This window comes from Canis aureus, chromosome 10 (genome assembly GCF_053574225.1).
Source record: "Canis aureus isolate CA01 chromosome 10, VMU_Caureus_v.1.0, whole genome shotgun sequence".
In the NCBI taxonomy this organism is placed as follows: domain Eukaryota; kingdom Metazoa; phylum Chordata; class Mammalia; order Carnivora; family Canidae; genus Canis; species Canis aureus.
The window spans coordinates 73,330,985-73,475,163 of record NC_135620.1 but is presented as its reverse complement, the minus strand read 5'-3'; the positions used below and the strand labels follow the sequence as shown (position 1 = coordinate 73,475,163).

The following is a 144,179-nucleotide window of genomic DNA, read 5'->3' as shown; positions in this document are numbered from 1 at the left end:
TTTGTGAGCATATTCTCTCCTTACTAAGGCTATAAAGACTTTGAGGAAAAAAATGTGATTATTGGAATTTTATGATTTTTGACATTTTACTCACCATTGACATGCAATCTAAAGCCGAGGGCCATAGAATCTGCTTGCAAATTAGCTCTCGGTGTCACCCATTTTTCAACTGTACTGCTTGAGTATAAGCAGTTACCGTCTCTCCATTGATCTCTGACCCTGCAACGTCCTTTAACTGATCTCCTTATTTTCGTTCCTAACTGCCTTCACTTATTTCCATCTCACAGGCAAAGCTATCTTCTTTAAAAATGAATCTAATGAAGTTGTATCTTTTTCTTAAACCCTTCTGTAGATTCTCATTAAACTTAGAATAAAATACACACTCCTTATGCAAAGCCGGTGTGACCTGGCTCCGTCTGCATTTCACACCTTATAGCTCAGCAGGCGCCTCACTCACTGCCCTTCAGCTATTGTGGTCCTCTCTTAGTCCCTTAAAGTTTCCAATTTTTCCTCATTCTACCAGAAGCAATCTTTTTTTTTTACCCCCACCCCAATTCTTTGCCCAAATAAAGCCATATATCCTCTGAGTCTCACTTCAAAACTTATTCCTTCAGAGAAGCATTCTGAAATTGTCTAAATTTTCCACTTGTTTTCTTATTTCTAAAAACCCAATTAAGTTAGTTAATAGTACTTACCACAGTTTGTGGATTTACTTTTATTTATTTATTTATTTATTTTATTTTTTTTTTGTGGATTTACTTTTAATCCCTTATTAGACTATGAGCTGCATGAGGGCAGAGCAGCAACTATGACAAAAAATGTCGAATGAATTAATGATTTAAAAAAATGCTTGATACCTTCTTGATAGGTGCTGCTGTTTGCTAGCTGAATTCATGGTTATCTGATTTTTAAAGTATTTTAAAAATATACTCAGCGTTATGGAAACAGTGTCCGTTGAGGCTCTGATTTTGCAGAGTGCCTTCCTCTACCCTTCTTACCACCAGCAACCATGTTGCTGGAAACTGATGGTTTTCTTAGCCATTCTTCTCCCCACAAGACATCTTCTTTCAGTGTCCTGTTCCCAATATCCTTTATCAGCTAATCTAGAAGGAAAAATGTATGACTCCTGTCAGTTTCCGGTTTCTGTGCGTGAGACTACGTTCTTGTCTACCTTCTTTATAATTATTATATTTTAATTCATGACAAGGGCTTAGTCATAGTTGGTTGAATCAAATAGGTTACATGAAAAGATTTGTATCTGAAGAGGTTTCCATAACCTGGATTGATAACGCTAACCAATTAGATGGGATTTCACATGAAGAAATGCAACCACCTGCCACTCTTCACTTAAAAAACTATAGAGGATGGGAAGCACATAAGTTAAACTCAGCATGGGTGAAATAGGCTCGGGGCTTTCAGCCGACTCAATGTGGTTCAGGAATATAATACATGTGGAGATCAGAAAAAATATATTTGATTTGGAATGAAGTAATAGAAATAGAATATGGAGAACATGTGTGATCAGACAATGTAAACTAAAACACTTCAGGACATGATAATTTAAGGAACATATTTACAGAGTGAGACACAGAAGGTCACTGGGAAGGTGAGGGAAGTGAAGACATGAAACTAGAGTAACGGAGTTATAGATCTTAAAAAAGAGAAAATAAAGCATACAGTAGGCTGGATAGAACAATCAAAAGAGCCAAGCTTAAAAATTCTTCAAACATAAATTTCAATTCAAGTCCTTCTAGTTTCTGGATATATGACCTTATATCTCAGTTTTCTCATCTGAGAAAAACTGGTATATCAACTTCATAAATTATTTGTAGTATAAAATGAAAGCAATTAGTCCAGACCCTAAGATGTAGCAATTGTCCAATATATATTAGATGTAATTATTAATATTAATGTGAATAACCTTATAATGGAGTGGCTGAGAAGGAGTGATCTCCCTGTCAGTCCAGGAATTCAGAGATTGGATGGATGTAGGGGGATGTGGAAGAAATCCAGTGTCATAGAAAACTATAGTGACTTTCCACTCTGATTTGCTATTATTTTTCAATAACTGGTGGGAGGGGCAGGGGGCAGCTGAAAGAGAGAGATCCAGTCTTTAATGAACTACTTTCCATCTTCCAACATGTTTTCAGTCAGCTCATCATCAAAACACCTCTCTAGGCACCTCAAAGGCCACTCCCTTACCGTGTGTGTGTCCCCACCACTGCCTTGCCCCAGACAAGTTCCCATCCCATGCCAGGCTGGCAGGAGACCCACCCTGGAGGAGAGAAGGGCACAGGTGTGCAGGACTAGGTCTGGTCTGCCTCCCTCCGCCTCTCTTCTTCAGCCCCTCCCTCCTGCCTTGGTTTCAGTCAGCACATCACCCCGGGGACTGATAAGGCTCTTGTAACCCGTGGCAACCAGCTGCCTTTGGCTAGAAAATGGCTTTTCCATAATTTCATAATGTACTTCAGTGGAGGGGGCGGGGGAAGAAAATTGGAAAATAAATAAATAAGTCTGGCGGGGAAGCTGTTGTACTCAGGGCAAGGAACGACGGGTTGTAATATTCTCCAAGTTGATTACACTGCCCTTTCATAGGGAAATCAAGCTCTCTTTCAATAAATTTAGAAAGGCCCTCCTTAGTATGCCCTTTGAAAGAGCTGGAGGACTACCCACGTTCTAATTATTTTTAACATGAGTGTGGTGGCCCAATTTGGAGAGAGAGACTGACACCAACCTAAGTTGTTACCAATTTTTGAAATAGGTCCTTAGAATACACCTGGAAACTTATTTCTCCAAACGATGTACCTTCCTCAAGCCACCATAATTAGTACCCACCACCCATATACTAAGAATCACAGAATTGAGGGGCACCTGGGTGGCTCAGTGGTGGAGCATCTGCCTTTGGCTCAGGTCATGATTCCAGGGTCCTGAAATCAAGTCCTACATCGGGCTCCCCGCAGGGAGCCTGCTTCTCCCTCTGCCTGTGTCTCTGCCTCTTTCTGTGTCTCTCATGAATAAATAAAATAATAATAATAAACAAAGTAGAAAAAACTCATTGTCAAGAGTTTTCAATAGAAATCTCAGTGTTTTACAAATATTTACTTAAAATATTTTACTCATTTAATAAATGCTTATTGAGGGTATACTCTGCGCAGAGTCCTGTACAAGGCCTCTAAGAAACACCAACTAGCCTATTGAAAACTGTAACAACAAAAATAATAAAATGCATCCCAAGTGTTATAAGCCACATTTTAACAAAATGAGAAAACTTTGATTCTTAACCTTAGTTGCTCAGTTAACATGTTTTAGTGTAAAACTTCTTTCCTTAATCTTGCTCACTTGAAAGATACACTTGATATGTATTGTCAGGTGCATTGCTGAAAGACTGTTACCATTTAAAATTACTTTTCTATGCTATCAGAATTCTCTATTCTAAGATTTTAAAAAAGCAAATAGAACTCTGAGACTGACCCAACAATAATGACCTTCTCCAATCTTTCATTCCTATATTCATCAAAGTAACCTCATTTTTATTTAGGAATTAATGTTAATTTTTAATTTGACATCACCGTTTTTTAGGAAGTCCTCTTATCTTCAGTGTACATTTGAAATGTTTATTAAAGATATGATAGGGGATCCCTGGGTGGCTCAGCGGTTTGGCACTTGCCTTTGGCCCAGGGCGCAGTCCTGGAGTCCTGGGATCGAGTCCAGCGTCAGGCTCCCTGCATGGAGCCTGCTTGTCCCTCTTCCTGTGTCTCTGCCTCTCTCTCTCTCTCTCTATCATGAATAAATAAATAAATAAATCTTAAAAAAAAAAGACATGGTATAGTGAGGGGGCAGCTGATTAAAACAGGGTGTTGGGGAGAGAAACGATGTGGCATTGGCCATGAGTTGACAATTATTGAATATGGGTGGTGAGCACCTTGGGGGATATTTGCTCAATAGCTTCTACTTCTGTATGTTTGAACTTTTCCATTATAAAAACATTACATTAAAAACAACCTATTTTTTTTTCTCACCGAGGAGCTTCCAAATAGGGAAACAGCATACATTTGGGCTCATGAAATATATTTGTACTAATGACGTACTGCCCGTTGGTTTGTTTTGTTTCAGCACACACACAGTAAGATTTGTTTGGAGGTCTGCTACCTGTGGATGGTGAAAGTCCCTGTGCTATCTCATTTGTAGCTAATGCTCTCAGAGGTGGGTGTCACCAGCAGGCCAAGCAGAAAAGACAGCAGAAGGGCCTATAGGGCCACATGTCCAGCTAGGGACAAGCTGGGACGTAGACCCCATTTCCTAACCTTGAGCTGTCCTTCACCTAGAAGAAAAAGCAAATTGCCCTTTACAAATTCAATAGCTGAAGGAACAAAAAGTTATGGTCCTATGATAGATAGTATATGAGCTCTGTATACAATAGGCCTTTCCTACGTGGAAATGGCATTATCATAGTTTCACCATCCAAAGGTTCATGCTGACTCTGTGCCCCTACACTATATTAAATGCATTTATAGGCAAAAAGCTATTTCCCATGCAAATACAAGTTTATAGGAGAACAATCAACAGGCATTTGATGTAGTTGGTGGCAAACAGGAACTATCTGTTGACATTTTTGTGTTATTTTATGTACTGTGTGTGTGTTTATGCAATTTTTTTTTACATTAACTTCTCCCTTAAATATATCTTCCAGCCATCTTCATGATTGGATTTTCTTTTGTTATAAGAAGTGAACATAAATTACTCCTGTCGGGTGCAGATTAGGTTCCAGGATTTCTTTTCTTCTGTCACCATCAAAACCTGGGTGTCAGAAAGCTTTAATATTTAATGCAGGCCTAATTAGTCTCAGTTGGGCCCAGGGCACTTAGCAAAACCTGACACCAGCCATAGAGTCAAGTTCATTTAGAGAGCATAATTACCAGTTATTTCTATACTGCAATAAATGCCCCTATTAGAGTAGCCTTCCTCTCACCCTCTGATTTTACAAGTAAATTGAAAAATAGAGGAAAAGAAAAGGCTTTGATTCCCGGTGACAGTGGACAAAGATTATGTAATTTGATTCTGGGTCTGACATTTCTGAGATAACTTAAAGAACTTGCAAGTATATAAAAATAGAATCCGAGATGGCTGGATAAACCTGCCGAAGATGAATCTGTAACAGGTTGTTAAAGAAAGTTAGAAATTCATGAGGATAAATTGCTGTCCATGACCAACATTCTGAAAATAGTTTTTACATATGTCTGACCAGTCATTCAGAAAATGTGTATTGAAGCCTTATTATGGCCAGACATCATCCTGAGTCCTAGGGTTACGATGGTAAAAAATGAAAAGATTTCTGCTCTTAAGATGTACGTTCTAGCAAGGAGCTATAGAATGTTTTTTTTGGAGCTATAGAATTTAAATCACATATTTAATTTGTATTTACACTTCTACTGACTGCTACGCTACAGAGTCATAAGATGCTATGATGATAGCAGGGTGACCTGACCTCAACTGAGATATCAAGAAAAGCATCCTTGAGGTATGGACATTTTCACTAAGATATGAAAAAAAAAAAAAAAAAAAGGAGAGGAGTGATGGGGAAACAGCAACAGAGAGAAGTACACGAAGTCTCTGGACAAGGAGGAAGCAGAGTGGCTTCATGGAATGAGAGAAGGCCTGTGTGATGACTCCCCAAGAGCTCTGGGACACGAGAGGATGAAGTCCTTGGAAGTCAAATAATGCAAACCCTGATGGGCCACGTTGTGGGACTACACAGTAGTGTCATTAGCTGTACAGTGTCTGTCTTACTCTCTTCCCAAACCTGAGCACCTAACCTGCATGCATGGAATGAATCCATTGAATAATCGAGCAATGACAGTCACAGAGTCCCACACCCAGATTCTATCACAGCTTGCTTTTTATTTTTTGCACCAATTTACAATTCCAAACCCCCCTTTTCCTGTATGATGTAGTCCTCAGTGCCATCACCTAAGGCAGGCATGTATAATCATTGCCTTTAAATCCTAGGGAAGTTGGCTTCGATGGAACTCCTATGACCGCAGAGCTGAGACAGAAGGAGAGGTTCACATTCACCCAGAAAGGAGTTTGTTATCTGAATTCTGCAGTGTTTCTAGACAAACACATCCAACCTTATCTCCTACAGCAATCCCCTCCCTGCCTTCATCCCCCGTTTCCCCTTGTCAGTCCATGGTACCCACAAGTCTCTGTTCAAGACTAGACTTCCTTTGTGAGCTTCCCAGCTGTTTTAGCAGGTCAAGTCAGCATTACACGTTTTATCACTTGACTCTTCATGCTCTTCCTGTTCTTTCATTTCATCTGATAGTGAGCCTTTCTGCTCGAAATAGAGCATATGTCCCATGAGGGCAAAAACCTTGTGTTTGTTTCTGTTCTTGTTTTTCCTCCTCCTGCAGCCAGTACACAAAGCACAGGAGATGCTAAATAAACACTTGCTGATGGATTGGTCCCTGGGAGAAGCAGCAATTCCCTCACCTGAGTAGGAAGGACTTCTATCCCCCTTTTGTTTACCTATAAGATCCGGAAATTCTGAGAGGCTGACTATGGCTGAGTTGATCTGATGAATGGTGATGTGAGGGCAGAAGGATGGGAGGAGGGAGAGGTTACATCAATGATTTATCTGAAAACCCTTGCCAGCCAGAATTTGAAGCAGCCCCAGGTGACCCTCTTGATGGCTATCGATGACCTTTCAGTAGCCAAATTCAATGACGTTTGCTTAGTCCTCACCCGACTTAAATCTGGGAAGCATTTTTCACTGTGGATCTTTCCTCCCTGCATATTTTTGGAATTCCATCCGCTCCCATATTAAAAGGATGTTGATTATGATCCTGTGCTTATCTCCTGGTTAACTCTTTCATCTTTCTAGATGTTTCTTCCCCTCCTTTATTAATGCATTTAAACAAAACATTTATAGTTTATGAAGTCAATAATTCAAGTTTAAAACAAAATATAAAGTAGTCCCCTACCTCATTTCTCCCCTTGAGTGAACTTCTTTCAACATTTTTTTTTTGTTTCTTCAAGTATTTATCTCATCTCTAAAACATAAGGTTGGCATTTTGTTTATAAAAACGCATAGCTGTCTTGAAATTATACTCTGGAAGAAAAGAATTTGGCTCTCTTACCTGAGCCGTCAATTAAAATTCTTTTCTCCATCCTCTCAATATAGTTATATCAATTTTATGCTAAATCTATACTCACAGCTTATATTATTATGACAATATAAATATAATTCACAGCTGAAGCATACAACATATCGCAATCGTGTGTGTGTGTATATGCATATACACATATACATTCTCCTAAAATTAGCAAGTGACTCATATTTTTCTGTTGGCTCCCTTTTCCGTGTTCTTATCACTAATTCCATCTCAAATGTCTTAATGTACTAAAATGCATCAGGAAATACTAATCCATTGTTTCCTTTTCTTCCCTTGGTCTTGGAGCAATCTACCGGGAGCCCTCCAGCTCTTTTAACCAGCACTGTTGGTCCATAGGCTGCTCATAGCTTTTGACCCAGGATGCTCCTCAGTCCTCGTACTGGGACCCACTTTCACTTTTTGCATGGGGGGAAGCCTATTTCCCGATTCTTGGATCTTCTTTCATGGATTACTCTCTCATTTAGGTGGCATGCAACCTCCATCCTCCTGCGAAAGTGTACACAAGGGTTAAGTATGTGAGTCACTTCCTTGATGTCTGAAATATTATTAATACTGAATCATGGTTTGTGTATAGAATTCTATGTTTGAAATCAGTTTCTCTCAGAATTTCTAAAGTATTTCTCTGCCATCTGACAGGTTCCAATATTGTCTTTAGAAAGCCTAATGCCATTCTGATTCCCAGTCCTTTGTATATGAGCTGTTTTCTATCTCTTTGAAGCTTTAAGAATATTTGATTTATTTGTCATGTTCCGAAATTTTATAATGATATGCTTTGATATGCTGGGTACTCCACAGGCCTTTGTTGAATTATTTCTTTGGTAAATACCTTTCTTCCATTTTGTCTGTTATTTGTAACTTACTTTAGTCAGATAGTAGACTTGCTGTAGTAATATTCTATGTTAGCTTTTATTTTCTATTTATTTTTCTAGTTACGTTTGGGGGGATTTTTGTGACTCTAATGTCTCTTTCTTTTGAATTATAAATGCGTTTGATTTTTGCTACCATTTTTTAAATTTCAAGATTTTTTTTTCCCCATAACATTTTTACAACCTTGCTTTTTGTTTCAATGATCAAATGTCTTTTATTTTCTCAAAGGAGCAATTATATTTTTCTAGGCATTTCTTTCTGTTCTCTACATTATTTGTTTCCTTGGAGTTCCTCTTCTAAATTTGTTTTGATTTTTTTTTCATATAAGCTTTAGTTTTATATCTCTATCTTACCTATTTATCTCACTAAGAAGCTTCTTTAGAGCAGCATGTGTGGTGCAGCTTATCAATCCATTGGGCTTCACTGAAAGGTGGTTGGGCCAGGTCCTGGCCTTTATGCTGGCAGATGTCTGCTCACATAGATTTTTTCTGTTGGACCAGTCACTTTCCTCGAGATGAATATCTGGGGAACATAAGTTTTGATTCCAGCATTCTGGAAGCTGAGGAAGACAGACTTCTAATCACTACTTCTGTTTCCCATGCATTGCCCTTTGTCTAGCCTCAGCTGTACCTACTGTGTCTGAGACTAGGGTAATCTCGATTAAACTTTTAAGGGACTAAGTCTCCTGTCTTATTTTGGAGAGGGCAATCAGGCTTTTGAAGGAGTTCATCTGAGGCTCTAACTGTTCCTTCAATACTTTCAACCAACTCTTTTAATTACCAGTCCTATTGTTCATCCCTGACTTTACTGCTATGTGGCATCTCCAATTCCCGACTTTCTCCGGGTTTCCGTGATGCCAGCCATTCAGACTTCTCTGGCAGGCCAGGTCAGTCACTACTTATCCACACATTTTTACCTTTTGTTATTCAATGAATGTAATTTTGTTGACATTCCTCATTATTTACCAACTCTTCTCTCATTCTCTTTTACTCCATAGATTTAGTTCTTTTTTGGTCAATCACATCATTTCAGTTAGAATGGGGAAAGTTCAATTTACTCCTATGTTTAACTCTAAGGCCATACTTTTCTCTAGCATGTTCTTTTTCTTTTTCATAAGTTTTTAGTCATTTTATGCCCAGAAGAGCCTTGCCTATACAGTCACAGCCCAAACCAGTTCTATGTGCAAAAGACATTTTCTAGTTAGGACTCACTGTTTTTTGCAGTACTCCGTGTACTGCGTCTAAATTAGAATGAATGCATCATCATTTTTCTGACCACAAAATAAACTCTTGGTTGATGTTCAACAGCATAATCCAAATGAAAATTAGTCATTTTGCCCTTAAATGTTGATCATAGAACTTGCAAAGCCTGCATTCAAATGTAATTTGCACTCTTACTCAACAGGTAATTACCAAGTGTCTCCTTTGTGTCTAGCACTGTGTTAAAACTGGCTGATAGACACATAAGACATTTACTTTGCTCTTACAGTGCTCAAGTTTTCATGAAGGAAACAAAAAATGTAAGCAAGAAATTGCCATGTAATGTGACAAATGCCATCATAGAAATGAGCACAAAGGGGTTGGTTACACAGGCAGAGAAGGCTTCCCAGAGACAGCACCTGAGAGGGATATTGAAGAATTATTAGTTCTTCAGGTACAGAAGGACGTGAGACCACTCTTGACAGAACAGGTGGTATGTACAAATTCTAGGAAGCATAAAGCAAATGTGGTTCACTAAGAAAAATAATAATTCAGCTCTCATAGAGCCTTGAGTGGTGGAGTTGGCATGATAGGAAAGGAAATCAGCGGTACATCCCAGGCTAGACTATGAAGGGCTTTGAATGCCATTCTAAGGAATTTGGGTGCATCCCCAGAAGATTTAATTTTCCATTTGCTTAAGTATACTAATGGATCCTCTAGTCTAACATTGGAAACTTGAATATTTGTACTGACACATACACCTTTGTTCACAGACTCCTACATTCACATGTATCCTATGAGATCCACATTCCTGGATTTTTATATTTCCCGTGCTGGACTGGGTTATGTTGCCACATTCTGAGGCAAATGAAGGAAAGATAGGACTGTTGGGTGTTGTGCTTCTTGGGGCATGTGATACAGGCAAACAGAGCCAGGATAACCGACAGTGTCGTCTATTCCAAGCACCTCGGTGGAAATCAGAAGGCACATATATCAGGAATCTGAGGCCCCAAAGGAGTCACAGTGATCTCAGTAACAATTGGATTTTCTAATTATAATGTGTAGTAAGCTCCTTGCTCCTGGGACTGCAACCAGAAGCCACACAGTCATTCTCAGGGGATTTTGTAGAAAGAATTTGTACCCTGGGTGAAAGAATCTTTCCAGCCATAGGAAAGATCAGAACTCTAAAGTTCTAATATGGACACAATGGGTTTCCCTGATTTCTGGGCTCTAGAAAGAAAAGGCAAATTCAGAATTTGGGGAAATCCATACCAAGAGTCCATGAGGACAGTGATCGGTAATTGGAAGACAATAAAGAGGAGACCATACATGTGGACTGCTTATTATGGTTCGTAAAATATGTTCATACCTCGCTTTTAATTTGATGCTTACAACCTTTTGAGAAAAGCAGAGCAGTTTGCACCATCCCTACCTTTACAGATATAGAAGTATATTCCTTTTGTACTTTTTGAGCTGAAATTTGCTCAATACCATGAAAGTAGAATGCCACTGAACCCGAGTTAGAATCCTGTCTCCGTTCTAGTGTTCTAGAATCTTTTCATCATTCTTCTTTGCCCTGATTTTCTCTCTTGCTGGATATGGGTATATGGAGGTGGGTTTGGGCTGTAAGCATTCAGAACAGGTAGTGCTTACCACATGGTTTTGTGGTAGCCATGGTAGCTGACAGATATTCCAGGACTATTTTATAAGAAATACAATGTTCCCAAGACCATATCTGCAGTTTATTTAAGTCCTTAGAGCTTACATGCATTGTTCTGTGTGACAGCAGACCACAAGGGGTTAAAGATGGGGCCACAGGGAGGATAATTGACATGTGGGCCTATTGGTCTTTCCCCAGGCCATCTGGGAGCTTAAATAGCCAGCAGTTAATTAAAAATAAACTGACACTTTACTTTAAGGATAGTTTTAATAACCATTTATAAATGTTACATTAAAAATTCATGCACTGTTATCAACTCCTGCTAAGGATTTACAGCACAATGAAGGTGTTATGAATGTTTTATAGGTACTGGGGAGAAGGCTCTTCCTGTAGAGATATTTTCAGAAGACTATTTGTCTTTTCCAGGCCACATCATAAGTGCTTAAGACAACAGCAGCTTGTGAAATAAAAACAGCTCCCAAAGTTCAGGTTGCGATCTTGTCCACATACTTCTAGCTGGCTGGAGCTCTTTCGTTGGGCATAGTTTGTCCTTAGCAACGTTTGTTCCAGGTTGTGGATGATATAGAGAGGGAGGAGAAGCTGGCAGTGACAACTCACAACATGGCATGCATGAAACCACCACCCCCAAAAGATCTGGAGAAAACGAGTAGAAACTGAAGGTGTGATATCTGGTGACCCACGGATTCCACCAACCAACAGTATCTACTGCTTTTAGAGATTCTGTTACACCACGAAGCGCTAGATTCTTACCTGCTCTACTTCGGTCACATCCTGTGATTTTGTTTAAAATTCCCAAATGTTGTAGATACCACTTTTTGACCATGAGTTTGGATATACATGCATTCAATTTGCAAGTGGCATTTGAGCATAAGATCATCTAGAACTAGGGAAAAGTGTCGGCTAGCTGCTGCTTTTTTTTTTTTTTTTTCCAGATAGGGGCCATAACAATATATATATCACAGGGATTAAAGAAGAGAATTCTAAGTTGTCTGCTTCACAGCTAACAAGTAGAGAGTGTATTTCCTTGTGCTTGGGCCAAGAATTAACAGACTTTATCTCTTAGCAGTTTAAAGTGTGTGACTTTGTACAAATGCATGGCTGGACTTTAAAGCCCTGGATAGTTGCATCCCAGGGTGGTCCAGCTTACCAGGAAAAGAAAAAAGAAGCAGAAATCAGTAGTACATTAAAAAAAAAAAAAAGTTGTTGAGCATGTTTAGGTTCTACTGTCTTAGCAAATTTCAATGGTACTTTGTAGTGTTAGCAACTGTAGTCACCATGTTATACATTAGGACTTCAGACCCTATTCATCTAATCGCTGAAAGCTTGTGCCCTTTATCACCCTTTCTCCCACCTTCCAGGTCTTGGCAGCCACTTTTTGTCCCTGTTTCTACGAGCTGACCTTTCTTTAGATTCCCGGTATAGGTTATACCATGGAGTACGTTTGTTTTTATTTCTCTGTTATCCTTTTAGTTCTGTATGTACAGGTCAGTGTTCTTTGATCTTCTCCTTGCCTTGTAAGGAACTTCAGAGCTGTGCAGTAAATCTGGCGCTTGATGCCGTTCTGATGGATCAAAATATCAATAGGAACCTACAGTTGCAGAAACACAATACATGCTTTATTAGCAATAACCTAAAGGACTCAATATGAGAAATGTTTTTAGGTGTGTGTCCGTTTATATTTTAGGCCTCATTGCTTTCCCAGAATCTTTTTCACTTTATTTCTTTGGGTCTCATTAGGTCCCTGCCCTTACAATCACTCCAGTCTTTGAGTGGAGCTTGTGTCAGTAGCTTTTGTATATAGCACACCCATTTTTCTTTATTAATCATGAAATTTAAAACATCACAATTATCATATGTTATAGGACATAAATACATCCAGAAATCTTGATTTTTCTTTTCTTTTCTTTTCTTTTTTTCTGGACTGCTAGAAGAAACAACATTAACCTTTTAAAATTTCCAAACCATACCCTATAGAGTTGGAATAAACAAAAATCTCTAATTTCTCTCAATGTGAAGAGCACCTGGGTGGCTCATCCGGTTAGGCATCTGGCACTTGATTTCAGCTAAGATCATGATTTCAGGGTTGTGAGATCAAGCCCCATTAAGCTCCATGATGGGGTGTGGAGCCTACTTAAAATTCTCTATCTCTTGGGACACCTGGGTGGCTCAGTGGTTGAGCATCTGCCTTTGGGATCCTGGGTCCCAGGATCGAGTCCCACATCGGGGACTTCCCCCCAGGACTTCCCCCCAGGAAGCCTGCTTCTCCCTCTGCCTGTGTCTCTGCCTCTCTCTCTGTGTCTCTCATGAATAAATAAAATCTTAAAAAAAAAAAAAAAGATTCTCTCTCTCTGTCTCTTCCCCCTCTCTAAATAAATAATTTACTTAATGAATTCTGTCCAGTGGAAACAGAAAGACTGAGAAGAGGATTAAGATAGATAGAGAGGAAGCCAGAATGCTCATGTGCAAGAGAATGAAAGAGATGAGAAAAGCAGAAGGGGGGGTCAGGAAGTGAGGGGTGGAAGGGACTGAGGCAAAAGGCAAGTTTACATTTTTGCAACAAGTTAAAATAATATCTGTTTGTTACAAGGTCAGATTTGGGAACCACTAGGCTGGTCTCATGTCATAACACACTTGTAAGACTTGGACTAGCATTGCTGTGCTTGCCTTACCACAGTGGCCGCTTTGCTGCCTCAATTTCCTTCATTATAATATCAGGCTAAGTTTAAACCCTTCACCTCCCCCCACCCAAAAAAGGCAGCACCTTCCTCATGATTTTGTTGAGAATCAAATGAGATAATGAACCTAACTTAAAAATAACACTCTGTAGCCTATACGTTTTTACAGGTAAGGTGCTGTCAACTTAAAAGTTGTACCTGGTAACCTACCATTTCCCTACGCAACATAGAATCACCCTTCTAAAAATATATTGTCAGGACAATAGAATTGTGTGTAAGGAAACAGAAGCCATGAACAGCAGATGCCTCCATCCGTCCTCCACACTGAATCCCTGCTCTTCCTTTTCTCTTCCTTTTCCCCACCTTCCTTCTGAGATTTTGCCTGTAAAGCTGGTTTTCCCATTGTCATCCATGGGCTGCTACTTTGTTCTTTACAAACCTCTATCTGGGAGGCCAAATTCACTAAAGCATACACAAGAGGGATTACTGCTGCTCTGGCTTCAAAAAAGTTTGTTTCATTTGTTTTATCCTTTCATTCAAACATGCTGGATCGGACTCCCACTGCTCCTCAGCCTTATCAGCTACCATGTCTGTCATGGATTTTCAGGCAGTGCAGGGGGAAAAAAAAGCTTACAGTTGGCTGCTTTCTTACCATCCTCATCACATATACAGACAGATTGTCTTTCCAATGAACTATCTAAGCTCCTTCCCACTTACACTTTCTCACATGGTGACCTATGGAAATATACCATATGGATGTATCTTTATATGCATTTAAACATAATAATTAGCCTTTAGCACTCAAAAGTGTGGAAGCTTTATAATTCATTACTCTTTAGATAAATGGGAAAGAGTACTGAATTTGGATTGAGGGTAAAGTCTGAATTTCTTTCTGTTCCTGCCAGTAACTGGCTGCTGTCTATGTGATCTTGGGGCACGGTCTTCTTGCTGCCTCCGAGTTTTCTACACAGAAAGTTAAAGAGACGAATTCAACGGTGAGAGATATGTGGCACATGTGTTGCTACTTCCTACCTCCAAGCCCATAGAAGCCAGTCTAATATTAGAAATTGTATATATTTACTAGCCATTTTGGATTGAATGTTTGTATCGCCCAAAATGTATATGTTGAAGCCTAACTCCCAATATGATGGTATTAGAAGGTGGGGTGTTTGGAAAGTGATTAGGTCATGAGGGTAGAACCTTCATGAATGGGATTAGTGCCCTTGTAAAAGAGACCCCAGAGAGCCCTCTCACCTCATTTGTCATGTGAGGATACAGTGAGGAGATAGCACTCTGTGAGCCTGAAGAACTATGACAAATAAATGTTTAAGCTGCTCAGGCTATGGTATGTTTGTGGTAGCCGCCCAAATGGACTAAGATCCTAATAACCCTAAATTGATTGCTTCAGGCTGAGAATTTAAGAATTGGAGAAGTGGCCTTTTAACTAGACCTTGAATATTGAAGTAGGAGTCACATAGGTACAGATGAGCGTAAGGCATTCCAGATGATGTCCAGAGATAGGATAGAACAGCATATTCATTCATTCATTCATTCATTCATTCAGCAGTAGTTAGATGTCTACTCTGTGACAGTCACTATTTTAGGGTTTGGGGAGTCAGCAGTGAACAAGACAGGCCAAAGTCGCCAAGCTCTCATGACATTTGCATTCTAGCTGGGAGAGAACTTGAAATTCCATTCAGCTGGAGCAGAGAATGAGTCAAAGAGAGCAGTGGTAGTTGTGTGGAATTACACTGGGGTTAGACGATTGGAAGACCTTCCATTCCAGCCTAACTTTGAATTCCATGGTGATACATCGGTGCTATTCTTTAAAACCTGCTAATGGGCCATGGGAATCAATAGAGATTTTCCTAACTAGAGTAGCAATGCAGGGACAAATGTGCGTGTGATATGATCTCTGGAAGTGGTCATAGACAGTGGGGCTATAGATGTGGATTGGCTGAAGTAGAAGAGAAAGTGGTCCATCTATGATGGAAATAACTCAGGTGGATTCCGATTGCTACTTACTAGTTGTGAGACTCCAGAGGAGTTACTTAATCTCTTTTGTTTCTTCTTTTGTAAAATAAAACCCGATTTATATACTTCCTGTGAGGATTAACTTACAGGACTGACCTACTCAAATCAAGCCAAGAGCCCAGTACCTAACTGCTTAATAAATGGTAATGGGGTATCGTAGGGCCAAGTTCTCTCAAGTGGGTTAAGAACTTAGATGAGAACCTTGGCAGATGTTGCTGAAGAAGAATGTGAACAAGGAACTCTACTAAGAAACAAAAGAATCCTCTTCCCTAAGCTGAGAAGTCTTGGTTGCAGCCAGCTTTGCAGAAGAGCAGAAATGAGAGAAGTGGTCTGCTAACGTGCGACAGACACAGAAGGTAGATCACAAGTATGTCTCGTTAAATATTTCCATTGTGAGCTAAGAAAATTTCAACTCAAACATCTGCCAGCAGATTGCATTCTCTTTTTAAAAAGCCTTTTTGTGAAATGAAAGTTAAAAATAGACCTGCCCTAGACCCAGCAATTGCACTGCTGGGGATTTACCCCAAAGACACAGATGCAATGAAAGGCCGGGACACCTGCACCCCGATGTTTCTAGCAGCAATGTCCACAATAGCCAGACTGTGGAAGGAGCCTCGGTGTCCATCGAAAGATGATGGAGAAAGAAGATGTGGTCTATGTATACAAGGGAATATTCCTCAGCCATCAGAGACAACAAATTGCCTCAACCCACCATTTGCTTCGACGAGGATAGAACTGGAGGGTATTATGCTGAGTGAAATAAGTCAATCAGAGAAAGACAAACGTTATATGGTCTCATTCCTTTGGGGAACATAAAAAATAGTGACAGGGAATAAAGGGGAAAGGGGAAAAAATGAGTGGGAAATATCAGAAAGGGAGACAGAACATGAGAGAGAGAGACTCCTTTTTTTTTTTTTTTTTTTCGAGAGACTCCTAACTCTGGGAAACGAACAAGGGGTGGAAGAAAGTGAGGTGGGCAGGGGGTGGGGATGACTGGGTGATGGGCACTGAGGGGGACACTTGATGGGATGAGCACTGGGTGTTATTCTATATGTTGGCAAATTGAACACCAATAAAAGATAAAAAAATAAAATAAAAAATAAAATAAAACCTTTCATGAAATGTGATCCTAGCCTCTCTGGACACTTGTAAGAAAGGCAGCGATCAGTGGAAAACTCCCCTGCAAATTAAGATACAGAACAGGTTCGCGTTTCAGCCCGTGGCCATCCAGTAAAACATGGTTAGCCCAAGAAGGTAAAGTCTTCTGACTTGGATTGCAAAATCCCTTCTACTAGATCCCTCTACATCTTTGCTGAGAAGCACTGTCCGGTGAGGAATAAGAATCCTTTATGCCATCTCATTAAAAACAATTAGACGGAGAATATCCACAAGCAGAAGCTGTGTGGATAATGGACTCACAGGTGCCATGAGTTGGGAGATTTCAAATAAAGCCAGCTTCAAGTTCTACCTCTGAATATTACTAGTTATATGAAGTAGATAGGAATCTCATAAATTTGCAGAGAGCCATGGTAATTATGTATGTGAGGTCATTTAGCCCTGTGCCTGGCTGGCAAATATTAATATATGAAAGGTACAAATAACTCTGTTAACGTGTCATCCAATGAATTATACTACACACTACTCCCCTCTGCCTCCCAGAGCCACGCAGTCAGCACTGGCCTGGCCGAGCCAGTGATAGATGGCTCAGTTCTTTCAGGGCAACTTATTCAGTCGCTGGAGAGCACTCATTAGGAGTGGCCTTCTTACACTGAGTTTAAGTGTCCTAACGCTCGTATGTGCTCCCTGTTCTATGGGAAATAGAACTCTAGACTCTATTTCAACTGATTTCCTTTAAACTTCAGTTCTTTGTTGCTCCAAAATACGTGTTATGGTGTACGTAGTCTTCTTTAAGCTTAACATTTCTAGCTTCCTCCACTTGTTTATTGAGTTACATTAACCTTGAGATTGTTTTCTAGGTCTGTGACTCATCGTGATAGCGCAACCCTTTGAAAGCTAAAAACTGGTTTGCATGTTTGTTTTTATTTTTTTTATTTTATTTTTTTAAATTTTTTTTTTTTAATTTATGAGAGAGAGAGAGAGAAAGAGAGAGAGAGGCATAGACATAGGCAGAGGGAGAAGCAGGCTCCATGAACCGGGAGCCCGACGTGGGATTCGATCCCGGGTCTCCAGGATTGCGCCCTGGGCCAAAGGCAGGCGGTAAACCACTGCGCCACCCAGGGATCCCTGTTTTTATTTTTTTAAAAAGATTTTATTTATTCATTCATGAGAGACACAGAGAGAGACATAGGGGGAGGGAGAAGCAGGTTCCCTGCGAAGAGCGCGACTCAGGACTCGATCCCGGGACCCCAGGATCACAACCTGAGCTGAAGGCACATGCCCAACCACTGAGCCACCCAGGTGCCTGCTTGTTTGTTTTTAATTTACTCAATTCCACCAGTTCTGTGTGCCAGTAGCAACATACGTATTTCTCTTCTAGACAAGCACCTTAAATACAATCTTTTTCTTTGTGTTTTCACTTTTTCTTCCTTTCATCTGGCCCATTTTCTTCTTTCCCACCCTCCCTCTGTCCATCTCTGTTAGTCATGTGTACTCTGCGCCTCTTCGAGCCACACTCTTTTCCCTGAGACATTTTGTTCATGTAGTTGAATGAATTTACTCTATAACATCTTTACTTGGTTCTAGACCTTTCAAACATTTCATCCTTTCAGAGGTTATATCAATGGGTACAAAGGTCATATCTTTAATTTTTATCCTTGCTACAAGTCTGAGTTTTAATCAGCCTTTACTACTCAAAAGCCTTCTCAATTTTATTCTTTGCCATTTGGTATTGGGAAGTAATTTCCTTTTCCAATTCTAAAAATCCCTGAATTAATGAATTCTGTCTATTCCCTTCTATTTTCACTTACAAGCCGGGCAACACCTTTCTGAAACCATCTCTTTATTAATACATTGCCAGATGGATCCAGAAGTACTAAATTCTCTTTCATGGCTGTTTCTCTTAGACTCACAAGTTTGTAAGATACATGATCTTTTCCCTACGGTACCACAGATCTTTTTTTTTTTTTTTTTTTTTTCACCAAACGTTTTTCCTTTGCAAAACTGACCAGTTTTCTTGCCACCTGTCAGACAATTACTAGGTGAGGCCAGTGCCACATACTTCAGAGTTTTGCTTCCGGAGAGTCTGATTTCTAGATACCCTCCACTACATCAGCCAGGATAGGGTGTGTTGTGCTTCAGTAATCAACAATATAAAACTCTCAGTAAATTAAGCCAAAAAATATTTTCATTCATTTTCCATGTCCACCTCAGGTCAGCTGAGGGCTCAGTTCCATGTCACCCTCAGTCCAGGATCTAGCTTGTTAGAGGCACGGCTGCCTGGATTTTGCCCATTGCTGTGGCAGGGTTCTAAAAGCTGCTGGCTAGAAAATATACAAATCCCTTCCATTCAAATTCTGTTGGCGAGGGCGTCCCTGGGTGGCTCAGCAGTTGGGCGCCTGCCTTCAGCCCGGGCGTGACCCTAGGGTCCCGGGATCGAGTCCCACATCGGGCTCCCCGCATGGAGCCTGCTTCTCCCTCTGCCTGTGTCTCTGCCTCTCTCTCTCTCTCTCTCTCTCTCTGTGTCTCTCATGAATAAATAAATAAAATACTTAAAAAAAAAATTCTGACTTGGTTCAGATGACCATAGACAACTTCAAGTTTGGCAAGGAGCAAAAGACCCATAATGCCAAATAGGGAGAGTGGAGAACGGGAAGATAGCAATCAAGAGAGTTAGATGTCCTAGAACTCAAAGCATGAAATATTCCATAAGGAGAATGCCATCAGCGACAACACACAGGAGTGAGAAATGAAGATGAGGACTTGTAGATAAAATGGTGACAAGATTTGTAATATTTGTGGAACAAGATTCTAACTGCAAGAACACTGAGAGACAGATGTGGTCTCACCCTTGTCAATACAGGTTTAAATTTACCTAAATTGCCTGAAAGTTTGCCTATGTCCCATATGAACACTTCTATAGACTCGGGGTTCCAATGTGTGGAAATCAGTCTTTTAATTTTCAAACAAATAGATGCAGGCCCCTATTGTAAACTGGCAGTAAGTTCCATATTTTCCATTCAGCTAAACTGTGGGAGAAATCTGGAGGCCCACGCGGTTCAAAAGAAAAGTCCAGCTTCCTCAGCAGAAGTCAGCCACTGCCAGCTCCACTCACTACCACACACAGCCTTGTAAGAATAGAGACTCAGCCCTACAGATGATGTCAGTCAACTCCTGCTCCAGTTCCCTGAACAGGTTCTTAGGCCTTCCAGGAAGGCTCCTTTAGTGCTACAACCAGCTACAGGTCCCCTCACTGGAGTTCTTAGATCTGTACATCTTGGTATTTGCTTCTTTCACTCCCATACGCAGCCGTGCTTGGAAGACGGGCCTTATCAATAACGATGTCGTCTTTGCTTTCTGTCTTCATCCCTTGCAGACAGAGAACTACTTTCCCATTTTCCCCCAGGGGTTCCACACAACAGGACTTGCAATGTATCACCTTTCCAACCCTTAACAGTCCTGTTTCATCCCCTTTCGCAGATAATAGGAATCCACACACATCCTTCTAGGGGCTGTTCACACCTCTCTAAGGTCTTATATGTGGGGAGGTTGGGAGAATGCTGCTTTCATGAACTCAAAATGAATTTACTCTCGTGAATGTGACTGTGTTGACTTTCTGTCGCCGTCTTCTCCTAGGTAAAGTAAAACAAAACAGAAACCAATCAATAAACAAGCAAAACTACATAATCCTGGTCTGTGGAGCCTCCCACTAATTGTTCAAAGGATTGTCTACGAGTGACCGTTTTGTATTTTATAATTGATGTTTTTAAAAGGCAGTATTTTAGTAATGAGAAAGTAAATTTGAATATCCAGATGTACCTGGCAATCAATGTTTGTTGAATGAATGAATGAATGAATGCAACATGTCCATTATTACTGACTGTTTATAGCTCAGACGGCATCATCGATGAACCAGTAACACGTAGAAATACCTGAATTACCTGGAAGCATTACAGCAGCTGCTGTATCAGCAGGTATTTTGCCAGTTGTTTAGAGGCTGTGAAAATTAACACAAATTGGCAGAAACCCTGGCAATATATCTGGGAGCCAGGTTTGCCTAGAATAAAGGTGATTTCTTTAGATAAAACACTGTCTGCAGGCTCACAGAGGATGAGAGGCACACTGAGCAGAGATGAGCATCAGGTACCAAAAACAAAAAGCACCTTAGGAGAACCCCGTACCATGTGCCGGTAGGTGGACTATGATGAAGCTCTGCTATCATCCAGGCAAATATATTATCCGCTTGCCTCTAATGATGGGCCATCTAAATATTGAGGCAGTTTAAGAAAAAAATTGGGAAGCCTCCTGGGCTGGGTGGGTGAGTGTGCACTAATGGGTTCAACAGGATCAAACGCATGGTATTTGTCGTGGACTAGGCACTGGGCTAGATCCGTGTCACGTGGAGTGGACCGATCAGAAGCCAGCCCTCTTGAAACGCACAGCTTTGCACTGAGTGCACACTTTATAAGAAATTCCCTTGAGGAAAGCCAGGCGAAGGGGAAAAAAATAGCAGAATGATGTTGGCCCCATGAAAGACTAGACTCTTGGCCCCCAAACGTGAATTCAGATGTTACCCCATGTTTGTCAACACCAGTGCACCTCCCTGTCAACAAGCTCCTCACCCCCTTGTACAGGTGCACACGTACCTTGGCGCACTCGTGCCCGCTGACCGACGGACACCGTGCTGGTTCCAGGGCCCATTCCTTGCTGGATCTCCAGTCTCCTTTTTCCTCCTCCCTTTCCCAAGTTAGTTACTCTGAGATTGCTCACCCAAGTCTCCCTGAGGCACTTTTAATCTAATCTTCTTTGTAACACTGAGGTGAGGGTCATTTATAGATAGTTTTCATAAAAACAGTATTTCAGAGAAAATGAAAACTAGACCTCAGTGGTCAAAAACCCCATCAGGGCAATCTCTGAGGTTTGTCTCCCTCCACTGTTCAACCAGGGGATCAGCAGGACATTTCTCTGCTTGCCTAGTCCCGGCTGCACTGAAGGGCACCTGATTTCCTCTTTGAAGAGGGCAAAGCCTGGAGAAGGGCTGACCGGGAAGATCATTTCCATGGCCCTGATGCCGCTATCACTGATGCAGGATCCAAAGGGCTGACAACATGCATTTTGCTTTCACAGGCTCTCTGAGCATTTGCCTGAATCCTTTCCCTTGGTAACAAACTGAGAGTCTATCCAGGAGGATCACTGACTAAGTGATGGAGGAGGAAGTCAGGGTTAGCAGAAGCAGGGTCCCCATTCGGACTCTGCAACCCTGTGGTCACAGGGCTTGCTTGCCTTTGGGGATGTCACAGTCACTTCCTAAATCTCAGTGTCTTCCCCTATAATAGGAGAGAGGAATCCTGCAGATGACAAGATGAACAGACTGATGCAATTTAGGAACCGGGAGTGACTTTAAGCATCATGCAGCCTGACTTCCTTGCCATCTTACAAGCTAAGGAAAGCAAAGGTCTCACAAACCTGCTGCTCCATAAAGTCTCTTGAGAAGCTTTTTATAAAAGTACGCGCATGCCTAAACCCAGCTTCCAGCAATTCTCATTTAAATGATCTGGGATGAGGCTCAGTATTGGTCTTTTTAAAGGCTCCCTAAATGATGCTAATGTGCAACCTGAGAGTCAACACAAAAACACCAGCCTGTAGGGGAGGGACGCACTGCTCACTATCTGCTCCAGGAGCTCCTGGAGAACTGAACTGGGACATGAATGCATATTTAATATATTCTAATACAGCACTGATTCTTTCTCTTCGACCCACCCTACTCTGTCCAGCTGGGTTGCAATTTCTCCCTCCATTAGGCTACCAGAGCAGTTTATCACTTCAAGAGGATTTACTTACATCTTTATTTAGACTTTGTAAGAATGTCAGCTTCTTAAGAAGGGAGACCACGTCTACACCACTCAATAATTCCCTATTTCTGGGGACTATGCTACCATGTTGTGCACAAAGAAATATGTGCTGAACACTAGGCTTCATCAACCCCTCTGGTCCCCCTCCCTTCCGTGCATCTCCTACCGTCTTCCCTACATTCCTTCTCTACCTTCTTTATCCCAAGCTGTCTTGTCTTCTGTATAATTCACCCAAATTCTTTCTTTCCTCCTCTTTGCTTTAATGTCTTACATCTCTGCCAAACATTGCTCTTTTTTTTTCCTTTAGGGAAAGGAATCCAACCCTTTGAGCATACCCCCAAATTACCAGCCACAATGACTGAAGCAATTAGTGCCTCTTCAGTATCTTGGGATTAGTTTCACTCTTACTATTCTTGGGATTGTGGTTAAAGGGCCATGAATGGATAAGCTCTTTTCTCCAAGGGAGAAAATGAAAGTCCCCTGAGTCAGCCCCAAATCTGCTGTACATTCTGATATTTGCTCATATTCCATTATCCAATTACATTTTGCTCTTTGCTATGAATATTACCTGTCTGCCACCTGCCATTCCATCACACACACACACATATCTTAAAGTACATTGATTTTAAATACCTTTGCTCTTGTTATTTATCCAATACCCACTTCCCTTTTTTCATTAACATCCTTCTGGCCCATATTTTCAGAGCAAAGGTAAGATTCTAGCTCTTTTTTTTTCTTTTTTTTTTTTTTTAAAGCCTTCCCTGACCTAGCCCTAGCCCCTATTGATAGCTGTCATCCCAACATAGCTGATTCAAAATCACCTGCCTCATCAGGTGATCACTTATAGTTTTATTTTTTTAATTAATACTTCGTTTTATAATACTTTAATAATACTTATTTTTTTAATTAATACTTCGTTTCTTTATTTCACACACACAAACACAAGCAGGAGGAGCAGGAGAGGGAGAAGGCTCCCTGCCCAGCAGGACCCTAGGATCACGACCCACTCCTAAGGTAGATGCTTAGCCCACTGAGCCACCCAGGCACTCCAAACTTACAGTTTTAGTAAGAAACTGTTTTCTTACTGTTTTTTTTTTTTTTCTTCAACCAGAATGTCAGCTCAAGATAGGAGATCTTTCATCTGTTTCTTCCCTATCGTTAGGGTCTTCCCAATGCAGTCCTAGGGAAACAGTAACGTCGTTATGAGAAGCCAAAAGTACTGCACACTGACTATGTGCAGGATTTTTGTCTAAGCACTTTTTAAGATTGACAAGTGTAATCCCAACACCCCTGAGATGTTATCCTCCTATTACAGAGAAAATGATGCACAGAAAAACCAGCTAACTCAAGTTTACACAGCTAGTAAGTGGCAGAGACAGTACTGGGCCATCTAACTTCAGAGCTTCTGCTCTAAACCACTATGCGAAATTATGAGGACCAGAGGAGATGGTAATGTGAGCCCCTTAGGACAGGGCGTGGCACACGATTCCTCAGGAAACTGTGGATGTTATTATACAGAAGGGTCCTGGCTCTGCTCCTTAGTGTGTGGTCTTGCCCAGATCACCAATAATCCCTGTTATCACAAGATCCACACGGGAGGGAATTAGACCGCAGGGGCCTTTCAAATGCATGGTTAGAGTTACTGGCACAGGAGGAGCATTTCTGGTTGCCACAATGACTGAGGTGCTACTGGCTTGGAGGGGAGGGTACATGGCGAGGACACTGAATACTGAGCCCTTTCCAGACCTATATGACAGAGCTCATTCTTGCCCAAAACTCAAACAGCGCTGTAAGTAACACTGGGCCAAGAATTTTTAAGGCCCCTTCAAGATTTTAAATACCACAGTATTAATATTAGGCTTTTTGCTAAGAGATGATTGCCTGTCAAAGGTTCTAACCTTTATCATTTACTAAAAAATCAGCTCAGCACAACTCATCAACTAGCCAGTATTTAAAATACAGGGTTATGTATTTATAATTAATATGGATTAGATACTATTTTCCATGCAGCCTGGAAGACAAGTCAATTTTGGAGAGCCACACAGCTGCTCAATAATGCAAATGATGCCTATTTAAAATAGTGTATTACATTGCTTTTTAAAGTGTGGGAGGCAGTATGGCATAGTTGGAGAAGTACAGCCTGGAAGCAGAGAAGCCATTTCCCGATCCTGGATCTATCAATTATTAGCTATGTAAACTTGGGTGTACCGTTTTACCTTTGTGGGACACCGGTTTCCCAAATGAGAAACTGCAGCAACAGAGTCCGTTTTAAGGATGTTGTAAGAATTAAAGCAACGTATTTAGGAAGTCTGGCGCATATTGATGGCTTAATAAACGGTACCCATGCACATTTCTCCTATTCTTTTCATCATGGAGAAGATATCTGTTGGTTTTCCCTAATGTACTAAAAGAGAAAATGTGATTTTGGATCTGGATCTTGGAAGATAATTAAGTTTTGGCCTGATAGATAAGTGGGCAATTTTGTGACCATGGGATGCAATGACCCTAATGTATGTTTTCATTCATTCCACAAATATTTCTTGAGTTGCTGTTACATACCAAACACTATAACAGGCCCCTAAAGATAGAATGAAGAGGGTCTTTACACTCCTAGAGCTGGCACTCTGGACGATTTTCCCTTGAATCTCCACAAGAAGTACTGACCGGACGCTGCATTTTCAAAACTTGTTTTTACAACTTTCAGGAACATCACCCTACACCTATTGAATATTTCTATTCATCAGCCTTCTTGCTTATGCAAAGAAAGTCCCCAAATTCATTTAATCCTGGAATTTCACCTTCTGCAGCAGAGCATGCACACGCGCGCACACACGTGTAGGTTACCATGTACCTCGGTAGCATGAATATCGATGGGCACATTACTTGCTCATGGTTGCCTTGATTTTTTTTCTCATTACTAAAGTTGGTTTGTAAAGCTCCTTGGTATTACTTGAAAAAATTGATTTAGCAGTAAAAAATGCTTGGGAAATGCAGGACTTCACTGAGTCTTTAATGTGCATCCAAGTTCTTTAAGAGGTTGATACACTCTATTTAGCATTTCACAAATAAATTTGACCTGGGGGCCCTCTTAAAAAATATTTTTCCCATTACATCTGACTTGATAACAAATGCTGGTAAATTCTTATATACCTATTACTCTTATCTCATGGTTTTCACTGACATATTTAGTGAACATTGTTTTGAACACATGGCTTATAAGATTATGTTTCTCTTCCTGGAAAAGTGGGAAATTATTTTAGTTTTTAAATCTGTGGCTAGAGCAAGCTAATTTTATTTTCAATTTAAGGATATCAGGAGACATAGCAGCCAATATTCAATGTTTGAATTATTTCATTTAGGTCTCTTTGTCTCTGCCACAAAATACCAGTGATCTTTGAGTGACAGCTAACAAATGAACCCCATAAATTTGCATTCATCAAATAAGATTTGGGTGTCTATTATAATATGTGTGCTATATAGTAGGCATTGAAGAAAATTAAATTATGGCTCATGCCTCAAGGAGCTTATAGTCTAATAGAGATGACAGTTATGTTAATAGGCAATTATAATATAATAAGTACATATTAGAAATATGTCACAGGGAAGAGAGTGATTATCTGGTTGGGGAAATATCTGGAAAAAAAAGGGGCTTATAACCAAGGAAGATGATTTATTACAACTGAGTGGGAACTATTTAAAATCAAATCCCCTCTACTTGGAGCTTAGAAAGAAACAAGAGAACATCATAACAACAGTAGGTCAGGATACTTGAACTTCTCTTACCCCCTCAAAACCTTTCCAGGAATGACTGGATGAAGACTTTTTACTTAATAGAACCCATGAGAGGAATTGCACTTTGAGGAAAGACTATGACCACCTAAAATAAGAAATGTCTACAAACACACTTTGAATTCCACCTCCACAAAGCAGCCCTGGATAACATATTTTCACTCTAACTTATCACCCCATCTGATAACTATCAAAACCATTTCCCCCGCAGTACCCTCTTAAAACGCTTCCCTTAGGTAAACCTGATGCATGGAAAACATTTCTCTGAAAAACATTGATGCTATTGGTAATGATAGTAATTCCCCATCACATTTTGCTGTGTTCCTTCCATATTCTAACATTTCATTTTAACCCAAATCCATAATCCACATTTTATAATTAAGAGCACTTAGTACTCTTAGTACTCAGTGATCTGAGATCAGTAACTTCGTGTCACACAGCTACAAATCAAGGGCACAAAGACAGTGTCCAGTCATTTGACCTAAGCTTGGGGTTTTGCTTTTTTTAACCAAATTTTGTGAGGTTCATCTGAATACTGAGCTGCTAAGAAAGCATCTTGAATAGAAATTGTGACTTAGGCCATTATTATTTGTGAGCTAGAAGTAGCCTCTCTTCTGAAGCTATTGTTATGCAGAAGGTGACATGAAACTATTCTCAGACAAAACCTGCCTATCAGCCTAATAGACCCATAAGACTTTTTATAGTGTTATAATTGAAAATAATAATCTTCAAAGTTATATAACTCACTTAACTGACTAGATCATGAGTTCTGAATGTTAACATGAAACAGATTCTTGAGATCTTACTCAAGGTTGTATGAAATTGCCACCCAATTAACTATAAATCCACTTCTTTCTCAGAAAAGCATATTAGAATTCAGATGAGTGACAATAATAGTGCATAAACTTAAATCTACATGATCATGAAAAGTAAACTATTGTAAACTTTTATACTTTGTTATTTTTAAGACACTAATACTCCTTACGACAGATCAAGGTTCACCAGGGTGCCACAATATGATCATTTAGAAGATTGATTTATTCATTCATCACATATTTGTGGGGTTTTTTTTTTGTTGTTTTTACAAAGTCATATTTTAGGAGTACTTTCAAAAACTGACAGGTCTTTAATCCTTGGCTTTCGCCCAATCTCATTTAAAATTCACCAAAAAATCCAATAATAATTGTAATAATAAAATGAAGAGATTAACTAGTATCACCTTAGTGTTCTATAATTTACCAAGTATTTTCACGCCTGTTACACTCAATCCTCAATAATCCTGTAATATGCTCAGCAATTCCCATTTTACAGATAAAGAAGCTGAGAATCATAAAGGAAATGAGGGAGATAAGAGAAAGTGTGCTTATTGACAATTTTATCATTCTAAGGTTAGTGTGCCTATAAAGGAAAGAGAAAAAAAAAGTTAGAAACCTACAAATCCAGGGAGAATTACCTCAGCCACCAAATCAGAAAAACTAGCATTAACCTGGGATTCTTAATTCCAATTGGTTTGTTCTGCATCAATACCGTTAATTAATATACAACTCCAAATTAGCTTTTGCAGGCAGGGAAATGTCAGCGGGTTTCTTCTTGTCCTCCTGCTAAGTGGAGGACATTAAATCATTATTACACATAATAGTTCCTAATTTGCAGGTGGAAATATTAGCTCCCAAATGCATAAAAATCATTCTGAGCCTGAAGGTCAACAGTCGCATATCAGATTGTTTTGGTTTCCTGCTGGTCACTTTACAACATGGTTTAATGGTTACCATAGTATCTTTCTTCCAAAGTGAATTATGACCTGAACTTTAACTTTTCATTTTTGCTTAACTATGAGGTAGCTAGGAGACCAGATTATCAACTGCATTTTTCTAACATAGGAAAGCCCAGAGAGGTCAAGTGACTCACCAAAGGGCACACAGAAAACCTGATTGCTCCGTGGGTCTTCCAGATTGGTGCAAGCTTTGGAAGGAACTGATCCATCCATTTCTTCTTGCTTATCTAAATGTCTCTCTCTGCCCTTATAATTCTGCATCCCATGACATTCAAGGAGACAGTGGAAAATGCATGGCTTTACCAGCAGCATATACCCCCTGTAAATAAGACCAGCTACTGGCTGAGAAGATGGGGACTCACTATTGCAGTATTTTATCTGCTGGGTGGCCAATTCATTAAAACAGATATCTAGTGTTTTAATCACTCTGCCAAACCACCATCTGTTTTCATCCCTGCCTCCCCCAATCCTAAACATCGCCCTATACCTTCTGCCACAGTCCCAATCAGGTTTCTGTACAGGAATGGACAGCTTGCAAGTGGTATGTCGGGGGCCTGTGCAATAATTCATCTTTTGGGCATGACGGAACAAGCTGTTGGGTGCTGTGAATATGCATAGCAGGTCTTGCTGGGCGAAATTCTGGATCTGAACGGAGAACAGCTCCCACTTGGTGGAAATAAATGCTTTATCCCTCTCCTCACTCCACTCAAAATGCGTACCAATCCTAGTAGAAAGTCTGAGGTCTATTTGGGAGCCCAGGACTAAGCTTCCTGGATGAAGGGGTTGTGAACTCCAATACTTGGACATGAGTCCAGATCAAACGTGTCCCTGTATTTATGATTAGTCATATGACTATCACGTAATGGATTCTTACTATGAGTTAGGACCAAGCCAAGCACTTTACATAAACTACCTCTTTTTCATTCTTAAAATAACCTTTCTGGATATTGGTTGTATTCCCGTTTTACAGATGAATCAACTAAATGACATTCACACTTGGGTCGTTAATCCAAGGTCACAGCGATTAGACAACAGTCCAGATTGGAACTTGTGTTTCTTTGACTCCAAATCCTGTGCCCACAGTGACTATATTACCTGTCCACTTTCATAACTACACAGAGATGTTAACAATGGGCTGCTTTTCTGAGATCATCTTGCTATGTGCTGTAGCCTACAAGATTATTACCTTTTTATTTTCATTGCGACTGTTTTTTTCCCTTAATTGTGACTTTTATAAAATAACAAAAACCAACCAACAACCAACAAAACAAACTCTTGTTGAGAAGGTTAAATTCTTTTGTGCAAAATAATTCAGAATCTCGATAGGATAGGTCTTTTGGATAGGATAGGTCTTTTGGTGCCTCAGCCCAAAGCTTTTTCTAAGCCATGTATAACCATAAATACCCATCCAAGACCTTGATAAACTGGACAAGTGTTTTCTAAAACAGGAATAATCCTCAGTCTTGCTGCCTCCCCACTTTCTGATCTGTAGGGGCCAGGTGCACGTATTCGTGGCCAGCAGTGGACTGGAGCGATCTCTTATTGGCTCAGCATTGTGCATTCCATAAAATCAAATTGGTAAATCAGGCAGGTCCAGGGGCATAATTTGCAGGATGCAAAGCAAAATAAAAATGCAAGACACCTTGTTTCAAAATTATTAAGAATTTCAAAAGAGCAACACTGGGAATTAAAGCAAGAGAGGACCTGCACCTGCACAGGTCCCATGCCCATGAAGCTGGCCCTGACTGTCTAAATCTCCAAGAATGGTCCTATTTTCCTCCACCTTATTCTTTTCATATAACCCAGAATAGAAACAAAAAAATCTTGGAGTCAGAGGCTCTAGTCCTTGGTCCTGGTTTAAGGTATATGGTTAACTAGCTTTTGACTTTGTCATTTAACCAGTGATGCTGAGAGTCCTCATACTCTGTAAAGTCCATCCATACTGGCCCAGCCTACAATACTTAGGCCAGGCAGTTGCCTCCCGTGTTCTACTTCATTTATCTTTTCAGTTTCCCTTTCTGCGAAAGCAACTCAGAAAATGGTCAGCCTCCTTAATAATACCTGAACCACCATCAACCATGGTCTTCAGGTTCCCCAGCTTCTTGATCATGCTGGGGAAGTACTCCTCCCACCTCAGTTACCAGGTCACCATTGCTCATTCCACACCTTCTCACTGTCTCAGATACCTACCCTGGACCATTAAAAGAAAGTTATTTTGAGATTCTTTAAGAGAAAAAAAAATGTTCCTGTTAGGTCTACCAACTCCATGATAGTGAGGGAAAAAGCAGCAGATTTTCCCCAAAGGAACACATTTGTTAAAATCAGGTATTTCTTATTTTGTTTTGTTTTTTAAAAATATTTCTGTATCGTGAAGATAAAGTCATACTAAAATGACTTCTTTAGGTATACTTCAGAATAAAAATCTTCAAACCATAACCTCTATCCAGTGAAAAATTATAGTGCGACTAACATAACCTATCTTTTCTCCATCTCCAGTCTTCCTCCACTTGTCCTCCCTACTGAGAATAAATAAGGTTCTTCTCCTTTTGCCTCACTCCCATTCCTGAGCCCAGGCTAAATTTCTTTCATTCTTACTTTAAAACTCTTTGAGTCATCTTCAGGTCCCTCCACCCCCTAACCACTACGGCTCGCCCCCATTACCTCCTACCCATGAGCTTTAGTAACTTTTCTCCCTGCCCTGGGGAGTATATTTCTATAGCTCTGCATTAAAAAGCCCTTGCATTTTGCTTGAGCCAGATTTGGGAGTTTTATAAAATCACTACTCCTTCAAAAATGAGCTCAGTTTTCTACTTTCTAACTAAACTTTCCTGCCTTCCATCCATCCAAACCGATGTGATCTTTTGCTTTGCACCACCCTTTCAGAATACTTATCACTTCTTAAGGTTGGTTAAGAGTATGCATGCACATGCCTCGTCTCCCCGTCTGGCTTGTAAGTAATATGAGGACAAGGAATAAGCCCTCAGTGGGGAAAAGCATGGTTTGATTAGATTCGAGTCACAGGGAGTGTTTGTTGAGTGAATGACTGTGAACTATTATCAGAGACAAGTTAAAACAGGAACAACCGGATTAGAGTCTTATCTCAGCTGACCTCTCCCCCTTATGTTCCTTGTTCATGTTTCTCAACTTCTGAGTCTATCAAAAGCCAAGTGAAGAGGCTGTTTCTCTGAGATCATTCATCTGTCCTGTTAATTTGTGTTAAGTGGTACTTTATCAGAGCCAAGCTTTTAAGTCCATTAAAAGTCTTAGAGCTTCTCTCGAAGCTGGGAACACTATAAAAGACAACATCAATCCTGTGGCTCTGCTTTACACTCAGGACAAGCTGATACTTTCAGCACAAGTCTCCGGATCCGCCTTCAGGACTTCCAGAATGACCCATGGAATGAATGACATCAGGCCGTGGAGTGTCACTTCTTCTGAGATAAGAAACAGGCTGTCCTGAACTCAAGAATCCCTTATAAAGATATCAGCTGGGGAAGCAACAAACTTGCATGCTATTATCCTCAAATACCCTCATCTCTCAAGCTTTATAATGCACTTTTTAAAACTCTTTTTAAAAACAACAAATTTGACAGGCCAGACACAGCTCACTAACCTGGGAGATTTGTTTTAAAAATACAGATTTCCACATACCATCTGTAGAGAATTTCCGGGGTGAGGCTCAAAATTATGTATTTTTGAAAGCTCCCTATGTTATTCTTATTTGTAACTAGGGTTTAGAACTTCTAGAAGCCTATTGCAGACTGCAAAGCAATTTAACATGATCTATTATTTCATTTGATGTTTACAGAAATAGCTAGGAATATTATTCCCATTTTAGGAATGAGAAACCAAAGCTTAGATTTGATGACTGAACCTAGGGTGACTTCTAAGGTTGGTCTTCACTTAGGACACAAGCTCAGGTCTTCTGAATCCCAGTCCAGGGCTTGTCCACTGTTAACTTTGAGATCTGACAACTGCAGTTACCAACTTATTAACTTGAACTGATTTATCAGGTTGCACTTACAAAGGATGAGAAAACAAGGGTAGAGCATTTTTGTCAGAAAGAGAACCACATGAGCAAGAACAATTTATAAAAGGGAGAAGCCTTTCAAAAGCCTTTGCAATTTGTGAACCAAGGCCTTTGCAATTTGTGAACCAAGGAAGGGGGAAAAAAGTCTTAATTCCATAGATGGTCAAGCGGTCTTCTATTTTTTTTTTCTTTCTCATCTCCATCACAACTTTTCTTCCTTCTTCCTAGTTAATGACTTAGACCCATTACCAATACAAAAGTGTGACATTGCACAGTCTCAACAAAAAATGAGGCAGTGGGAATGAATTATGCACATAAGTGCCAAGATGGTTGGTTCTGAACTATTACTCTCATGTGGAGGGTGCCTTATTGCCCTTCTTCTCTTTTTTTTTTGCCCCTATCCTTCTAATAATAAGTTCCTTCTCCAAAGAGAGAAAGAACAACTGATTTGATTAATCAGAGTTCAGGGCTTTTACTGAGCTATATTTTAGTAGTTGGATGAGTTTGCTCTGCCCCAAAGTTAACACCTAAATGCATCTATTATCTTAATAAGACTTGCATGTATACAGTATACAAATATATTTGAAATTTCATTTAAAAGTTCAAGATCCTAAAAAAAAATACATATACTTACAGATTTGGTAACTAGTGCAAAGAAAATTTTAAGGACTGAGCCTTTGAGAACTTCAATATTTCCTGATCAAGACAAACAGAAAATTAAAAGAGAAATGTCCAGTGAGATAGGTGGGAGACCAAGAGAGAGCAGTGCTCCAGAATCTAAAGAGAAAATATATCTAGAAGAAAGACTGATCAACTCTGTACAGGTAAAAGAGCAAGACAAAGACTGAAAAATTACCATTGCATTTGGGCAATATGGAAGTTTTGAAAACTTGACAAAAGTAGTTACAGTGCATTTTGGTGAATGAAGTTTGAATAGAGTGATTTGACAAAGATTGTAAAGTTAAGAGATGGGGAAAGTATGAACAATTCTTGCGAGGAAGTTTTTTATTCTTAAATTTTGTTTTCATTATTTTAGGGGAATAGGGAAATACAGCAGTAGTTTCATGGAATTTGATAACAAGGAAGGTTTTATGGGTTGTTTTGTTTAGTTTGGTTTCCCTGTTGTAAAAAAAAAAAAAATCAAAACTCATATATCACAGCATGGCTGTATGATAATGGGAACAGCCAAGTAGAAAGGAAACAAGTTTGGCAGGGAGGAAATGATGTCGTTTAGTAAGACGTGACGTGTTGACCTAAGAGAGGAACAAGCACAGCTAATCTACTAGAGCTGAAAATAAAAGAGTGTATGTGGATGTAGAAGCAGGTATGTTAGTATATTTAGGGGGGGGGGGAGACTTTTAGGTTATCCTCTGACTTTCCAGATCTCAAATTCCATGATTATACCCCAGTACCCTCATATAACCGATCCCACTAAATAATGAAGGGAGTGATTTCCCAATGTCATTCAGAAAACTATAGACACATTCAGAACCAGGACTTTAGTTTTCTGATGACTATATCTGCAATGTTTAGTTCATTTGTACATTTATTAGATAGATTATTATTGAAATCCGCTTGCCAAGAACTCTTTTAGACACTAGGAGTAAGTGGTAAATGATATTTCTTTCTTTCAGTGTATTTTAATCTAGAGAATGAGACAGGCATAATTGCATAATTAATTAATTTGAGTTGCTGTAAGTTCTACAAAAAACAAGATGATTTTGCAATAAGAACCAACTATTGAGACTGACCTAGGATAGCTGGAGAAAGATAAATCATTGATAATCTGAGATTTGCAGGATAAATAGGATTCACATGTGTGAATTATAGTATAGGAAGTATGAATATGGACATTAGAGGAAGCACAAATACCATATAAGAGCACCTCAAAATATTCAAGTGTGGCAAGGGAAATGAGAACAAGGGAGAAAGAAGTGTACATTGCAAGAGTAGGCTGGGGCCATATTGCATAGGGACGTGATTAAAAGTTCATATCTTGTCTGGAGGATATTAAGAATCCAGAATCAGCTAGGATAGATCTGTTACAAAAGGATAACTGTACTGTATGAAAAAGGAATTGAAGAAAACAAATACATATGTAAGGAAACCGGTTGGAATATTATTAAAATAGTTCCCATGTGAAATGATCATAACATAGACTAAGTTGGTTTATGGAGAGATGGGGAAAATTGGGTGGATTTGAGAGATATCCTGGAGTGTGGATTAATAGGATATGGTGGTAGGTGGTTGGTTAGAGAGAAAGAAACATACTTTGGAGGATGACTTCCAGGATTTGCAGAATATATAGGTTGATAGTGTTGCCCTTACAAAGAGAAAGTTTTGGGGTTATAAAAATAATGAGTTTGTACTGGACAATTACAATGTCAATTAGATGTCAGGGAGAATTTTAGGTGAAGATGGCAAACATCCAGCTTCCTGCCAAGGGCTATGTTGTGTTCTGTCAATAGAGAGATAAATGAAAGTCACTTTCTACCCTCAAAAACCTCATAGTTTAGCAGCTCATACTCTAGGTTGCTGTAGCACCTTTCTCATTCTGAATCTGCTGTCAGATCTGAAAGGCAAAACTTGCCCAGGAATGGCTGGAAGGAAGCAAGGAAAAAAAAAAAAAATCCAAGTTGATATACTTTAACTAGGCAACAGTTACTCCTAAAAAAGATCAGAATGTGGTGTGAAATATGCTAATAACATTTATGCAAATGAAAGTTCACTGTATTAACTACAAGATCAAGGGATAACTGCAAGTAATTTGGTAATGGGCTATAATTACCCTTCCATCTATAGTATGGGGGATAAGGGTAATGCATGAATCAAACACTGTTACTAAATACTTTTGCATTTCATCAGTGCCTTTTCTTCTTCATTGTACTTGAAGATACCTGGAAAGCTATCACAAAATAAATAAGTCAATTTTAATACCAGGCTAAAGGTATTAGGTAGAATATTTATAATTGTTGATTCTTACTTTTTCCTTTTCCTTTTTTTTTTTTTTTTTCTCTTTCTTATTTTGGACTTGGTCATGCCTGACAGAGAAGTTTTTCTTAAAGTATTAGACAATTCCATATAGTCTAAGAACTAGCTGCATGACTTTGGGTAAAGTTACCGATCTTTGCAACTTAGTTTCCCCATTATTTATACAGGGATGTTAAGATTCATAATGGCCGCTTCCAAAGAATCAGAAATGACCACTTTTTATATCCTTGGAAATATTGAAACCATTTTTTCTTTTTTACTTTTTATTTTGAAGTATTTTTGAAAGTTGCGTAACAAAGAGCTTTTCTTCCCACCACCCTCATCCCCTGCCCTGAATCCTGTGAACACAGGTCGTAGGCATGGGTCCCATTACCCCTGAATACTTCAAGATGTCTTCCTACAAACATGATGTTACCCTATGTAGTCACAGTATGGCCTTCGATGTTAAGAAATTAGCATGGATACAATCTACTTCCTACTGTTCAATACACAACACATTACGTGTGTGTTAGTTGCTCCAGTGAGATGTTTTGTAGCAGAAGGATTACGTGTAGGATCACGGGTTCCTTCAGTGTGGAACAGTTGGCCAGTCTTCCCTTGACTTCCACAACTTTGATACTTTTGAAGATTCAAAGTCAACTGTTTCCTAGAATGTTCTTCAATTTGGATTTGCCTGGTCTTTTCAAATAATTAGATTTAACTTATGACCTTTTAATTTGGGGGGAAGGAGGCAGAAATAAGACAGAATTAATGTGCTCTTTATGCATTCTGTGGGGTGGTACACAGTTCCAGTTTGAAGCATTGATTAACGTGGTTTCTCCCAAGTTTCTCTTTTGCAGTTATTCTTTTTCTCATTGAAATAAAGAAGCATTTGTGGGGAAATATTTAAGATATGTAAATATCTCATACTTTTATCCACTTGTTTTAGTGTTCATTTATTTTTTCATTTGCCTTATTCCATTATTATTCAGGTGCTTGAAATAGTGTTTTTTTTTTTTTTTTGAAATTCCATTTGTTTGAAGTTTATTCCTTAGCATTTTACTGTAAAGAGATGCTTTCTCTTCTTCCACCTTGTTCATTTATGTCAGTATGAGACCATCTATCCCTATTTTATTCAAAGTGTAATAATCTGTTATTATTTATTTTACTTACTTTGGCTTTGGCTAGTAGTATCTCCTCGAGATGGATTCTACTCTGTTTTTGTCTTTGATTTTAATATATTTCCATGGTTCTCTGAGCCCTCCTTTACTATTGGCACAATAAGACATTCTAGGCACTTGTACTTCTGCCCCAGCTTTGGAATCAGCCAATTTTTCAAAGATCCCTCCTTTGTAGTGGAGGGTAGTGGTGTGAAACCAAAATCTGTATATAAGATGCATGCACTGTGCTGGATGATCTGGTACCTTACAAGGATTCCAACTGCTGTGGAAATGCTACACTCAAGTACCCCTTGAGTGTCAAACCCTTTCAGGGACCACCTCAACTGAAGAAAGCTATCTTGGGGCTCTCAGTCATTTTTGCTATTGGAGATACCCCCATAGTGAATTACTGATTATTAAAAGTTTGGACTCCTTGCTTCAAATCGGGAATATTCTGAATTATGATCTCAGTTCCAGGGCTCCCTTTCGGACCAGCTGAAGCCTTCATTGGATCTGCATTCTAGGTTAACTTCTTTCTTTGCCCGATTCTGTTGCTTTTCCCTTCCTTCCACAAGCGTGATTTCCCAAAACAGTCTCTTCTAAATGTCCCGTCTCAAAGTCAGCTTTCTAGAGAATACAACTGTAGGAGGTGTGGGCTGTCAGTGTGCTCATGCCTTCTCAATGAACAGAGCTAGAAAATACATGTATGTATTTCCTCTGCATATACCTTTATCTCTAGCTATCTCTCTATATATTTATCTCTATGTTGAATATCACAAATGTGACATTGGCCCTGAAAATGGCCCTCCAAAGAAGCCCACATCTCTGGAGACAGAATAGGCTAGGTTATATGGCAAAAGAGAATTAAGGCTGCAGGAAAATTAAAATTGTTATTTGACTGACCTTAAAATGTTAACCTGGAGTATCTGGGTAGACCCAATGTAATAATAAAAATTCTTTTTTTTATTAAAGTTTTTTTTAACCTTAATTCCTGTATAGTTAACATACAGTATTATAATAGTTTCAGGTGTACAATATAGAGGTTCATCAATTTTGTACATTACTCAGTGCTCATCACAATAAGTGTCTCCTTAATCCCCATCACCTATTTCACCCATTCTCCCACCCATGTCCCCTCTGGCAACCATCTGTTCTCTATAGTTAAGAATCTGTTTTTTAGTTTGTCTCTCTTTTTTTGTTTTGTTTTGTTTCTTAAATTCCACATGAGAGATATCCTATGGTATTTATATTCCTCTGACTGATTTATTTTGCTTGGCATTATACTTAGTAGCTTTATGTTGCTGCAAATGGCAAGATTTCATTCTTTTTTATGGCTGAATAATATGCCATTGTGTGTATATACCACATCTTCTTTATCCATTCATCAGTTGACATACATTTAGGTCTTTCCATAATTTGTCTATCATTAATAATGCTGTGATAAACAGCAGGATGCATGTGTCCCTTTGAATTAGTGGTTTTATTATTTTTTTTAATTTTTTTTTTGGGGGTGGGTAAGTACCCAGTAGTGTGATTACTGGACCATAGGGCAGTTCTACTTTTAACCTGTTGAGGAAACTCCATACTGTTTTCCACAGTAGCTGTACCAGCTTGCATTCCTCCAACAATGTATGTTTTTCTCCCCATCTTTACCCACAGTGTTTCTTGGATTTCTGATTTTAGCCATTCTGACAGGTGTGAGGTGGTATCTCATTGCAATTTTGATTTACATTCCCCTGATGATGAGTGGTATTGAGTATCTTTTCATGTGTTCCTTGGCCATCTGTATGTCTTCGTTGGAGAAATGTCTGTTCATGTCTTCTGCTCATATTTTAATTGGATTTTGTTTTGGGAGTGTTAAGTTGTATCAGCTCTTTATGTTTTGGATATTAAACTTTTATCAGATATGCCTTTTGCAAATGTGTTCTCCCGTTCAATAGGTTGCCTTTTAGTTTTGTGGGTGGTTTCCTTTGCTGTGCAGAAGCTTTTTATTTTAATGTAGCTTCAATAGTTTCTAGAAAAATGTTGCTTTGGTCAATGTCAAAGAAATTATTGCCTGTGCTCTCTTATAGGATTTTTATGGTTTCAGGTGCCACATTTAGGTCTCTAATCCATTTTGAGTTTATTTTTTTGTATGTGAAAGAAGTGATCCAGTTTCATTCTTTTGCATGTAGCTGTCCAGACTTTTTCCCATTGTGTATTTTTTCTCCTTTGTCAAAGATTGATTGAATTTAAGACTGTGGATTTATTTCTGGGATTTTTATTCTGTTCCATTGATCTATGTGTTTATATTCATTCCAGTACTATATTGTTTTAAGTACTACCACTTTGTAATATGACTCGAAGTCTGGAATAGTGATACTCCAATTTTGTTTTTTTCTTTTTTCAAAATTGCTTTGGTTATTCAGGGTCTTATGTGGTTCCATGCAGATTTTAGGATTGTTATTGTTCATTCTAATTCTGTGAAAAATACTGTTGGTATTTTGATGGGGATTGCATTAAATCTGTAGTTAGCTTTGCATAGTACAGACATTTTAACAATATTTGTTCTTTCAAGCCATGAGCATAAAATGTCTTTGCATTTGCTTGTGTCATCTTCAATTTCTTTCATTAATGTTTTAGTTTTCAGAGTACAGGTCTTTCACCTTTTCAGTTAGGTTTATCCCTAGGTATTTCTATATTTTAGCTGCAGTTGTAAATAGAATTATTTTCTTAATTTCTCTTTCTGTTGCTTCATTATTAGTGTATAGAAATGCAATATATTTCTGTACTTTATTTTGAATCTTGGAATTTTAATGAATTCATTTATCGGTTGTAATTTTTTGGTGGAATCTTTAAGGTTTTATATATGTAATCATGTCATCTGCAAATAGTAAAATTTTTACTCCTTCCTTACCAATTTATATCCCTTTTATGTCTTTTTTTTTTTTTTTTTTTGGTCCAATTCCTATAGCTAGTATTTCAGTACTATGTTGAATAAAAATGGTGAGAGTGGACATCCTTGTCTTAAGGAATCTTAGGCTTAGACATCCTTGTCTTAAGGAATCCTAATATTAGAGGAAAAGCTCTGTTTTTCCCCACTAAGGATGATGTTAGCTGTGGGTTTTTCACAGATGGCCTTTTTTATGTTGAGGTATGTTTCCCATAAACCCACTTTGTTGAGTTTTTATCATGAATGTATGTTGTACATTGTCAAATGCTTTTCTGCATTTATTGAAATTATAATATGATTTTTATCCTTTCTTTTATTGATGTGATATATCACATCGATTGTAGATTTTGAACCATTCTTGCATCTCAGGAATAATCATACTTGATTATGGTCAATTATTTTTTCAAAGATATTGCTGGATTCTGTTTGCAAGTATTTTGTTCAGGATTTTTGCATTGATGCTTATCAGAGATACTGCTTTATAGTTTTCTTTTTTTGTGTGTTGTCTTTATCTGATTTTGGTATCAGGATAACACTGGCCTCATACAATGAACTTGGAAGTTTTCCTTCCTCTTTAATTTGAGAAAATGGTATTAACTCCTCTTTAAATGTTTGGTAGAGGGGCATCTGGATAGCTCAGTCATTTAAGTATCTGCCTTGCTCAGGTTATGAAATCAAGGTCTTGGGATTATGCCCTGAGTTGGGCTCTCAGCTCATCAGGGAGTCTGCTTCTCCCTCTTCCCCTCCCAGCAGCTTGTGCCCCCTTTCTTTCTTTGTTTCTCAAATAAATAAAAATCTTTAAGATAGATGATAGATAGATAGATAGATAGATAGATAGATAGATAGATAAATTTGGTAAAATTCGCCTGTGAAGTTGTCTGGTCCTGGAATTTTGTTTTTTGATTATTGATTCAATTTCATTGCTTGTAATCAGTTGCTCAAATTTTCTATTCCTTCCTACTTCAGTTTCGGTAGATTATATGTTTCTGGGAATTATGTTTCTAGTAACTTATCTATCTACTACTTTTACTACTACTACAGCTGCTTTTAGGGATCTATCTACCTACTACTAGTATTACTACTACTACTCTTCCCCCTGCCACCCCCCACTAGAGGTTTATCAATCTCTGCTCTACTCTTTATTATTTCCTTCCTTCTGCTGGTTTGGGGTTTTGTTTGTTCTTTTTCTACACCTTTAGGTGTAAGGTTAGGCTGTTTATTTGAGATGTGTCTTGCTTCTTGAGATAGGTCTGTACTGCTATAAAATTCCTTCTAAGAACCACTTTTGCTGCATCCTGAAGGTTTTGGATCATTGCATTTTTGTTTTCATTTGTTTCCATGTAATTTTTAAAAATTTCTTCTTTGATTTCTTGGTTGACTCATTCATTGTTTAGTAGCATGTTATTTAACCTCTGTGTATTTGTGCTCTATCCAGATTTTTTTTTTCTTGTGGTCGATTTCTCATCTCATAGCATTGTGATCTGAAAAGATGCATGGTATAATTTCCTTATTTTTGAATTTGTTGAGACCTGTTTCGTGGCCTAATATGTCATCTGTTCTGGAGAATGTTCTATGTACACTTGAAAAGACTGTGTGTTCGGCTGTTCTGGGATAAAATATTCTGAATATAGCAGTTAAATCTACCTGGCCCAGTGTGTCATTCAAAACCATTGTTTCCTTGTTGATTTTCTGTTTGGATGATCTATCCAAACATATAGTAGGGTATTAAAATCCCTAATATTATTGTATTACTCTCAGTTAGTTCCTTTATGTTTGATATTAACTAGTGGTAACAAATAAAAAACCAGTAATAGCTGTGCACAGAATAAAGAGAAAGGAATCCAAGTACATTACTAAAGAAAGCAAGCAAACCATAAAAAAAGAGAAAGAATCAGAGAAAAACTACAAATACAATCACAAAACAAGTAACATCCTCTGCATATAGCAATCTATATTAAGTTGATGCTCTCTTAAGCTTGAGCCCATTCCTTATTCCTCTTCGCACATGGGATAGAAATGGCACCTGTTAGCTGCTTTGCTCCTGAAAGGATCTTCCTGTGGTACATGCCTCTCTAGGACATGCTTTTGAGATGAGTAAATAATTTACCCTCCCATATGCGTCAGGTGTTTGTTTTTTTTTTAAGATTTTATTTATTTATTCATGAGAGAGAGAGAGAGAGAGAGAGGCAGAGACACAGGCAGAGGGAGAAGCAGGCTCCAGGCGGGGAGATGGACGTGGGACTTGATCTGGAACTCCAGGATCACACACAGGCACTAAACCGCTGAGCCAGCCAGGGATCCCCAACAGGTGTTTTTTTTTCAAACTGCTGCCTCTAGGCTGTATCTCTGCTGGCTGTTGTCTTATTATCTCCTTAAGAATGGGGACTCAGCTTCCTAAAGCCCTTGGGGGGCTCTTCCAGAGCTGAACCTGCTGATTTTTAAATTTCCGGGTTTTAAATCCTACTAGTTGTAAGAACTCACAAGAGTCTGCCCTTCTCACTATGGAGGCCAAGTATTTCAGGGATTTGTCTTCCCCACAAGGGTCCCTGGTATGACAGTCCATATCTTGCCCTTTACTGCACCCCTGAGTCACTCCTGATTGCATATAGCTGTGCTTTACTCTCAAACTATTTCCACTGTTCCTACCTTCTTCATTGTGGCCTCTTCTTTACTTTTAGTTGTGGAGTTTGTTCTGTCCGTCTTTGGGTCATTTTCTGGGTTATTTACACTAATGTGAGTGTCATTTGGTTGTATCTTTCCACGGAGGTGAGCTTAGGGTCCTTCTACTCGGCCATCTTCCCAGCCTCTCCTTCAGGAACAAAGATTCTTAAAAGTGGAAGTGGGAGGCAGAAGTTGGAAATTAGAAGGAGATTAACAACAGAAGGTGGAATTGGAGCATTGTAAAGACCTGACCCACAGATGCTGGCTTTGAAGGTGGAAGAAAGAGACCATAACCCAAAGAATGTTGGCAGCCTCTATCAACTGGAAGAGGTAGGGGAAGTAATTCCCTCTAGAAGCTCCAGAAAGGAACCTAGTTCTAGTGATAACCTTATTTTTGCCCAATGAGAACCCAGGTTGGACTTCCTACTTACAGAAGTATAAGGTAATAAATTTGCATTGTTTTAAGCTAGTGAGGTTGTATAATTTGTTACAGCTATGATAGACAACTAATATAATAGCTTATATTCCACTAATTTCAGTACAATACCGTAGGTTATTACAACTCCCTTTCCGTATTTTAACTCCCTTTTCCAGCGTTGAGAAACTTGACCTCCATTATGTTGAACATATTTACTCATTTGATTAATCCCAAATCCACTGGGCCACTGCCCTCTATGGCCATCTTGTTCACTGGGACTCTACTCCTCTGCCCAGCCACCACTGCTAATGACACTTAACTAAGTTATTATAGAAGGAAGGAAGAGAGGTAGTGGGGGAGGGGAGAGGAAAGAATAGCAGCCAAATCATTGATTTTTTTTTCCCCAGGGTCTATGGATAGACCTTGAGGAGTTGTATTATAATCCCTGCCCTTAGAATTTTCTGAAAAAAATCAGTGCTTATGTTTGCTTACACAGGGTATATGTCCATAGTTTGTATTACTTTCTCAAAAGAGATGCCTGAACTCTAACCTTAAAAAAAAAAACAAAAAAAACCCACTGATTTTATAACTATTTAGTCAAAAAGTGGAGTGATGACCTAAATGTCCTCCTTAAAATCCATTTACAAGCCTCTTAATAGACCATAATAGATCTTTAAAACACTCACAACACATTCACTCTTGGTAGGAGTTGTTAAAATTTACTTTCTTTTCTCAGTTTCATCTGACTTTCTAAGGATCAGAAAAATTACCTATAGGTGCCCAGAATCCTCACATTTTAAAGAGAGATAGTAGAGGAATTAGGGTGAATGCTATAGAATCATGAGGTTTTTTTCATGCTAGTGTTACAACTCTAGCTTCTATAAGGATTTAGATCAAAGAGACCTCAAAGGATGAATATATTGAAGATATTTATTGGTGGGTGTATTTACCTATTCCTCCCAAACCCTGCAACTCCCAACTATGGGTCACTTGTAGAAGGAGTGTCCAACCAGAGGTCCTGAAACTCTTCATGAAAGAAAAAGACAGCTTTCAGCCAAGTGCAGATGATAATGAACCTGGCCACCAAAAACCATACCTCCACTGCTGTCCTGAGGTTTACTATAGAGGGATCAAAAACCAAGGTTTACAAGGGGGAGATAAAAAGCAGCAAAGGGAGGGAGAATCAGTTTATTATAATCCTGTTGCCCACTATAGATGTAAACTGAAAGCCATATAACTTTCAGGGGGGAAATGTCTAAATTAGCTAAGATTTGGCAGCTTTGGGATTTTTGCATCAGGCTGTAGATTTTAATAACAGAAAGTAGATTGATTCTAACTGAAAGTTACCAAAGGACTACTTTATTTTCTAAAAAAGGGGGGGATATGGTACCTTCCCCCAAATTCTATACAAGAAGTGTGGGGGGAAATATGTCCATGGCTTGTGTTTGAGTGAACTGTGGAGGAAAAATAAAGTTGTCTTCTGTTTATTTTCTTGGGTAGCTCCTGTCACAAATGGCTCCTTTCTATCAAATATGATATTGAAACAGTGGTAGTTTTTTTTTTTTTTTTTTTTTTTTTAACATGGTTAAAAAAAAGCCCTGAGAAGCTTATTTATTCTTTCCTGTTTTTCATCTGACACATGGGTGGGCAGGTTACCTTAACTCTAAATCTAGTATCCAGCTGTGACATTCTCAGTCCTTAAAAGCTGCTTTTCAGTGGTCTTTAAGCATCCTAAATGAGGGGGTTTGAGTAAGGTGATGTTTCCAGAACTTTGAGGGCTGATTACATGTACATCAACCTTGGGATATTTTAGTAAATATTTTTTTCCCTCATCTGAAAACCCTTAAACACTTTTAAAGTTTCTGAGATTGATTTTTTTTATTCAAATGTACTTTCTCTCTAATAGCCAAGGCCATTCCATGAGTGCACTGCTCCCCTACTCTGCCTCCCCAGGCATTTAGTTAGATTTTTTTTTTAAGATTTTATCCACTTCAGAGAGGGAGAGCATGAGAAGGGAGAGGGGTAAAGGGATCTGGGGAGGGAAAAAATCCCAAACAGACTCACCACTGAGCATGGAGCATGATGTGGGACCCCATCTCATGACCCTCAATCATGACCTGAGCCAAAATCACGAGTCAGATGCCTAACCAACTGAGACTCTGGGTGCTCACCCAGTTCCTTTTTTCCCATGGAAATACAATGATTATTAGTAGGAAGAGTAAATGGGATAAAGATTCTAAAAGTCATAAGAAATTATAAGTCCTTTGGAGGTATTATTTTAGTAGTTCCTCTATCTTTCAGCTTGGTAATCTTAAATGTGCCTCGTAAAAAAGGATTTAATTATTGCATAAGCAAGTATTTTGGGAAAAAATCTATTTTGAGCAATGTCTTAAACTAGGGACTCAGTAGAGAAACTTTTTAATCTAGAGAAACTCTATAAACTTTGTCATATTCCTCCCATGGTCTGACAACTCTTATTTTGAAGAACCCATTTCTAGGTTCTGCATATTATGCTCCAATCCTATATTCACAAAACATTGGTATTTGTTGCCTTAAATCACCTATGTGTAGACTTGTCAAATATGTGTCTATACATAGATGTCTACACACATATGAATTGTTCTATTTGTAGCCTGGGGAAGGAACAAAATAAAGAAAGTCTGAAATAGACTTGACTTTACAAGTGGATGGTAGAAGGAGGGCTTTCTTTTGTAATATTATTTAGAAGTTAAGTAGCAAGGTCCCTGCCTTTTAAGTCAAACTGACTTGAGATGAGTCTTACCTGTGTCTGCTTACTAGCTTTCTGCACTGGCACAAGTCATTTATCTTGTGTCAGCCTCACTATTCTCATCTGAAAAGTGGGAGATATAACAACCTGCCTCATTGAGTGTTAAGAGTTATTAAAAGAGAGGAAACACAAGTGCTAGTATCTGGCACATAATTTGTGCTCAATGAGTAGTAGCTTTTTAGTGCTTGTTTTGTGCTTGTGATCATGATAATCGTATACAGTTACATGAATTCATTTGCCATCATCATTTTTTTCCTTATGAAAAAACTCAGACTGAGAAAATTTAGATGATTATCTGTGTATATGCAGCTAGTAAGTGACAGTCTTATCTCTAGCTGTGACATTCTGCTAACTCCCTTTTTGTCCCTGGTATACATGTTTTGCACCCACAAACACACAAGCATAGATGAGCCTAGACCGTCCATCTTCTTGTGATGTCTTAAAACTAAGGAATCCTGGAAATATAGAGCTGTAAAGGAACTATCTTGGTAATATTGGGAATGTAATTCTAAATCCTTAATATTCCTATTGAAATTTATAGGCCTAACAGATTTTTGCATATTTTATGTATTTCAGTTCTGGAGTTCACCAATATATCTTGAGCTGGACAGAGCATACTCTGTGAATGCCAGTTTACAGAAGAGGAAAAAATAAGGATTCAGCATTTTCTTTGACTTTGCTTCATTCTCAACAGAGTGACTTCTTCAAAGCCACACATTTCGTAAGTGGTAAAATTTAGACTTGAACCCTTCAAACCTCAAGTGCAGTGTTCTCGTAGACACATTACTTAACACATGAATTATAATACCTCTCATTTACTGACAGTTTCAGTATCTGTTCAACACTCCTCTAGAGTGTTCTGTGCCAAAACTAGCTGAAGCTTTGAAACACTTTTAAGGTGTATGTGTGTGTATGTATATGAAAAAGAAGAAAAGGCCTGGAGAATTTAAGTAAATTACTCAAGATCTAACAAAAAACAAGTTTAGAAACAGGCACATAAATTCAGGTCATTGTACTGTGGAAGTTAATTCTCTACCACTCTACCACATTGCCTGAAGACTAAGACCAGAGAGCTTCACCATGGAAGATTTTCATACTAAGTCCCCACTGAAAACCATCGCTGCTTTCACGCATGACTTGTTATCCAGCTTAAATATGTTGTTCAAGGTCAAACGGCTATTTGATAGATTCCATCTCTTTTTAAGTTAGAGTCAAGCCATCATCTAATGTGCATAATAGTTGAATTTAGTTTTCATGAGAAAATGCAATGTACCCTTCTCCTTGTTGCTACATCCTTTTCTTCATCTCTACACTCAATTAAGGATGGTTCAGAGCAGTGGAAGTAATGTTTTAAAAAGCATGGTGTCCTAAATACCTAGAGCTATAGTTTTCTTGCTCTCTAGATTCTAAGTGGCCACTAGCTGAACCTGAAAGATATAATAACTTCCTGTGGGACTTCTCTGGGTTGTTGTTTTAAAGGGACAAACTGAGAGGAAAGACATTGCTTTTAACATCCACTTATCCTCTAACCCATTGGGTCTTTTTGCTGTGATACATGATGGAGCAGAACATGTTTAAAATGGCAGTGTGTGTTGGTGGAAGGATAAATGAGAGCACCATTTCTGGAGGGCAGTCTGACAACATAGATCAAACTGAAGATGTGCAGATCCTTTAACCCAATGATTCTACTCCAGAAATAAATTATAAGGAACAGTTTGCATAAGAATAGGAGGGAAGAAAAAAGAGAGGGAGGGAAGGGGTGGAAAGAGATTGAAATATTGACAAACTGGAAGTAAGCTAAATATTACTCAGGAAACTAGTTGAATACACCATAACAAACAGTTCAATAGATTTATAAGGTTTTTAACAAATAATGATGTAAACCTATATGTAATTGCAAGAAAAGAAGTTTAGGCATTTTTGATAAGTGGAAGAACAGGTTATAGGTAAGTATGCCTGTGTGTTTATGAACGTAACAAATGTTTTTTGAGCAATGATTAAGTTCCAAGAATTGCTTTGATGTAGTGAAATTTGTATCATGGATGTTTTGTGTGCATTTCTGTTTTACATACAGCAGGAGAGATATCTAAAGGGTTGTTCATATAATGATAAAGATATGGGATTAGGGGAACAAATTGTGCTTTTATTTTCTTTTCGGGTCAGAATTCATTGCATTTCATGGGTAGCCCGAGTGGCTCAGCGGTTTAACGCCACCTTCACCCCAGGGCCTGATCCTGGAGTCCCGGAATTGAGTCCCATGTCAGGCTCCCTGCATGGAGCCTGCTTCTCCCTCTGCCTGTGTCTCTGCCTCTCTCTCTCTCATGAATAAGTAAATACAATCTTGTAAAAAAAAATAATTAGCATGTATTGTTTTTACAATTAGACAAGTCACATTCATTTAAAGAAAAGGTGAAGTGCCTGTCCACTGGCACATGGGATTTCTGCTCCAACAAGCCCAGAGGAGAAGGCGAGGGGTAAAAATGCCCGTGATGCTCTAGTTTCCCAGGAAGTGAAAAAAGGAAACCCTTTCCCAGTTCTACCCTGGAGGGGTCATCTTTTAGGCACAGAGAAGGGATCCAGGAAAGACTGTACTAACTGCTGAGGCAATGGGGCTCAGCACCTGAAGTTCTCAGAGGGAGTCAGAGAAGCAGTTGCATTAATTACATGAATGAAGTTTGCAAAAGGGAGGCCAGAGGAGGGCCGTGTCAACAACTGTCCCTAGAGCCCAAAGTCACTTCATTATGCTGGACCTTAGCCAGAGCTGAGATCTGTTTATCTGGCCTCTGCCGGAGACAATGCATTTGGGTTCATGGAAAAGATCCCTGCTCTTGAATATTAGTTATATATGTACATGGATAGAGTCATTATCTAAATTCTGGTAATTCTCACCTCTGGTTTTAAAATTATTCAGAAGAAGACTTTCAGAAAACATCAGAGCATGAGTGAATAAAACAAATCTGTGATTGCGTAGCCTGGTTTGCGCCTATGCATGAGCATATTTCAAAAGCTCATTAGGTGATGCTGGACATACTGCCAGCATTGACAACTGGCTTTAGAGAGAAAACTCTTGCATTCTTGTCTTATCTCAAATACTTACTAGTCATGTAGCCTTGGGCATATTTCATATGAGTTATCATTTGAAAAACAAAATGAAGATACAAATATTCATTTTATGAAACTCATGGTTGATGTATTATGTGAGATAATATATATAAAAGTACATTGTGAAGTGCTAAGTAAATAATATTATTTCATAAATTTAACAAGCTTCCCCCCCTGCCCCATCCAAATATGTCACCTAATTCAAGGTCAATGAGCAATGAATTATTTCTCAATATGTAGAATGTGAACTATATACATCAAAATCACCTGAGCTGCTTATTAGAAATGTAAAGTAAAAATTTTCAAATGTCTGGAAATACAGTCCAAGATTGGCATTTTAAACAGGCAATACAGTTTGCCTCTGTGAAATAAGATTGAGAACCAGTGCTAAATTCTTGTGAGGGGTTGCAGCAGACTGTGGTAACTCTCAGATACAGGACACAGACAGGCAACAGTTCAAAAGGAGCACCCCTACAAGCATTAGGTTAATATAAACAAACTTATATAAGTTGACTCTCAGCCTTGACCATGTCAGGGTGAATTTCCTTAGTGCTCTCCTGACTTTCTGTTCTGTGTTTTGTAAAAAGGACTTATCCCATCCCTGTTAGGTCTCAGACAAGAATAGCTTGCCATTAGTGAAGCTTCACGTGAGTTAAATGCATGGTATTGGTTGCTGTCACATCAGTCCCCTATTACACTAAAGATACAACCAGCCAGCTCTTGTGAGTAGTTGACTTTTAGAGGTTCCTAACTCCAAGGACTGATTCTCTACCTTGTCCAGCATGGTGCTTTCCTCATGTCTGGTCTCATTGTTTCTATGGCCTAGAGAAATGACTATACTTAAGTTGAAAATGCTCTGAGATCTTTTTCTGGAAATATTATATCGTTTTAAACATTGTTTTTTTTTGTATTTTTTTTATTGGAGTTTGATTTGCCAACATATAACATAATACCCAGTGCTCATTCTGTCAAGTGTCCCCCTCAGTGCCCGTCACCCAGTCACCCCCACCCCCACCCACCTCCCTTTCCACTACCCCTTGTTCATTTCCCAGAGTTAGGAGTCTCTCATGGTTTGTCACCCTTTCTGATATTTCCCACTCATATTCTCTCCTTTCCCCTTTATTCCCCTTTCACTATTTTCTATAGTCCCCAAATGAATGAAACAATATAGTGTTTGTCCTTCTCTAATTGACTTACTTCACTCTGCATAATGCCCTCCAGTTCTATATCAGATAAAGGGCTAGTTTCCAAGATCTATAAAGAACTGATTAAACTCAACAGCAAAGAAACAAACAATCCAATCATGAAATGGGCAAAAGACATGAAGAGAAATCTCACAGAGGAAGACATAGACATGGCCAACACGCACATGAGAAAATGCTCCACATCACTTGCCATCAGGGAAATACAAATCAAAACCACAATGAGATCCCACCTCACACCAGTGAGAATGGGGAAAATTAACAAGACCAGAAACAACAAATGTTGGAGAGGATGCAGAGAAAGGGGAACCCTCCTGCACTGTTGGTGGGAATGTGAACTGGAGCAGCCACTCTGGAAACTGTGTGGAGGTTCCTCAAAGAGTTAAACATAGACCTGCCCTACGACCCAGCAATTGCACTGCTGGGGATTTACCCCAAAGATACAGATGCAGTGAAACGCCGGGACACCTGCACCCCGATGTTCATAGCAGCAATGTCCACAATAGCCAAACTGTGGAAGGAGCCTCGGTGTCCATTGACAGATGATGGATAAGGAAGATGTGGTCTATATATACAATGGGATATTCCTCAGCCATTAGAAATGACAAATACCCACCATTTGCATCAACATGGATGGAACTGGAGGGTATTATGCTGAGTGAAGTAAGTCAATCAGAGAAGGACAAACATTATATAGTTTCCTTATATATGTTCTTAAATGTTATAACCTGCGTCCAGCAGCACAGACAACTCCCTAAGATAGAGAAGGAGCTTAGGATACTTGATTATAGCATGATTGATTCTGTTTTTTTTTAAGATTTTATTTATTTATTCATAGAGAGAGAGAGAGAGAGAGGCAGAGACACAGGCAAAGGGAGAAGCAGGCTCCATGCAGAGAGCCCGACGTGGGACTCGATCCAGGGTCTCCAGGATCACACCCTGGGCTGCAGGCAGCGCTAAACCGCTGCGCCACCGGGGCTGCCCCTGATTTTTTTGAGTACTTGGAACAATTGCCAGGAGATAGCTCAAGGGAACAAGGGAACATTGTCTAAGTCTATCAAATATTCCATGCTCCAGAGGTAAAGAGCACCAGGCATGTACTACTCATGAGCTAATCTAAGCCTCAATTTATAAATCTATAAAGTAGGGAAAGTAAAACCTTTCAAGCATTTCTCCAGAAACAAAAGATTGTGTGAGGTTACATTGAGTAAATGATAGGATAATGCTTGGAACACCACTAAAGGTTGTACAAAGTTCTGCAGGAATTTACATGACGGTAGGCAATGATGTGATAATTATCCCTCAATCAATGCTCTCCTCCCTAAATAGTACACTTTGCAAGTGCTCAGTGATTCCTAAAACTTCTTTATAAGAGACAAATGCCCATCTTGCCATAAATTGAAGTCATATTTTGGAGTGCAAATGACTTGCAGAACATCTGCTATCAAGGGGACATAATGGTACAAAGCACTAAGAGTAAAGTACATGTTCCCCAGCAGTCCCAAGGAAAGTATACAGACTCATAGAGCCCCAAAATAAACCTGACAAAGCAGAAAGAATTAGGGCCAGGAAAGTGGGGAGATTCAAGATTTCTGAGTGGAAACATGTTAGGGATGTCCTTTGATACAAAATTCATGGAAGTTTTTAAATTGAGAATAACCTCCTTTTTGAAAAACTCCTCTGACTTGGGAGAAGACTGAATATGACACGGGAACTGGGGAGAGCCCTGTCTGAAACAGAGAGGACATCTCCATGGTGGACATGAAGGACGGGTGCTGGGCCCGGCATAGCAGAGCAGATTAGTGGCAGGTCAGCCCTTTCACAAGGATAAGCTCTTTCTCCATGAAAGCGTGCTGCCTAGCAGACAAGGGCAGGAAACACTAATTCACAGGCTTTTAGTAGCTGACAGACACTTCAAATTCATAACTCGCTCTCTGCTTGCCACAGCCATTAAAGCAGTGGCAGGAGGCTTGAGCCTCCAAAGAGAGCAAGATGACCTTGGTCAGAGTTGGTGGGGAAGAGGAGACAGGGGTAGCCCAGGGAGATATTGAGATCTACTCTTATAGAAGTAAAAATAGAATTAAAACAGTCTAAGATCATCGCTACTTAACTCTCACCCAGATAACCTGATCTTTAGTACAGACCCATAGATGGTCAGAATCAGAATAAGACAAGAATAGAACCTAGTACTCCCCCTTCCTTTATAAAGGTCTAGACAGGCTAAGCTGTCTTTCCTTAGAAACCAGTATGTTAGATATCGATCTATGTGGTGGCATATTCACACTGGAGATGCTGGTATAGGAGTACTTCTTGCACTATACCATTTAGCAGATCTGAAATTTCTAGAGAAAATTTACCATTCTACATTTTGAATGTATGTTGCGTGTTGCGTATTTTAAATGCTAAAAAAGTAAAATATTTTACTTAGCTATTTCGATTATGGGCAAAATAAAACACACATATAGTTGCAATAATGCTAGTATTAAAAATGTGTATTGGGTGCTTATTGTAATAAGTGGCTCATGTGGATTATCTCATTTAGCCCTCACAAGAACTCTGTGAGTCTGGGTGATTTGTTTTCCTATTTCTCAGAAAATAAAATCAAAGCTTAATATGGTTAAGACACTTGTTTATGATCACTCAGTTAGTAGGAGGCAGAGCTCATAGTTAAGCTCAAATTATAGGCCCTCAATAATCAAGTATTCAGACTCTAAAGAAAAGCAGCCACATGCAATGGTTTGAACATAAATCTTGGAGGCCAAAGTGTCTGGGTTCAATATGGGCTTTATTGTTTACTAGCTATGAAACCCTAGCAAGTTATATAATCTCTTTGCCTTAGTTTTCTCATCTGTAAGATGGGATCATTTTGGGCACCTATATCAGAGAATTGCTATGAGAATAAATTAAGTACACAAAGGATGGAGAGCAGTGTCTGTAAGTGTAAGCTTTGTACACATTAGCTGGAATTACTAATAAATGGAAAGTCAGAAGGTTTTAAGAAGTAAAATATAGCCTAAAATCTAAGCTATGACTTATGATTCAACCAACAAATACCGAAGACCTATGCCAGGCATTGTGACTCCAATAACAAAACTGTACAAGTTCAGTTTATTTCTTCATTTGTACATATGAGTGAAATCATATGGTATTTGTCTTTATCTCACTTACTTCACTCAGCATTATACTTTCTAACTCTATCCATGCCCTTGCAAATGGCAAGATTTCAATCTTTTTCATGGCTGAGTAATATTCCATTGCATATATATAAACCACATCTTCCTTATCCATTCATCATTTGACCGACACTTGGGTTGTTTCCATAATTTGGCTATTGTTCATAATGTTGCTATAAACAATGGGGTGCATGTATCCCTTTGAATTAGTATTTTTGTATTCTTTGGGTGAATACTCAGTTTTGCAATTGCTTGATCGTAGGATAGCTCTAGTTTAACTTTTTGAGGAACCTCCAGACTGCTTTCCAGAGTGGCTTCAGCAGCTTGCATTCCCACCAAGAGTGCACGGTGCATGAGGGTTCCCCTTTCTCTACATCCTTGCTGACACCTATTGTTTCTTGCATTATTGATTTTAGCCATTCTGACATGTGTGAGGTGATATCTCATTGTAGTTTTGATTACTCACTGGAAATTGAATAGAAATCTCAAAAGATGTGGTACACAGACACACACACACAGGAATATTATGCAGCCATAAAAAAGAATGAAATCTTCTCATTTGCAAACAACATACTTGAAGATATGCTAAGATAAATGAGTCAGAGAAAGACAAATACCATATGATTTCACTCATATATGGACTTTAAGAAACAAAACAAATGAGCAAAGAGAAATAAAAGAGAGGCAAACCAAGAAAAAGACTATCAAGTATGGAGAACAAACTGATGGTTATCAAAAGGGAAGTGGGTGTGGGGATGAGTTAAATAGGTGATAAGGATTAAGGAGGGCACTTGTGATGAACACCAGGTATTGTATGGAAATGTTGAATCACTATATTGTACGCCTGAATATGCTGTGTGCTAACTGGAATTTAAATATATTTTTTAAAAAATTACAAGTTCAATAATGAATAAAGCCTGTTCAACTTTCACAAACCAGTGTAAGTATTTCATATCTAGTTTATAGATGAGGAAATTGAGGCTTAAGGGGGAATGCTTGCCAAGGTTACAGGAATAATGAGGGACTGAATCAGAATTAAAATTAGTCTTTATTGTTCTGATTTTTAAAATCTGTGTTCTTAATCTGCTCCATTATCCTGCATCTTACAAGTGTGTATCCTAACTTCAACAACAACAATGCTAGTGGCCAAGGGAATGCAGAAAGCTAGATCTCTGACTTTCAATTAAAGTTCTTTTTATCCACATGATTGGTTAGAGATATAAAAGTACTAAAAATTATAAAGAAAACCCTGAGATTGAACTCTGAGATTGTCAGAGCTTTTTGGGTATCATAAAAGAATTATAGTTAGACTAGATTAAGTTACAGAAATAAATTTTACTCATACCTGATGGGTATCTTATCTGCCTGCCTTGCACCTCTTTTCACAACCAGAGGCACAAAGCCGATGACTTTAATGATGTAAAAGGAAGCTTGACTTTACAACACAATCTATACATGAGTGAACTCCAGGTGGATTACCTTCCTAAATGAGGGTATGTAATACAAGCTTAAAAGGGGGATATCTTTATGACCTTAAGATTAGGAAGCATTTCTAAAATCAAGACCTAAAAATCATAAACCACAAAGGAAAACATTGGTGGATTTTAATATACCAAAAATTAAATATAACTTTTTAACAAAAGATAGCATAGACAAAGTTAACAGACAGGTGCCAGTCTCAGAGAAGATAATTGCCAAATTAATAACTGAAAAAGAATTAATTAAAATTCCTGCAAAACAGCAAGAAAAGGTTATGAAACCCAAAAGAAAAGTGGACTAATTATGTGAAGAGCACATGAGGAAAAACTTGAAAGACTGCTTACTTGGAAGAAATGTTCAACCTCCATACTGACCAGAGTAATGCAAATTACAACAGTAACAAGATGTGATTTTACACAATCAGGATGGCAGCCATTAGAAAACCTGATCCAGCATGCTTGTGATGATAGGTCAAATGGGACCTTTCATGAACTGCTGTGTGAGTTAATAAGCTAATAAGCCACTTGGGGGAAAAAAAAAAAAAAGTCATGTTCCCTTCATCCCATATGGAACCCATCCCATCCCAAGTAGCTAAGTAAAATATTTTATTCCTTTTTTAGCATTTCATCCTATGAGTTTTGTTCATACTTTGAAATATTACCAGTTGGGCTCTTATGTGTACCTCCCAGAAAAGCTTTTATGGGTCCACTAAGAGCCATGTATTTTATGGTACACTGCCCTTTTCTTCATATGAGGAGGTAAAGAGTTGGGTGCAATCTATGTCTATCAATAAAACAGCAGATTAATAAAATGAAGTACATACCTACAATTTATACTATGTAATGATCAGAAGAACTCAACTGTGTATGTGGTGATGTGGTTTGTTCCTCAAAATAGAATATTAAGGAAAAAAACTATGAAAGCAATATTTATAATGTAATATGACTTGTCATAATTTAAGTGCCATACACCCACTCCACAAGCCATATATTTGTAAGACTTTCATATATGTAAATAGATGTATGAAAGTATATTGGAAGGGATTACTTGAATAGAAAATTTATAGGTCCCCATCAGGAGAAGGAAATAAGATTATAAATGTAAAATGCAGGGGGAATGATAAAATACATGATGACTATGTACTACGAATTTTAGAGTGGCAAAGGCTGTCTGAAGTAAGAGAAAAATGATAAGGGAGTCATATATAGTAATATTTTACCATTTGTTGAGCACTTACTATATGCCTCATTCTGCACTTTCCGTTAATTATCACATTTGACTGCCACATAACACTATAGAGTGATTATTGCACAGCTGTTTTACAAAGGAGAAAATTGAGGCATCAGGTGACAAAATTGCCAAAGCTTACAAGAATAATGAGGGGTTGATACAAAGTTGATACAGTAGAACACTGTTTGAGTCCAAATCCTGTGTCCTTATCGCCATTGTCCTGCTTCATGATTATAGGATAGAACCCTATGTTAAAGTGTACAGAAGAAGATAGTAAAGTAAAAAATTATTTCAGCCTAGGGTGTCATGAATCATTGTAGTTTTGAATTTCCAGTTACTAATCACTTTGAAAGTCAGGCAGCAAAACAAAAGCTAATCTTGAATACATTTTGCTCCATTTTGAATAAGGAGGCAGTGGATGCGATGAAACCTCCAAACCCTAGCTAGCATCGTTTGATACATGGTAGGTACCAAACAATTGTTCTCCCGACAATAAAATGGCTAAATCAAGAGATAGGCTTAAGTTAGGGCTGAAGTGGAGTACAAAGTAGCTCAAGTTTTAAACAATAGCCACGTCTAGACTAAGAAGATTTGAATCAGAAACTAAATTAATGCCTTTATCATTGAGGGTGGAATCGCAAAGGGTTTAATTTATTTGGGCATTTGAAAAGTAATTATAAGCAAATGTCAACACAGAATCAGTAGAAAAGTGAGTTGTGTTTCCATTGATAAATAGAATTCAAGACCACAGGTCAAATGCCAGAGATGATGTTCGATCAGAACCCTGGACAGCACACGGGCTTAGCCGAGACCTAGACCATTACCCTTTGTCCCCTGCGTTGCCTATTTCCTGCCCCCCTAATCCATGATGCCATCCCCTGGGCTGTAAACAGTCCACCCTGCTTCAGTCAGGTCCTATTCCCCAGTGTAAGAGCTTGCATACTCTTTCTTCTGAGGATCCACAGTCTGTGTGATGGCTAGACTCTAAAGGTAGGTGTACATTTTAGCCTGAGAAGTTTTATGAAGCAGACTGTAGGGAGTATCAGGGGATCATCTTCATCAGGACACCCTTACTCTGGGATCTACTCATTTATCCCTCTCCACTAGATCCGAAGCAGCCATCCTGATCCTAGGATGAAAATTTCATCCACCACGTAGGATAGAAAAACTATTTCCATTAAAGCCACACCTTGTAAAAGAAATGCCCAGGTTCTTAATGAGGGTCTCACGTTTGTCTCTGTGTTTCCATTTACCTGCCAATATGCAATGTTTCCCAAATGAAAGGACAACAGAAATAAAGAAAGAATCCTTATGAAGGAGTAAGCAAAGGCAAGTCATGCCATCAAGAAGCATGGAGATGAAAGAGACCCTAGAAGATACCATGCAGAAGGAGAAAGCACAGGGGCAAGAATAATAAGATGTGGATTCTATTTCTGAAATTTCCAGAAATAAGCTGGCTCACTTTGGATTAGTCATTTCATCTCACTCTGCTTCAATTTTCTTATCTGCCAAATGGGAAAATTAGATTTATGTTGTGTGACTCACTGGACCTTTAGAGGCCAAATAAGACAATACTTACAGAGGCTATTTGGGAAATATTATATGATTGCTGTTGGAACCCAAAAGGTTATTAATGGTAATATATGGCCAGACAAAGGTGCATTTTAATTGATGATAGCTTAGATATATCAAGAGGAAAATTTATTCTCACCTATGTGGGGCTGCAGTAGTAGGGGAAGTAAAAGTATAACCATAATAAATTTAGGAAATATTTATTAAAAATGGAATAAAAGGGTATTTTGTGACACAGAACATCATTAGAGTGTGAGGAGACCTAACAGCAGATATCTTTTAGGCCAAGAAAATAATATAGAAAAACACTGGGGACATTCAAGAAATAATTAGATGTCTTCCGTGGGGAAAGGGGGCTGTATGTGGTGAGAAAGATAAAATGGAGCACAAAGGTAGGACATACGAAGTTAATAATAAGACAGTCCAGGAAGATCCAGTGGAAGATTTCTTGCTTTCCCCAAGAGAAGTTTGTTGGTTGTTGTTAATGAGCATCTCAGTTGTGGACACATGAAGGTAGAATTGCATTCCACATGGTCACCAATGTCTTTTATGAAATGACACTGTTTGTGTCAAAATGTCGAGAGCATTTTAGAGTCAAGAGAGTCTGAGATTGATTAACAATTCCCTGCTTCATGCAGGAATTATGGATATACATTTACTTGATTCCAGAGAAGAGGGGCTCACGACCTCATAAGCTACCCTATGCCATTATCATACAGCACTTTTCCTTCAACATCCCTTCTTTACGAGGAGATGACACTTGCTCCTTCTAACAAATAGCTTCATCCTGTGCATCAGAAAGAAACTCCCACCTCTTAGTGTTTTCTGAATCCCTGCTCTGTGCTGGGCACTGGACAAAACAGTAGGGACATAAAGAAGAAAAACACATCCTTCAACGATTCATAGATCTAGAGACGTTGGGGGTGCAGAACTGCACCCTCCTCTGTGATCCTTCAAATATTTGATCTGAATCTTTTCTTGATCTTTTATCCTTCTACACAAATAGATACAGTTTATCACAAATTACTTATTTCATATTCTTTTCAGATCTTCTCATGTTATTTTTCTTTTCTGGACATGATCTAGTTTTTCAACATCCATAATATATGGTATCCCAAAACTTAAATGTTCATTTCTTTGGAACTGTGCATCCTCCCAAAGTAAGAAGTGCACTGTTAAGAACTTATGAAAGATATCTCATGATCATAAGAAAGAACAAACTCGGGAACTCACAGAATAGCCCAGATTTTGCTGGCATGATAGTGAAACTTTCAACAATAGAGAACAGTTGTGGATTTTAGTGATTTGGGCAGCATGGAGCAATGAGATAAACCTTGACCTTACAGCTTAAACAAAACTGAATTTGAATCCTGTTGCTATCATTTATTAGCTGTAATATCTTGGCCATAATATAACACTCTCTGAGCACATTTGATCATATTTAAAACAGGAATATTATCTACCTATTTCATATGGTACCAGGAAGAAAAAATGAAAACAAAATGAGATCATATCTATGTAAGTGCTTCATAAACAATAAAATGTAATGCAAATGTAATATGGTATTGCTATTCTTATAATCAAATGGGTTGACACAGAGCAAAATGTTCCATTCTGTAATTACCTGAATTCAGTGAAAGTGCATTATATTCTAACGAATTAAAATCCCAGTAGTAGTAATAGCTACCATTTATTGAAGTTTTATTATGTGCCAGGCAGTGCCAGGTGCTTTACAAACATTATCCCATTTGGTTCCTGAGATACAGACAATACTATGAGTTTACCCAACCTGTTTCATTTTCTTCTTGGGCACAAGCAAAACCACATTTCCCAACCTAACTTGTAGTTAATTGGAGCCATGTGATTGAATACTGTCCTACCCAGGAGTACCCATAAAATGTCCTGCGTGGTCTCCCACTCCATCTTGTTCCCTATTGGCTGGAAGGGTACAAATGCTCAGATCACTTTTTGGTACCATGATCACTGAAGATTACTGAAGATTACAGCTTCTCTGTCAGCCCTTGGTCCCCGAATGATATTATGGATCAGAGTCTCCTCTCCAAAGCCTCCATGCTACCCTGACTTGTTGGAATGTGTTGTGAGCAAGAAATAAACTTTTGCTATGTTAAGCTATTAAAGTTTGGAACCTGTTTATTTCCAGAACATAGCATTAATTATCCTGTCTACTAGAATTCCTTAAAACATTTACTTTTTTTGCCACAATCGGGAAAGAATGTCCATAATATCCCACTACTTCATCTATCAACCTCCCAGCCGCTGGGCTTATGAATTTCATTTTCTTTCTTTCTTGGCCATAGGGATTTTCATCTTCCTTGTTCATTGCTTTATCTTATTTTCCTAGAAGAGGATTCAATCAGTATCTGCTGAATAAATATATAAACTTACAAAAATCTTTTAATGTTGATGGTTGCTTTTAATCTCAGTTTTCCAGATAAGGAAGTAGTAATGCTGACATATGTCTATCTTATTCCAGAGTCTTACACTCTATGCTGAACTACCCCATTTGACCATTCCAAACCTGCCGTTAAAGGTGATGGTCATGTATCAGCTGCAACTTACTATTATCAAGATGTTCTCTCTCTGCTAAAGAACAAATTCTGTGGCTCATACTGATGGGATCATCCCAGGTCCTCCAGTGAGTGAAGTTATGGGATTAATATAGATTTAACATTAACAAATTTTATTCCTTTCTCTTTAGCCAGCCATATAGAACTTGATGTCTCATGGACAATCATTCTTAGGCAACTAAACAAAGAAGCTCAGAGAGAAAAATAAGGAAATAAAATGTTGAAGGGAGGGCAGAAAACCTTACCGATTTTCATTTTCTCCAAGCTATGTTAAGGAATTAAAGGAAAGAACACTATTAACTAAATGCAGTGAATCACATTTCATGCTAATTAAGAACATAAAGAGTGTTATTTCCCTTTTATTTCTTTTTTTCAGATTTAGCAAGTTGAAGTTCAACAAGTTGAAGGCTACTGTATAATTTCACAGAGCTGTTGCATGGTACAGCCTGATTCTAACCTAAGTCTTTGGTTTTAAAATCATCAGCTGCTTCAATTAATATTCTTTCAATAGCTTAGTATCATGCATTTGCCACTACCAACTGGCAACAGAAGCACTGTTGTACAGGGCAATGGTTAAGGGCAGAGTTTGTAAGAAAATCAGAATTTGAGATTGAAATCTGGTTCTGCTATTAATCAGCTGTAAAATCTTGGGCAGTTCAATTAACTTCTCTGGACGTCAGTTTCAATGTATGATGGAGGCTTTGTTAGTACTAATTGAGTTAATATAGTACAACACCTTCATGGTGATTTTCACACATTAAATGCTCGAATAACACGACTATTTGTATCATTGTGATTAATATTCGAGTCAGTATCCCACTGAAAGCTTTTTGATGTTAAAGATTTGTTCTTCCCTCACGAGGACTTTGAGTTCAATAATAGATACTTTACTTCTGGATTTAGCTCATTCACTGATATAGATTTACCAAGCACATACTAAGTTCCATGCACAGTATTAGATTTCAGGAACAGACATAAAATAGGCTACTGCCATCAAATCTTACTGAAATTACATACCATCAGTGGCATTTAGTAACGAAGGGACAAAGAAGAATAACAAAAAAAAAAATACCTGTTATAAATAACTGATTGAATAAATAAATAAGGAAACTGGAGATAGTAGATCTTCAATGCAGAGCAATTCAAAATAATTTGTGTACAAACTCCAAGGTGATAAAGCATAACTCCCAACTTCTTAAGTGTGGGCTGCACACAGTATTTTCCTTCCAGAGAGTGTGATATTAAAAGGGGAGGGGGTAACCTCGCCATGAAGAAACTTACCTCAGCCAGATGATCAAAATTCACATCAGTAGTAACAAATCATGTTGATGGCATGTACTCTTGATATGATGTGATAAGAATGATGCTTCACCCTTGTGGTCTCCACCTCAACACCCATAATTCCTCTTTAATCATGAACTGCCATTCCAACTAATCTTGAAAACGTCAGACAAATCTCAAATAAAGAACATTCTATAAAATTCCTGACCAGTACTGAAAATCATGAAGGTCAAAAACATTCTGAGGAACTGTTACTGCCAAGATGAGCCTAAGTAGATATGATAACTAGATATAATATGCTATCCTTAAATGGGTTCCTGAGCACTTGCAAAGCAAACAAAAAAGACATTAGGTGAAAACTAAAAGAATCTAAAGTATGGCCTTTAGTTATGTTTTAAAATGAGATACTATTGACTACCAGAATAGCTCAAACTAAAAAGAACAAAAATATTAAATATTAGTATGCGGAGCAACCTACAACCACCTCAGAAACAGGTTTTTGGATCTTACAAAGTTAAATGCACACCTGCTGTGAGACCTAGATATTCATATTCTCTAGATTTATCTCAAATAAATGAAATCATATGTCCACACAAATATTTGAACATGAATGTGTATAACAGCCTTTTTCTGTAAAGTTCAAAAAACTTGAAAATTTGAAAATCCAAATGTCCCTTTTGCAGATCAATAAATAAATAGATTCTCATACATTTATGCAACAATATTTTCTCTGCGATACAAAGGAACAAACTAATGATGTGTACAAAAAACATGGATGAATCTCAAAAATGTTATGCTGAGTGAAAGATATCAGAGAAAAGTACACTGTGTATGATTCCATTTAAATAATTGCATTCTAGAAAATGCAAACTAATGCATAGTGACAGAAATCAGATCAGGGGTTTCTTGAGAATAGGTGTAGAGTAACGATGGATTACCAAGGGTACAAGAAAGCTTTTGAAAGTGACGGAAATATTTGTGATTTTGATTGTGGTGATGGTTTTATGCGTACATATACAGCTAGCTGTATATGCAGCTTATTATATGTCATCTATTCCTTCAAAAAAGAAAAGTCTGTTAAAAAAATAGTTGTAAAAAATGTGTCACCTACTCTATTGTCAATCATGTCTAATGCTATAAGTGACATATTGCCCCAATCAATACAATAGTTTGAAAAGTATTTTAATCCGTTTTATCTATTTTTTTAAATTTTTATTTATTTATGATAGTCACACAGAGATAGAGAGAGAGGTAGAGACATAGGCAGAGGGAGAAGCAGGCTCCATGCACCGGGAGCCGGACGTGGGATTCGATCCCGGGTCTCCAGAATCGCGCCCTGGGCCAAAGGCAGTCGCTAAACCGCTGTGCCACCCAGGGATCCCCCATTTTATCTATTTTTTAATAAAATACTAAAAGGAAGCTATATACGTACATTAGATTAAAATGAAGCTGTTCTGCTTGAGTGGGTTAGATGTTCTGGAAACGCGGCACTCTTACTGCCCCCTACTTTCCACTCAGTCCTAGCTCTCCTGCATTGCCCTCCACAGAACCTGTGCTGTTATTAAATGGACATCTGACTCTGTGTTTTATTATAAGTTGTAAGTTTGCAGGTCTGATTATGCCAATCAATGACCATAGCAACTCTGACAGTATATCATAATGGACTTGGATAAGTCATTTCATTTCTCTGGATCTCAGTCTACCCATTTTCTAAAGAAAATTAGAGTGATGAGCCATATTATTTACAGTTACTTACTTGACAAATATTACCTCTAAATAATTATGTTTTTAAAAAGTATATATATTGGAAAACCTCTCAAGGGTTCAATGTGGAAAGTAGGAGCCAATATAGGTATTTCAATCAGGAAAGAATTTAATACAGGGAATTAAATTCTGACAAAACCTTTGGAAGACAGGTAGAAATAGAAATGGTCAGGGAAGAGACTGATACCACTTGGAAATCCAAGGAGTACAAAAATATCAGATAATTTCTGCCAATTATATCAGATGCTATGCTAGGACCATTGAAGTAAGCAATTTATAGGAGAATATATGCAAGTCAATGACAAAATATTACACTTGCCATCTACTACTACCAGAGAGATAATGGCTTCTCTTTCTTTTGAGCTTTCTAGATATCTTGCCAATATTTTTCACTGGTAAAAAATCTTAATTTGAATGGGCTAACAGAAAAGTTTAGGAAATGTGGATTTTTGCCATCCAGTTGCTATGATACAGGAAATAGCCTAATATGGTAAAATGCTAACATAATCTAGTGCAGGCAGTATTTAATGTGATGAAGTACCAAAGTTTATTACCAGTAAAATACTAATGAGCAATCACTAAGTATTTGTTCAATGAGTGAATATGTTCAATGTAGCCTGAAATTACAAGAGTAGGCTTTATTGAAGAAACAGAATCCAACCAAGTCTTGAACGATGTGTAAAGATCTTCATAAAAGTCATGTAGAAAGCTCCATATATCAGTTGGCTTTTGCTGCATAACAAATGATTCCAAAAAGTTGGGCTTTAAACAACTGTTAATTTAGCTCATAATTCTCTGGGTCAACAATTTAGTCTGGGCTCAGTAGAGATTTTTTTCTGGTTTTATCTGGGCACACTCAAACATTTGCAGTCAGCTGTCATATCATCTGAGTGTTGGTTTGTCTCTTCAGGTATAATGACTCAGTTCTGCTGCATGTGTACTCTCATCCTCCAGGATATTACACTGAACTTGTTTTTTGGAGGGAATTTTTTGGGGGGGTTTCTTTGGTTTGTTTTGGTTTGCTTCTTTTGTAGCTTCTCAGGGTTCAGACAGAAGAGTAGAAACATACAAAACATTTTGATGTCTAGGCTATGGGACTTACACCATGTCAAATCCAAGACAGTCTCTTGGTCTGAATAGGTCATAAGGCCAGTTCAAGTTTAAGGAGTAGAGAAAGAGTAAATTTATGGCGGATGTAGGTATAGAAAGCCTGAATATGACTATTTTTGCATACTAGTACAGTCTGATAATGGATTTAGTCAATATTTCAAAGCTGTGTAGACAGGAATATTATTTATAGATTGGAAGATCAGGGAGTGTTGGGAGATTAGTTATGTGAACATAGTCCAATTCTGCAGTATTAGGTAGTATGAGGTTTTCAGACTCCTGTGCTTACAACATTAAATAAAACAGGAAGCAAAGATAATCTTCCTCAGTGGCCTTGTTTTATAGATGACAGATATTTGACCCAGAAATGTTAAGTGAATTTCTCAAGGTCTTACATCTATCAGGTCCGTCTGTTAGTCCAGCATCTTGAATGTCATGAAAACACTGTTTTAACTTCTCTGGAATACAGAGTGGATTTAGAAGACACGTGTGTGGATGTATTTGCATAGGTGTGTGTCTGCACAGGTTTGTATTTAGTACATGCGTACACATACAGTAGGAAGAGGAGGCATAAGAGTTCAATTTTGCATAGGCCTATTGCCTAATTTTAATTTGGCTCACCTCCTAATTTCTTTTATACCCCGAGCAGAAGTTATTCCCAGAGCTAATTCATACAAACACTGTTTAGCACAGGCCATCTGCTTGTAAAACCTGTGGCTGCACACAACACGTGTCCTGTAAGGTAACTAGGTTCTGATATTGTTCTAGAATCAATACAGATCCTGCATTCCTTTTGGAAAAGTGAAGAAATAGGTAATGATAATCCTTTCATACAGCCATTTCCTCTGGCTTATGAAAGACATACAAGACATACCCTTATTAAAAAACAAAAACAAAAACAACAAAAAAACAAAACAAAAAAAAACCTCATCATTGTATTCTCCAAAATGCTTATTGATTCACACTGAAATATATGGAATCTCCAATGTAAAAACAATAAAGTCTGAATTAACGAAAAGTACTAGTTATAGGAAAAATTTAAAAGAAATTTAATATTTTGAGGGATATTAAAAAATGAATAATAGTTCATGCAAGTTTGCTGAGTCAAATAGCTATGATTTTCAGTCCCATTCAATCCCATTCTGTGGATTTTTTTAGTTTCGTGATCTTAGATAATTCACTTGACATCTCTGACACTCAGTGATCTCATCTTTAAAAAGAAAAAGGTGGGTTATAAGAGGAGTTATAGATCCTCTGATTGTTATAATCATAACTAGTGATGAATGCATACAAAACAGTGTGCAATGCCTGGCACAGAGTAAATAATCAGCCAACGTTAGCCAATTATATGGTTATATTATAAAAGTCATGAGAAAAATAGTAAAAGTTTTTAATTAAGCCATTATAATTTCTGTAATTCATGAATTAATCATTGAAGATAAATAAGGTGAATATCATCAAGTCAAGGTGCCAGTAAACAGGAAAAAAACAGTTCCTGTAATTGTGCAAAGTATATGCTAGATATTATATCAGGGACTTCACATACATTATTTTATTGAGTCCTCTTCATTAACCCTATTTTATAGATTGGAAAACTGAGGCTCAGAGAAGTTAGATAAATAGCCTGTAGCCTTTAGCTTAAGAAGCAGGATTTCAACCCAGCTATGGCTGACTTCAAAGCCGTTTATTTTAAAGAAGTTTGGAGATTTATCAGATGTTTTCATGCCCCCAGATCACTTCCTGTTCTTTTCCACCATATTTAACCTAGATAAGCATTCAGAACATGAGCCCTGGATCTGGACTACCATACTTTGCCCCATTAAGTGTTGGTTATAATAACATTTGTTGAGCTTCCCTTATATAGATTGCTCCAATGTAGTCCCTCTCAAGAGTATTTTTATCACCTGAGATTTGAAGACTAATCAGTTGATGAAATCTTGAATTTAAGAAAACCAAACTTAACAGGTCAGAGTACATCTGCATACATAGTCAGTGTTCCTTAAATACCTATAGCTGATCATTAAAGTTCATGTTCCTGTGGGAACAGCAGAGGGTTCAAATGGAGAAGCCTGGTTTTTACCTTTAGTTTGTACCAATTCATTTTAACTCTCTTTTAATTTCTCTTTACTCCTCCCTGAATCAAGGCTTAGAGCATTTTTTAGGATGAGAGAAGAAAATAAGAATTATAAAAATATTTATATTTTCTACATAAATCCTAGGAGTTATTTATATGTGTTAATATATGTTGTATATATATATATGTTAATATATGTTATATATTACTAGACAGTTGACTAAGGCTCATACACAATGATTCCAATACTTGAGCTCAATTTGAAGAATATCAGAGAAGACAATGCCCCCATGATCCATTTGACAGACCTGTAGTAAGTGACAGCCACTTCCCTACTAAGGAGCTCTTCCATCTTTCTTTTGGGAACCTTTTTCCAGGAGTAGCTGGTAACATGTTGTGCATCTACTTTGTAACTTCAACCAGGGAGCTAGTAGTCATTTCAAAAATTTAATTTTAATTTTTATTGTCCAGTTTTGTTAAGCTATAACTGACATATAATTTTGTATAAGTTTAAGGAGTACATCATGATTTGATCTACGTATATACTGAGAAATGATCACCAGGATAAGTTTAGTTACATCCGTCACCTCACAAAGTTAGTCTTTTTTCTTATGATGATAACTCTTAAGATCTCCTCTCTTAGCAGTTTTCAAATATACAATACAGTGTTATTAGCTATAGTCACCATGTTATACATGACATCCCCAGAACGTATTTATAACTGGAACTTTGTACCTTTTGACCATCTTCACCGTTTCTCTCATACCTATCCTCTACCTCTGGCAACCACCAATCTTTTTATTTTGTTTTATGAGCCTTTTTAAAAAATTCCACACATAAGTGAGATCATACAATTGTTCGTCTTCCTCTATCTGACTTACTTTACTTAGAAGGCATTTAAAAAATATTCCCCTCCTCACCATGCATATCCCCTCAGTCACCCACTCTATGGCTCTACAGTTCCCTCTGTCTCCACTGTCCTTTTTCTAGTCCTCTTGAACTTTCATATGAATCTTCAAACCTGTCTTTCCATTTCAGGTCTTACTGCCTCTGCCAGGATGGTGATTGTGTAAAGATAACGTGAAAAATACCATGACCAACAGGGTCATGAAAACTCTTAGTTTAATATCCTTACACAGCTTCTCTTACTTTTAAGACAGAATCCAAACCTCCTACAAACCATTACAGGACCTTTCATAGTGTGAGCCTTTTTTATTTCATCATATTACCTCTCCATTTTAGGCTGTACTCCAGTTCAAGCTCTGTTCCATGAACCCTCCATGTACTCCTGCCTGCAATTTTATTCTCTTCCTAATACCTTTGTCCTTGTGCTCCCTGCCCATGGGTCTCAGTGTAAATGCCACTTCTTGGAGTGACTCACTGAGCTCTAGACCCCTTGATGAACCCTGCGCTATGCTCTTAAATCTTCCTGTACTTTTCTTATAATCTTCAGTACTGCATCGCTCATGTTAAAAGCAGAAAAATTGTCTGCTAGACGAACAATGAATGAATATACATGTGAACTCAATGTTTTTTAAACCATAGTTTGTATTTTTTCTCCATGACAGAGATGATCCATCCCTCCCAGAGCATTTCTTCTAATTCCTAAAAAATGTTCTTGCTCTCAAAAATTTAATGAATTAATGAATTTATCTGAACTAAACTCAACAGGCTGCATTAGTTCAATTCCCCCTTTTTAGGGAGCCGTGAGATATGCTGAAATATAGCTCAAGCTGATTATTAGTTATATAAAAAACAGTATATTTGTTTCTGGAGGCCAAGTTGAGAGGGAAGAAACTCCGGTCCCTCTGTAACAAAAAGAGAGTCCTACATTTGAAATGAGTCCTAACATTCAGCCTCCCTGACCTCTCTTTATCTCTGGCCTCTTAGATTTGAGGCCTGAAAAGATCTGGCTGCCTACAAAGATGTAAGGCTGTAAGTTAATTTATAAGATCGTAGACAGCTAGAGAGTTGGTTTAATTGAAAGATATAATTACCAGGTGTTGAAGGCGAAGGGGTTCATTAATTTCACAGACACTCTGTTGACTGAACTGTCCTCATTTTAATTTTTCACGACACATCAAGGAGGGGGACACCTGTGGGTCATGAGCACAGACCAATCCTGGGCTTGCAGGCACTTAAAATTCCACCCTAGGGGCAAGCAATTTTTCAGAAGTGGAAGGCCAAGTTGTTTTCTCCTGTTTAGAGCTCCTCTTTCTAAAACTCTGAAAAGATCCTTCATTGCCCCCTTGGGCTCTGCAAAACTCTTCATAACTTGGCTTTTGCTTACTTCTTCTGCCTCAATTTTCAATACACTCCCCCATCCCTGTACTGTCTGCTTCAGACACTTCCAACGGATAATCAAATAATAATTATTGTTATTAGAATCATTTTTCATTATTACTACTGCTGTTAATATTTACTATACTCTCTCTGTGTACAAATCACTGCTCTAAGCATTCAATTCCATTAGTTCGTGAGGTCTTCTCAATGACCCATGGCAGGTACTATTCCCATTTTAATGCAGAAGCCTGGGAGCCATACAATTACTTGCCCAAATCAAACAGCTTGATCAAAGCAAGACTTGAATTAGACAGTAAATCTGCCTGACTTCAAAATCTGTCTTTTAAATACAGACTTTTGTTTGTTCCATCCTGTTGTCTCCCACCTCCATTTGTGTGTTCTTTGAGAGTGAATACTATGTCTTGGTATGTGTCCCCAATAAATAGCAGGATGCTGGGCCTTTAGAAGGCTCTGAGGAAATCTAATGAATGAAGAAATGGACAAATGACTTTTTTTGTTCCCACTCACTGATAGGAGCAGCAGTGTCTGGAAAGGAAAAGTTGGTTGTGCCATTGTCATTGCCCAGGTAGGGATGTCAATGACATCACCTCCTAGAAAAGGGGTTTAAAAGTCCAGGGTCATTACAGTGAAGTCCTCAGAGATTTCAGGGAGTCTTATTTGAGGAGTAGGATGGAAAGGGCCTTCCTTACACATCACCTTGCTTGTCTTGACCATACAAGTCAGATGTTCTCCACTCTGATAGTATACTTCCTAAACATGGGCATACCAGTATCTGTGGGAGTCATGAGATATTCTTATATGCATGGGATTGTGAGGACTTTTTTTTTTTTTAATATTTGACTACAATCTAGAAGACTAAGAATAAATGTAATGTCAATAATAGAAATAATAACCACTAATTATTAACTACTTTATGTCTGGTACTATGCAAACATCATTATTTCTGGTATCTCACAATACTATGAAATACCGATTAATATCAGCTTCATTTAACCAAGAAACTAAGAACTAACTCTCCTTCCATTAATTATTACCTTTAAGAAGAGGAATTCCAACTTATACATTTTTTGTAAGATTTTATTTGTTTATTTATTTGAGAGACAAAAAGAGAATGATGGGGGGGGGGTAGCAGAGAGACAGGAACAAACAGATTCTACCCTGAGCATGGAGCCCCATACGGGGCTGAGTCCCATGACTCTGAGATTATAACCAAATGGAAATCAAGAGTCTGATGTTCAACTCACTGAGCCAGCCAGCAGAATCCCCTTGGATCTTTCTAATGGTAAAACCCTGTCATATTTTTTCAATAAATATCTCACTATTTCAGCATCTTAATTTTTAAATATGTTTTTTAACTGTGGCTGTTGAATGAATATGTTTCACATAAAGTATGCAAGTGTATAGCCAAAATAGGGAGCCATTTTAATAGGAAAAAAACTGACCTTGAAATTGAATATCCCCGATGTTACTGGCCCAAATTATCCACATACCCAAGACCACAGCAGAGGCTGACAGTTCAATTAACCATATATTGGGGAAAATAGCATTGATTAAGTAGGAATCTTAGGAAGTGGTTAATTACATTTCCTGGATAACTGAAGACATTTTGTGTTTCAGCCCATCTTAATGAAAATCTAAATATATCAGACCCTTTGCAGAGAACAGATCACAATGCATTTATTTCTGTGTCCTTGAAGCTTACTTAATCAGGCTTTGCAGAACATACACAGTCTTCTTTAGTGTCTCTGCAATTATTGCCGTGCTTAGTAATGATTTCTGATTTTAGAGAAAAGATCATTTCCTAATGTTTGCAATAAGACTATGCTATGACATCATAACACTTGAAACTATATCACATCAGAGAATCTGTATTTAATGATTGCCAATTCATAGATCCTCAATTTCATTCTTCTATGTCTCATAGATGTCTTCTTTTCAACTTTGTTTTTGTATACTTATTCTGAGTCGGATACAAGTTTCCTTTTTTTAATTTTTTTTTTTTAATAGGAGAGAGAACATGCACATGTGCACATGAGCAGGGGAGCGGCTGAGGGCAAGAGAGAAGCAGACTCCCCACTGAGCAGCAAGCCCAATGTCTGGCTTGATCCCAGGACCCTGGGATCATGACCTGAGCTGAAGGCAGGCACTTAACTAACTGAGCCACCCACGAGCCCCCATGTATAAGTCTCAAACTCCTGGAGTTGATTTTTAAAAAATAGATTTTTAGGCATTTATAACCTTTTCTGCTTATTGATTCCTTGTTTTTTCTGTTTTTGTTTTTGCTTTCCACTATGCAACATATTTACAGCACACATTTATTCCTATGATTAAAATCCAAATACATGACGCCCCACCAGTAAATATGTACAAATATTGCAACGTTGATATCAATGCCCAGATCCCAATTATTCTGAGTCTCTTCTTCTGTATTCCCCAGTTCCTCCACCACCAGGGTGGTGATGTTTTGCATAGGTTTAGGAGAAAGTCTACTTACTATCTATTCTCTTCAAGGTGTCTTCTTGCCGTCCCTGCTTCATTAGCTGTGGCTATCCAAACCTGGTGACTACCCAAGCACACAGAGTAAGCAAGCTGCACTCTGCCCACTGCGGACTACTAGGGGCAAGGACCTGTCCACAATTTAAAATTCATCAGGTAGCCTTCAAAGCAGAGCTGATTTACCCCTAGAGTCTTAAATAGTTTTGCTTGACTTACTCTACTTTCCACTCTTTCTTTATGATCTCAAATCTAACTCTGTCACAGGGTGGAAAGAACATGTGTCATTTCTATTGTCCCCTCTCCCAGAAGCTTCTGGGATGGAGGTGAGAGGAAATAACACCAAGAACAACAAATCATTTCTTGTTCGTGTGGTGGTTTTCACTACATACAGATGATGAGGCAGACTTTGGGGCAGCACGATCTTTCTAGGAGTTAACACCTGTGAAAGAATGAGCGTAGAGGTAGAACTGGGTGTAGGAGGAAGGTGAGCTGCTATATAGGCCCAACAAAGCTTCTCTCAACATTGTAGAAAGCTCTAGAGTGAGCTTTGCCCATGAGAGTTCTGATACTGGGCTGAAATGGTCAGGCCTTTGCATCCCTAATTAGTCACAAGTGAACTGACCTCAGAAGCACATGACTTCAATGAGGTGGTTCTCTGCAGTTGAGGCTGACTCTGAAGAAAATGATAATTGGAAGGCGTTTGTAGGAAGACAGTTCTTCCTACAGCAGAGCAGCCACTCCTTTCCTGAAGGAGGAGCGGGGCTTTGTCTATCATGGCTTCCAAGCAAAATGACTTCTCACAGCTCTTTAATGGAAATAAATACATGGGCATTGAGATGATGTCTAACTCTTATCCTGGAAGCATCTGAGCTCTAGCACCACCACCCCAACCCAGGAGCTTTCGCCCTTATATTAGCTTTAAGTGTATGCAGATTTGAAGACATCTATGGGAAGAACATGAACCATTATAGTATTCTTAAGATGTATCAAGTGTAAGGTCTCAGTCCTTCTCACTGAGGAAATGTGAATGTTCATTCTCCACGCAGACACCGAGTGGAGCCAGAAAGGAGTTGTCCACTTGCCAGGCTTGAGTTAGATGGATAGAGATCAAGTTCAGAATTTAAGAACATACAAAACAAAGAGAGAAAGCTTGGGAACTTACATGGTCAGAGCCAGACTGCAAAATCAGGGCCATAGTTCCCTATGATAAGACTCATTCCAAGATAGAGACTCATTACTGAAAGCAACATAAGACCAGAAAAGTGAATTTTGACAGGAAAGAGAAAATCTAGAATCATCTGACATGGATCTTTACATTCTACTAGTATTTGCATTAGTACCATTGATACACTTTTTTAAAACAGTTTTTTGGGAACATACTATGTATGAGGCACTGTACTGGATCCACTCTACACACTAACATGATTAATCCTTAAAATAAACCTATGATTTAGGAGTTATCCTGTCTGTTGTAGAAATTCTTATTTGTATTACAAATTTGCCCTGGGTCAATAGTTAGTAAATGGTGGAACCTCTCTTCTCAGCCATATTCTGCTGTACCCAGAGGGTAGAAGGAAGACCAATAATTCTGAGTCACAGAGAACAAATTTAGGTTAAATACAGGAAACATTATAATGATAAGAAATGTCCAAACACAGAATTGGCTGCCCTGGTGGAGATCTCTCCATTACTGGAAGGGTTCCAGCAAAGGCTAGGTGGCCATCTGTCATGCTCATTGCAGAGGCAAATCTGACTGGCTAGGAGGTTGAACTTAATGATTTTACAATGTCTTTTCCAATCCTGAGGCTCTAATTTAAAATCCCTGGTAACCCCTGCAATTTCCATTCCAATTCTGTTTCTGAGTCTTTATACAGCTGACTTGCTTCTCCAATATTTAGACTTTCCCTTGATTTAGAGTGAACACTTCCAGTTAAGAATGGAATTTGGATAATTTATACTTTAATATAATTCTTATTGGAAAAAGATAGATGCTCAACTATATACTATGCCAGCATAACCAAGATAAAGCTAGGCTATTCTAGGGCTTGCCTCAGCACAGTGTCACATTTAGAAGAAACTCTAATTTTATATGAACAAATATTTGAAAATTGAAAAGGCTATTTAAATCTTTAATAAAGTTTCTAAAAAATAGATGCCAAGCATAATACTCAAAGAAAAAGAAACTCCTTAAAGTAGTTTTTCTCAATGTATTTGTCTTCTACTTAAGATGAGTAGGAACTGCCCCTAAATGTTTCCCCTTTTCAAAAGCCTCAAGCTCTCAAATTCTAATCCATGCTCATCTCTTTATCTTAAAAATAACTCTCTGCCCTTTCTTGTTTAAAACAAGTATTCTCTCCCTTCCTTCTGATTTTTCATTGTACCCATTAACTCTGAACATCATTTTCTTAGAAGGCAAGAAAGAAGGGAGCTTCTGAATACTCACATTTTATAATAAAACTTCAGTGAAATGTTTAAGAAGGTCCTCAAAGAAGGGAACATGTCTACAAGCACCAGCCATAGGTCCTTCTCATCCACAGCGTAAACCCCTACTTCCTTCCCTTATCCTCTCTTACAGGATCCAGTGGGATCTTCTAAGGGCTAGACATTGGCTATGCCCATTGAAGCGATGTCTAACAAACCTAGATGTGAGTGACCTAGACAAGTCCAGAGTGTCAATCGTGTTGGTTTCATATTCAGTCACCTTCCAATCCTGTTTGTATTTCTCCTGAGAAGAAAGGAAGATGGAATGTTGATAAAGTTTTTGCCCACAGTTAGTTGCTGTTTCTCTTAAGGTTCAGTTTGTCCCTGACATTTCCCCTTCCTTTCATGGGTCCACAGTACGCCAGGAACATTTTCTATTAGGGCCCATTTTTCATAGTGGATATGATTTAGGAGATGCAGCTTCTGGCTGTCTCTGAAGCACCAGTGGATGGAGTTGTAACAACTCATTTCTGTCTATCTGGGTCACATTTTGTTTACCTGGGTCTATGTGGGTCTCATTTTGGGGGATCCACGTCAGGCGTCTGTAGTATCTCTGGATTCCTGCACATTATCTGGAGTTTCAGTCTGAGTTCCACTATTTTGTTTGTTCCAAGGGAGACATCATGCTCACCCTTATTTTTTTCTTTTTTCTTCCTTCCTCTAATTAGCTTTACTAACAGCAAAAATTCAGACGTTTCATATAGGTAGTGAAATCTGAAGTAGTTTATAACTATGGGCTATAAATTGCTATTGCAGTGACCTGGTCTAGGAGTTTCTGATCCTCCAAGCCACCTTCTACCACCTGCTGCCCAATTATCAGCTGCAAAAGTCTCTCCATTCTGGAAGAGTATGCAACTCATAAGTCCCTTTCCTGCCCATGTGCAGCTATCAACTAGACACAAACATCGCAGTCTCTCTTTACTTTTTCTAGGAGATTCAGTCAGGCAGCCCACACCAAAATAGATTGCATAGAGTGCATAAATAAATCCTAATCCTGGACCCTGTAGACCTACTTAATTGCCAATATTTCTCCTCCTTCCTCAATCTCTTGGTTCACTGCAAGTTTTATCCACAGCTCAATGTTTCATGTACTTACTTTTTCTCCTTACGTTGCCATTATAGTTATCATTGCACATCATCACGTTTCTTGAAGATGCATGCATGTCTTTGTATAAGGATCATAACTTTAAAAATATTAAATAATTGAAGATTAATCCTGACACAGGGCATCAGGTCTTTCTGTTTAACAGCTGAAGTCATGAACTGCTTTGTAGCCCTATCAAATACACAGTTTGTAACACACAGACCCCACTTTGAAATTATGGAATTATTGATAAATTGTTTTTAATTTGAATGAGTCACATGGTGTTAAATATTATGCATAAAGAGAGACATTGATATTTTATATGGTGGTATTTCTGATTTGCAGATTCCAAATTCACAAGATGCTATCATACTGTAGCCTATAATATCCGTTCCAAAGTGTGCTTGATAGAATACCACAGAGCTGGATCTTACTCCTCAGAATATCTTGTCTTAAAAATCTGACCTAGGGGGGATCCCTGGGTGGCGCAGCGGTTTGGCGCCTGCCTTTGGCCCGGGGCGTGATCCTGGAGACCCGGGATCGAATCCCACATCGGGCTCTCGGTGCATGGAGCCTGCTTCTCCCTCTGCCTGTGTCTCTGCCTCTCTCTCTGTGACTATCATAAGTAAATAAAAATTAAAAAAAAAATCTGACCTAGGACAAAGCCTTGAATTAGTCCATTATGCTTACCACTGATCACCTGTCCCTTTTGAGAATGGTCTATAACTCTTTAAGATACTGAATCTCCATAGGAGCCAGGTTAAAATAGTAAATATATCCAGTCTAAAATTCACTGTGGTATCCATGGAAATGCATGGCTCCCATTGTGAGGAGCCTAGTTGACAGATGGCCCCAGTTATTGACCCACGGATCTGTCACCCTTGACACCATACTTCTTATGGGACGCTCCCAGCCAATAACTAAACACAATGAAGGTACAATTGCCAGCTCATTTTTGTGGGTTGCAGCACTCCTCTGATGGGTGATTTTGACCCATCTTGAAGCCTTTTTAAACAAATACAGACTGAGGATGTTCTTACCCAATTCTCCTTCCTTCCTGTCTTCCTTCCCTGGAGTCAGACCTGCATCCCAAACTGAAGGTTCTCCCTGCCTTCTCCTGCTTGTTCCCTATTATCCCTCATAGGCATTTCTACCTCAATAATCTCTTGCAATTGAATCCTGTCTTTGTGTACACTGCTTCACAATAATCTCCCTTAGATTTACTCAGTTCAGTGAACATCTGTGTTTATTTGCCCAACTATATTGCCTAAGTACCATAATTCTGACTTCAAAGTGGGGTCCATGATGTCTTTCCAGCAATGAGGAGGCATTCCTAGGACCACTGTTGCTCGTGTTGGATCAACATCTATCCTGTGTGCCACAGGCCCATTAATTTGGCAGCCTTGAAGAAAATACCCTCTGGGCTCAGTTGCAGGGTGATGGTTTTTTAAAGGAGTTGAATCAGAATATCGTACTTTTTATCCCAAACCCCAGATGTATCTTCCAGAATGAAGCTGAATAATGTTTAGCTACTCCATTTTAGTACAATATGTTGCATTTGTAAGGAACTCTGGTCTGACATCCAAGAAATTTTCATCTTATTTTATAGTCTCTTGTGATTCTTCAAACAAGGAGTCCATTCTTAAAACACAATAAAAATTTCTTGAAACTCAATTCTTTAACTTTTCCAACAATTGTTAAATGCCCCCTACTCTGTACAAAATTGCTAAAATTCTTTCATACTCACCCAGTCCACCATGGCTCATGTGATTCTTAATCCCTGCTCACACTCTTCTAGATTCTTCTTTTCCTCCCCAGAGCAGCCTTGCCCTTTCCAGCATATGTAAAATCAACATTTTGGTTCTCCAGTCCACCATTCATTCATTGTCTCTTTCTCTTCAAAAACAGAAAATGAGGAAGAATGTCAGAATTCTGCATTAACAGTCGTCTTTGTTCCTGTTACCCCCTCACACGGGTATAGGATTATTCCGTATCCAAGAGCTTAAACTATAGTACCTTCTCACACCCCAGCAGACTTGCGGCCAGTGAGAAACTCTCAGCTAACTTCTGGGTTCTTCCAAGTGAGGGATACGTGAAACTAGCCCAAATGTTAGCAATTCAGCACCTTTTATGATGAAAAATCCCTTCATCCAAGAAAATTTAGGCGGCAGCAGGATGCGTGGCCTTGTGGCTAATTCAGCAGTGATCTCTCATTCGCACCACTGAGGTCTGGCAGCTCCAGTGGAGGCTGGCGAGGCCAGAAGAGAAGGAGGTACATCCCTGCAGGCTGGTCATGGCCCTCCTCCTGTCAGCGCTCCCCGCTTCACACCCCAGAATCAATCCTGGCCACCACTGCCCGCTCGCTACTCCTTGGCCGGCATTGGTATTCCTTTTGCCTTACCAGTCTGCACTTAGATTTATGATTTATTTAGAATTGGATTACATCAAGGCTCAAGGCCAAGGCTCCATAATCCGTCACCGTCTCCACCGTGGCCAAACACAAACATTTGTTTTAGCTGCATCAGCATCCCTAAGCCCTGTTCGAAGGATACCCGTTGTCAATCGCTATAGCAACCACATCTTCTTGTGTTTTTTTCTTTGCCTCCCTCCTTCCCTGTTCCAAATAAAAGCATTGACTCCATCAGCTGATAGATATTCATAATTTAACAGAATGGTGGCAAGCCTAAGTTATGCTGTTGAAATACATCACAGCCAGAGTTGCTTTGCTATTTGTTTTTGTGCTGAATAGCAGCAAGTGTTTTAAGTTATGGGCCTTACACACACATAAGGAGAAGAGAGGAGGTATATGCAATTGTCGCCAATATTGATAATGGCTTCTCACCCGCCAAGTGAAGTCTCATGACACAAAATGAGGGTGCTGCTACCATAACTGCTGCTAATATTTTTCTACTTTATTATTGTTTACAATTATAATGAAAACCCATATTTAATTTTTCAGGAGCTCATCACAGTTAACAAAGGGCAAACCTTATCCAAACATTACAGTATTTTGTTAAATGAGGTATTTATACTCTGTTTTATGAATGAGGAAATATAAGTGTAGAGGCGTGAAGTAGTAAGCCTGTGCTCATAGCGTTACTAAGGCACAGAGAACTGAGGGCAGATCATCAGATACTAAGCTGAAAGCCCCTTCTCTTAAACTATCAATGCCTCCTTCACAAAGGAGACATCTATATGGACTAATTCATACAGTAATTTAAAAGTGACTTGGAGAAGGGCATCAGGAGTTTGTCTTGATGAAATATATCTCTATGAAGCTGTACAGAAGTGGAAGTACAATGGGTTAAGTGACCAATACTTTTGGGGATCAGGAGCATGCTTAGGTATTGGAGAAATAAATCAAACAGCAAGTGATATAAAAAGTGAAGTGGATTGAGGAGACCTAGCTTTTAGTCAGGTTCAGCCATTAAAGATGACTCTTAGAGTCATTTTTTCCTAACAGTTTTTGTGTGTGTGTGTAAATTGTGGGAATTGAAAGAGATTATTTTTAAGTTGGAAAAGTTGCAATATTCTCAAATTCTATCTTAAGTGCACATTGCATGCTTTACTTTGAGCTTGACACCCTGAGGAGTGAAAACAGAAGAAAAGAATGAAATGTCTATCCTCCGGCATCTTATAAATAATGTTCACAGGCTCAGACATACCACACCAAACAAAGGGGTGTGAAACTATACTTAAATGTGATGTGTTAAGGTTCAGATGTAAATGGTATAGTTGGCCCTCAAAGAAAAGTATTCAAGGAGGGTTTGGTTGATCAGAAGATATCCATGGTGTAAGACAGACCTGACTGCGTGAGGAAGGGCAAGAGAGATTTGAAGGTGGGAAAAAATGGACATCCACACTTCATAGGAAAGGCAAAGGATGTGAAATCCCAGTAAAGGGAGTGAAACAGAACACCTCCCTTTAGCTGTTAAGTGTTGACTTTTCTGTACCACAACTTTCTGCTTAGTTGAGAACCTTAGAAGTTGGACCAAAGCCAGGTACAAAATGAACTTAAATTATCCTCCATTTATTCAAAATTCAACTTTTAAAAATTTATACTGAAGGAGGTAGCAAAGGAGAAGGAAAAAGAATAGAAAATAAAAAATAAATAAAAGACCACAGTATAATTAGTATAGAAACGGAGATTGAATCCAATCAACTAAATATGGAGGGAAAAGGAGGCACAAGAAATGAAGCGACTCTTCCAATGGCATACAGTGACCACACACAACATTTGTATCCTCATTCTGGTGCTCTTAGGCTCTGCAGAAGCAAAGAAAGGAAACCGAAAAGGAAGACAGAAAGAGTAACCAAGAAGGAAGAGATGAGTAGGCGGAGAAGGACCAGAAAACTACTCCTGTGGGATTCCTGCAGATACATGTGCCTATCAGATGAGGGAGGGCTGATTCAAAGCTGCCAAGACCTGGTGGGAAACAGAAATGCTGCTCATGCTCATCACCTTGAGCACTCCTTTGAGTCTCTTGATGGCTGACCAACATAGGAGGTCACCAAAGTTAGATCTCTAGTCCATCGGTCGTCTGTTTCTGTCTGCATTGGATCCCCACTTTGGGTACTTTATGTGACACAGGCAATTGAATCAGAATAAAAATGGCTTTCAATGAATGGCAATCTGGACGAGTGCTTCTAAAATGAATCACATTAGGAGATATAAAAAGTTCCCAAGCCTGTACCTACTTGAAAAGATTCTTAGTTAATTGGACATAGTAGGAAATAAGATTAGTAGCTTTTTGTTCATTTATTTACCATTTACCCATTTTATAAAAAGTGAACTTGAGGGGTGCCTGGGTGGCTCAGTCAATTAAGTGTCTGCCTTTGGCTCAGGTCATGATCCGAGGGTCCTGAGATAGAGCCCTACATCAAATTCTCTGCTTATCAGGGAACCTGCTTCTCTCTTGTGCTCTGGATGCTGCTCTGCCTAATTGTGCTGTCTCTCTCAAAATAATAAATAAAATATTTTTTTAAATGAACTTTATAGTAATCTTAATCAGAACCAGTATCTGACTATCCCAGACCGTTGCATCTAGAATATGAGCCAACAGCTGAAATGAATGGGCATCAGGGTCAGAATTAGGGAAGATCATTGATGATTTACTCCTACATTGGAGCGTTGAGGATTTTAGGGAACTGTGTATCTGTAATCTGTATCTATTACCCTTTCCCATCAGCACTTAATGCCCTTCCAGAGATGATGGGTCTCCTAAGAAAAAAATCATAAGAAGTTAATTCCAAAGCCTCTGGAATACATCACCAAAGGGAACAAAATACTTACTTTAAAGGACTACAGGGGTCACTCATAATCTGTTAGGTATCTGAATTCAGAGATTTGCAGCCCACACTGAAGGTCACTTATCCCTGGCACTGACTGGTTTGGCTCAAAAAAATAAGATGACTCAAGGAGAAAATGGAGGTCCCTCAGCTAGTCATACCCTTAATTTCCCCAGGCTGTCTTTACACAGGTAGAGTGGTGCTGACTTTTCTAGGGCCCAGATCCTGAGCCTGAACTATACTTGCCTACTAATAAGAATGGACATGGGTAAAGAGACATTTATTCAGAGACAGGCTGAAACAAGGTCCTAGGGGTCAGTGGGATTCCCCTTCCTATATTTTGAGCCGAGACTATCAGCACCTTGATAAGAGCAATCAATGACTCTGACCCCTCATGAACTCTGGAGTGTTGAGTCTCTACCTCTCTTCTGGGCAATGCTAACCTCTGTGAGTCACACTCCTCCAGAGGGAAAGCTATACAGAAGCTCTTGTCCCATAAACTGAATGAGTTGCCAACAGACTAAGGAGAATTATGGCTGTGCTTGAGGACACTCCGAAGGCAAAACATCTCAGCCTCTGCCACAGTACCTGTGGGGACTCTCATTGAAAAGTGCTTATGACAGTGGTAAAATTGATGGTGATTATAATAAGCTATTTGTGTTTACTATTTGCTAACATTTTGTAGAGATATATATACACTAACTTGAAAACAATGAAAGCTTTTACTATTAATATGCATTAGTATAAAAACTGTTGAACTAGAGAGTTGCATGTATGACATACATTTATATAGTTGCATTATTATATGCATAGATAAATATATGCATGGTATAAGTTGAACTAGAGAGTTGAACAAAATGTTTTAGAAGCACTGATTAGAAGGTAATCTATTCTTATAAGGCAATGGTAGTGGGATTAAAGATGTTTTAAAGAGTCTGTGCCTTCTGAATCAGATTTTGAGGTTGAGGTATTTAGTGGGGTTGAGAATATTGGGGAGAGGCTCCTTACTGGAGGAGAGCTTGGGAAAACAGACTCAAGAGTTTCTGGATTATCCACCTGAGAGACATTGTCTGGTAGGGCTTGAGGGCACAGCTGGGGCAGCATAACCCAAACTGGTAACATCACTTCCTGAAACCCTTCCATGGCTCCCTATTGTCCTTAGGACAGAGTTCAAACTTCTTAACCTGGCCCTACAATGCTTTCAAGACTCCATGCTTCTCTGTCTAGATCTTTACCTTATGTCCTACCCTCTCCACTTTAGCTACCCCTCAGCCCTGTTTTTTTCACTCATCTTTGAGTTCTAACAGGGATTCTTCTGCCTGGAAAAACCTCCCCCTTAATCTTCACCTTGTTAAAACCTGCTCATCCTTGAGATTTCAGCTAAAATACTGCTTTTTTAAAGTGACATTTGTAAGTCTACAGACCAACCTGAATTTACTCCTACTTCCTCTTTTGTAACATTCATCATCCATGTATTTACTTCTTCAGGGTTTCTATCCCTATTAGACATCGAAATAGACTGTCTTGTTTACCAGCATACCCTTGGTACCTAGTATCTTCCTTAGCATCTAGTAGGCTTAAACAACAACAACAACAACAACAACAACAACAACAATAAAAACTTGTTATAAGAGAGAATAAGGCCAGATTGTGAAGGACCATTAATGGCAGCATCAGAACTTTATCCTGCAGGTAATAGGAATTCAGTGTAGATCTTTTTTAAAGAGCTCAAAAATCATTTATTTATTTATTTATTTATTTATTTATTTATTTATTTATTCATTCATTCATTCATTCATTCATCCATCCATTCATTCGTTTGTTCATTCGTTTGTTCATTCATTCATTTTAGAGAAGGCACACAAGAGGTGGGGAGGAGCAGAAAGAGACTCCTCTCTGAGCATGGAGCCCAACATGGGGCTGGATCTCACAACCCTGAGATTATGACACTGAGATCATAACCTGAGCTGAAATAAAAAGTTGGATGCTGTACTGACTGAGCCAGCCAGGCCCTCCTCATTGTGGATTTTATAAACGAGGGAGAAGCACTGTCAAAGCTGAGCCCTTGAGAGCTCTCTCTCTGTTTGGGTGGTGCTGAAATCAGCAGTGGCTGAGGCTTCCAGCATGGAGACTCCCTGATTGCATATCTTAAGAAGCCATGTTAGCTAGTCTGTCACCAGACCAGAATCCTGTATTGTTGTTGCTATTTTTACTGTAGAAAATGATTCTTCTCCAGCCTCCCTCCCCTATCATAATCCCAACTGATGAAAAGTACAGCCAATCAGGTAAAGCAAGGGTGAAGGAGGAAGAGGAAAAAACCTTTCTTCAATTGCTTCCCAAATCTCCCCAGTGCTTTGATTTGCTTTCAGAGAACCCTTTAGCTCAACAAACAATTGCAAACTACCCGGTTGCAAGGTAAAATGAAAAGCCCACAGGCATTAATTATATATAGAGATATTTAAAAAGAAGCTACTGCTTAATTATTGTTTGCAAATCTCAGTATTTAAATTGACTTATTTGCAAATGTCTGTTTAGAAATTGACTTTGTAATTATAAAGTCAGTGCAGGGATGTCTCAGGCCCTGGAGGAGTCTCTAACGAGGAATGATAATGTAACAGCCAGAGTGAGACGTCCTGAGCTGCATTTTAATAACTAGAGGTGGTTGGCAGGGGGTTGTGATACTTAAAGGAAAATCCGTAAACTGGCAAAGAAAGGGGCCAGGGTCTCCCTCTTGCCAAAGAGGGATCACCGGAAGAGACAGGAAGGTACAGTCAAGAAGTATAGAATTCTAAGAACGTGGCAAGGGCGGGGTTAGAGCTCAGGGAGAGTGTAAGCATGTGCTGTGTTCAGCATGAGAATGAGTCCTCCTTTGGAATCAAATATGGAAGTTTTAAGAGGTCACCTGCCATGATTCACGCCCTTTGCAATTGCTGAAATCCAGGTACTGGTTTTATAAATTGAATTGCATCCCCCTAAAATCCACATGCTGATTTTTCAAACCTCAGTACCTAAGTTTGCGAACTTTTTCATAAATAGTCACTGTAGACATTGTTAGTTAAGATGTGGTCATGCTGGAGTAGAGTGGGTCCTTGATCTAATATAATTGGCATCCTCATAAAAAGGAAAGTTGGACAAAGATATACACACAAGAAGAATGCATTGGAAGATGAAGACAGAGATTGGGATGAAGCTTCTACAAACCCAGGGATTCCAGATTGCCAGGAAGCTACCAGAACCAAGGGAGAGTGGCAGGGAGCCAATTCGCCCTCAAAGCCCTTGGAAGAAACCAACCCTCCTGACACCATAACCTCAGACTTCCAGCCTCCAGATTAGTAAGACAATACATTTCTGTTGTTTAAACCACCTTGTTTGTGGTACTTCATAATGGCAGCCCTAGGAAATTAATATAACTGGTATGTGTAATTCTCAATGACGTTACCTAACTCTACCAAGGAATTGAAGATGAACCAAACAGGAGGTAACCAGAAGTTCTCTCAAAACACTAGAATATTAGACATTGAAGGGCTCTGACCTTAAAACCATTAAGATGATCAATGATTCTCAAACATGGTTGTGTGTTGGAATCATCTGGGGAATTTCAAAAATAATGATGCCTGTATTATATCTCAGGGATCCTGGCTTAATTAATCTTGGGTGCCTCCTGGGCATTAGTCTTTTACAAGTACCCAGGGAGAGCCTAATTTGCAGCCAAGGTTGAAAACCAGTCTTGTAGATTTTAGATTATCTTCTAATCTAAAGATTTAACAAGTGAGGAAAAGAAGTCTCAGACAGGGGAAGGAATAATTTCCCAGGTCACATTGTTAATGACTCGAAGAGGTGAGAAGTAGCCCAGACACCTTGACTTTCAGTTCACCGTTCTCATGGGGCGGCACTGTGTCCTTTTGTTTCTAGATAAAGAGTGTAAGTACTAATTTCCATTTCTCTGGGCATCCTCTAGTACCAGGCAAATGGGGACCTTGGCCTTTGGTGTCTAGGGAAAAGTGTCAACCTCAACATGGGCACAGTAAATTTATAAGATCATTTCACACATCTCTCATTATATTTCTTCACAGCAAATCTATAATATTAATTGGGGCAGTTATATTCCACCTTTCAAATATTTATTTATTTATTTTAGAGAGAGAGCATTAGTGGAGAGAGGCAGAGGGAGAGAGAATCTCAGGCAGACTCTGTGCTGAGTATAGAGCCTGACAGGGGGCTCAGTCTTGCAACCCTGATACCATGACTTGAGCCAAAACCAAGACTCAGATGCTCAACTAACTCTGTCACCCAGGAGCCCTTGTTTTAACTTTTAGGGAGAGAATGAGTAAGCACAGAGAAATGAGACAGGGCCCCAAACCACATCATTGGTTAAAAGCAGAACCAGGATTTAAACAGGTCTTTTAAAACTATCCAAATATCCTTTCATACTTTCCCACTGAGAAGTTAAACTGTCTTGATACAATTTTGGTTTAAAATCTTTCTAAGCACCGTTTATCACTTCCCTGCCTCCAAGGGAAGAATTTTTGAACATAAGTATACTGGATTCAACTCAAATGGTTGTAGTCCATTCTTTCCAAGAGATAAATATCTTGCATGAACTCTGAGCCTTCATTTCATATATGCTGTCTTAAGACTCAAAGTAATGGTAGAGAGTCTCTGTCCATCATGATATTAGAGGAATACACAAAGAAGTGAAATGCTGCCATTTTCCATCTAAAAATAGGCTTGTTACCCTCGTATAAGCTGACCATCCTAGTTCTCATCTCAGTCACCTCCGCTGCCACTTCACAAAGATATCTAACTAGAGCTACTTGATTTCTATCTGTAATTCTAATAGTACTCTAAGCTAATCTTGATAGTAGAGAGAATCCAGACTTTGTACTTATGCAGGTATAGATCCAACATTCAAGTTCTGGCTCCTGTGTTCACTAATTATGGAACTGTGAGGAATCAAGTAATTTAAGCTTTAATTTTCTCAACTGGATAATGGAAAGAGTAATGCCTATTGCAGAATAGTCTGATAAATATATTGTGATCATGTATTGATATATATATATATATATATATATATATATATATATATATATATAATTTATTGAGTCTTCAACAAAGTCGGTTTGAATCCTTTTCCCCAAATGAGAAGCTAAACACAATGGATATAAGACAGTCATGGTGGATCCTGCTTTGCACCATTACATGAACTGACCATATTCCCAAGCACTATCTTGTAATTTCTTGCTTGACTGCTTCCCAGTTTGGGGACTTGGTTTCTTTGTACCAGATCCAGACTTCTCACTAATCCTTCCAGTGACTTAAATTTTGCCCATGATTCAGCTCTCAGCTCTTGCTTCTGTTACCTCTCTGAAACATCATCTATCTTATTTCATGTTCTTCTTCCTTTCTCTTAAATTCCTTTCCCTTCATATTAGATGCCCCTAGTCATAATAATCTGACTAGGCCAATGTTATTTCCCAGAGAAAAAGAATATGAATGGTGGAACATTTGTAGGATGAAAATTCCCCAGCTCTTGAGGAAGAAGACTTCAAACCAAAGAGTAAGGTAAACATGGTGGGACTCAGAAAACCAAAGGAGATTAATTCTCATATCGTTGAGGATCAAGTACTTAGAATAACATTCTGGTCATGTTATTAAAAATGGTAGAGGTGGCCTTTGATCTCTGTTGATAGATACCATTCTCCTCCTAAGGAACCTCTGAACCTCTCTTCTATTATTGTAAGCTAACCTGGAGAAAGTAATCGCCGTGGCCTGACCCTCAGGGATTGCAGAGCTGGAAAGTGATGCTTGTAAAAATGTGATCTTTGAAATCTTGCAATTTTACTTGATTCATTGAAAAAATGCAAGCAACTATTTTTAGATAAAGCTCATTATTTGCATGAACAGCCTCAACAATATCCATATATCTTTTTCTGCTTGGTATAAAGACCATAACATTGAGAAATCTACATATAAAACAAAGAATGTTAAAACTACATTTTATGTGGGACATTCTATGGGCCAAGCATTTTTTGAATCCTCATAATACCTATAACAAAATACATGTTATTCTTGTTTTATAGATGAGGAAACTGAGGTTTAGAGAAAATAAATAATTTATTCAATGCAAGTTAGCTCTCAGCCCAGAACCCCTTCAGGAAAGAATAAGATAGAGATTCAGCACTATTTTTATCTATATACCTGTAGTTTTCTCCATCCTGTTACCACATTTGTAAAAGTACAGGATGCATTCATCTAGAAAACCTCTTTAAGCCCCAATGTTTTATTATTCTGATGCAAATACTTCCAGTCAAAGCAAGCAACTACTGCTGAAGGGAAGGAATTAACACCCCACAAATAATACTCCATTTCATTAACAATTAGATATGTTAAATGCCATTCAATTTGTTTGCACCATCAAGTCCTGGGAAGGTGCCCATGCTTCTTGCAACTTTCCAATAACTCTCTATCACCAACTAAGTTAATTTCCCAAAGAGGCAGGCATCAGATTTTAATACCCAATCTTTAATATTCTCTAGCCCTTGGGCCACTGGTGGACCTACGTGAGCTGGTGTTGTCAGCTGCTTTCTGAATTCAAGTTAAGACTCTTCCTTTGGGTTAAGGGTGTGCTCTCCCTGCACCAGGAAGACCAACCCTAACACAGTCCAAGTATGGAGCTGTTCTTCTCCATGCCCACCTCTACCACACTCCCAGTGATTTTCAAGTGGCAGACACCATAAATTTATAAGAGGGTAGATTTTAAGATCCAATACATGTATCATCTCCACAATGAAGCTTATACCTACCCCTGTAGCCTGGAGTGAAGGGACCGTGGAACACCAAGTTTGGAAGACATGACAAAAACAGCAATAACACTAATAGCAGGGGCAGCAGGAACAGCATTCATTTATGCATTTACCACATGCCCAACACAGCAATCAATGCTTTCTATACAGGTGTGCCCTTAATCTTGACAACAACCCAATAAGGTGGGTATTATAGTTCCCCCCATTTTACTTTCTAGGAAATTGTTATTTATTATACCAGATATTGGTTGTTTATTACTACATACCAAATTACTCCCAAATTTAGAAGCTTAAAGCAACGAATATTATCTCAAATGGTTTCTGAGTGTCAGGAATCTGAAAGCATCTTAGGTGGGTGGTTCAGGCTGTGAGTCTCTCATGAGTTTACAATGAAGTATTAAAGTACAATGTATAAGTACAAGGCAGAGTGAAGTCATCTAAAGGCTCGACTGGGGCTGGAGGATTGACTCAGAAATTCAGTCACATAGCTGTAACAACTAGGTATCCTTGAAACATGGCATCTGGTTTCCTTCAGAGCAAATAAACCAAGAGAGGGAGAGACAGAAACTTCAGTGTCCTTATGACCTTTACTCAGAAGTAACACACCATCACTTGTGCAGTATTCTATTAATCATACTCCCCAACCCTGATATACTATGAGAGGGGACTACACAGGGAATACATACCGGGAGTTGAAGGTCATGGGGAGTCATCTTGGAGGTTTCCTATACCACAAGCTAAGGGTAAACAATTCACAGAATGGCAGGAAGGAAGGGGATTTACAAGCTAAAGTTATGTCTGACTTCATAACCCAGTCTTTTAATCCCATGTGGGCTACCTCCTTAAAGGTCATATACAATTTATCTTCTAGGGTCTATCAGTACCAATCAGAATTTGACCAGAGAAGCTGAACCACTAAGAGTGACTTGGCTCTAGGGACTTATTATAGGAAGTTGACCTTATATGGTTCTGGGTGCTGGTTGTACAGTCTGCGTAAGGTGGATTCTTTGGTAGGTATTTAGGTCTGAAGTGATGTGTGCATGGCAGGCAGTCAAAAAGGAAAAATAGACATGAAGAGAGGGAGACCAAGGATAACCTGGATCCTACAAAGACAAACTGGAACCTATAAGGATGAAATGGAACCTGTGTTGCACTTTTAATGCCTCCAGCCCTCCAAATCTAATGGAGTATGTGGGTCTTCTGCAGGAGAAGCAGGAGAAGCTGGTACCCTTCATCATGGGAAGCTAGAAAAGCTTAAGGAAATCTAATGGGAGCCGGAGGAATTGCGAGCCAGCCCTTGACCTGTGCCTCAGTGGAGACTGGGAGATAAGCAACACTGTTTGATCTGCAACAGCCCCTGGTATCCTGCATAGACCTTCCATGTCCAAACAGGATGTGGTTACCACTTCACTTCCTCCTTTCACATGTTGTATAAAATGACTCTGGTGGCCCATAGTAACCCTCAATTACCCAGGGAAAGGGATCCTTGGAAAATCAGTACTTAGATAGCAGGATTAACATGGTACAAACCCACCATACTATCACTTCTGCTTTGTTGCCCGTCTCCATCTCCACCTACAAACCCATTTATGCATCATATCCATGTGCATATGCCATAATCTAGTAAGACCCCAAACACATCAAGCCTCTTCATGTATCCATGTTTTTGTAGATACCAATTTCTCTGTCTGGAGTAGTTTACTCCCAGCCAGGACCAACTTTATGAGCATGAGATATGTGCAGAGCCCAGAGTTTGGTTTCATGTTCAGCACGTCAGCCCTCTTTCCAGCATCAGCACCAACATCCCAACTGCAGGACAGCTCTTTACTGCCTCAAGAAGCCAACTGTGGACAGCTTCGAAGAGCTGCGATTGTTAAAAAATTCTTCCTCATGAAGAAATCTAAGTTCGTCTACATTTATCTTCACATAGAGTCTCTACACTGGTCATAATTTCACCCAGCTAGCACAGAAAAAAATGAATCTGCTCCCCTAATGATATTCTTCAGGTATGCAAAGGCAAAAATCATGTGCTACTTATAATTCTGCTTATATTTGCATATTTAAGTGTCTCTGTAGCCTGGATTCATATCTAACATATCTTTGTGTTTATTCACAGGGCCTAAGAGTTCTTAGGCTGGTGGCAGATTTAGGCTGTCCAGGGTTGGGGAAACTAAATGATTTGGCTTCCCTCCCCCGGGGTGTTTCTCATTCTCCTGAAGGCTATTCTTTTTTCATGGTGATGAAGTACCACAAAAGAGAAGACAAGCCCACTTAGCAAGTTCTTTCTTAGTCTCTGTTATGCCACATCCCACTGGCCAATAGGGTGTCAACCATCCTGGTGTTTCTGACTGAGGGATGTCCCTCCGCCTGAGGAGCCTCTCCCAATGTGAGATCTTCAATACTAAAACCAAGACATTCCAGAGCAAACCAGGAAAGTTGAACACCTGCCCAGTCACACAGTTTGGTTCAGAATCAGAGTGGGAGGCACTGCAAAGCGATTGGACTAAAGGGTATAGATTTGAAGGGTGAAGAATTGGGGCCATTAGTGTAATCAATCTACTGCTGTTGGGCTACATATTTTCCACATCACTTCTAACAGTGTTTAGATCAAATTGGTGCATGTTGTCTTCATTCTGTTTTAAACTAAAAAGATCCCAAACATAGCCAAGAAAAATGGAAGGCATGTTGCTAAAAAAAAACACAGTAAATTTTTATTTTTTGAAAAATCCTCATATAGCTATATTTCAAGTTGATAGCAGAGGTCTCTTGGTCAGCTGCTCCCTAGAGCATTCCCAAAACAAACCTATGTACTTTCCAATTAAGCCCAGGTGAACTTAGCCCTGACCTGTAGCTCTGAGCGTCAGTGCAATGCCAAAACCACTAGATGAAAAATGTAAAGCGCAGCAAGCTGGATTTTGTTTTTGTTTTTATGTTTTGTCTCCACTATTTCAAGCAATGTTTGATTGGGTTTTCTCTCCAGTCAGGTCAAACTCCTCCTGCATGATGACCTGGTGAGCAGAGCCTTCAAGACTTCATCAGCTACTGCCACCTACCTAACTCACTTATTTCTCTCATATTGACGCTGCTCTTAACAGGAAGTGCTGCTCAGTCAGTCAGTCATTCATCACCCACTTAATGAGCACCTGTTATTGAGTAGCTATGATGCTAAACTGAAGGAATATGAGAATGAATAAGTAAACCAATGACTTCAAAGAAGCAGAGATAGGTTTCTAAACAGATAATGAGGGCAAATGTTTATATAAGGTAAATGCAAAGGATACCACCATAGAGATGTGTGTAAAGTAAATGTAAGGGACAGGGCTGCTGTCTTTGCCTAGATAAGTCAGGAGAGATTTCAGAGATTAAATGCCCTTGGACTAGGTCTTGGAGGACGATTAGAAGCTCACTTGTCATAAAGCAGAGCAGTTAAGAACATGGGCTTTAAAGTCAAACCAGGTTTGGAATGATACTCTGCCACTGGCTATCTTTGTGCCCTTGGGTGAGTTAATTAACTTCCCATTTTCCATTTCAATTTTCTCATAAGTAAAATGGTCTTTTAAGAATTACACAAGAGGTAATTATGTGTGTGGGTATATATATGTACACCCACAAATGGTACTTAGCACTATGCTTCTAGGAGAGAGATCACTCATAGCATAGCTATTTCCATTGCAGTTACTTCTGATTGAGAAGTGGCAAGAGTGGTTTGAGCAGAACATTTCAGAGAGAGAAAACACCAAGTTCAGGAGCATGGAAAAGCGAGGTTTGTTCTTGGAATTAAAAAAAAAAAACAAAAGTCTGATTATGGCTTTGGGGGTCATGTGTCAAGATCCATGTCAGCTTTATAGATTGTTAAGGCAATGAAGGAGTTTGAAGAGGTAACTGAGTGAAGGATCGTGAATGTCACGTCAAGGGGGCCGATCAGTAGACACTAGCAAGAGGTCCACCTACTGATCCACTAGAATTAAAGAGGGTGCGTAAGTGCAAGGGTCATATCCGGTTTACCTCTTCTCCTGGGGACCTAACAGAGTGCCTTCCTGGGTGTAGATGCCCCATGAATATCAGAAATGAGCAAGTGAGTGAGTGGAGTGGCATCTGGAAGGCTATTAAACAGAACTTGCTGCAGCCACCCAGATAAATACCAACCGTTTGACTAGTGTCAATGGCAACAGTGATATTTTAAGAAAAAACTGGGAGACAGAACTGTTAGGATGTGGTCACTCACTGTTTGTGAGTAGTGAGAAGAAGAAGGACGTCGAGGGTGATCCACTGTAGCGTGGATCTTTAGGCAGTACCCCAGAGCAGCAGAATTATAGTGAACTACCCCTCCTTTGTATGTCCGGTTGAAATGCTTTGCCATATTTGTGTAGAATACTGTTGAGGGAATTTTATGGTATCATAGATTTGCAAGCACTTTCTAAGTTGTAAGCAACTCTGTGGTGGTGAAAGGTACTCACTCACAGAGAGGTTGATTGCTCATTATGTGCCCAGCATAATTCTAGGTGTGAGGAATATATAGCATTAAGTAGACAATGACTCGTTGCTCATGGAATTTGCATTGTACTGTAATTACTATAATTACTGCTGAGAATCATATGTGCTTCTCCACTCCATAAGAACTAACGTAACTCTTTCATTGTAAAAAGAGTTTTCTAGACAGAATTTCACTTAATTCTTATAGAAGCCTCAAAATAAGTATATAATTCCCATTTTGAAGATGAGAAAATTGAGACATACTATTTAAATAGCATGTCAAGGGGGATCCCTGGGTGGTGCAGCGGTTTAGCGCCTGCCTTTGGCCCAGGGCGCCATCCTGGAGACCCGGGATCAAATCCCACGTCGGGCTCCCGGTGCATGGAGCCTGCTTCTCCCTCTGCCTATGTCTCTGCCTCTCTCTCTCCCTCTCTCTCTCTCTGTGACTATCATAAATAAATAAAAATAAAAAAATTAAAAATAAATAAATAAATAAATAAATAAATAAATAAATAAATAAATAGCATGTCAAGGTGCACATTGTTACAAAGTGGTTAAAACCAAGATTTGAAACTAAGCAGGGAGGAGGTCATAATGGACTGTTCCGGGGCGGGGGACAGTATAGGAAAACTACAGTTTAGAAAGCTTTCGTATTAAAAATGCATATTTGGGAACTAAACTAATTTTGTTTTCATAATATAAGCTATAAATATAAAGCTCAACCAATCTTCTCAGGGGCATGGGTTTAAAAGACTAGGGAGGGCTTCTAGATAAAAGATTGATGAGGCTTTCATAAGGACCCTTCCTGGTTAAGAACCTCAGCCACTTACATTTCAACCTAAAACTATTAAAAACAGCATCTCAACAACCCCATGAAGTTAAATACCCTTGTTAAAGTGATCACATATATTTCAGTTAAATAATAGCCGTGGGAGAGGGCAATTAGCAGATGCGGTCAGGAGAGAAAAAGATATGTTTTCAGATGAGATTGGAAATGAGATGGAGAGTCAATGAGGCAGAAATATACAAGACACTTTTTTTCCCCGTGAAGTTTCTTGAATTCTGTTACTAATGATACCTTAAGATTCGGAGGGCTGTGACCGGAAAAGACACATCATGATCAAGGAGGTTCAAGGAGACTGGCTCAAAGCCTAACCGCCATTGCTTTCTGCCCAGCTCTTTCTTGAGAGTGGCATTCTTGCCTCATCTGGTTGCATTTGTCTATCACTTGAACTGAGGAGGAATCAGGCACTATGTTAGGGTACCTCGTGCGAAGGGAAGAGGGTACAAGTGTGCTCCCACCAAAGGGAAGGAAGACACCAAGCCAGGGACAGCAAACGAGGCAGTCCACTCAGATTCTTTCCCCCGATTCCTGCAAGTGAGTTCAGTCTCCACCACTATTTTGTCATCGTTTAGGATTTGGGCATTATTTGGTCTTCTCTGTAGCTGCAGAGATGCAAATACCCATTTGTGGTCTTTCACAGGGTAGGTATGCTATACTTCTAAGTACGAAAAGCAGAAGGAAGATGGTAGTAATCTCTGTGGGCCCACGAACAGGGTATAAATTTGTGTTCTTATGAACGGGGTGTAAATTCTGACCCCTTCATTTACTCACACTTGTCCATCTTGTTCATCACTGTATCCAGTGAACCAAGAATATTTCATGGCAATTCAATAAATATTTGTTAGAAGATAAATGAGTGACCTTGAACAACTCTCTCTCGCTTTCCTTCTTGCACTCACTTGCTCTCGTGTGTGCTCTTTCTCTCTTTGTCCTCATGATAGAAACCCATTAAGAATATAATTTGAAGCATTGGATGAAATAACATGTAAAAATCTGACCCAGGCCCTGATCCACAATAAATATTTTAAAAATCTCATTTCCCGTCCTCTAATAATTGCAAAAGTTCAAGTCCCAGCTATGCTATGTACTAGCCCTACCCTTGACCGGATCAATCACTATCTCTGAGACTTGATTTCCTCCTTGCTACAAAGGGAAGGACAAAGCTGTTTCATTCACCTCTCAGGGTTGCTCTAAAGATTACACGAGTTTATGGAATTGGACACATTAGTAAGTGGTAAATTGCTATTTAACTTTTTCTTATCACTATTCCAATCATGATTTTAATAATTTGGGTCAAATTCTCTCACTGGAGATACATCTTCCTTCAGTTGTAGGAGCATCTGCCTAGAGTGATTATTTTAAAAACCCACTATATTTTTCTTAACTAAGTCTATCTCTAAGAAGCTGGATGCTTTCTACTATATCTAATTGCATAAAGCAAAAGATCCTAAATGAATTTATGTGGCCTCAAGGAGCATTATTAATGGGGTTCTTCTGGGACCCCTTCTAGGGGTCCCATCTAAGGATGTAATTTTGGAAGCAATTTTCCATGAAACTGCTTATGGTGTACATCCATATAAATTTGAGCCTATCTGGTGCAATTTTCATTTACTCCAACGATTGCATTATTTTTCAATAAATAACTTTAAGAGGAAGAGATACATTTATCTATTGAATGTGTCTGGAAAACATACTTCAAACTGACTTATCAGATAAACGTTTCTATGAAGGTTCCCATTTTATATTTACCTTCACTGATATGCTACCACAGAGGCTTTTACAACTGAGTAACGAAAAGGTCTGGGTCACTGAGTTGTTTTTAGTTAGCACTGAAACATACATCAACAAAAGGAATTACATCTCACCCCATTTTATGACCGGACAGACTAACATAGCAAGTGGCTTAAAAGATGGATTTTTGGAACCAGGCAGACCCAGTTTTGAATTTCAGATCATCCCTACACAGAGGGATTGCCCCGAGCTTTAGTTTTCCATACTTAAAAAAAAAAGGTATGGTAATATTATTCTCCAAAGGTCTCCCATGGTGGTTGTCAGAATGAAAAGCTAAAAATGTAGGTAAAGTGCTTAGCATGATGCCGGGCAGGAAGTCCACTTGCTAAAGGACCGATGCACACGGTATCCTCACAGGGTGTCCATGCCGCACAGAGCCCAAATAAAGGGTGTGTTGTTTGTGTGTGTGAGTGAGACCTGAAGTCTAAAATGGTTATGTGATAGTTCCAAGTGAATCCAGAGCCACACAATTAATTAAGTAGTTATGCAGGAAGCAGGATGAGCTTCAAAGGACCTTGGACATGACTCAGACCAGCCTCTTGTAATTCAAGTGAGGAAACTGAAGTATTGAGACGATAAATGACTTGCCATAACTAGTGGAGGTGACAAGGCTAGACTATTAGGCTTCTTAAACACTCATTCAATATAATTTCATTAAAGCATTCCTTCTGGAGCACCTGGCTGGCTCAGTCAGTTAAGTATCTGCCTTCAGCTCTGGTCATGATCCCAGGGTCCTGGGATCAAGCCTTGCGTCCAGCTCCCTGCTCAGTGGAGAGCCTGCTTCTCTCTCTGCCCCTCCCTGTGCTCATGCTTGTGCTCTCCCGAGAGAGAGAGAGAGAGAGAGAGAGAGAGAGAGAGAGAGAGAAGAAAGCAAGCATTCCTTCTCCCAGAGTTCCACACAACCCTTTTGTCCACCTGTCTGCCTTTAGCTTATCCTTATTCCATACATAGAGGTTAGAGTGCAGCTGTTTTCAGAAATAAAACCCACTATGTCATCGCAAATCATACATCTTTTTTTTTTTTTTTTTTTTTTTTTTGCTATTTTTCCCAAATCAGAAAGGAGGTGTTGGAGAGCATTTTCCATGTCTTCCACTTTCAGAAAACCAAAATGCCTCTCTCTCTGATGCTCTAGTGTGTACGTGTGTTCACACATGCACTCACATGCGCCTATGGCATGTCCCCTCTCAGTTGTATTAAGGTAGGTCAGCAGCAGCAGCAACGTATAGGCTGCTATATCTGTCCATTATCCTCAAAGTATCAGTATCAGGGATAATCATGGTGATGGTGTTGATCCCACAAATACTGGGTATTCATAGATGCTCTACTGTCTTACCCCTACAGCCAGCCAGGTTCTCTTAGCCTCAGTTGGCAAAATCCCCACGGCCACACTGCTATTGATTCCCACAACATGGTTCTCCCTGATGTCCCTCACGCTGTCATTAGGACAGTCTACACTTTCACTGCTTCCTTCCATCTGCAGATATTTCCAAATTAAACCAATCTGTCACCTTTTCTCTCTCATCCTTCAGAATCACACAAGTCATTTTATAATTTTCAAAAGACATTATTTCGCCTCATTATAACTTATTATCTTATTCCCTTATCCACTCCTTGGCCTAACTTTTCCAAGAAAATTAATTAATATATTAGTCAAGCAATTTGCCTCTATGTCCTCCCCAATAGCTTCCTTTAACTCTCCAAGGCATGGCTTATGCCCCTCTTCTCTGATATTAATCTCTCTCTCCAAGATAACAATGGTTGCCCATTGGTAAAGGCAATTGGCTTGTTTATCCTTTATTTATTTATTTTGCCTTGACACTGTTGATCACCCTGACCCCACTGTTCTCTAAATTTGAGCCTTGTATGGGAAAAGGTGCCCATGAAGGAAAAAAGTGAGACTGAACATTTACTGCTATGACTCACCCAGAATCCTAGCAAGGAAAAATACCAGCTTTCATAGACTGGTAAAATGATCCTCTGACTTAACCACGAACACTCTAGATTCATAGGCACTTTCTACTATCCAGGATTATCCCACAAATGTGACTTTTTTTTCAGTGTTCAGTTGTCTTCCAGCTTTCTTGACACTCATTTTGAAATCAAAGGATCTCGTTCCACATTAGAAAAACACAGCACTGATAGCTGAATCAGATCTTCTCAGTTTGTGTTTTGTTTGTTTAATTTCACTTTATTTTACTCTTATACAATCTATGTTAAAAATATTTTTCTCTAGAGGTGCTGGGCTGGCTCAGTCAATGGAGCATGATTTATGGTAGTGAATTCGAGCTCGATGTTGGGCTTAGAGCTTAGTTAAAAAAAAAAAAAGAAATCTTCAGTTTAATTTTGTTGGTAAGTGATTTCAACAGCTAGATTTTTGCTGTCTTGTTTGGATTTGTATGCCTGGGTTCTGTTTTACATCATATGGCCAGCCTGTCCAAACCACGACGGTTCGCGGCTCTCACCTGTAACATGGGATCAAATCATTGGTTTGCAAAGTTCTTAAAAAACAGAATCACTTTTCTAACAAGAATTTTTGTCCATGATATTGAGATTTTACCCACTTTATTTCCATTTTGTTTTGTTTTGTCAGAGGATATACTCAGTATAATGCACCATTACTTGGAATTATTTGAAATTCCATTTGGCCTTTTTCTGTCTGTATTGTTGGATGGAGACAAAGCTCATAAATATTTCACCCTCTTGGTGTACTGTTAGCTTTATTAATATGAAATATTATATTTTCACCCTGTTAGCTCTAAATTCCAGCTTATCTGACAGTAAGATAATTAGTCTTTCTTTTGGTTTATAAGACCCGGTGTATATGTTTTTCCTTTTTGTTTGAGAGAAATATTTCTTGTAAGTAGTATATCACTGGCTTTTTAAAATTAATTTATTTCCATTGTCTGTTGTCTTTAAAAAAAAAATTTCTTCCCTGCTCTGTTAAATTGATAGTGTTTCAGCTATTTTAGTGATTTCCCTAAATAGTGCCTGAACTTTTTTTTCTAGCAAAATCTGAGTTTAATCAGTATTTATAGATTCCATCCATTCAAGAAACAAAATTTAGCTATGTTCTTGTCTCCAAGTTTTATCACCTGTTTGGTAGCATTTTAATTCCAGATTGTTATAGAAACTATGTATATATGTATATTTGCATGTCTCATCTGGACACCAGATGTTATTATTTTCTTTATTCATAAGTACTCATTACCTAGCATTACTTCCTTCTGTATTCATTTTTCTTTAAGTATATGTTCTAATCATTACTTTTAAATATTTTTGCTGGTGATTTCCTAAGTACTTGTCCATCTGTACATATCATTATTCTCTCTCACATTTAAATTATAATATATTTGGACATAGAATTATTTTTTCCATTGAAGTATAGTTGACATGCAATATTATATTAGTGTCAGGTGTACAACATAGTGATTTGACAATTATGAACATTACAAAGTGATCACCACAATAAGTGTAGTTACCATCTGTCATCATGCCAATTTTATGCAATATTGCTGACTATATTCCCTGTGCTGTACGTTTCATTCCCATGGCTTATTTATTTTATAGCTGGAAGTTTGTACCTCTTCATCCCCTTCACCTAGTTCATTCATCTCCCCATCTCCCTCCCCTTGAATATAGAATTCTTATTTTATTTTTATTTTTATTTTTTTTTAAGATTTTATTTATTTATTCATGAAAGACACACACCCAGAGAGAGAGAGAGACAGAGACAGAGACACAGGCAGAGGGAAAAGCAGGCTCCATGGTGGGAGCCCCATGTGAGACTTGATCCCGGGTCTCCAGGATCACACCCCGGGCCTAAGGCAGGCACCAAACCGCTGAGCCCCCCAGGGATCCCCCAGAATTCTTATTTTAAATTTATTTTGTCATAGTCTGCCTACCATACCTGTGTATCCATGCTCCACGTTTCTTAGCTTCTATTTTATGCCTCACACATCTCTACACCTTTCTGATGCTGTGACAGCTTTGGTTTTCCAGGCACCAGATGTTGTGATGGAATTAGGAGGGCAAACACTTTGTGGGGCACCTGGGGGGCTTAGTCAGTTAAGTGTCTGACTCTTGATTTCGGCTCAGGTCATGGCTTCAGGGTTGTGAGATCAAACCCCCTGTGGGACTCTATGCTGGGCATGAAGCCTGCTTAAAATTCTCTCTCTCCCTTTCCCTCTGCACTTTCCCCCTGGATCCTTGCTCTCTCTCTCTCTCTCAAAAAAAAAAAAAAAAAAAAAAAAAAAGAGTAGAAACACTTTCTACTACTATTTATCTAGAGGATAAATACCTATGATGTCACAAGGGAGTGGCTATACTTACCTGACAATCCCTGCCATCTCAGAAGGGCACTCCAGGACAAAGACTGCTCATTAGAGGAGCCCCCACATATCACCCTTGCTGTGTCAAAGGCCAGGAGGTGCCCTGAGAATAGCATGACTTTGACTCAGGAGCCCCAGTAGCCATTTATAAAGCTGACAGCTGGAGATTTTCAGGTACACGCACCCCATGCAGCTGGACCTTGAATCCTTTCTTGCAGGGGATGTGGGTGTGCATCTCACATGGCACAGGTACATTCTGGGAGATTTTTACAGCATGATCTTCTAGACCACTGGTTTCTGTTTGACTCGATCTGTTCTACATTGTCTGTCTCTTGTGCTGTTCCCATTGTGACTCCCATTATGTAAGCATTTCCATCTCACCACTGAGATCCCCTGTGCTCTCTGCTTTATAACCTCTTGGTTGTGCTTCATAGAAGCTCCGCCTTCCTTTTTCACTGAGAATGTGAATCATGCTTATGACAAGTTTCTTTTCTGATCTTATCAGCCCTGTTTGTCTCTTTTTGTTGTTTCTCCTTTGTGGTGCCAGGGCTCACATACCTTGTGGTGCCAGGGCTCACATACCTTGTAATGATGGCTGACCAGCTTATTTCCAGTTGAGTTTACCTTCAAGGCTACCAGCTTCTATCTTCTAAGACTGGAAGCTTCCGGTGAGGTCTTTGCTATTTCAATTAAGATTGAACAATGGGTGGGATGGGGCAGGAGAAGGAGTTCCTTGCCCCCAACCTCTCCCCAAATTACTGGCTGCTCAGGTGCTGCCTGTTTCCCGCCTAGAAATGCCCCCCCCACCCCCACCCCCAATTGTAACTGCTTGTTCAGAAGGCCTAGAATGAGGTCGGTTCACAGAGCCTGGTCACCCCTCAATCCCTACCAATTTCCTCCTTCCCATGTGTGCTTGACCTTCACATTCAGGGGTGTGAGACACCCACAGTGCTACCCCCTGTGCCTGCTGGTGCTAACCATGTTGCCAGCCAGTCTGGAGCTTCTGCTTCTTTTTGGTCAACTCCCACCCCCTCTCAGCCTGTCTTATATTTCTCTCAGTGTCTAGTTAGAATAGGTCTCTGCACTTGCTCAATTATAAAGCTTTTTTTTTTTTTTTTTTTTTTTTTTTTTTTGCCATTTCATGTGTTAGATGAGATCACGGAGATAGTGGTGTGAACTCCGAATACCATGTTGACTAGAAGTCCCACCTTAATGATATTTCAATTCCCGCCCCCACTGGCCCAGTGGAGACATGGAGCTGCTTTCATTGAAGCGAAAGACAGAGGGCTGAAGCCTTTATTTCTGCAGCACACTTTGCATCTCTCCTAAGGCTCCATGAAACACAGTGTTTAAAATCCTTGTATTGGATGATCTTCAGGGTTACTTTACTCGTGCATTTTATGTTTCTCAGGGTCCAGGAGTCACTGTGTTTTCTGTAAGGATACTGCAGATGCAAAGGACAGGGTGAATAGAATTATCTCTCTTTACTTTTTTCTGTTTCACAAACATAGACCGTTATAGATTAGGGAAATCCCATAGACTATTTGCCAGGTCCAATAATAAAGATAGGACCCTCACTTCCATTTAATACTTTGAGCCTCTTCTACACTTCTGTCAGAGAACAACTCCATTTTTCCCCATTCAATCAATCTTTCTTCTTTCTCATTATTGATTATCTCCATGATGGTAATTACCGATAGATTGAGGGAAATGCAGACAGAAGCAAATTGTGAGTATCAACTGTATGTTTAGTCCAGATCAGGGAAATAGCTCTAGAAATGGTTGGCCACTTGTGAGAACTTGGTAACTTTTTTTCTCATTTTGATAAAAATTACTAAGTTAAGTCTTGTTTGGCTTTTTTGGTTTGTTTGATGGGGTTTGTGTGTGTGTGTGTTGTTGTTGTTTTGTGTTTGGTCAGTTTTTCACACACTTTAGTTTTGAAACTTGAGTTTAAGGAAAGGACTCTGAAACATACCAGGTGAGTGGCTCTGGTGAAATGTCTCTGATTGAATAGAAATGTCTGTATGGTGTTTGAGGGAGGAAAAAAAAAAGTGAGAGTCATGAAATTTCTTGGAAAGGAAAGTATAGGTGCCATTAACATTCCCCACACAACATGGAGTTACATGAAGACAAGTCTCTTCCAGATGTTCAGTGAAATTTATAGCATATGCAGGCAGACAGAAATTTGGACAAATTAATATTCTATAACGGAGCTGATTATCTGATTTTGCGCACTATGAGCACCTACACTTTGGCACTGATAATTAAGTAGAGTTCACTCCAATAAAATGTCAGTCTATAAAACATTTCCAAATGTGCATTCCACAGTACAGTAGTCTTGGGACATGTGCTGTGAAAAAGACCCTGTAGTCACATCTGGGAAATACCGACCTTTGAGAAATCTCTCCTGCATGTTTTCAAATGAATCAGTTTACTTATATTAATCTGGCATTTCTCAAAACTGTTTACCATAGCACCCTCTCTGGTAAAGTTTACTTGATACCTGTTGATGTGCACAGGTGGCATATCCTCATAGTTAAGAGCATGGATCATAGAAAGAAGGACCTGATTTTCAGTCCTTATCTTTCCACTTACACATTATCCTCTTTGACTTCACTTTCCTCATCCATAAAAGCAAAAAAGTGACAGTTGCCTTAAGAACTGGTATGTTGACAGGGACTAACACATCTGAAGACTCTATACCAAGGATATGCAAGAGGCTCAGAAAATAGGAGCTGAATCAGTAAGTAGCAATTATCATGATGAGATTATTAATAACAATAGAAACTCAAAGAAAGACCTGGAAGACTATAGAGTTGTAAACACTTGGATAGTTTACTCTTCATTTGGTTCCTGAGGTAGATGGAGAAAAGAAACCCAGAAAAAGGGTTGCTATGAAGGGGGAAAAAAAAAGAGAGAAAGAGAGAGAGAGAGAGAGATACATTCCTTGAAGTCCTTTTTCTTTATTGCTTCTTCTGTGCAGCCCTCTCTGCACCAGCAGCCCTTCCAGCAATGACCTACAATGCTATTTCCTTTTTGCCCTTTACTATTATATTTGCCCCAACAAGGAAATTTTTTTGTTTGTTTTTTGTTTGTTTTTTTTTACAATCCCTACATTCTTCTTGCCCCAGTATTTCTTTCTCAGTGATGAACTCTTCACATCCTTAAATACAACCATTGTACTGCATAGCTGAGGAGGTCTCAGAGGAGCTTGGGGAGAGATGCATTTTTGCCATAAGTTGATTCTCAGGTCAAATTTGAACGGAAGTTTCCAGCAATTGTGCTTTAAACAGAACCGCTAACAGTGGTAGGTTTAAACTGTCCTCTTAGTTTCTGTTGTTTACTCCTGGATTAGGTAAAAATAAAACAAAGCAACAAACATTCAAATTCTTTGTCAACTGGTCTTATAACTCCTGCTCAGAATTTCAACATTAAGCCTGATTAAACATTAATCATGATTCAGAATTCAAAGTATGTGGTATAATATGATGATTGAATACGTGAGCTTTGGAGTTGGGATCTGCTTACTTTTGGAAAATTCACTAGTCTTGATAGGTTTCACTTTCTTTATCTGTATATTGGAAAAAAATACCTAATTATGAGGGTGATTGCTGAGATTAAACGGAACAATGCAGAATATTTGAGTAAAGAGACTTAGATTTAATGAAAGTATAAAATGTGACAGCGTTTAGCATGAGTTAGATTGCTATTCTAGAATGCGAGATTTTGTTGACCATTAAGTATGTCTATACAGATTTTAAAGCATCTTGTGTCCATTAAAGAGGTTGCAGATGAGGCCATCTACAAGGAAATGTTATGTTTCAAAGTCAGAAATGTGAGACCCAAAGAGTGTCTGCTCTGATCTAAAAGAGACCTTACCTTTTCAGAATCTATTGATAGGCATGCATTAGTTTCAGAGGAAGAAAGTCATAAAAATGTCCTTCACAAAGTGTATAAAGGCTGTACTGCTAATTGGCTGGCTTAGGGCAGTTTTTTTTTTTTTTAAGATTTTATTTATTCATTCATGAGAGACACAGAGAGAGAGAGGCAGAGATACAAGCAGAGGGAGAAGCAGGCTCCACGCAGGGAGCCCAATGTGGGACTCGATTCCAGGACTCCAGGATCACGCCCCGGGCCGAAGGCAGGCGCTAAACCACTGAGCCACCCTGGGATCCTGCTTAGGGCAGTTTTATAAGAAAATTCACAGGAAGTAGTGTTTTCTCAGATCTAGGTCTTCTTGGCCCAGGTTATTTTCAAGCATGTGGGAGAACCCGAGATAGCGTAACTTGGCTCGGTACATAGTCTACAGGTAAAAATCAAGGTTCTGTTCAATTCTTTCTCTGGCTGTGTTTAAACTGCTGTTCTACAGTGTGATGAGTATTTGATATCAAATGAGCATATTAATATTTATTTTATCATTGTATTTTAATCACTGCTTATGTTTTTAGCATTCTCTTTATAGGTTCCTAGTTTTTAAAATACACTTATGTTATAGTTTATATCCTATGGCTCTATTAATTGAAATGGTAGTAGATCTTCTGCTGTGTCAGCCGTTTCTTGCATATGTTGCCTCTTGCTCATGCTGGATCATTTCCTCTTGCATTTTCTGATTTGGGGTTTTAGGCTCCTGTGCAGCCTGAGGTGAGGACATATCTCTCGAGAGAAGAACCATGTTGAAATTTTCCAGGTGCCTGAAGGTGGACCACAGACCTGTGATCATTAATAAGTTAATAGTAAAACCCATGACTTCACAAACTGTAAAGATAGATTTATATTCAAACCCTACACTTAAAAGTGAAACAGGGTTCTGATTTTAATTTCATAGATTCTTAGAGGATTTTTTTCCACTGAGAGACTAGCAACAGATGGACATGTTTTCTTGAATTTAGACCATGCTAAAGGATGGTTTTATATACCTTCTTCTTTCCATGAGGGAGTCCCACTTTAATCTCAGGACCTTAGATCCTGAGATCTTAGAATCCAATTCTCATTTTTACCACTGGTGAGCCCAAGGTCATGCCTCCTGTCTCTGAAGATGTGTTAACTCTCTAGTCCCTAGGTTTAGGGGCCACCCTCACTCCCAGTATAGTGTTAGCTCATGCATATCTATTCATTTTTATTCATGGCAGTGCGAGATTTCCCTCTGTTGTGGCAAGCTAGGCTATGCTTTTAGAAGAAAGTTTGCATCATTTTGTTAAGAATGCTTAAGCTTTTATAGCAGGAGGATTTGGGGTTTCTGTCATCGATCATGTTGCTGCAACCAAGTCAAGCAGGGTTGTTTCAACCTGGGGTCATTTGGTGATTCTGAGGAGTTAGCAGCACTGAGGGAAAATCCAGTGTGTTGGCTCTTAGCTTTCAGCAGGAAGGCTTTGCTTTTTTCTATTTTATACATGGGACTTCTGAATAAGAATTGATTGCACGTAAAGGCTCAATATTTTAAAATAAAGTTTGAAAATCCTGCCTTAAAGTTTATAATAGGAAACATCGAGGTGTGGCATGAACATGAATCTCATTATGAAATGGTGCGAGCATCTAACAAATTCCAAACTGCTATAGTCATTCTACAAACTACCATCCATTCTCTTTATGTTCCTGGAACAGGAATCACCTCGCAACCTGAGATACAGTTGAGGCACTCACACTTCCCCAGGGAGTAAACTGCTCCAGGAATACAGTGAGCAAGGCCAGAGGCCCATTAACTCTGTGAACTAGGAAAAGTTCCTTCATTAATGCTGGCAGCAATGGGGACCTTATGTCTGGAAAGAGTCAATAATGCATTAGGTTACTTAAGCTGTGGAAAGACTTCATTGACTACATTCTTTTAAAGGCTGTCTTCAAGGGATGAAAACCATGGAGGCAAGAACTCCTCCAGTCCCCAAGAGGCTCCCGATAGGTGGGAATGTTGGTTATGGAGCCCCGTCCTAGATAAAGTATAGCAAAGGGAACAGAACAAACAGGGGGTTTGAGAAGTTTGGTAAAATAAGAAAAAAAAAAAAGTAAAAGTGTAGAGACGAGATGGCTACAGAAGAGAGAACAAAAGGATGTGCTAACATGGACAAAATCATCAGGTGTTGAGTGTGAGATGCTGTAAAGACTTGCTAGAACCAGTGGAACCACCTGCACCAACTAATTTACAAGTATAAATACTTCCTATGTCTCCAAGTCTGATTAGTACCACCTTGTGAACCTCTAGAGAGACTCTCTCCCACTCTCTTTGGTTGCACTGTATTGGCCCTCACTCTTGGCCCTCTTCACACCAAGGCAAGCTCTGAATGACGTTGAAGTCCTAGACATGCTATTGCTTCCATCACTGACACTTTCCCGTTGGACTTCTTCACCTTAAATGTTTCTTCCTCGGGGATATCATCCATGCTCTTCAACACACACCTCCATGCAAAGCTAAGATAGTTTCCCCTTTGACATACTTTTTTTTCACCCTAGGTAGCTTTTCTTGAACACACTTATCACACAATTATGGTAATATAATTGTTCTTGTTATCTTAAAAAATATGTATTTCTTGCCTTCCTAGAATGAATATTCTGCGAAGGCAGGGATATCTGTTTTCAGTATCTAGAATAGTTCCTGGCACTCAACAGATATTTCTTGGGGAAATGCACGAAATGATGAAAAAGTGGAAACCACATTTTTAAACATGAAATACAATTAGTCTTATAATAAAGTACTTCATGGAGTCAACTGTTGATTCCCCAATAGACTACCAGAAAAGTCTATTGATCAAGGGAAACTAAGCTTATTAGATTTTTGTGCAGGAAAGGACACAGAGACTTAGTAGTGTCTTAAAATAGAAATATATAAAGTTTGGGGGCCTGGGATGGATGAATTTAGGGTAGGTCTTGCAAGACAGAAACTCGTTGGAATTGGTTAGAGATTGTAACATAACACTTTTGGATTGCTGTGTGCAGTGAGGAGAGGGTCTTGAAGTAATTCCTGATGAGTAGGGTATCAATCTTGAAAAATAAGCTGTTTATTCAGTTCACTGTCTTATCTACTGGGTGCAGATATTTCCTAAAGCAAGCAGTTAAGTTATTTTTGTTTATTATAAATTATTTTATTCTCAGCATTGTTTAGCAAAGAAACAGGTAAGTATACATCATCCTAAAGTTGTTTAGCCTGGGGAGAGGAAAGTATGCCTATTTCCAATATTGTCAAGCACAGAGACTGAGAATTATTGTGGCTTGAGTGTTGAATCCCTTCTTTTGGTCATACTTTGGTCTGAGCTTGAGAATTATGGTCTGACCATAATTGTCTAGAGATCTGATTGATTGATTGATTGAAATTTCCAGTACTGTTCAACCATTGTATGATCATATAGAGCTTCAGACATGAAAAAGCATCAGATTCTCTTACTCCTTTTTACTAGAAGATGGTCAGATCATTTGATGGGACAGTTGCTTCAAAACAACTGCTAAGAGGATTTATAACCACCTTGTGCAGTCCGCTTTTCAGCGTGGAGCCAGAGGTCTCAAACCAAGAGCACACAGAACCACATCTGGGAGTATTAGGTAACATAACTAATTTCATCTCTTTCTTTGTGCTTATAATCCATGAAGGACATTCACTCTTTTCAACCCCACTTCCAAAAACAAAACTACAAAAACTCCCAAGAATCTGTATTTATGTGGCTTAATTATCCATATCTAAATTAAATCCTTCGAGCCTTGAGGATTGCCTCTGAAGGTAAATATTTCGGGTGGGGAGAGAAGTTAGAAGGACAGGAAGTTTGTCTTTTGATAACCTTGTATATGCTGGCATGACAATCTCATAGGTTCTGACAATAAAAACGAGGTATAGAGAAAGGAAGTAATTTGCTAAAAATGGGATAAACAATAAATATTGAATACTGGATATAAATCAGAGTCCCTCCAATTCCAGAGACCATGTACATCCTACCATTCCATATCCTCTCCCTTTGAAGGATAAAATGGAATGCAATGGAGTTAACCCCATACATTTTTTCTATTAATATAATCGTATCACTGTCACCCGATATTTATCTTTTGAAGGATAAACGGGGGCTTGAGTTTTTTCCTGGAGACAATGGGAGGCCATAAGAGGGGCTAGGAAAGGACTCAGGATCAGTTTTTGCTCCTATTATTGTCATGAGTGGGATGCTAGCAAACACAGCTGGAGTCACAGAGATCCCTGTTTATAAACCATTGAGGGTTAAAAATAAACGTCTCCTTAGAGATAAGGGTATCTGCATAGATCCACTGTCAGATGGGAAGGGCTGTTGTTTTCTAACTTTAAGAAGGATGCATAATTTAGGCCAAGATAATCACCAGTGATGCATACAGCAGAGATTAATTTGAAAATTTAATATCAAAAGATTGGAGGACTTGCTTATGAAGCCACAGCTTCTAAATTATATTGAGGCATTGGTTGGTAACAAGTGCTCAGGAGCCTCAATGTGCAGAAGAATATTAAAAGATACCACATGTCCTCTAATTAAAATCACAGCAAAATGGAGTAATGATTGCAGATATGATATTAGCAAAGGGTAGGGGGAGGACCGCAGAGCAGGGCCAGGAAGCCAACGGGGCTGGAAACCATGGCCTCCGTGGGGAGAGGCCTTTCTCCAAATTGCAGTGAAGTCCCTGGAAATTAGCAAAAGCCAGAGAGAAAGCTAATGTTCATTGCTGGCATTATAGGAAATGAAAATGTTGCTCTATCACACATGATTTGGACAAAGGTTTGGTCTGTTTGTTCAGAGCAAAGTGGCAACTGGGAGCAATTAAAAACCAAGCCTGAGTTTGCAAGTGACTCACACCCAACAGTAACAGTCAGATGTTCCCAAACACTTGATGCTTTAGGAATTTCTGGTTGGTCGATTATATTGTCTTTGTTGGCCTGCCTGTTTTCTTCGTGGTTTTTTCTTCGGTCAGGAGGACAAAGCTGGCAAATGGACAATTTCCATTTGTTCCTAACAGGACAGAATCAGGTCTATTCACGAGGCCCGGTAGAACTTGGACATACGAATCTTTCCAGGAAGCTGGCATGAGAAAGTGTGTCATGAAGAGCACTTCCAACATTTTGGAGGCATGGGTTTCTAGGGCAGTGGTATGTATTTGCGATGATGTCAGACTGTGAGCTTTTCTGATGGTTTCTCTCCGAGGTGGTGACAGCTGGATGGAATTAACATGACCCATATAATAGCAAATGAGACAGGATGAAGGCAGATGCGGATAATCGTTCTCTCTTTATCAGCCCATCCCTATTTCACCCTCCAAGCCAGATCCTACTCCTCCGCAGGTTGTATTTCTCAGCTTCTAACCAAAGAATGGAATGAAACTAGACCAAGGTCACCTTGTAAGAGGGGGTAGTGCCACATGTTGCACAGTCGCTGCAATCTCCCATTTGACGTTCACAGCGGACATCACTAGTCTATCACAGCACCCTTTCCCGGTGACTCCGGAAGCACACACAGAAGCCTCAATAGAGGGTTCCAAAGCTCACTGCTAATCAGATGACAGATGACATGGAAGGCGCTAGATAAATGCTAGGGAAATTCTGGAAATTTAGAAGATTCCTGAATATTTCTCATCATCAGGGAAGAAAGGTCAACCATCAGAAGTCCAGGGCTTCTATTTCCTCTCCTGCCTACTACCCTTGCGATCTTGAACAGCAGTGCCTCTTTGATACTCAGTCGCTTCATTTGTAAAATGGAAGTAATGTGCAGTACTTTTGTAAATGATGGAATGACAAAATTCAATAGCTGAATATTTTGTGAGTCATACGATGATATGAAAGTGAAGTCTATTATTGGTATTAAAATCCAATAATCGCTAAGTCTCAATTGTTTGACTCCCAGCTGCCGCAGAGTTCCTGGCAGACACATCTTCGGCCACGCTTCTGTTACCTTGCTTTCTACTGCATGCTCTACGTCAGTTGTCCCCAAACTTGAATGGTCATCAGAATCACCTACGAGGGGGCTCCTTCAAACACAGAGTGCTGGACCCTGCCCCAGAGTTCCTGACCCAGTAGGACTGAGGGGTGGGTGAGGGAGGCAAGAATTTACAGTTTTAACAAGTTCCCCAAGTGGTTTTGCTGTTGCAGGTACCAGGACGATAGTTTGGAAACTTCTGCCTCTAAGACAATATAGAACTAAATTCCATATCAGAGTGTTTAGCTCGTTTACCGCATCGTCCAGGTGTCCTCTGCATGAGTCCAGCCTAAGAGAGCTTCCATTTCCCAGAGCTGCTACCACAATGCTCTACTTTGCTGTGAGGCTTAGCATCTTTATGGGTTTTTTAGGAAGCACCTTTTTGTTGGAGATGCTTCGTATTCCTGGAGAGACTAGGAAGTGCCCCGAGGCTTCAGATTTATGAACATTTATGAACATTTATATCTTTCTCTGATGCTAGTGACACTGGTCTGAGCACCTACCTGCTTTATTGCCCCCAAAGGACATCCCTCAAAACATCTCGTGGGTGCTTCTGCAGATGCCCTAGGTTGCTGCTTACGGGATGCTAAGGAACATCTCCCAGGCATCCTTTTCTCCTAGCCACCACCTGCAACCACCTTGCTGCTGTGTTCCAGAGACAGTAGCTTTCCACGGGACACAGCTACCCTTTGCGGGTGACCCTACTGCTACCATCACTCTGCCCGCAGGGGAGGAGACATGTGCCCAAATCCCCAGCTCCTTTGCCTTGAAAGCCCCGTAATGAGGTCCGGCCTTTCATTAATTTTCTATAGTAAGTGGAGAGAAGGCTATCATGTAATTGGAGGGCTGCAGAGATTAATACATATAGAAAGAAGTAACTGCAGAGATTAATTTGCAATTACAGCTCAGACCTGGACCCACACTACAGTCCTGATGTTCTGACTTGCCCCCAGGGAGTTTCCTCATGGCCAGCCCTGCCACTGGAGGTAATCCAGTTTTCTTTGCAGCTTGAGCTCTGAGATCCAGAGAAAGACAGACCAGCACCTCCCCCCACTGCCACCGTTACAGTCTCTGACTCACCTGCTGGGTCTCCACCTCCTCCCAGGACTCTCTGAGAGTAGAAACAGTTTGTTCAGGGAAAACCTTGCCACTCCCTGAAAGGAATGGTCTGGTTCCAGGGGCCCAGTGATAATAATCATAGAGTAACCGGATATTAGTGCATTCCTACGTATCTAGTTAAGTAGTCTTGAAATATCAATGGCTCCACTCCTTTTTCAGTTTCTATTTTTTTAAAAAATATTTTACTTATTTATTCATGAGAGACACAGAGAGAGAGAGAGGCAGAAACACAGGCAGAGGGAGAAGCAGGCTCCATGCAGGGAGCCCAACGTGGGACTCGATGCTGGGACTCCAGGATCACACCCTGGGTTGAAGGCAGGTGCTCAACCCCCAGGCACCCCCTTTTTCAGTTTCTATTTACCCAGAGTACAATATACTGTAGGATACGGTTTATCCACAGTCACCTTATTAATATGCAGAAGAGTTCTGGGGACGTACTAATAAACAGGTACATATAAATGAGTGCCTACTAATTTGACTTCTCAGTATCTTTCTAAAGGCCACTGTGTCCTGGAAAACACATTCAAACTGTTCCAACAGACCCTAGACTCCTCAGCCTCTCCTCTGCTTGTAATGACATTTCTCTTCACATATAGTGAACCCCCACTGCATCCTGGTACTTTTGCAGCAGATGAAAGTCCTTGAGTCATTTGTCCACACAATAGGCCAACCTTCTATCAATTCTCTCCCCTCCTGAATAATTCTGTGCTTTGCATCTGCCCGTGTTTTTACCCAGGCACCTGCAGGTGCTTGCTTTGAAGCCCCTGCCTTGAGCGAAGATCACCAGTTTGAGACAAAGCAGTTTGTCCCCATTGGTTATTTGTTAAGATGAGCCCGTCCATCTGTCCCCATGCCATGGACCCTGGGTGGTAAAAAGTAATAAAAGAAAACCACTCTTTGACAGCCCTCCCGGCATAATGCCGGCATGAGCAGAGGTTATTATCTTGTAATGTCACTGCTATTTCCAACGGCCCCCGATGGATCTGATGACTGGCGAGACAAAAGGGGAGACACTGTTAACACAGCCCCTGTGCTTTGGAAGGAGCAGCATTGTGCTGGGCTTTCACAGTGGCTTTTACTGCCTATCGATTGGTGTTTTGACTGCAAGTCAACGCCCCTTCTCCCATTGAAGTTGTCACTGCTGTATTTATTTAATAAATCCCGTCTTGGGCCATGACCACTGCAGGGCTGACGTGGCTTCTGTGCTTCTTGGTGGACTGGGGAGAAAAATAGGCTAAAAGTGTGAAGATGTTCACCAGTCCCCGGTCTGTCACTAAATTGCTATATGACCTTGGATGAATCCCTTCTCCCCTCTAAGCCTCAAATCCTTCCTTTATATCCCAGGTCTGACCAAGAGGGGTTGATGATTCTGTGATTCTTATTTCAAGGCTTCCAACTCCCGTGGGTTGCAGCATGAACTGCTTGAGAAAGCCCCCAAAATAGCAGCAAAGTAATTGCAATGTATATTCTAATAGCAGTAGCTGTAGTAACAGAGCCGCCCCCTCCCCGGGTTTCCTCTTTAGGGGTGATATGCCAGCATGAGAAACAAAATTACTGTGTCTGTTCAGCAAATTCCTCCTGACAAAATCTTTAAGCGTTGACAAGAGTAATATACTGAAAATTAGTTTAGAAGTGTTTCAAGTTTCAAAAATCAATCAAAATCAAATTAGGTTCTGAAGACGCTGTCTGTTGAGTTTTAGGAAAAAATAAAGATTCGCTTCAGCAACTCGGGAAAGTGGCTTTGACCCCAAAGGAGGTGACTCTCACACAGAAAGAGACTGTCCTTCCTTACATCTACCTGTTGGGCCCTCTCCAAGGACTTGGCTGGGTGTCCCTGTGTTCTCTCATTTCGGGCATTTGTAAGTAACTTACCAGCTGACCTACATTTTAATCCCATTTCCTTCCTTTCCATCGCCTAAACCCCCGTCCTAAGCTAAAAGTGTAAATAAGTAAGTATATGTGTAAGTAAAAGAATTAATCTTACCTCTCAGAATGGTAAAAAAAAAAAAAAAAAAGTCTGGTGGTGGGGAGAAAAAGGGAATTAATACCTGCAAACTCCCCTAATTTGGTCTGATGGTCGAGGGCAAAAGAGCAGATGGTAGAAAAAGAGCCATAATCAGGACGCAGGAATGCATGCCTCTGTGGGGGCACATACTAAGCGGGAGTTCCAGGCCGGCTTCATTTCTTCTCCAGATCCCTAGCTCATAAAGTAGGGTCTTCCCCAGCCTGGAAGGACAATAGTGATGACGTTGACATCTCTGCTCGAGCCAGGCTGGCAACTACCATCACCACAAAGAGGCCCCTTGTCTTTTCTGTCCCTGTCATCCCTGAAGCTGCCATCACTGACGTGCCCCTTAGAGGCACTGGTGCCTGGGCCGACCGTGTTATTAGCCAGCGTTTCCAAGCCTTTCATCCTCTGTGTGCAGCTGAAACTATGGCCTCCTTCTATTCTCTGCAGGCAGGGCCTCCAAACATCTCTGCTTGGACCTAGAATCCCTTTGTTCACAAAATATGTTGTTAAAACATTACATTCAATTTCTGGCAAAGCCCCTCTAATCATCAAGGCTTAGACCCTGACAGGGGCTGACAGGGTGTGTGTGTGTGTGTGTGTGTGTGTGTGTGTGTGTGTGTGTTTGTACTGAGGGACTCTACGCGATGATGTGCTTTGCTATTAATTCATAACTTATCTTGAAGTTTATCTTTGGAAGTCTCAGCATGGATTATCTCCCCAAATCCCCAATATTAATGGGTGAGGATGCTTATCAATAAGTACCACATAGGAATCTGGAAAACTCAATGTATATAGACAAAACTAAAAGTTATAATTAAATCCATACATGAGGAAAACTACTGTTAAAATGCTGTTATGTTTCTCTGCAGATGTTTTCTTTCTTTTTTTTTCTTTTTTAGAAAGAGAGAGCGTGTGCAAGGTGGGGGGCGGGTAGAGGGAGAGAGAATCTCAACCAGGTTCCATGCTCAGCGTGAAGCTCGACACAGGGTTTGACCTGGGGCTGGATCTCAGGAGCCTGAGATCATGACCTCAGCTGAAATCAAGAGTAGGATGCTAAAAAAAAAAAAAAAAAAAAGAGTGGGATGCTTATATGACTGACCCCCGCCTCCCCAGGCACCTTCTCTATGGTTGTTTTCTATGCATAGAATCCAAACATATTTTCCTTATTAAAATTCCTGTTTGTATAATCTGCTTTATAACCTCCCCCCTTTTTTTTTACACTTAAGTCATACAATGGGAGGATTTTTCTTCTATATGTTTGTGGTTTTCTTGTAAGGCATGATTTTTAATGGCTTCGCAGTAGTACTCTCTTGTATTGATATACTCCCATGTTTAATTTTCTATTCTTTGACAAATGAGATCTTTCTTTCTTTCTTTCTTTCTTTCTTTCTTTCTTTCTTTCTTTCTTTCTCTCTCTCTCTTTTTCTTTTTTTCTTTCTTTCTTTCTTTCTTTTTGAGAGTGCATGTGCCTGAGTGGGGGAGATGGAAAGACAGAGAGAAAGGGAGAGAGAGAATCCTAAGCAGGCTCCACAGCCAGCCTGGAGCCAGATGCTGGGCTCAAGCTCATGACCTGAAATCATGAACTGAGCCAAAATCAAGAGTCAGACGCTTAACCACCTAAGCCATCCAGGAGCCTGACACTTGAGTTTTTTTTAAGTGTCTTTATAAATTATAAATAATTATGCCATAACAACCTTACATATTTGGCACATATTTTAAGAAATATTTGGAGAGGGGCGTCTAAGTGGCTGTTAGTTAAGCATCTGCCTTTGGCTCAGGTCATGATCTCAAGGTCCTGGCATCAAGCCCCACGTCGGGCTCCCTGCCCATGAGGGAATCTGCTTCTCCTTTGCATTCTCTTCTGTGTTCTCTCTCTCAAATAAAATCTTTAAAAATAAATAGAAGAAGAAGTATTAGGATATTTATGTGTACATATCCACACATATATCTATGCCATATCCTTTTATCATCTATCTAAATATCTACCTATCATCTACTTATCTATTATCTATCTATTTTGATGCCATCAGGTGATCACCAATTTCATAGTACTCTCCCTTTTCTCACTTTTGGGTACTTCATGAAAGCAATGAAGAAAGGGAATGCTACATTCAATTCTAATAGATTTTCATAAATAACTTTACTAAATTATGTAAGTTTTTTTTTTTTTATTTATGATAGTCACAGAGAGAGAGAGAGAGAGGCAGAGACACAGGCAGAGGGAGAAGCAGGCTCCATGCACCGGGAGCCCGACGTGGGATTCGATCCCGGGTCTCCAGGATCGCGCCCTGGGCCAAAGGCAGGCGCCAAACCGCTGCGCCACCCAGGGATCCCTAAATTATGTAAGTTATATGAATAGGGTAAGGCTACAATTTTCCTAAATTAAAAACCAGGAATCGTTCCGATTGTTCCATTTCTCTCTTTTCTGACATCCAAGGAATCATTAAGCCTTCTCCATATTTCCTTCATAATGTGTTCCCTAAGCCTTCTTTCTTCTCTAATCCATCTGGCACTGTTGTAGTTCAGGCATCAGGCTTGCTCTCCTGAGTTATCTAAATTGCTCCTTGCAAGGGCTCATTGCCTACAGTCTCTCTTTTTAATCTAACATTTCCCATGGGTTTCCATGGAACACTGGTCCCCATGGGATACATGATGAAAGAAATTCCATGACAAATAAAATGATAAAAACTCACCTGTTTTCTCTATTCTCCTTCTTGGGGGTACACCAAGCATATCAATGATTAGTTGTTCTGGGAAGTCATATAATTAAATAATCAAAAGGAAAATAATAAAAAAAAATCTTAATTAGCTTGGTGGAAACAAAAAATTACTAACCTTAATTCATTTATTTTCTTTCAACAAACATTTGTTGTATAACTACAATGCATGATAGTCTTGAGGGTGTGGGTGTGGGTGTCTACATGAGAGCACCTTTTAATCACCAGTTGAACTTGTGCCTTAATATATTTTGAAGGGTACTTCTATGTTGGATTCTTCACACAGCTGGTGAAGTAATTTTCTAAACACTAATTATAACTACACTTCTAAACTTTAAAAAGAAGTTAAGAAAGGAGTTAAACTTTTTTTTTTTAAAAGAGAGTCATGCTCTTAAAAACTCTTAAAAAGAGAGTTCTCCTGGATAGTATAAATTACATATCCCTACCCTGGCTTCTGAGACCCTTCATAGTTTGTCTTAATCACAGTTTTTCAGTCTCCAGTTGCTCTCCTGAATCACTAGAAAATCTAAGCATATCAGAGTTCTCTCTCTTACCTGAAAGTGCCATAGATTTTCATCTTTTCACATCTAGATTTATGCTCTTTCTTCTGTTGATGTTCTCCTAGTGGTGACATTTGATTTACCTCCAATAGCAAATATCAGAATCTTGCAAACTCTTTCCCACTTTCTCCAGTGGTCACTTCTTTCTTGTCCTTCAAATTCCAACTAAAATGGTCTATGAAGCATTTCCTAATGTCTTGGGAAAAACTACTCATTCTTCCTTAATAGCCTCCAAGACTGGCAGGCTGGTAACCATCATCTTCCTTTTTTATGATGAGAAAACAGGTCTGCAGAGAAATTTGCTGGAATGATGGATTCAGTAGGGAGAACAGCACATTTACCTGTTTGCATAGTTGTGGGTTCTCTGCATCCTCTGTGGTCTTTGCTGACCATCTAATTATACGCCAAGGAGATCAGAGATCAGAGAATGGAGGGCGGAGGAAGTGAGCATCTAGGCACTTTCTGGAATCCTGAGGAGGATGAACACTTAGCTCAGACGCAGGAGGCTTTAGCTAAATCCTGAGCTTGTTTATGACCATCAGAATTATGCCTGGCATACTCAGTTCAGATTTTCAGGGATTTAGGTTTTAACTGGCAAAGGAAGTTGTTTAAACCCAGAAAATGGGAAGGAAAAAACAGAGAGAAAGCCAGCTAATCAAAAGCTATTAAGCTCATAAAAAAAAGTGTTGGCTTGAGTTTGAGTTTGAGGGGAAATGTTAGTTTCAGCTCACTATTTAGTAACTATTGGCCTTTTGGGTCTCCAAATTAGCTGTTGACTAACTCCTTTAAGCCAAGAATTAACATTTCCAAGCTATGAGCATCCTGGGGTGTGTTTGATAAATACTGTTTTTAATAGCTTACATTTTATTGACATGTAATATGTTGAATGATTTTGCATCTCCTTGTTTGCTAGGATACTTGTCATTATATCCCTTTTTGGAGAGTGGAAAAATGAAATACAGACATGCAAGTAGTTCTCCAGAGTTGACATAAGCAAGAAAGGCAATATTAGGACTTGAACCCATATATTCGAAAGTCTAGTGATACAAAGAAGGCTCTGTTAGCAGAGTCTGGCACTGGAGATCATGACTCAGCAGCTATTTCTCAGTTTTTAGAACTTCTCAGGTATTGAGGGAGCAGAGGCATCTCTGTGACAGAGGCAGAGAAAGGGTAGTCAGGGGAATGCAGTTCCTACTGGCAGGCTGGATGGAAACTTTGCAGACATGACCTTCTGGGCAGAGGGAAGGGGCCAGAGTCTGTCCCCCTTGGCCTGCTGTCTCCTCTCTTATGACTCTTGAATCTTGCATTCTCTTATCAGGAATAATGGTATTATGTTTGTTATCTGCACAATGGTCTAATCTTTCACAGCCACTGGTGCTAAGATAAATTGGGTTGGAACACATTAGAAAGGGTAAGACTTGAGTAGTTATTAGCTATGTGTAGCTAGATTTTTGAAAAAATGGTGATATGCATTCTCCATTTTAACTGCAAAGACTGTTATATGTGTTCATTATCTAATTAACTGATTTTACAAACATTTACTAAAATTTTACTCTGTGTCAGACCCTGTGCAAAGCTCTGAGGTATATGAAAAAGACAGAGTTCTCTGCATTGAAGGAACACAGAGTCTAGCAGACATAGTAGTAAGGTAGTTCTTCTCCAAGGGATCCTGGAACTCTTTAATAGGTAACAAAAATGATGGGTTTTCCTATCTTCTAGAAACACACACACACACACACACACACACACACACAATGTTGGGAGGGGAATATCAGCACCTGTTCAGACCCTCTAATGACCAAGCACAGTCCTCCAAGAAGTCCAAAAACCTTAAGCTAAAGTATTGTGGAACTAAGAGCATCATTGGAATAAATAAATGTTTGCTGCACTCCTAGCATATTCAAGGCAGCAGAAATAAAGGGGAATGTTCCACTGACTATCAGCAACTCATATCACTACTACCTTCTTCTATGTCTCCTTTACATTGTGGAGGAGAAGCCAAATGGCACGTCCTAGAACGCTGATGCCCAGTTTGGTTGTAGCTTAACGTTTAACAATGGGAGATACTAGATTTGGGAAGTAGAAAAAAAGAAACCATTATCGTCTAGGGCAGTTGCAGCCAGATATGTGGAGATGTCACAAGATTTACAGAGGCTTGCCAGAAAGCTCTTAAAATCCACATACTCTCACCACAGCAGATTCAGACAGATGTCAGGAACTTTCCAAAGGTTTTTGGGAATTACAGTAGTGTCATGGATAATGTTTGAGAAGCCCCCACTTCTGTGTTTCAGGATGAGTTCTTTTGTAACAATTTCCTAACCTTTCTTCCTTTAGCTTCCAGGGGTTGAGTTACCCCTTAATTTCTATATTCAGCCATTTTTAAGTAGAAGAAGACATAGAATGGCTCGTTTCTTGACTGAACACTGACAGACATGAGGAGGAAGGTATGGTCTCTTTTCTATTCTCCAGGGTGGATCCTTTTTTCTATACAGACACCTGGCGACCCTTTCTGGCTTTGCAGGGTGGTCTGTCCCTGCTGTACGTATGCATTTCTGCCATTATATCACAAAAACAGCCATAGGAAGTATGTAAACTAATGAGAGTGCCTGTTTTCTGATAAAGCTTTATTCACAAAACCAGGTGGAAGGCAAGATTGGATCCATGGGCTATGATTTCCCAACCCTTTTAGAGGACTGACCTATTAGCATTTCTCAGTGCATGACTTATGGTCTTCTTTGATCTATGCAAAGCCCTTTACTTGATTTCTTTTTAATATACATAGTCCTCATATAATCTATTCTCTTCTGTTTCCCTCTCTACTCAGATGGATGGATGGATGGATGGATGGATGGATGGATAGAAAATAGATATATAAACATATATAAAAGCATTTTAATATAATCAATTTATATTTTCCTTTATGCATATTTCTGCAAATGTGTATCGCTTTGCTGCACATATTTTAACTTTGTATGCATTTCAATTTTATGTCATGTTCCATTTCTTTCTTCATTTTTAATGGTTTTTATAATTCTACACATAAGTTGTTTGTGGTTTTTTTTTTTTATTTCAGTTAACATACAGTGCTATTAGTTTCAAATATACAATATAGTGATCCAACAATTCCATACATCACCCGGTGCTCTTCACGACAAGTGTACTGTTTAATACCTATTACCTATTTAATCCATCTCCCACACCCACCTCCCCTCTGGTAACCATCATTTTGTTCTCTATAGTTAAGAGTCGGCCCCTTGATTTGTTTCTCTCTCTTTTTCTTTTTTCCCCCTTTGCTCATCTGTTTCTTAAATTCCACATATGAGCGAAATCACATGGTATTTTTCTTTCTCTGACTTATTTCACTGAGCATTATACTCTCTAGCTCCATCCATGCCATTGCAAAAGTCAAGATTTCATTCTCTTTTATGGCTGGATAATATTTCATTGTTACATATATACTACATCATCCCTAACCATTCATCAATTCATGGACATTTGGGCTGACTCCCATATCTTTGTTATCATAAATAGTGCTACTATAAACTTAAGGGTACATATATCTCCACTATTTCAAAGGAATTAGTATTTTTGTATCCTTTGGGTAAATAACCAGTAGTATCATTGCTGGATCTTAGGGTAGTTCTATTTTTAACTTTTTGAGGAACCTCTGTACTATATTCAATAGCGGCTACACCAGTTTGCATTTCCACCAAAAGTACAAGAGACTTCCCTTTTCTCTGCATCCTTGACAACACCTGTTGCTTCTTGTGCTGTTGATTTTAGCCATTCTGACAGATATGAGGTGATATCACATTGGGTTTTGATTTGCATTTCCCTGATGATGAGTGATGATGAGCTTTTCATGTGTCTGTTGACAATCTGTCTTTTTTTTTTTTTTTAGAGAGAAATGTCTGTTCATGTCTTCTGCCCATTTTCAAATTAGATTATTTTTGGGTGTTGAGTTTTTAAGTTCTTTATAGATCTTGGATACTAACCCTTTATCAGATATGTCATTTGCAAATATCTTCTCCTACTTGGTAGGTTGCCTTCTAGTTTTGTTGATTGTTTCCTTTGCTGTGCAGAAGCTTTTTATTTTGGTGTAGTCCCAATAGTTTAGTTTTGCTTTTGTTTCCCCTACCTCAGGAGACATACCTAGAAAAATGTTCCTATGACCAGTGTCAGAGACGTTACTTCCTATGTCCTCTTCTAGGATTTTTATATTTTCAGGTCTCATGCTCAGGTCTTTAATCCACTTTGAATTTATTTTCATGTATAGTATTAGAAAGTGGTCCAGTTTCATTTTTTTTGCGTGTTTTCTCAGCACCATTTGCTGAAGAAACATTCTTTTTTTCCCATTGGATATGTTTTCCTGCTTTGTCAAAAATTAATTGACACTGAATTGTAGGTTTACTTCTGGGTTTTCTCTTCTGTTCCATTGATCTATGTATCTATTTTTGTGCCAGTACCATACTGTTTTAATTACTACAGCTTTGTAGTATGACTTTAAATCTGGAATAGTGATGCCTCCACCTTTGATTCTCTTTTTTCAAGATTGCTTTGGCTATTCTGGGTCTTTGGTGGTTCCATACAAATTTTAGGTTTGCTTGTAGTTCTATGAAAAGTGCTGCTGATATTTTGATAGGGTTTGCATTGTATATGTAGACTGCATTGGGAAGTATAGAAATTTTAACAATATTGGCTCTTTCAATGCATGAGCATGGGATGTCTTTTCATTTCTTTGTGTCATTTTTCATTTCTTTCATCAGTGTTTTATAGTTTTCAGAGTACAGGTCTTTCACTGGTTCTGTTAGGTTTATTCCTAGGTATCTTACTATTTTTGGTGCTTTCATAGTCTTTAATAGTCTTTCTTATGATAATCTGTCCATCTATTTCACTATTTTTAGCTTATGAATAATATTCTATGGTGGGAGTGGAAGATGTTAGTAATGTCCACCAGCATCAGGTTCTTATTCCCTGGATCATCAAATGATTATGCTGCCTTGAAGAGTTTGTCTAGATAGTTACTCACTGCCCTCTGCAGAAATTAAAAAGTAAATTTCTGTTAGTACTTGGTTATTACCATGCCATTACCTAGCTTATACTAATATATTGCTCCTAAATACTAAATAAGTTCCTATGATATACATCCAAAACATGACACTGGTCTAATATACTGTCAGTGGATCACTGAATTGTTTAAGTAACCTAACATAATGATTAAAATCACAGGTCCTAGAACCCAAGTGCCTGAGTTCAAAATCTGGTGCTATAACTTACTGAATATGTAATTTGAGGTAAGTTTTTTTTTTTAACCCTTTTTGCCTTTGATTCTTCATCTATACTATGGCGACATTGCTAATACATACTTTACCCAACTATCATTAAGATTACATTAAGATTAAGATAGTGATTTAAAAATTAAAGTACATTTTAGCATTGAAAGAGTATTCCATATGTGTTTTTAAATTAAAATTAAACCATTTGCCACTAAAATTTTCAAATACAGGATTTAGCATCTAGAGCCTGTCCATCGTAAATGCTCTGTGCTTAAAGGGGTTAGGCAAGGCAGCCAGTGTTGCCCTCAATTTGCAGAAAAGGACATCAAGGCTAAGATAGGTGAAATCAGGTCTCTAAGGTCATGGTGCTTATCACAACAGAGCTCGATTCAAACCTGTGTCCTCTGGCTCAAAGAGAGTAATTCCTTGGCTTCTTCTGTCCATAGCAATAGGGGAATCTGTGTTTGGAAAAAGGCATCCAGCAGAACATGTTATCATGGGTTTTAACACAGGAGCTCCAAAAGGAAGACATGCTGAATTCTAACTAGGCAGTGGGGAAAGGGGAGTGGGGGAGGAGAATGAAAGACAGGCATGTGGGAGGGCAGTAGCTACCAGTAAAGTGAGAAGAGACCATTGCGTTTCCCCAAGGATAGAGGAAAGGAAGGTTAAAGGCATATTGATCTTGAGTGAGAAAACATTCTCCTGACTTTTCATGCTGCTTTTAGATCATCTGGCATCAAAAAAGGGTCGGTTACTGAGCTCAGCTTTGGAGATGGCGCGAGAGATACAACAGAGGAACGACCATATGCTAACATGGAGGGCACAAGAGTGGTTTTTGATGATATGAGCTGAGCTGCAAAGTAGAAGCGATGTGGAAACTGATAAAACATGCATTCAGTGATGGGCAGGCAGCAGCCAAGCACACGCATCCTCTCAAAAAAATAATCCATTTCCTGACCTGAAAGGGGGCCGACTATCTTTTCAAAAGAACTTGCAAAACTACCCAGGTCAAACCCAGGGGGGCAACGGAGCATGTTACAGTTGCCAAAGTGCTTCCCCAACAATTACCTTGTAGGATTCTCAAAGCTACCCCATAAGAATAGGCTGGGTGCCATTTACGATTTTCGTTTCACAGATGACAAAACTGACAATGAGAAAAGGCAAGAACATGGGGCCAGAGAAGTGGTGGAAGACGTAGGAGCAGACTGTGGCTTCCCCATAATTGCCTGATTATCCTCGCACCAAAGCACAGCATGTTTGGCCAAATGACTTTTACAAAATGGAATTGATGGCATCCCTATATGAATATATATGAACCTACCTATCAATAGCATGTAATTATATATTCATAGATCTTCATTTCCCATTCATGTTTGTATTCTATCATCTATGACCAGTTCCTACACCTTTTAACATTTTTATAATTATCTGATTCAATGTATCTATAATTGATCTATCTGTTGTACTTCCTGATTGGTCATCTGGACACAGATACACTGACTGATGTGACATATATAAGATTGATTACACCATGAGGGAAAGCACACGGACATTGAAAGTATAAACACATGCTTATAAACCTTGCATCCGTGGATTTCATTGTTTTACTAATTTATTTAATCTCTCTGAACTTCAGTTTTGCACCTTGCCAAGTAGAGCTAAAAATGCCGTGAGAGCTAGAATAAGACTGTGATTATGAGCTGCACAGTGTCTGGCTCAATGCTAGTTCCTGCTTGCTTGCTTTCTCCAGGACACTGTATTCCCTTCTGGTCATCTAGCTTCTCTACTGATTCCACATGGTGTTCATTCACCTTCCCTCTGAACCTCAATGTCATGCATCACATGAGTCGACTATGTAAGCATTGGACACATGCTTCCAGAGATTATCCATTTTGGATCAGATGACGTGGTTCATCAATCTGGCTGTAAGATTCTTTAGATAGAGCTTCTCCTTTATCATCTAAGAAAGCCAGAAGTAATTCTGAGTCTACTCTTCTGAATCATCTGAAGGACTTTGCATACAGCATTGCTCATAATTGGTGCCATGTAAATATTTGATAAAGCAGATAGAGAAAAAGTTCCCACGTAGTGCTTTGAGAGTCGGAGAGTGGAAGCACAAAGGAGTTGATCCTACATGTACAGAAAAACTGGGATAGCAGATTCCTCCACAGTTTTAACAAGAAATTCACCGATTCATTCCTTAAACCTGTGTTTATTGAGCAACGAACGCATGTTACCTGTGACACCTGCTAAGAGTAGACAAAGGCATCAGACACATGTATGCGATCTGGAAAAGTAAAGAAATCATTCAATTCTAATGTAATCAGCACTATGATATGGTGAGCATGGTGACGCATGGTGAGCTTTGGGAGCAGAGAGACGGTAGACGTTTGGTCCTTGTCTCTGTCAATTGTCCGGTGTTTCTTTGTCCCTTCCTCTGGTAATAGCACCCGCTTACTTTGAAGAGCTGAATGTTGACTACTCTATGCAGTTCATGGCATTCATGTGGCCAGGTCTGGCTAACTACAAACCCCTCTCCTTGGCCATGGTTATTGACCCCGATATGGTCATGTGATCATGGATCATGTGGTCCATTTAGAGCTGTACCCTGGAAATTGATTAGCAGAAACTGATACAAGATCTCTCTTTCCTATATATGACTACTGACAGTGTAAGCCAGGAGACAGATGTGATTTGCCACCTTCCCTCTACCCATTGCCTGGAAAAACTCTTTAAGGTATAAGAAAAAAGAAGTCAAACCATAGGGTGATACAAGTAATAAGGATAAAGGAAAAAACAGATTCTGGATAACTTTTAAGTACCTAGTCCTCCCTGGGGCCATCTGTACCTTTGGCTTTTCCAATTACATGAGACAATAAACTCATTTTTGCTCAAACTTTGAACTCTTTATACAGACCTTCCCATACAGCCATTTTATTACTCTAAGTATAAATAGAATTTGTTACCATTTCAAAACCACTTTGTGCCTGTTATCTTGCATGAGTCTCAGGACAGTATTCTGTGATAGTTTGCTGTTTTTTTTTTATGATTCTACTAGGTGAGAAAATTAAAAAGAAAAGAGGTGATGCGGCCAAGGTTGGTCAAGTTAATTGTGGGTAAGCTTGAGAGGGAAATTAAACTTTCTGATATTTAGGGCCAAGTTCTCACCATATTTATCCTAAAGTTCGTTACCAGGCCGGATATTTAAGTGTTCAGTCCTAACTCTAATTGGCCATGTGAAGCCTACCGCAACACCCTACTATTCCCTGTCTAGCGAAGTGGGGATAGAGTTCACTCCATCCTTCAACATTGCTGACTACATGTGGGTTTAATCTCTCTGTCTCTCTCGGTGTATCTATTACTCTTACTCAGAAAATTTGATCAAGAAATATTATCTGGGGGTGCGGATCAGAGGGTCCCCGGCTAGGCTCCTATGTAAATGCCACTTCATAATAAGACTTTCTTTTATTGCTAAAATGTAACCTGTCAGGCTTAAATTGAAACTGGCTGATGCAACTTGATCACACTGCATTAGACGGACTTCGGTGTGGTGCTGTGCTTGAAATGTAAGAGGGTGACATTAGTTTCAGCAATATATTTTAAAGATTCAGTGAGTCACTTGTTTCTGGGCATTGCAATCTCTGAATTTCTGGGCACCCCTGTGTACATGGTCAGCCCGTGCCTGACCTCTGTTGTAAAGAAGCCAATTATCTGACAGCAAATGATGTCAAAGCACTTTCAACTGACCTCAGTCCTGGAAGTGAGCTAGTTGAAAAGCTCCGTATTGATCCTTTTTTCCCCAAATATTGTTTGAATCTTTCGTTAATTAGAGTATCAGAATCTTGTTAATTTAGACCCCATCCACATAAATTGACATAGACCTTTACAAGTTTATTTTAAATGCATTTTTAAAAAGATTTTAGCACCATTTCCTGTGTTGTTGCTGTTACGTGAATGTGAGGAGGAGTATTTGCTGATTTATTTGGTAGTTGTAAGGCAAGTGTATAAAAAAAGAAACACTCTTGGAAACATTGATTTTTTTTTTTTCCAGCCAAAACCTTGTCTAAGTCATCATGTAAAGTGCTGCTCATTGACCCCTTTGAACCATCCACATGATAACTCTTCAAAATTGAATATCAAAAAAAGTTTGTGTTCTTAAGAATGGGTATGCTTGTTTGTGTCAAACCACATTTTACCAGTTCTTTAACACCTTACTTGAAGTTGAAGTCCAAATTTAATGGTAAATCATAGAGTTTTTCTTAAACTTATTTCTTCAACAATCATTATACCGAAACTGCCACTCACTGAACGATTATTATCTGTTAAATACTTTGCTGATTTCTTCCATTCTTTATCTCATTTATCTCCCCAATGGAAGTTTTATTTCTGGCTTTTTATTTTACAGTTTAATCAAAATGTATACATGCCTAGGGTTTCAAGAAAATAACCAGAAAGTCTTAAAATTATTTCCAGAAGTATCACACCCGATTTTTTGTTCTTATTGCTCAAAAGAAACCTTATTCCTCACAAACAACATTGGCATTATTTTCTAATATGGAGCACTGTATTTCTAAAGATTATGTTCTCAGTAATATTGTTTGGTTTTTTCAGCTTTAAGCATTATTTTTCCTGTACTTATGTCTTTCCGCAAGCAAACATAGTTATAATAACTTTAATTTAAATAAGACATCTGTGTTAATATTTATATAAATGAACATGAAATTTGTTTTTCCTTTCTTGCGTATTTTTGGGGTATATTTTTACTAGAGTTAGTAACCACCTATCTTTACTTTCATAACATTCTATTAACATCACTACTACACTGATGCATTCTAATTCTTTTTGCTTTTCATAGATGATCTTTCCCTCTCAAAGTGGAAGTTTTTAGAATCTTCTATTTGCTCTTGATAATGGTCAAATTATGAGAGGTTATGATTATGTGGTTTATGGGGGAGGTCTTTTTTAAAAAATCTGTTCATTTATTGGGAACTTTCGAATCTTTATCTTTTAAGGAATTTTCTTTCTTTCTTTCTTTCTTTCTTTCTTTCTTTCTTTCTTTCTTTCTTTCTTTCTTTTAAATAGAACTTCTATTATCTGTATATCGTTCTTTCTAAATTGGTTCCTTAATGTTCTTTATATTTTATCTCCTACCATAACAATTAGGTCCAATTAGGAGACCAAAATCACATAGTACTTTTAACAGAAAAAGTTTAATACGAAGAATTATAAATTACAACATGGTATAGTAATGGGGTATTGACCAGAAAAAGGTAAAGACAACTCTGAAAAATCTAGGAATAGTAGATACAAGTAGGGACCACTATCCCTAGTGATATGATGGCACAAGAAGAGCCCCTCCTCTAGCTGGAGGGTGAGCTATAGATCTCATGGGAGAGGCTGCACCATAGCTCAGTGGATAATAGGAAGTTGACTGCAGGGCTTCACCAGCAGAACTCACTCCAATCCGTCCTCCGGAGTGCCAGGGGAATACTCCGCGGTGGGGGTTGAGGGGAAGCTACGCCTAAGAACACAGAACAAAGGCACACAGGAGGATCCTGGGGGAGGTTTGATGTATCGCTGACCACTGGGTGCTGCTGGCCCCTAAGCTCTGCAAGAACTGGGTACTGGGATCCTGAGATGGGAGCAAACTGGAACCTATAAGATGGATAAGTTTATTTATCCATCTACCTACTGAAGGACATCTCTCAGTTTGGGCAACTACGAATAAAACTGCTGTAAACATCTGTACACAGGCTTTTGTGTGGACATAAGTTTTCAGCTCCTCTGGATAAACACCAAGCGGTGTGATTGTTAGATCCTATGATGACAAGAATGTGTTGAGTTTTGAAACAGCCGAACTGTCTTCCAAAGTGGTTGGACCAGTTTGCATTTCCAACCAGCAATAAATGAGAGTTTCTGTTGCTCCAAATCCCCATCAGCATTTGATGTTGCCAGTGTCCTGGGTTTGGGCAATTCTAATAGTTGTGTAGTGTATCTTATTGTTATTTTAATTTGCATTTCCCCAATAAGAGATGGGGAGCATCTTTTCATTAACTTATTTGCCATTTTGATATCTTCTTTGGTAAAGTCTTTGTTCAGGTCTTTGGATCAGTTTTTAATCAGCTTCATTGTTTATTTATTGATGAGTTGTAAGAGTTCTTTGTGTACTTTGCATAACAGTTTTTAATTGTTAATATATAAGTGTTTTGCAAATGTTTTCTCTCATCCTGTGTCTTTTTTTTTTTTTTTTTTCATTTTCTTGACAGAATCTTTTGCAGGGCAGGCCCAGACACTTTTTTTTTTTTTTTGCCTTTTTCTACTCTCTGAAGATTGTTTCAACTTTATCTTATAACTCTTTTATTGGATATGTATATCTATAATTTATAAGACTTATTCTTGTTATCTATTGTTATTTTTTTTTATAATACTATTTTCCTTTTTGCAGATACAACATCCAGCTTATATTATTAATAAGCTTTGGTCATGAAGTTTTACTCTACTCCCTGCCTTGTATATTTTCTCCCAGCTTTCTCCTTTCCTATTTATTTGTTTCAGATTTTCTCCCTTGTTTCAGAAGCTTCTCTGAATTTTCCGTTGATCCTTTACTACCTGTTATTCTTCTAGATGCATAAAACAGATAGAAGATTTGTGGTCAGGGAGAGGCTTATTATTATTGGGCTTTAGATCAGAGTGAAGGGGTTGTGGCCACTAATTTTATTGATTGATCACAAAAATTCATATTTGAAATTTCTTTTTCTAGAATCATGCAGCTTCCCATCCAATCCCCTGCCCTTGGTCTATGTGCACAACTGCTGATTGATGAAATCTCAGAGCATGGAGTGATGTTCATCTGCTTTGTACACAGACATTCAATCAGCCTCCCAATCTTCCTCCATCCTCTGTGATATCTGTCGCCTTTATCTATTGACTTCTTAGAACTAATTGGTTTGTTTTTCATCAGTGTCTCCCTCTGCAGGCACTTATTTTATAGGTTCTGTTCTTTGTTGACTCTTCCATCTTCAATTTCTGAAACTTGTTGAAGTCCCTCACGGAGTGCCAAATCTCTTCTTCTTCTTCAATTCTCTTGGTTGTTATGGATTTATATGATTTTTTTATTCCTTTACTATCCACTTGAGAGATCCATTTGGGAAGGAAAAGATAAATGGATTCTCCTATTGTGTTTCCTTTTCTAATTCATCAGCCTTGTTGGGCAGCCATTTATGGAAGTCAAAATTTTTCTTAGGAATGATCTGGCCACGATTGATAAATAGTTTTAAAATTTCATGTTGAAGGAATGATAGTGTGGGACAGTGAGAAAGAATAAATGATAAATGGAGTGAATGAAGAAACAGATGAAACAAGAAAGGATTATCTTATTAGTGGACAGCAGGTTGTGGTGGGAAGGACACCAGGTGGACAGAATTTTTGTCCTGGGTGTGTGTCTCACTTGCCTTCAAGCCCCGGGCAAGTCATCTCACCATTGATCTAAATCTCATCTATACAGTGGATCAGGTAAGGTTGGGAGTAGAAATATGAAGCATCCCTCAGGACTTAAACACATCTCTGTTCCTTACTCCGTATCTTCTTTTTAAAAGTTAACAAATTTAGGAGCATCTGGCTGGCTTAGTGTGTCGAACATGCAACACTTGATCTGAGGGTTGTGGGTTCAAGCCCCAAGTCGGGTGTGCTACTTAATTTAAAAGAAAAAGAAAATTAACAGATTCAAAGATAGGGAAATCCTGGATTTCCTTAGATTATTAGGTTTCATCCACTGGGGAGGCACAGACTCCAGTGAGAACCTAATCTTTATTTTCTCTAGAACAGTGCACATGTGCAAATGTACAATATGTGTGCAATTCCTGAGGGTTCTCAGGCATCCTGAAGCTCACGTGAGGATCCCATGGGAGTAATGTTGATCTCAGAACCTTCATCCCCTCCAAGGTGACCTCTGGTCTTTGCTTTCTTGAGGGGACTGCTGATGTATATTTCCTTAGGATTTTGAGGCTTCCCAGAACGCAGCTAGAAAATTGCAAAGAAGAACATTTCCCTCACATACAAACCTTGTCATTCAGGTGAACCAATTTTCTCTTTGTAAATCAGGACATTTGCAAATGTTTCATTAGCTTTGGCCCAGATAGCTCTGTAACAAATGCATTTGCTGTGTGGTGCAGATGATGTATCAGCACAAACAGCTCACTGGGCTTCCATTAATTATACGGGGAGAATGAGGGACTGTTTAAATGGAGACACAGAAATTCCATTTGAGGGTATATTTGCCTGAGAAAGAAAGCACTCCCATACTGCAAGAATCCTATATGCTTTCTGATCTATTTCTTTTCAACAACCATGACATTGACTCATTCATTCATTCTTTCATTTCTTTACCATTTACTGAGTACTGGTACAAGGATGCCAGATGCTGGAGATGAAGGAATAAAAGACCTACAGCCCCTGCCCTCATGAAACTAACTTGTGGAGCCAACAGTAAACAATATAAAATTACTGTAAGTATCAGGAGGCTTGAGAACAAATAAAGGGGTGGGGAAGGGTGCTGAGCTAGCAAGGTGCGGTCAAGGACATTTTCCCAAAGGAAGTGACCCTAAAGTTGAATTTTCAAGGATAAGTAGGAAGTAAACTAGCTGACCGAGGGGAGTGAAGAGTAACAATATGCTGGGCTGAAGCATGTGTACAGTATTTGCTGAACAGAAAAAAAATCCAGTGTGGCAGGAGTACAAAACGGGTATAATTAGAAGAGGCTAAAGAGTTACATGGGTCACTCATGTAAGGCTTATAACCATCTGAAAATTTTGATTTTTACTGCAAGGGCAATAATAAGCCTATGGGGAATTGAAGGGATACAGAAATTAACCAGAAACCCATGCAAGGAACTTCAGACTAAGACTTGGTATGTGAAAAGCATTTATTCAAGGCTTTCTATGTCTATGTGTTCCATCAGACCAGGGATAGGTAAACTCTTGTAAAAAGCCAAGGAATAAATATTTTAGGCTTTATGAGCTATATACAAATCTTTGTCACATTTACTTTTTTAAAAAAGCATAAAACCAATCTTAGCTCAAAGACTGCAAAAACAGGTCAAGGGCAGGATTTAGGCCATAGGCTGTGCAGTAAGTTTGCCAACACCTACACCCGACCAATAGCTCATCAAAGGTACAGACAATATTTTTGTTCATTGTAAGGATCTCTATTGCCCATCCCAATGCCAGGCACATAGTGGATACTTAATATACATTCACTAAATGAATTAATGACCAAAGTAAGCTTTTTAAGTATGTAATATCTATTCATGACAAAAACCAATGCTAGCATTGTTGTTGGCTCTGTGTTGTTACCATTAGTATTGCTCTTATTATCAGTGTATCACAGAAAAGGAAAATAGTTTAGTTTTCCCAGTATTCCATAAAATGACAGGGCCAGGATTTAAACCAGTTCTGTAAAATTTCTAAGCCCATTTTCTTCCTTCTGATCATTCTGCTTCTTAGGTAAAGAATAAACAACTCTGTGTAATATAGGTAAACATCAAACGATAGAAGCACAACCTAATATTATGAGAGAGACCTGCCATTCAAAATAAGGGATGAAAACCATGTATCAACCTCCCCTTCGGTCTCAGCCAGTTTGGGCTGCTATAACAAATTACCATCACCTGGGTGCCTTAGACAACAAATAATTTATTTCTCACAGTTCTGGATACTGGAAAGCTAAGATCAAGAGATCAGGGAGTTAGCACAGTCATGTTCTCAGTGAGGGACACCTCTCTAGCGATGTCTTCATATGGCCTTTCTTTGGTGTGTGCACACAGAAAGATCCTGTGTCTCCTCTTCTTTTTATAAGGACAGTAATGTCAACATTACTGTGCCCCACCCTCATGACCTCATCTAACCCTAATTATCCCCCAAAAGCCCCTTCTCCAAATACCACCATAATGGAGGTTAGGGGTTCAACACATTAATTACAGGGGACACATAGCACCTTCCTCCTGAGATTCCTGTTAAAATGAAAGTAAGGGAGGGTTTAAATGCAGAAAACCTAAGTAAAAGTAAGGAAGAAAGAGAAAGGAGAGAAAACAGGAGGGGCATGATGGCTAAGAAAAGTTAAAACACTGTTCAGGATCAGATGGGACTGTCACTAAGGAGACAAATTGAGCCACAGGCTAAGATGTGCAGGGATGCATGGAGGAAACTTTTGCTGAAGAAAGAATTGTCCTGCCCAGTAGGACACAGATATGATTTCCTCTCCAAATCTCCTACCACCAGGAATTCTTGCCGGTTCTGTGTCCTTTATCAGGGAAGGAATAAGCCAGTCTTCTCTTATAGGCATTCCAAATCTTTATGATTTTTTTTCTTTTTGTATTTCTGTTATTTAGTCTGGAGGATACTGAGAATTTCCTTTGCCTTTTCTCCTTAAGATTTTCCTTTTCCTTGGTAGGGAAAAGCCATGTTATCAAGAAAACAACACTTTCCACAAGGCCAGCAATGACTCAGGTGACTCTGATGATCCCTATCCCCTTTACTACCCTAATCCTCTTCTCATGTAGTCTAAAGAATAAGGAAAAGGGATGCTGGTCTCTGTGATAACAGGATCAGTTGTTGCTTCTTGGAAAGACCTATGGGTCACTGGATGACATTGGCCCCCAAATTGATGATTTCTAGGTTTCTCTTTAGAATACAAGTGACTTAGGACAGTTTAACTTCAGCTTTCAGATTTAGGTACCATTTATCGATGACAAGAAATAATCACTTCATCATATATCTTATTATGGTAGTATTCAATTCAGTTTGGAAAATAGGATATTGATGGTGGGCTTGATTTGATAGATACTACTGTATAATTGCAATCTTGGAAAAACTTAAAGATATAGTAAAAGGACAGAGCATAAGTAAAAAATAAAGATAATTAGAAATTCTGGAAATAAACACCTAAACCAAAAGTTACTAATAATTTATTTTAAGTTTAAATTTAACTGAAGCATGATACGAGTTTGAACTTTTTTTTGGTCTGATGAGAAGAGACTGTATTTGTACTGCTGTTAAGAACATCTTCTTTGTTCCTGATGGTGGTCAGTGACATTAGAACTGATGCGAAGGTAAAATGTGAGTACACTCTTGGGCTCTATCTTAACTCAGTTTTCAAACTGAGTTAGAATCAACCTAGAAACAAATTATAGCAGATTAAACTAGGAGGCACTTGCACTCGGGTCCTCAGGGCACAAGTTCAGCACTTGCTCTATTTTGCTTTCTTTAATGTTGGTCCCTCATGCCTGGCTTGCTTGACTCTAGTCCCAACGCTACTCCACATTCCTGACTGCCCTGCAATATTATGTGATTTTACTTTTTTGCCATCTCCATGGAGAACTAACTGGCATCCCTTAGCCTTGCTACTCAAAGAGGGGTCCAAGCACCAGCAGCAGGAGCTTCATCTGGAACCTTGTTTGAAACGTAGAATCTCAGATCCTACCAGATACCCATTAGATTAGCATTTGCATTTTAACAAAATCTCCAGATGAATAGTATGTTCACTGAAATTTCACATCACTGCCCTAACCCACTCTCCTTCCTGAGGAGCTTGCCACTCTTCAGTCTATTAAAAGTAGCTGTTGTTGTTTTAAAGCAGTCACTGTAAAATATAGGAAAGTCAGATGGAACCAGAAATACAGAGGAAGAATAATACAATGGTCAAGATCAGACAATTTATAGTAGACAGAGCTGACCTCAAGTTTCAGCTTTACTACTCAATAGTTGGGCACCTACTTAACCTCTCTTGACTTCATTACATTATTATTATTATTATTATTATTATTATTATTATTATTGCTTTCAGAACAAAACAACTTCTATTTTTACAAGTAGAAAAAAAAAAAGTAAAAGCTGTCCGAAGTGGCTTACTATAGCCAAGCAAAATAGATAGTTATTGCATGGCAACCTGTGTAGGCTCCATCTAGCTACATTCCAAGTCTCATGGAAAGGCCTGGAATCCCATCAACATACAATTAAGATTATGAAATAGGAAAAGCCTGTGACAAATTAATGTAGGACACTGAACTGCTGACCATATTCATTCCCATTATTTTTTTTATTCTTTTTCTTTTTTTAATTCATTACCCTTAAATGGCATATTAGTTGGTTTGGCAAGGCTATGCTGTGTAATGATTGATCCCAAACTCTCAGGATTCTTTCCTAATATGCCCATGTGTGGCTGTGACCTTCCTCTGTATTGTCTTCACTTTGAGACCCAGGTTGACTGGACATCTCCATCTGGGACCTCATTGGTCTGATGATAAAGAAAACCAGGATACGCTATGTCAGAGCAGAGACAGAATCTTAAAGCTTCTGCTTAGCAGTGATACCTGTCACTACCACTCACCTGTCACACTGGGGGGCCTGCCTTCCATGACGCAGACCCAATCCACTGACTGAGAGAGGCCCTGCAGGGAGGGAGACAGACAGAGAAGAGCCGCAATGCAACTCACTGGGAAAAGATCACAGTAGTTTGAGAACTGAATGAGTTAAGGCAGGAGCTGTCCTTGATGCTTTGCTCCGTAGCTGGGTGGCTACTTTGCCTTTCTGAACTTCATTTTATTTGTAAAATAGGGACAGTGATACCAGCACTTAATAAAACTTTGAAAGGAATGACCGAGCAGCACATAGTAGGCACTTAATGCAAAGAAACTCTAAACATAAAAGGAATAATTACCCCTTTTCCAGCTCTCGGAGTCAGAAACTGCCTAATCCTTCCAGAAACCCCTGGATTGGAGATGCTGGAGGATGCAGAAACAGCCATGAGCTCCTTCATTCTCTGTTTCCTCTGGGTCTGCAGCCTTCCTTCCTTGCCCTAGCTTGATAGGAAGCCTGCTCTCCTGCGGAGACAGAGGATGGAAGAAGGTGTGTGTTCTCAGAGATAATGCGGGGCGAGTTCAGGGGTTACTAATTGAGTTTCTGCTTACCTTTCATATTCATTCCGAATCCCAACCCGAACAGGGGTGCGTTACAGCGGCTCCCTCCCTTTCTGTCAACCCCTCCCTCCTCTGCCGACAGCACTCAGGTCTCTTCCAAAGTTGCTTCCTCACTCAGATTGTAACTCCAATCAGAAACCCATGTGACAGCAGAATTGGGGAGAGACAAATATGTGGCCTAGGAGGGTATTTCAAGATTGGATTTGCTAACATATTACAAGCTCATGGAAGTTTAAAGCCTGTCTCCGAAATGGAATCTGTCAGAGCCCCAACCCTCTGTTTGTCCACAGAAATACTACTTGTGGTTTGAGAGTGGTCAGAGGATCCAGGATACAATGCCTAATTATAAAGTTCTTTAAAGTTTACGAATCGTTTAGGTGTGGGGTGGCTTGGCTTATTTTGAACTCTGAGGAGCTCATGGTCCCACTTTATGGTTGAGGACGCAGCGGGTCCACAAGGTAAAGAAAGCAACAGGTCCACGAGGCACAATTGGAAAGAAGTAAAGGCAAGGCAAAAGTCCATATCATCTGCCCCCTTGTTTTACATCCGTTCCTTATACCATGTTTCTTTCAGAACCCCATAATCTTCCAGAATAAGATCGAGTTTCTCGGGTCATGAAACTGGGAAGCCAGACTTTAGAAAGCAGGGGTCCCTCCAAGGCAACACTTCCATCTCCACGTTCTACTTGATTAGGTTTTCCATTTCCTCATCACCTCTCTCACTGCCACCACCTACCCTCCTGGTTTCCAGACTCCTCCAGCACCCAGCATTATCCTCAGAGGAACCAGAGGAAATTTCGGGTGCAATACGACCATATCTCTTCTTCCGTATATCCTTTCAAGAGATCATCTTCAAAACAAGGGGCTCTTTGACATAGCCTGTGATGCCCATCATGCCTCGCTACCCTCTCTAACCACGAACCTCTCCCTTCTCACGTTTGTGCTCAAGCCAGATCACACTACTTCAGGACACTAGATCAGCCCAAGTTCCTTGTACCTCTGCACCTTGCTGTTCCCTCTGCCTGTATGGGTCTTTTCCCATTTCTCTTCCTCTCCAATCACCATTCACTTGTAAAACTCACTTTTGGAAGTATGTCCTCATAAGAGCAGATGTTCTGCTAGCACTCTTTGTCCCCTCCGACACAGTACTTCTTATTGCATTAGAACTGTCTTGTTATAACCCCTCCTTCCTCAACCCCAGCGTACACACTAGACTAGGATTTCCTTGAGGACAGAAACTTTCCCTTCCCTTTGTATATCCAGAACTCCTAATGCAGGGTAAGGCCCACAGGAAGCCTGACAAATGCCTAGAATGAATAAAGGAATGAATGAGAAGACCTAAAGCCAAGGGCATTTATTTTTCCAAACTTCACCACCATGTCTACAAAAATCTGAGGACAGTTTTCAGATCACCTTCTCCCTTACCTTTTGGAGTGAGCTGGAACTAGATATTTGAAGGCTGAGACTTAGAGGATCCCTAAGTTTGTAGGAAGTTAGAGAGAGGTCACAGATAAAATTAATCTAGCTGTGTGACCTTCAGCACATGACTTGACCTCTCTGCTCCTTAACTTCCTTATCTGTTTTCTTTTTTAAGATTTTATTTATTCATAAGAGACACACAGAGAGAGGCAGAGACACAGGCAGAGGGAAAAGCAGGCTCCCTGCGGGGAGCCCGATGTGGGATTTGATCCCAGGACCCCATGATCACACCCTGAGCCAAAGGCAGGTGCTCAACCACTGAGCCACCCAAGCGTCCCATCTTCCTTATCTGTTATTTGAAGTGAGTATAATACTCTTTCAGACTATTGCAGGAAAAGAGAAACTTAAGAGACATGAGCCAATTCAGTGTGTGGACTTTGTCCCAATTTAAACAGGCAGACTGTAAAAAAGATATCTTTGAGGCAGTTTTGAACTTAATGAGTCCTTGATATCAATGAATTATTGTTAATTTTGTTCGGTGTAATAACAGCATGGTGGTAGGTAGATAGGATAGATGGATGGATAGATCAATCGAGCGATCGATATTTCCCCATTAGAGATTCATAATAAATATTTATAGGTAAAATGGTATGCTGTCCTGAATGTGTCTTAAAATATTCCAGAAAAATAAGTAAAATTCCATAGATAAAACAAGATTGGCAAAATGTGGATAATTGCTGAGGATGGGAGATAGGTACATAGAGGTTCATTATACATTTTCTCTAAAAATTTTTCTATGATAAAGTGTAAAAATATATATAGTACCCTCACAGAGTTATGAGAAGTTAATATTTATAAAAATGTAGAAAACTGTTTCCCATACAGTGTTATTATAGTATATTAAATGCATATATCTCATTTATTTGCACTCACGTATTCATTTGCTTTTACAGACTTAATCACATTCCTTATTTGAATGTGATTCCTATTTGAATTTGCTTATATACAAAGTTATGCACTAATAACAAAAAAATGAGGTAATAAGACTGACAGCTAATATTAAGGAGGCACTTATTCTAAGCCAGAAAAGTAGGTACATTGTCTTCTTCAACCTTCATGGGAACCCCAGAAAGTGGATCTATTTTAAACTCCATATTACAAGTGGGTTAGCTGAAGCACTCGAAGATGACATCATTTTCTCAAAGTCACCTAGTTAGTCAAAGCTAAACTAGAGCTCGAACCCAGATTTGTCTGATTCCAAAGCCTTGACTAGCATAAACATAATGAAACTCGTGGTATGAATAAGGGCAAAACTGGAAGACATTTAAAGGTGCTCACTTGGTTTTCTGGGTTGGTGTGATCTAGTGTGAAAGCCAAGCTCTTAATAAGATTATGGAGGAAATTCTTAACTCTCCTTCCCATCCTCCTTTGATCAGTCCCCTGAAGGTGAACTGATGTTAAGTAAGCGAATGACCCCTAGTCTCAGAAAAGTAAGTCTAACCCTGCATCAATCAGTCTGATTAAAACTCATAGGATGGTGAAACTCTCTACTCCATGCAGATCACAGAAATGTAAAATGTGAAGGTGCCTCAGTCTCTATGTCCTCCCTCTATTTCAAATCCTTTGAATTTAAGATGCAAGATGATTTGTGATGCAATCTGGCTATTGTGGCTTCATCTTCCTCTTTCCACATTTATCTACCACTTCTTTCATCTGAACAATGAGGATGTGTATCTTATGAACTCTCCGAGTGCTTTTACTCCTGTTTGTTTACTATTGTATAGCTGGAGTCTGGAAGAGTGTTTTTCACCATCAGCTGCATATTACAAAACCCCAGGAGGTTTATTAAAACATAGTGATTCTGGGGTCCCATCCTATGTCAATGGAGTAGAATTTGGTGGATGACCCAGGGATTTATTTTTTTTAAGTGCACTTAAAAGATTTATTTATTTATTAGACAGGACGTGGGTCACGGGAGGGGAGGAGAGGGAGAGAATCTCAAGCAGACTCCTCACTGAGCATGGAGCCTGACATGGGACTTGATCTCATGACCCTAAGATCATCACCTGAGTCCAAGCCAAGAGTCAGACACTCAACTGACTGAGCTACCCACGCACCCCTTAAGTTCACTAGGTTATTCTAACATGCAGCCAGGATTGATAAACATTGGCCCAGAATAAAGCCTGGCATAAAATAGGTATTTAATAAACATTTGTTGAAAGAATGAATAAATGAATGAATAAATATTCTGTCTTAAGATGTACTTAATAAGATGCATTCTTTATCTATCCAAAGCCCTAAGCACACACACACACACACACACACACACACACACAAACTGTGAGCTGCTTGAGAGTGGACATTCCATATATTTTTCATTTTTCATTTCTTAGCACATAATAGAATCTCAGTGTTTAAGTACATATGCTGTCATACATGCCCAGGACAAGGAAAAGAAGATCTATTGGACAGACGAAGAAGGGTGGTGATGTAAATGAGGATACATGGAGCACACCTGGAGAGTCAGATGGAGCTGAATTTGAATTCCAGTTTTATTACCTACCACCTCTTTCAACTCTGGGAAAATTTCCTCATTTGTGAATGAAGGTAAACTCCCCCTAACAGCATTACTGTGCAGCTTAAATGGAAAGACAAGTATTGAAAAGTATTTAGTCCAATGCTGAATATATTAAAGATACCTAAATAATGTCACCTTCTCTTCTATTCCCTTATCTTTGAGATCCAGGTAAGTTGGTTAGCTGGAACCTTTGGAAGATAACCAGAGAAGAGCAAGACAGAGAAAATGAGAGATTGGAGAGAACAATGTGCAAAGAATAGAAATAGGTTAAAGGGAAATCTAATGGTGGTTATAGAAAAGAGAGATAATTACTATTAGCTAAAGCCCAAAGAAGCCAAGTCTTCAGGCCTTGTATTTGGCCTTCTTCCTCTGTCAAAACCAGATATGTAACAGCCATAAATTACTGTCCTTCTGCATAAGCACCGGATGGTTAGTGCCAGGGACACAGCATCCATCACCAGGTAAGCAGCTCCATATTGAGGTAGCTTGGGCCAAGCTTCCAACCATTTGGAAAAACTCCAAACACCATGTCTCATGCCTTATGTCCTAGCCTTTCTTGGAAGGAGGGACATGGTGCCATTGAGAGAACCCTGGCCAGGGAATCTGAAGCAGATGGGTTCTAATTCAGTTCTAAATATGATCCTAAATGTATTCACCGGCAAAATAGAGTCAGGGACTCCATGAAATTGCCTCCTGAGGTTCTTTCTAACATTCCATAAATCTGGGCCCCTGAGGCTGGTTTGAAAGTCGTCTTTATTCCATTTCAGCATTTAGTGATATATTCAACTAAGAATGCTACTTAACAATTTAAAGAAATTGTACTTGGTCTCATCTTTGGTGATACTAAAACAGGACAACTTCTTTTTTTGTAACGGATTGATCTACAAATTGGGTGGAAATCAGGTCCTTTATCTTTAATTTTGCTAATGATTTGTATAAGCTCTCACCTGCTTTAATAGCATAAATCCTTGTATTTACCTCTTGAGTTTTTCTTTGTCCTCTGATTTAATGAAAACTACGAGGCTCAAGTGTTCCTAAAGGGAAAGTTAGACAAAGATATAAGGTGGCTCCAGAGCTGCTTCTAAAGGGTTATTGGTTATTAACCTCCTCCTTGGAGGCCTGGGATGAGCATCCTTCTCCATGATCTGGGGAGCAAATGTTTTCTCTCTTTCATCTACCTTGTTTCTTCCCCCTTCCATTTTTTTTTCTATCTTCCTTCCTTAAAAGGCTAAAGTTTAAATTGCCCAGCCCTCACCCAGCTGGAAACTAGACAGAACCAGGGAAATCCCACACGCTGACAAATTAGATCAGCTAAGCTCTCAGCCTTAGGGAGAAAACATTTTATCTATGATGTGTTCTTCCTTGATTTTCTCCTTGGACTTGCCTTTTCTCATCATAGTGGTGATACCTTGGCACGGACAGAAGTAGTCACCTATGTGGCCCAGCTTAGCCTATCCTGGAACCACCTAGGGCTTTGAATAAAGAACATCAAGGGTACACTTTGCTCCCTCTTTGTTCTCTGGGGAAATACCTTCTCCTGAGAGCTCTCAGGGGCACCGGCTGGGTCAAGGTTGAATTTGAGCATTCAGGATCCTGAGTCACCTCAATTGCCCACCACTCCTACCACAATTGACAGACATTGGAGGATAAACAGTGTAAGTGAGAAGAACTTAGAAATTCAATTGATGTGCAAATACCTTTCCAAAGGAATTTATTCTGCCCACCAAAGAAATGCTTCATGGATCTTTAGTTTTTAGTTTGTTTGTTTCCATTGCAACATGCTGTTTCTCATATAACTGCTGTAGTTTGTAAGATCCCTATGGTCTCCAGCTCCTGCTTCCTTTTTATTTTATTTCAATTTTTTTTCCTGCTTCCTTTTTAGATTCATCTCCCCCCACTCTTCTCTTGCCCTCTCCATTCCAGCCACATACATCTACCTATTTCACAAGGACAACAAGGTCTTTCCCCTTTAGGACCTACACACATGCTTTGCCCACTATCATGCAATGTTTTAACAGTGTTTATGCCTCCCCTCAAACACCTACCCCGAACAAACACACATTTTTGTCTGGATCTTTCATTCCCTGAATGTAAGTTTTATTGTCTACTTTGCTATTGCTGTCTCTCTAATATTTAGAACAGCTCTTGGCACATAGTAGGTATTCCGTTAATAATTATTGAATGGAGAGATCTCTCCATTAGCACGTTTTTAGCCTCCAGGAAAGAGAGCAATTGGGTAATTGAAGAGAAAGAAAATCATAAATACAGTAATAGGCAGGGGGACAGCTGGGAAGGGGAAGGCATGTAGGCAAGCTCAAAGGTCTCCTGGTCAGCAAGAAGACCATTTTCGGGCATGGAAGCTCCTCCCAACAATCTGGCACCACTCAGAGCAATGAGTCTTCTCTTCACAAGCAGCAAATACATTTGCAAATGAAAATAAATAAAACTTTATTGAAATATGAAATTGCAAATGGAAATGGCTGGTTGGGGCCCTTTGTAGCAATTATGCAAAAGACATTCATTTGCTTGCTTTTATATGCAAGTAAAAAAGATACTTTATTTTTGCAATTTATTTATACAGGGAAGCTTAGCTCGGCTCAGAGGTTTGCATGCATCTTGGCAGCCTGTTTCATTCAATTTTCCAATCAGCTAGAAGACATATAGTTTCATTAAGCAGCAGGGTTCTTCCAGGGTAGGAAGTGGCTGACTCTTTAACTTTGAACTCATGATCCTTGTGGAGTCCACGGATTTGATAAATTACGTGGTCAGTTACCAAAACAGGGTCTCATTCATGCCACTGGATTGGCTCTATTGGCGCAGTGGTAACTGAGGCAGCACGTCCTGTCCCCGATTTATCTCATCCTAATCTGCAGGCAGCATGACGATAGACATGCATATCCTAAAAGATGGGGTTTGAATCATAATGCTGGGTATACGGTGACAGTGTCGGTTATTAGTGGCAGCTGTAGCTGGGTATAGCAATGGCTAAGATAATCCTCCCCAGAGTCGGGCAGAACTGGTCTTGAATTCCAGTTCTGCCACTTGTTCAGGACAGGGCTTCGGGTGCATTACTTACCCGTACTAAGTCCACATTTCCTCAATGGTAAACTGAGCACAGTAGTGATAAGACATAAACGCAGTGCTTGGCACATAGTAAACTCTACACTGATGGAAGCAGGAAAGAGTCAGAGTGGGAAGCAATGTCACTGAAGCACTGGAAGGAGCAGAGATGTCCAAGTCCATACCGGCCCTGCTCATAATCTCAGAGCCAAGACCTTGCTACATGATCCTGGACAAGTCACTTCAGCTCACTGAGCGCCAAATTTCTCAGCTGTAAAATAAAGACGATGATACCTAACTTCACCATATTGCTTTTGAGATTAGCTTTGGTGCTTGTATAGTTTCCCACCTACAGGTGGGTTCATAGAAGGTACTAAAACAAAAAGGCAGTTGTTATCGTTGTTGTCATTGTTGCTGTTATTATCTTTACTTATTAGTCTCTTTGTGCCTTAGCTTCCTTATCGACCAAATATAATGATGATGAAAATCCCATTCCGATGCTGCAATTTGTCTATTCTGTGCTTCATTCCACCACCACCACCCCCCCACCCGCAGACGTAACTTCTCTGCTGAGAGCACTGGCCTTCAGCCCAGACCTCAGCTCCTATTTCACCCTCTTCCCCTGTGCTCTCATTAACTACTACTCTTTACAATTAAATTGTGCAATGAATGTCAAGTACCTGGGTTGAAGGAAGTCTAGCTTACTGCTCTGAGTATAAATTTCCACCAACAGTCTTTCTGGTTGGATCATAATTCAGGGGCCATTAATCACCTACCTTGCCTCCAGGACCCAGCAGAGGCAGAGGAGTTAATAAAGACCTCTTAGAGAAAAGAAAAAGCATCACAGCTAGTGTTGGGAGATCTTTTGATGGTCATGGAGTGGGCTGTAGATTGCTGGCGAAAGCCCTGGGTAATTAGAGACCTTACAGCTGGAAGTGGTATTGAATCTACCACATGTAGCAAAGGTTACTGCCTTATGGAGGCAGATACAATGTCTGCCTATGTGGTCGACATTAAGGATCCTTTGGCAAGAACACCCTCCTCTAGCTATAAATCCCCACCCCAGCACCACTTGTTACAACAGCTAAAATTCTACGAATAGAGATTAGCTCCTCTGGATCATTATTAGTAACTTTATTATGATGAAAATAACATCCTTTATGATATTTTAAAGTACTTTGTAGTTTATAAATTGCTTTCACTTTATCATATTTAACCGTCAAATCAGGTAGGTAGGTAGGGGTAGGAGATACTATATTTTCCTGATTTTGTAACGGAGGAATATTTAAATGGTTTTCCAAAGGTCTCACAACCACTAAACTGGAGATCAGGGACTCAAAGTCCTGCTGCTAGATAGCACGTCTACTACTTTCTCCATGAACGCCACATTGTTTAGACTGAGGAAGAAGTTTTAGGACTAAGGGTAAGGACTGACAACAATTGAGGAAGAGAGTTAAAACACACGATAGATGTTGGATCTCTCAGAAAGAAATTAATTTCAGCTTTCTCTGGAGACAGAGAGATATTGTAAATGCCTTTGGTGCCATGTTTTGTTGATTTTCTCATGAGCAAAAACATGAGAAATTGGAAAAGAGTATAGGTCCTGGTTTCAACAGATCTAAGTTTACTTCTTGAGTCTGTGTTTTTCATGAGACATTGAATCTCCGTTTTCTTGCTAAAAGATTAGTGTATAATACCAACCTTGCTGCATATGATGAGGCTTAAGTGAAATAATTAATGTGAAGCAATCGGCACATAGTAAGTGCTCAACTAATGATAGGTATGATTTATTTTACTGGGCTCTGCTCTTTGTTCATCATTGTTCTGCAAGATTTTAATAGTAAGGATATTTTTGGGCTCAAGTGAGAGAAATCTCAAAACTCAAACAGGGTTAAGTAAATAAAATGTGTTGGCCGACAAAATGGAAACTTACAATTACCATTGGATCCAAGTGCACATCTGATGTTCTTAGCACAGGCATAAATTCATGTGTTAAAACAAAGAACCTCCAGATATCTCAGTGGCTCCATATTCAAAGTTTTGCTTGTTGGCAAAATATATATATTTTATATTATATATATATATATATATATATATAATTTACACTATCATATATATATATATATCATTGATATATATATACCATAGCATAAATTATCATTAAATAAATATTCACTTCTATTCCTCCCACATTGTGACTGAGTCTACTTTCTACCCCACTGAAGTTGGGCTTAACCATGACTTGCTTTGGCCAGTGCCACATTGGCAGACATCACATGAGCAAAGGCCATACCTATAGTTATCCATTTTGGCTTAGGCTCCCACACACATGTGACCCACCATGAAAATAATGTGGCTTAGGTAACTACTACCAATCCATCCGGCTCCAGACTAGGACACATAGAGCAGACATCATGGCCTGTATAGCTACTGCTCTAACAATAGACGCATATGTGGAACAGACTTTAATCCAACCTTCAGCCTGGATGCTGGCATCTAGCCTACCCCATCCAAGTTGCAATCCATCCACAGACCTGCAAATGTGACAGTAAATGGTCAATATTTAAAGCACTAAATTTTGGAATGATTTATTATACGACATTATTGCACTAAGACTTCTTTCTGATATAGGTTAGTCGCTGCTGGGAGGGGGGGTCCTCTGCCCTGCTAGAGGACTCAGGCCAAAATAGGCTCTATTTCTCTTATTTTTTACCAGCTTTCTTACAGCAAATTGACTTACAATAAACCACACATATATAAATTGTACAACTTGATACATTTTGACCATGCATCACCACAGTCACCATCACTACAATCAAGAAAATAAACCCCCAAGTTTAATCATACCCATCTATAATCCCTCCTAACTCAATCCTTGTCCTTCACCTCTGTCCTTAAGCAACTATTTTCTTGTTACTATTGATCAGTTTGCATTTTCCAGTAGTTTTTATAAATGGAATCATTCATCTTGCATTCTTTTTTGTCTGCCTTTAACTCAGCATAATTATTTTGAGATTCACCACTGTTGTGTGAATTAATAACTTATTCCTTTAAATTGCTGGGTAGTATTCCACTTTATAGACACGTTGCAATACTTTTAGGTCATTTATTGATAAACATTTGGGTTGCTATCAGTTTTGGGCTGTTATGAGTAAAGATGCTATGAATATTTGTGTACACATCTTTGTAGGGCCATATGCCTTCATTTCTCTCGGGTAATACCTGGGATTAGAAATGACTGGGCCTCATGGTAGTTGCATGTTTGGCTTTTACCTACCCCCTTTTAAAAATATATTTATTTATTTTAGAGAGTGTGTGTGAAAACAGGGGGAAGGCAGAGGGAGAAGGAAAGAGCCCTAAGCAGATTCCATGCCCAGCATGGAGCCCAACATAGGTCTCATGACCCTGAGATCATGACCTGAGCTGAGATCAAGAGTCTGATGCTTACCTGAGCCACTCAGGTGCCCCTAAGCTACCTCTTATTTAGATCTTTATCTTCAGAGGGTACATCACTTCTACTCAGAGAGCATTGACCTGACCTTGCCACACTGGCCTACCTCACTATGAGGGGTAAGGAATATGGAGTATCCCTATCTCTACCTCACCAGGCTTTTGTCTTTCAGCATCTTGGTCCTGCTTTTCTCCCTGGTAGCTTCATTCCCAATCAGGCTCTTATTACAAGATGGCCAGAAGGTTATTACCCTGTCAGGCTAGCATCTCATTAGATCAGCAAGTCAAGGGAAAAGATAGTACTTCCTCTCTACATGTTTTAGCAAAGTCCAATGTTCACTCTAATTTGGCTAACTGGGATCCCATGCTTATTCATGAACTATGGCTGGGGAGATCAAATAAGCCAATCGTCAGGCTGGGGCCAGGGGATTTGATCAAACCTCCTAGACAGTATCCGAGTGTTGGGGAGAGATGATTCTCAAAAGGAAAAGGAAAGACTTTCTGCCAAAATAAGGAAATGCAGGCAAAGACACACTTAAACAAATAAAAACCTGCTACAGTGATTATGATGAATCATGTCCATGTTTATGACTTTGTTTTTAGTACCAGGGGCCTCTCACTGAAATCGAATTATGCTACTTTACCCATCTCTTCTCTTTCTGTCTTCCAATGGGCTAAGATGTTGTTAAGATAATGCCAGACCTTGGGATGCCTGGGTGGCTCAGTGGTTTAGCATCTGCCTTTGGCTCAGGGCATGATCCCAGGAGTCCCAGGATCAAGTCCCACACTGGGTTCCCCGCAGGGAGCCTGCTTCTCCCTCTGCCTGTGTCTCTGCCTCTCTCTGTGTGTCTCTCAGGAATAAATAAATAAAATCTTAAAAAAAAAAAAAAAAGGATAATGCCAGACTTTGAATTCATCCATTTCTAAATATCAATACCATATAAAAGGAAAATAAAGTTTTGGGGCTGGGGAAATTGTAAAAAGACAAAGCATGACAAGATAGGACGAGCCCTAAGGTTCCATCCACTTCTAAGAGTATATTAGTCTATGGTTCTACAGGTCTTGTTCTATCATTGTAAGATTCTCTGATATTAGGATTCCAGCATGCCTTGATTCTTGAGGTAGTGTGTGCTCTTGAGCAGTGCATACTTTTATCTTGTTACCGAGTTCAGATCATGAGGTTGATATACCCCTCAGGACAGATTGACATTTTGATGCTCCTAGTTAGCAAAAACATGAACTGGGGAAGCTGCATTAACAAGCAAATAAATTTATGGTAGGCTGGCACTAAAACGAACCTTGCCGTTTGTCAGCAGCTTTTAAGAAGTGAAATATGTATATAGCCAATAGAACTGGGGGAGCTCTCTGTTCAAAAATATCTTTCTTCTCTGTTTCCCTAAGATGCAGAGAGAAGGAAGGGAATGTGGCAGATATTATGTGGCCGTGGGATTATTAATGAAGGGCCACTTTAAGGAATTGAAGGGACTTTTTATTGTTATTGTTCTTGCTCTTAACCCAGCTTCTGTAGTACACAC

General features: G+C 39.2%; 4 long non-coding RNA genes across 5 annotated transcripts; 2 read left to right on the top strand and 2 right to left on the bottom strand.

Moving 5' to 3' along the window:
* Positions 1–23,680: 23,680 nt before the first annotated feature.
* Positions 23,681–98,150, bottom strand: LOC144322739 (uncharacterized). Its single transcript, XR_013388380.1, has 4 exons — positions 97,585–98,150; positions 75,803–75,951; positions 72,934–73,215; positions 23,681–23,776 (listed from the first exon to the last, which is right to left on the bottom strand). It is a non-coding gene; the product is annotated as an uncharacterized LOC144322739 (long non-coding RNA).
* Positions 95,417–97,485, bottom strand: LOC144322738 (uncharacterized). The gene is made up of 2 exons (XR_013388378.1): positions 97,163–97,485; positions 95,417–95,717 (listed from the first exon to the last, which is right to left on the bottom strand). It is a non-coding gene; the product is annotated as an uncharacterized LOC144322738 (long non-coding RNA).
* Positions 97,605–122,131, top strand: LOC144322740 (uncharacterized). 2 transcript variants are annotated; one of them, XR_013388382.1, is made up of 4 exons: positions 97,605–97,757; positions 116,227–116,336; positions 119,122–119,186; positions 119,894–122,131. It is a non-coding gene; the product is annotated as an uncharacterized LOC144322740 (long non-coding RNA). The 2 variants fall into 2 exon arrangements; XR_013388381.1 differs by lacking the exon at positions 97,605–97,757 and adding an exon at positions 109,803–110,463.
* Positions 122,132–125,791: 3,660 nt separating this feature from the next.
* On the top strand, positions 125,792–134,315 carry LOC144322737 (uncharacterized). The gene is made up of 3 exons (XR_013388377.1): positions 125,792–127,672; positions 129,615–129,670; positions 130,196–134,315. It is a non-coding gene; the product is annotated as an uncharacterized LOC144322737 (long non-coding RNA).
* The last annotated feature ends 9,864 nt before the right edge of the window (positions 134,316–144,179 follow it).